Raw genomic sequence first — 121,896 nt, 5'->3', positions numbered from 1 at the left:
GCTGTGAGGGGGGGGGGGGGGGGGTATTTAACCTGCCCCCCTCTGTCGGTGGTTACAAATAGCTGATCATTTGCTCCAGAAAAGGAGCACAATGAACGGTGCTTTGCAGGTATAAATTACAGTGATTGTATTATTTATTTTTACAAATCTTGAGTGAGCGATTTGGATGATTGGCCATTTGTGGACACTATTATAGGTACGGTTGGATACAAATGGGACTATTTTTCTCACATGAATGCGTTTGACACATGAGCCGTTTTTGAACAAAGAACAGAATATAAAAGGTATCTACAGTACAGAGTGAGCGTTTGTAACAAACAGTTTTACTATGGTAAACGGCGGTATGTCTGAGAAGAGTTTTAGCGAAAGGTATCTTATTTAAAGTTGATTGTTAAAACAAATCCGATGACGTAGAGGATCAGAAATTACAGAACGGGCAAAGTCATCGGCTTCCCAAAATCACTGATTTGAAGTAGGTGGATGATTGTCAGGACATCGTGTAACTGACCGAGATGAAGCTAATTGCAGCAATCAAAGTAGAGAGGATCAGAGGAGTGTGACTGAGATCACAGAACGCTCACTAAAGACAGCATGAAGAGGAGCCATACGACTGGAACGACGTGCTTTTGACTGGCAGGAGCAGGTTTGACTTCAGACTCGGGTTAAGCAGAGACTTTAAAGTCTGGGATTTGTGTGTGGATTAGAAATGATTACCAGAGGGAGTTTTCATTGAAGTTGCTCCGAAGCTTCATCAAGCAGATTTCACCCAAAGGATGGTGATGTAGTGTAGGCTGGGATGTCAAACGGGCTCAGTGTGTTTGTTCATTACGGGCGTGTGCTCGGAGTCGTACACTAATAGTAACACCTTTTAAACGCTGACTTTGAGCCCCTGTTTGCTCTCAGAATGCTGCATCGGTTTATTAGAGCTCTGGTTTCTGTGGAGGAGAATCCCCTGAGGAACCTCTCCGGTGTTCAGCGGTGGGCTTCGGCTGCTGCACTTGGTGCCGTGTCATGCTTCCGACGCTCAGTCGAGATCTGGTGCCTGAGCAGGTCAGTGCGGTAAGCTGGTTCCACTGTCCTGTTCACGGAGGCATTCTGCGGTCTGTTGGCGTGGGCATGTGCCTGCTGGAGAGAATCAATTTGCAGAGGAGCATGCGCGGGTACAATGAAGGGATGTTCCTGGCTGCCTCTGATGTTCAGATACCCCGTGGCGTTCCTCCCCTCTCATCAAGGGGCTGAATGTGTGCCGTGAAATCACACATCGACGGCCGGCAATTCTGACGCATTGCATGATAGACGGAAGCACTGGCGGGTTTTTGTAAATATCAGAAGTTCTCACTAGCAGGAAACGACGGGGGACTCTTGCAGATCTGAATGAGCATTGTGGGTAGAATCCTCCAGCATGTGGAGTCCTTCAACTGCTCATCCTGCATCGCACGATGTCTCCTGTTTACAGAGGGAAGCAGGAGACGTGAAGCTGTTGCTTCTCCTCCCTCACGCGTGTCAAAGCGTAATGAGTTGTGTGGGCTATCGTTGGGTTTTCTGGCTCTAATTTGCCAGATTGTCAGTTGACTAACTAGCTTGTCTTTCACTGCATAGTTCAGTCTTTCACTAATGAGCCATTTGCAACCACTCTGCTCTCATTGGCCAGATGTCCTCAGGGTGGTGGACGTTCTCGATGCAGATGGGAAGCCGGTGAGAGAGGAAAACACCGAGAGGATATCGCTTGAACGCAGATAACGCCGTCTAAATCATCTCGTCTTGATTGTCTCAGGATTTTAAAACACATTTATGTTTTGGCTCAGTGTTTTCATCTCCACGTTTGACTAAATGAATCAGTGCTCAATCCATTTAGCTAAGAGCAGACATTCCTAATGATTCATGAACTAATTAGCAGCATTTTCACTGTTCATAACAATGAATTTCATGTCTTGGAGAATAGACTGGAATTTAATATTACGTCGAACAGTTTCCGAGAGCAGATTCTAGAAGAGTTTTATAGTTTAATACACTCTTTTTAATCTTAAAAGTGGATGAATAATGTAAATTCCACCATTTCAGCAAAATCAATGTTTAACCCACAGTTAAATCACATGGCCACTGGGAAAAGCTACAGTCCAGTAAATCAGAGAAGCCTCTGGTCGATATGACTAGAAGGACGTTAGACTGAGGTCAATGAGCACTACCTTCATGAAAGCAAGGGGCAGGAGTGTGTGTGTGTGTGTGTGTGTGTGTGTGTGTGTGTGTGTGTGTGTGTGTGTGTGTGTGTGTGTGTGTGTGTGTGTGTGTGTGTGTGTGTGTGTGTGTGTGTGTGTGGGTGGGTGGGTGGGTGGGTGGGTGGGTGGGTGTCAGGTGAAGGAGCAGGGTCACTGTTGTTCACCCTGAGCATGAGGGAGTTATTATAAATCATGAGTGGGATCCATAAGCTAAGCAGCAGTGTGTTGTATTTAGGGCGAGCTATTGGCAGAAATGGAGTACAATCTTATTTAGTAGGTTTCATTTAGTGTATAATCACCTTAAGCCGGTCTTCTTCACAGAGCCGGCCGCCATGTTTCTACAGTAGCCCCGGAGGGACAAACCAAACACTGGCTCCAGTTCGGGCCGTGTGCGTAGTTGCGTCAGCCACCGTATTTCTCCTACACGCATGGGAGGAGCTTCATTCAGGGAATCAGGAAGTTTGGGGTTTTCATCAGCAGTTACTGAACAGGACTGAGACACTGGGTCTGACCCCTGTGTGGGGGTAAGATGACGCGAGACCTACGTTTGATAAACTGTCCCGCTCGTGCCCACATGGCGTCCACGCATCGTTCAGATCTGTACTCGGTGGCGAGCCTCGGCATGTGGTCTGGCTAATCAGATCCCAGCGTGACAGAGACTACACACTCGACAGACGTAACGGTTGATGTGTCCTGGCGTGATCCAACGGCAAACGTCTCATTGAAAAGACAGGTGTAGCCATGGCCCTAGAGGACAGTCTGGTATCTATGTCCTGCTGTCACTGTGAGGGACGCTACCGTACCCGGCCAGGAATAGTGAACAGAAAACAACACAACGTGTACATTGTGATAATTGGAGAGCTTCGGAGGTGCTATTAGGCGCCCAGGCTCGCTGGTTCTCTCTCTCTTCATGCTAACGTACTTGGCTGCTGGCTGAAGCATCATGTTAAACATACAGAAAGTGGAATCGATCTTCACTCTGCAAGAAAGCAAATAAACAACTGTTTTTTGTTTTTTTTCGGATTGTAGGATAATTTCATTTGAACCATTTCAACCTGTCCCTCAATCAGCTCATCCACTTCAGCTAACAAGTGTGTTTGCTTTGTTAGTGTTAAAAATACTACATGAAGATACATAAATGTGTTCAAATCTGATTCAGTTATCCATGCTTAGCATCAACAGTGAGTGAGTCGGGGTGTGTTGCTGGGTTGCGTGCATCAACCATCACATCTCATCACCACTGACACTTTCCATCTGTACATCAGAATCCATCACAATCACAAACAATTACTGTGGTTATGCTTTGTGAGGGTTTTATTTCAGATCTGCAGAGACATCTTTACAATTCACATCATTTGCGGAGTAAATTCACATTACAGCCCACTATAAATAACATCCATAACTCCATATGAACTGGGTATGCTGTACACACACACACACACACACACAGTGTGGACACTTGCGCTCGTCTTGACACATGACAACTTTGATCTAATAGCCTTGTGACAAACTCCTGAAGGAAGCAGATCCAGTTTGATGTGGAATAAGCGACTGCACACAACACATTTATTTCTTGTTCTTTGAGGAAAAATGCTTTTGACCAGCCAATCGCATCCGTCTCATACGACATCATTCACTGCGGAGAGTCGCTTCCCCCCCAACAAGGCAAAGCCTTAAGACATCAAAGTGCTGCCGGTAATGAACTGCGCTGTATGGAGGAGGAGCCTTATGAAGGAAGCGAGTGCAGTTTTAAGAACATATGGAGCTTTATTGTAATTTCATCAACTCTCAAAGCTTCAATCACAGCAGTCATAAAAACAAACTCCTACGCTCCCCTGAGAATAGAAACCAATGTCGTGTCTCACCGGCTTCATGGAGAACGGTGGTACTGAACGGCAGTTTAAGTGGTGCATAACATGTTACATTGAACTCATATGCTACATTAGAAAGTGTGCATTTAGAAACCAGGAACAAATGCAATTTAACAAAGACCTTTCAGATTTATTCAAACGCTCTGACATGTGACCATTCACCCATTCATAGCCATTGATAGCCTGATGGAGGGCCACCATGTGCCACCTGCCCATCAGGACTACTAACATTCACACAGCGTAGACACAGCTACTGAAGGGGGTGAGGGCTTCTTTCTGGAGCTGTCAGAAGATAGAGCGTTATATATGTTCTCCTCCTTTTGGATGAAGTGGCTCTTAAGACTTTCTAGCCGGAAACTCTCTGTCTCGTTCTGCTTCATGTCGGGGGGGGGGGGGGGGGGGGGGATTGTCATCGTGCCACTTGACGCCACGTCTCTCAAGCTGCTGCTCATTCTTCTTGAGAGCCGCTCCAAGAATGTTGTCTCTTTCCTTTCCTGGCTGTCTTCTCCTCAGTCTCCTCCAACAGGGCGGTGTTCTCCTTCTGAAGGCGGAGGCGCTCGGTCTCCAGCGTGTCTTTAGCCTTTTGTCAAACCCGCCGCGACTGCGACCTTCCTGAGCTCCGCTCTCCAGAGTCTCGTGGAGAGCGTCCTCTATCTTGCTGAGGGTTTTTTTTTCAGCCTCCTAGCTTCAACCGTTTTAAAATCACGAGAGCTCTCTAACTCTTTTGAGCGAGCCTCACACTCTGTGGTGTCTTTAACCTGCGGCCTCAGGACGTGAATGGTGGTCTCGAGGTTACCATGGCACCAGAGTCCTTTTCAGCACGGAGCTCTGAGTGGATTGCATCCACCTCTTTGTGGGCCTTTGACTGGAAGGTTGTTGGTTTTAGAGGTCTGCTGCTCAAGATGTCTCGGGCAGCTCCTTATCAGCTGGGAGTTCAGGCCGTCTGTTTCCCTGCTGTGTTCAGCCTGAGCTTGATCCAGCTTGTCTTTCAGGTGGCATAGCTCCTTCTGCATCCTTCTTATGGCTCCAACTTGTTGTCCTCTTGTCCTCTCGGATCTCCAGGAGGACATTCCCCACAGATGTGCTTGGGGTGAGCCTCGCCTCGCTGTCCTTCACTTCACACCTACATCTTCCAGGAAACTGAGGTAGAATTTATTGGATGTTCATCCTCAACGGAGTTGAGTCATGTCTTCCAGCATTGGTTACTCTTATTGTCTACTTTGTCCTGCTTTTTTTCTCTTGCTGAGTGCTGAATTGTCTCAGTGAAATTGGCAAAACTGGCAGCTGACTGAGAAGTGTCTCTGAACAAATCTATATGTCATGATGCTCATAAGGCTTATTATAAATATGAAGCTGTAGATGTACACATTTGAGCAGATATGTACTTAACAGCGGGTGACCGTGGCTAAGTGGAGAGCAGGGCCGCCTTTCAATCAGAGGGTCGGCGGTTCGATCCCCGGCTCCTGCTCTACTAGTCTCATGTCAATGTGTCCTTGAGTAAAGACACTTAACCCCAAAATGTCTCCCGTAGCTGCGTCTACGGTGTGTAGATAGATACTGAATTGTTGCTTTGGATAAAAGCGTCTGATAAATGACTGTAATGTAATGTAATGTAACAATTTCAGCTTGATTTGGTATCAATAGCAAACGTTAGCCAAAGGTAAGTTAGCCTGATTCAGTGTGAAATGATATGAGCAGAAACAATATCTAAATAATAACTTAACTTCCTTAACAAAAACGGACATTTTGTTCCCTTTTTGCCAACAAATTGTCACAAATCAATAAGCTCAGAGATGGGTTAAATGGACATTTAGAGTGTACTGTGCTACCAAACCAACACTCCCAGGGTTCTGTGGTTTAACAAATAAAACACACACACATTTTTTGCAGTTGTATCACATATGACAAGTTAAACACAATTAAATAAGCCGAAAAGAACAAAAGTCAAGGCAAACTGAACAAATATTCACATGCTAACACTTCAGCCTATGATTTAACTTTAATACATTACATATGGAGGCTGGTTTAAGAAAGTGGTATATATATATATATATATATATATATATATATATATATATATATATTATTTATATTACAATATATATGTTTCGTCCTTAAATCTGCAGCTATGAGCCATGGCTCATAATAAATATGTGACATTTCATCTCGTCAATGAATGTTTGGCCGTGATGTTATCTGTTAGTGGAGCTCATTTCAGTATCAAACTGAAGAGGAGGGGAAACTGTGCCACATATGATGCTGTCTAAGCATATGATTGAGCAAATTTGTCCTGCGAGGAATAATCACACGGTCAGCTTCTGCTGATGTTAGAGTGCCACAGCGGAGCCTGCAGCGTCTTCTGAAGGAGGACATCTCAAGATGTCTGCTACGCAGCGCACAGGGAGAAGCCCAGGCTGTGCACGGCGGGGCTTTGTGTCGACTACGTGGCAAATCTAAGCACAGCTTTATTTATTGAAGTATTTAGTCCTTCTAGAACACCATTAAGTGTTGTGGTGACTAGCTGTGAACTTCACTACGCCTCAGTGGGAAGAGAGACACCAGATGTGGTATTAAGGCAAATAGTTGTTATTAGTGTGTCGAGGATCACTGGATTGGTGTGTTTTGGATGCCTTCCTGCATCCACAGCTGCATTCTGGAATTCAAGAGCACATCACTTCACGTTATCTTTTATGTGGATGATTTGGCAGATTTTATCTGCGAGTAGATAAATCCAAATCACTCATGCGATAAAACCGACTTTGAGCATTTCTCATTCTCGCTGTTGACTGAACGTAATGGATTTTGCGTTGTGGAGCTTGTACGCACATGATGCAAGAAGTTGGGAGTGCGGAGGCGGCTGCGTTCTCTTCAGACGTCGGAGGACCCTGCGGTCTGCTGCCGCTTCTGTTCGGCCGTTTGCTAGATTCGGGTGAACCGTCTCTTTGGAACAGAGCAACATTGTAAGAACATGTGTTTGCTCCACCCAATCTAATTTCAGTGAGGCCGCCGTCTACTGACTTTTGGCAGTCGTTCAAATCCTACACAAGGACATTGGATTTCTCTTGGCTTACACGTTCGTCTCCTTCCTCTAGAGACTTAGCTGCCTCACACATTCATCAGAGCTCACTGGTTTATAAAGGAAGGAATGATCCGGTTGGCTACGACTAACGTTTGTCCCGTTATCGTCCATTCCCTCTTCCGAAGTGTGTGGCATCAGGCCACAACATTTTTGACAGTGCGAGGTCACTCCTGAGCTTCGAGCCATTGTCTGGTTTTGCACCATTTAGTATTGATTCGCGCAGTTGAAGCCATATAATGAAGGTCATCTGAAAATAATTTTAAAGTCATCATCAGCACCTACAGTTCTCTCCTGCTGCTGAATTCTAATATAGTATGGCTTTCAACAGCTGCCTCTAAATGTTGTTTTTCTGCTGGATGAATACAAAGTCAAGGCAGCAAACAGAACCACGCTCCTCTGGTGAGATATCCCCAATTGTGTAGTGTGTGTGTGTGTGCAAAAAAACAACAACTGCAAAACACGTACAGAAATAGAGAAAGGGCTGCATTATGCATTAAGTTTGAAAATGAAGTGTGAAATGTGACAGCAGAAATATCTGCACAGATGTTTCTGCTAAAAAGGTTTGGCAAAGAAACCAGCAAGTGAGAGGTCATCAGCGGGCAGACAAGAAGACGTTCACTCAAGTGTGTGTATGTGGTGACTATCCTCATAGCATAATTAATAGCAGTTGCCATGTAAGTTACTGGAACATGCATGTGCGCGCTCATGCTGTTTTATTTTCACCCTGGAGGAAATTTATTGTAATACACGAGAGAGAAGCCCCATTATAGTTCCAGTGCAGAACTGTTCCCTGGTTCACTGCAGGTGTCTGCTTTTGTTCCCTCACAGTCGGCACATAGCTTTCAGTACAAAAGAATAAGTAAAAGCTGTTGTTCTGTCGCTGCACCGGCCTTCATCCTTTGCTCCGCTACAGACCATTGTTGTCCGTTGTCATCTGTTCCTTTTATCCGTACCGTCTTCCCTGTCTGGATGCCGCGCTCCAATCCAACCAAAGAAAAAAGCTCACCAGCCATAAGTAGTTGACAGGAAATGTAGGTTGTTCTGTTGTGTACATGTGCAACACTTCAGTTCAGTCAAAGAGGCTCTGCCGGCCAGGTTGCCATGGAGTTCCAAGAGGACTGTTGCCTCCAAGGGGGTTATGTTTTCATATTGGTTCTTTTGTCCGTCAGCAAGATTGTGGAATAACTACTTGGCCTGATTTTAATGAAACTCTGTTGAAGGGTGTAGCCTGGGCCAAGGCAGATGCACACATTGTGTTTCACTTTCGTTAACATTGTGAGGTTAACATTGGGCATTTGGCTTTGGTGGAGGTCTGCCCTTCTAGTTCTTTATGATTTTGGCGACCGCCTGATGTTTTCTCGAGCGCCGCCACAAGGTCAAAATCTCCCTGCTGTCATTTTTTGAACTAATAGATGCAATATCTACGGATGGCCAAAGTCTCCATTGCAAGGCTTTCAGACAACTTCCATATTTGAGATCATTAACCAAGCAGGCGGAGACAGGAACAGGTTAACGTTTGACCGCTGGACGGTGGTAGCAGCGGTTCCTCCTGTCAGAGCCAGACCAGCAGTGAAATGCCACTGTCAGTTACTGCTCTGTGGTTGTCATGGCTTGTGTCAAATCCATTTTCTCTGTTTGAATACATTCTGTCAGGGAAGAAAAGGCCCAAACCTCAAATCTTCTGTGCCCACTTTTTGACAGAGAGCGTCTGACAGCAAATGGCTACATGGCACCGTCACAGATGAGACATCCATCTGTCCTCGGACTGCCTCCTGTCTTTCACAATGGCTTCATTTTCTTTAAACTAGTTTACAATGACTCACTCATTTTTGCCTTGATCGTCTGCCAGATGGAACTGGACACTTTTCTGCCCGTTTCTGCCTTCTCTGCATGGATTTCCTACTAAATGCATGTTGATTTCTTACGTGAGCTAATCACATGTTAGGTAAAGTATTTCCCGAGTTAATTAGCAGTTCATCCCGGCATTGTGATTTAGTCATTTTAAAACGGCAGCATCATTAGGCATGCCTGCAGCAGGAATATGTTTGGAAGAGGACACTGTTCCACGATGCCGCTTGCTCTCGACCCCGAGGGATTTCACGGAGCTCCGGCCTACATGTGACCTGGCAGCATGCACCCGGCCTGTCAGACGCCACGGCTTCGAAGAAATGCTCCGTCCATCGTGACACTCCACTCTGACTCGGCTCCAACGTCCCAAACTCCCAATCCTGACTGCGTCAGAAAAATAACCAGTCAGAATCAGATCCATATACAGACTCTAATTAACTGGCTCTGCTTCTGCTTCTGCTGCTGCTGCTGCAAAAAATACTTTTTTCATGTTTGGACAGAAAAACACATAAAAGGGATAATAAAATCAGAGGCTTGATAAATTTAGCCGGTACAGTTAAAATTCGTACCCAAACAGGATGTCTTATTAAAACTCAGTTAATTAATTCAGCTCTTCCGGAGTACCAAATGTTAACAGAACAGTTTCCTCATTGGAAGCCAGATCTTAAAGCACTTACAGATGTGTCCAAGCAGCAGATCAAGTTAAAATAATTGGAGACTAAGTAGACACTAGACTTAAAAAACTGTCACACCACTTTTTGTGTCTCGCTCAGTCGCATGCATTCGACTGGATTAACTTGAAACAACTTGTGAATTTAATTTGGTGACTCAGCTAATGTGAGTATTAGCAAAGTGTTATTGTCTAAGCCTGAATGAATGAAATAACGGTGCTCATTATCAGTGCGGATAATGTTCCATATTGCAGTTTTTGTTGAAGAAGTTAATTTGATGGAGTCTCTTAAAAGTCAAAATGAATCAGAGCTGAAAAGATGAAATAAATGTGAACACTGTGGGAGATATCGACCTTTAACCTGTCCTAGAATCGGGTCTATCAAACTTAGCAAATGTAATTAAACAACTTAGACTTCTACTTCTAAGCGCTCCAGTGGAAATTCCGACTTCCCAGTTTAAGCGCAGCATTAATCTGCAGCATTAACTAGTGTGCTGCAGAAAAGAGAGGTGGTTGTCGGGCTCGAGAGCTCTGACGGAGCGTAGACTGAGAGGTGACCACAGGCTCCCCGCGCCCTTAGCGTGCTACATGAAGCTGAACCAATGTACTCCAGCTGGTAGAGGAGCTGTTGGAGACGGGCCAGAGCAGCAGAACCTCCTCTGATGGAGGCAGTCAGACCAGCATCCCCAGCAACTAGCGCCTGGGGACCGAAGCGTCTGCTCCGGTCTGAGGACGGTTTAGCTAATTAGCCTTGAGAGCCGGAGAAGATGAGTTTGGCTTTTGACAGCTTCCTCTCAGTAAACGGAGTAATGCAACTAAAGTCATGTTTTTGCCGTAGTTGTTTGCGCAATGAAATATTTGACTGATTTCAGCCGCCGCACTTTAAACCTGTGCATTGTGTCACATCTGCTGCACTGTAACAGCATTATTTAAAACAGGATCAGGAGTTTATTTATTTCACATAACTGACGTCAGAGGAGATTACTCATTTCAATGAATGTGGTTTAGGTATTTCTGCAACAGTGCATGTTGATGATATGCAATCAACAAAGCTCCTTGTTGAATATATATATATATATATATATATATATATATATATAGCCAGAAGTTTCTTGGAGATTATTTATGATTCAGTAATGAAGTGCTCATTGTAGACACAGCTAACTCTAATAAGGATAAATTCATCTGCAGTGTTGTGCGCTCTGCTAAAGCCGTGTAATATATTAAATCAACTATGGATAACAGTCATTTATTCACTTAATTATGTCCGTTGACTGCAGCTGTGCCTTTTGTATCGCGCTCATTTGCTAAACAAAATAATGCAAGTCACTCTGAAAACCAGAGCAACAGTGATGTGGCCCTCATAGTAAGTCACCATGTCAGGACTGTTAATTTGACTGAAATGTGATCCATTGCTTGACACAGCTGGTCTGGCTGATATTAAATGGAAGGCAGTGCAGCCTGTCTCATTACTCACACACACACACACATACAGTCCCAGTGTGCAGTGTGAGCCGTTGTGGAGGTCTTCCATCAGACGAACACCCCGCTGCAGTTCTGCATTAGCATCTTCAGGAGGGTTGTGAATTAGAAATGAAGAGGCGTGTTGAGATGCAGACCTCTAGACCGGCACCGGGGCTCTCTGAGGCCCCGCACAAACCACTATTTCAATCCTCCAAATAAATCCTTCTGTGGCCTGACCGGCCGGGAAGCAGTAATTCACTACTGCGTTCAGGGGAAAGAGAGAGTGGTGACGGCTACATCGCTCCTCCTCCAGTGACACCAGAATGTTCCCCGCCGTGATCTTCAGTCCCAAAAGCCCCAAAGAGCATCGTAGCAGTCTGACGAAACAGAGCTGTGACTGTCTGTCTGTCTGCACCGGGACAGAGAACAGACAGACAGACAGTTCTCTGTCTGCACAGAGACAGAGAACAGTCTGTCTGTCTGTCTGTCTGCACCGGGACAGAGAACAGACAGACAGACAGTTCTCTGTCTGCACAGAGACAGAGAACAGTCTGTCTGTCTGCACCGAGACAGAGAACAGTCTGTCTGTCTGTCTGTCTGTCTGCACCGAGACAGAGAACAGTCTGTCTGTCTGTCTGCACCGAGACAGAGAACAGTCTGTCTGTCTGTCTGCACCGAGACAGAGAACAGTCTGTCTGTCTGTCTGCACCGGGATAGAGAACAGTCTGTCTGTCTGTCTGCACCGGGATAGAGAACAGTCTGTCTGTCTGTCTGCACCGGGACAGAGAACAGACTGTCTGTCTCTCTCTGTCTCTGTCTGTCTGTCTGTCTCTCTGTCTCTGTTTGTCTGTCTGTCTGTCTGTCTGTCTCTGTCTCTCTCTGTCTCTGTCTGTCTGTCTCTCTGTCTCTGTTTGTCTGTCTGTCTGTCTGTCTCTGTCTCTGTCTGTCTCGCATTGTAAAGCACCTTGAAGCAAATTTGTGATATTGGGTTGAATAAAATTGACTTGACTTCCTCCCTTCCTTCCTCCCTCTCTCCCTTCCTCTCTCCCTTCCTCCGTCCCTCCCTTCCATCACGGTCTGGACACAGCTCTCTGCTCTGCACACATTCTGCTCCATGAGGCTTCAGCCTCACGTGCTGTTGTGTTTGGACAGCACCGGGACAATTAGATCCGTGTTAAATGTGGCCTCACACTGGGCTTCACACTGATTGGTGTGTCAACACCGGCCGGAGCTCAACCGCCTGCTCAGATGTGACTTTGTTTGCCGTGCCATCCATCCAAATCTGCATAGATCTCATGAAACAGGTGAGAGCCAGCTCATCACATTTGAGCAGGCGGCGTAGATCCAGCCCGTGTTGACGGACGAGCCGATCGGCACCGAGCAGAGAAAAGATGTCTGTCCCTTCAAATGTGAAGTCTTGATTTAGTTTCATTGTTTGAGTTGATTCTCTGTGTATCGCTGTCTGTTTCCTTTTCTTTTAGCAACATGTCTCGTGGAGGATTTGATCCAGCCGTTCTCAGCAGCTGGTTTAGAGGGAGCTCTCTGGAGGATCTGGTGGGTTGGGGAGAGTCACAACCAAATCACTGCAATTAGTAGAGGAAGCACAGGAGACTAGTGCCCCCAAGTGTTTGCTTGATATATGATTAGTGTATGTGTGCTGCTGTGGAATTCTTTTTTTTTTTTTTTTTTTTGTGATGTGCATGATTGCACACGAGGCAGGAAGTCTGTCGGACTCTTCGGTCGTTCTCATCATAAGAGGCTAAAATGCCATCTAGAGGTCAAGCGGCTCATTTTGTTATGTGAGGTAGTGGAAGAAGAATCAGATACTTTGTTACTTTCCACTGCTGGTTGGAGGCATCATTACTTTAAAGACCACATTAAAACACTGGATGTTTAGTGTAATCAAAATGAATGAATGCTAAGAAGAACGTAGTCGAGCTGAAGATGAACAGGAGGCGTCCTGGACTAGTCTCTCATTCATGGATGAAGTCTTCCTTTTATCCCTTTGAGTGGCGATTCTCCACGCAGAAGCACTAAGACAGCGCTGACCTACATTACTCCATGTATTTTTGGCATACAGTATGTCTTTTGCCGTTCTCCCTCGCTGTGACACGATACCCATAATCCCTTTGTGCAGGTGGGATTGATTGGTGCGTCTCTCCGTCACTACAGGCAGGCTGCTGTCAATGTGTAACCGCGATGAACCGGGAAGGTTTCCTGACTCCCGGGGTTACACAGGCTGCCGTTGTGCTGCGTCTGCCTCTTTTGAACAATACAGGTAGTGGTGTGCCATTACAGGAACCAGAGATATAAAACATGCCTTTTGTTAAAGTGTGAACGCTCCAGAATGAACTCCTTCTAAAAGCCCGTTTGGATCAGTATCTCTGACAGAGAAAAGGTAAAGATATGATTTGCTCTGACAAAGTACCAGCCCTGTTGGATTAATGGCATTTTAAGAACTTCATCTGAATCTCCCATTGAGCCTAATGAGGGATACATCCTCTTCCCCTGAAGCTAAAGTCCCGTCTCCGTGGGAACCAGCTGATAGCAGGTAGACTTTGCCCTGAAGGCGAACCGACGCTACGGGAAGAGCCGCAGAGCAGATTCCTGGCCGTCACAGCAGAGGTAAGACACATTAGAACGGATTACAGCTGTAATTCATTGACTTTTTGTGAAGTCAGACAGCAAATGATCACTTTCTGAAGACTTGAAAAACACAACGGGTACTTGTGAACGCCTCGTTCATCATATCTCGGGATGTACGAGGCTTTCGGGCTAAATAAGCGAACAGAAACCAACAGTCCACTTTATGTCATGTAAATATTTGGAAACAAGTCTAAATATATTCCCATGATGTCCATCCCAGGTGTTAGTTTGGGGAGCTGAAGTAGTCGAAATGTGGTTTCAGGTGGCAGATGATTTATAAAGGCCATCATTACTAATGACTGATATTACAGGAAGTGGATACTGTTACTGATATGTCAATGCAGTGGCCATGTGTCTTTGAAAGGGTGGCGTGGACCCTGGAGCAGTTTCAAGTCCAGGTTCAACATCACACAGCATTGGTCACTGTGTAGCTAATGAGAGCGTTGTGTTTAAAGACTAACCCAAAACCAGGGACTTTGTCCGCTACTCCCGTCTTCACGAGCTAGAGTAGAATAGAGTAGAGTAGAGTAGAGTAGAGTAGAATGAGATTACTGTCTGTCCTTGATGACAACCGAATTTCCTCTGCGAGCAATTAACCACAACCTATCTGGCCATTAAATATACATACAGCTCTATTAAATGGATGCTTAAGGCCATAATTATGGACGTTAGTCACGGATTGCTCTTGTGTTTGTGTGATGCATCATTTTGTAATCGCCCATTTATTTGTTCCACTCTGACATCGCCCCATTTGCCAATTTAACTTCACTGATGAAAGCGCTGACGCTGTTGAACCTAACCTACCTGTGAGTCTGACGCGTGTTCTCCGTCACTGCTGGGCCTCAGTCGATGACGACCTTTGGTGGAATGGACCGAACCAACAACAGCAGCAGCAGCAGCAATGGCGGTTATGGACCTCCTCCCCCTCCGTACAACACTCTGGACTACGGACCGAGTTCCTACACAGGGATGAGCTATCAGGTGAGTAGCAGTATTAGAACATGTTTCAATGAGTGGTGAGCTGAAACAGTTTGGATTTAAAGTCTATTAGTACAGCATGAGTCAGAGTCACTCACCACCAGCCTCCTCCTGATCACGGCATCATCATCAAACCTTAAGTCACTCGGTTAGACGTGGATGACGTTCGATCATGAGTAGAACGTTCCACCTGTGTTGTTGTTGTCAGGTAGGGAAGGGGAACGTTGCAGTGGTCTCCCCTCCTGGCCCGTATCCTGAGGACGTGGCAGCAGCTGGAGGCGACCAGCAGTTCGGTGAAGCTCCGCCTGACTACCGTGACGGCTTAGAGGACGGCGTGTTCAGCGACGCTGCCGTACGACGAGGTGAGGGCTGGGAGAAGAAACGCCAGCGTGTTATTGTGTGCGAACAAGGAGAAACAATATGTACTCCCTCAATTGGCCTTGCTGTTTTCTTGAAATAGATTTGAAATAGAAAATTATTCCCTGATCTCCGCTGTGCCCTGCCTCGTCTCGTCACCTCCCACACAACACAAATTATTAAATGAGAGGTTGTTCAGTGAAAACAGAGCAGTTTCTCGACATAAACAAGCCTGCCTGCCTGCCTGCTTTGCCTCTTGTTACTGCCGTCTAGCGTTCTCTCCGTCTCGCCTCACGGCGTGTCGGTGTCTTTCTTTTGTGAACAGGTTTCATCAGGAAAGTTTACTTGACCTTGATGATTCAGCTGCTGGTGACTGTCGGGATCATCTGCGCTTTCCTTTACTGGTGAGACACTGTTACACGAGGGAGTTCCACACAGAGATCAATCCGTGTCAGGCAGCCCTCCATCAATCCATCCACATTTAGTGTGGCGTGTGCACAGAAGCACCATGGTTGTGCTCACAACAACTTTGAGCATGCAGCCCCAACACGGCTTGAATCCCCATAAATATGTACGGCGAGACAAGATGGGGGGGGGGGGGGGGGGAATAAAAGGGCGTCTCTGCCACATCATATTTTTGTCTCGCAGTAGTTTGAAAGGTTTATATGTTTTGTGTAATAGATGGTGGTAGAACGCTGCTACTGGTAATTTCTTTTCATAAATTGTGTCCTGCTCCCATGTGCACAATGCTCTGTCCGCAGTTAATATTTAATAAAATCATTCCACCGCCTCTATTAACCACTCCGCTCTCTGCCTTGCTCTCGTGGAACAACAGGGACGCTCTCAGGAAGTGGACGTGGGCCAACTCCTGGTTCTCCTACACCACAATGTAAGCCATCGGAAGCGTTCACTCAGATTGTCTAGACGCTGCACACTGTTGTTGCTTTAACCAGTTTGACCAACTACAAATCTCCCGCGGGCGAGTTACCGAAATGAAAACGTCGCTCATGGAAATCCATCGAGGTAAATCACGGACTGTCAGCCCGGTCTGAATCCCAATCCAGGAAACTGCCAGCTACACTGCATAAATAATGCACTCAGGGAATTCACATATTGAACATTGTGCCTCTTTTTTTCCCCTGTTTATAGCCTTTTTATTTGCTATTTACGATACACTCTATATTCTCTGTGAAATAGGGTGATGGTGATGGTGCTCATCGTGGCCTTGTCCTGCTGTGACAACCTCCGTCGTCGAGTCCCCCTCAATTTCATCGCCCTGAGCCTGTTTGTGAGTAGACCAGCAGTACCAGCCAGGCATCAAATTAAACCCCCACCACACCTGCTCTATTTCACAGGGGTTTGTGGTGATGCACTCACTTTTACATGTCTCTCTCTCTCTCTCTCTCTCTCTCTCTCCCTCTCCCTCTCTCTCTGCTGTCTCTCTCTCTCTCTCTCTCTCCCTCTCTCTCTGCTGTCTCTCTCTCTGTCTCTGTCTCTCTCTCCCTCTCTCTGCTGTTTCTGTCTCTCCCTCTCTCTCTCTGCTGTCTCTCTCTCTCGCTCTGTCTCTCGCTCTCTCCCTCTCTCTCCATCCCCCCCCCCCTCTCTCTCTCCCTCTCCCTCTCTCTCTCTCTCTCTCCCTCTCTCCCTGTCTCTCAGACCATTGCAGAGGGCCTGATGCTGGGAGCTGTTTCAGTGTGAGTATCTGTTTCCGAGGATGAATCCCCAACCTGCTGCTGACTCATTCACACAACAACAACATCCCCATTTGATCCATATCTGGTGTGCGTGTTTTGGATGCCGGCAATGAAGCCATCAAACCTGATAAGATGTTATCATAACCGGTTTAACAAATTAAAAAGCACACGGATGCATATTTTCAATCTGAGAGCAGCGCGTCACGCTCACATTAAACTGCCTGACTATCAATAATGCATTGAAATTACCATATTTATGGGACATTGCCATAACTGAAGCTGTAACTGATGTGCACAGGGACACGGGTTCTGTCCGGAGGGGGTCCTCACTAGTTCAGAGAACATGATACGGACTGTGAAATGAAAAACGGCCACATTTCCTATAGGAAAGCAGAGTTCCCCTTCATCACAGAACTTAACCCCGCTGCTGGTGAACGCTCTGCCTGCTGACTCCTTTGACACGATACCATGAGGTGTCTTTCTCACTGCGTCTCCGTTTGATGTGTCTGTCTGCAGCTACTTTGATGCAGAAGCAGTTCTGTGGGCTGTGGGGGCGACGGCGCTGGTGTCCTTCGCCTTGACTCTGTTCGCCGTGCAGTCAAAGGTAAGGATGGGTCAGGCGCTCTGAGCTCAGTTCGCAGTGCGGCCAGAAAGGGACATTTGATGAAGTGCAGCTTTGCCGTGCCGTCGGTGGTCAGTGTGCGGATACATGGACTCCTACCGTGGATCTTGAGTTCAGAAATGGCTCCGGAGCCTTTTTATTATTTGCTTAAGCCCCGCTCTTTTTTTTTTTTTTGTCTTGTCTCTTTTAACCATGAAGTGTATAATAAAGCAAACAGATTCATCTTTAGAAGGGTCCTTTCAACAGCCAGATATAGTACATTTTAATAACCTGACCCCTCACCATTAATCTCATCTACAACACAACAGTAATGCATGAACAAGTCTTGATCATTCAAAGTGGACCCTGACAGCTTCTGCACCACTTTAATTAAAAAGTACTTTAACGCTGTTATTTCTCAATGACGCCGCTTGGTTCATATGAAACGCCTTACTGTACACATTTAACACAAGTGGTGATGCTCTGTTAGCTATAGTCAAAGTGTGGAGACCTTTTGACATTTTTTTGCCCCACTGCCTGGTGTGTAGGCGGACGTTGAAACTGCATTCCGAGTCCCTCTTAATTGCCTCTAAATGTGGTTTGGCATTTCACACATTCTGCTACTTATTGCGTCTGAAGGAGCTGCAGACATTTATTTCTACTGCTTAGATTGGCTAAAACTAGCAAGCAGGTGTCTAACGATTACACTGAGAATAAATCTGTTCTTAAACGCTCATTAGTAATCTGTGGAAAGAAGACACTCGCATCAGGTCTCAGCAGCCTGCGTAAAGAGGGGCAAACTGTGATATGAACAGGACTTGGCTGTGCCCTCACCCCATAGAAGAGGCGTTCGCTCCTGCAAACACTCGCTGCATTGTTCTTCATGAAGACACGTTCGTCCTGCAGTGTGCAGCTCCGCCTCTTGCTCTGCTCTGTTAACTCAGTTCCAGAGCTATTTTCTTCTGTCACTGTGATGTAAATGTCATGCAGACTGCCTTGCATGTTTAGCCCACAGCTCCTCAGGTGATCAGTGTTAGTCATTCTCCTCCTGTAGCTGCCATCTTTCTTCTGTCTATCTGAAAAGGGCACGCAGGCCAAAAGCCCCCCCCCCCCCCCGTGCCTGCGTTGCAGCTTGTTGATTAATTATCCAGGATCATTACATGCAGAATCGTTGAAAATGTTGAACTGCAATATGTCTTCATCATTTAGCAATCTGTGGCACAGCACAGCTGCAATGCAGGCGACCTCGAGCGTCCTTGCTTTCACGGCAAAGATGAGTTTAGATGAGAGACGCTCCGTCCACCGTTGTCTGTTGGATCGTCACATTCGGTGTCTTCTCTCTTCTCTTCTCCCTCTCTGGCTCCAGTGGGACTTCACCGGAGCAAACGGGAGCCTGTGGGTGTTCTCCTGGACCCTCCTCTCCTTCGCTTTGCTTTGTGGAATCCTCCGATCGCAGGTGGATCAAGAAGCCGCCGCGCTTACACCTGCAAAAAGCACACCCTCTTACTAACAATGAGAATAACTTCTAAATGAATCATTTCATTGTTTTAATACGTATTAGTGAAAGAATGTTGCTGATCTTGTGTCTCTGTCAACAGTATCTTTACATCTTGTACGCCTGCCTGGGGACCTTGCTGTTTTCCTTAGTAAGTACATTCACACTTTTGTGACACAACATGGTTTTATGCAAAAGAGGTTCAATTGAAAGCGGACTGAAGAATGTCATTTTAAAAGTCATCGAGGCTTAATGTCAAGTGAGCGTGCGCGGCGTCCGGTCCCGGTGTGTGTTCACAGTAGTTAGCGTAACGAGAGGGACTCTGATGTCCTTGTGCCCTTTAATTTCAATTATCGCCCCGCTTAACAGCAGCAGGCTTCATTCTCACAGCCACCACTCTGCGTGTCTTTGGCATTAACAGCAAATGTTGTGACCCATCCCGTCAGCCGGTGGAACAAAGTGCTGCTGCACACGGAGCCGAAACAGGCCGTCAGCGGCGAGTCACAACTCACTTTCAGCCGACACGGTTATTTACATGGCCCGTTTATCTGCGCAGTCGGAGATAAGAACGGCTCTCCGTGTTTTCTGTCAGACCGATCCCTGTACCGGACCGGCTCGCTGTCCCTCTCATCACACACATCTCTGTCTCCGTCTGTCTCCGCAGTACTTGGTGTTTGATACGCAGCTTATCCTGGGTGGGAAACACAGGAAGTACCAAGTCTCTCCTGAGGAGTACGCGTTTGCTGCTCTCAACCTCTATTTGGACATCGTCTCCCTGTTCCTGCTGCTGCTGCAGCTCATCGGCCTCTGCCGCTAACGCTGAGCCTCTGTGACGGGCCTCCAGAGGAACACAGAACGTCTTCCAGTCATAGCACATCATCACGTATCTAGCTTCATGTGGAGTGATTATACGATTCAGCTGGTACTGTAATATATGAGTAGTTCAGCCATCCTGTAATCTGGGCCACACTCAAATAGTGATTCTTCTGCAGCTTAAAGATGCTTTTGGAAACCAAAGTAACTCCATTGAAGGACGGACTCTGTCAGTGTCAGCACTCCCATAACACCCAGCTGGGTTCTCTGTGATTTGTATGTGATTTGCTTAGAATGCATGTATTTCAATGGCAAATAAAACCAACACAAATTAAAACTCAGCACATAGTTTATTGGCATCACACATCAAACATGTCTTCATATAAAGAGGGAATGTATCAAGTATAGACTATGAAAGTGCAAATAGCATTTCAAGGATTAGTTGCTTTACAATAGAAAATCTCAGTGAGTTACAAAATGTTATATGACATTTTAAAATAAATCAGCTGGACACTAGACGTGACGTACAAAGGAAGTACAAAGTCCATTTCAACTGGTTCCCAGTTCATGAGGGCAAAGCTTCCTCCAGAGACGGTTAGCTCCACTAACCGCAGGCTCTCACAGCTCCACCACTTCAAGACTCTCTTTAGATTTAAGGTGGCTCTATGCGAGATAAAAGGTGCTCTACTTCAGTCAGACACCGGTCAATGTGTCCTAATGGTTATTCACAATCCATTTTAACGGATTAAACAGATTGCAAATCAATACCTACTTTATATTGCAACTCTTCTCCATTTTAGTGTCTTCAGGTAACACGCATGATGCACATACAGTAGGTCAATACAGTGATTTTAGTTTGTGTGGGGCAAGAAGCCCTTCTGCACACAAAACAGGATATTCAAAATATCTGGGAACGAGATTTGAAAGTATGACATTAACCCATGATACCAAATAATACAAAATCAGTGTTATCCATTAACAAAGTACTACTGGAACCAACAAAAGAAAGCCTCATGCTACAAATATTGTGATGAGAAAAAAACCCACAAGAATCAGTCTCTTATGTCTGCACACTCCAGACGTCATGTGACAGAAGTAACTTTAAGGTAAAAGGTGTTACTGTAGATACTGTGTCATTAGCACTCAGAGAGGGTGTGAAAAAAAAAAAGAAAGAACCGGCGATTGACATCAAGGCACTGTGTCTCTAGTGTGTGTGAGATGCAATACACATTCATGAATTCTCCATGCATTACCCTGCAGCCCGGTGCGTATGTGGAGCTCTAGTAAGAATTACACTTAATGGGACCCGAGATTAATTACAGCGACTTGGGGCATGATTAATTAATCCACCAAAGTCTGAATGAGATCTCCTGATTATCTCCCTCACTGGCCTTTCCTGCAGTTTATAAACCAGACGACTGTCGCCTCAGTCCGTCCCGCTCGGCTGCAGGACTGAGACGAGCTACGGTGGAACTCGGAATGAAGTGGACTGGATGACACTCGGCAGCCTCCGGCCCGGCCCCGTCTGTGTTCTCATTGACGGTGCGTTAGTGTCGAGGCTTTGAGGTGAACGCCGTGTCGGCTCAATTTTGAAATGCTTTTAAGGAGGCCGGCGACGTTTGTTTGGCTGATGAATCTACATTGTGTGTGTGAATGTTTCACATAAAGTACACAACCATCGGGTCTTAAAGTACGGGTTCACACGACACGCTACGGCTTCTAGACGGTGACGTCTGAAAACGTCACACAGCTGCAACCTCAAAATACAAATATGGCTCGAAGACGTTCTCGTTTGAGTTTAGCTGAAGTCGTTAGCGATTGTAATAAGCAGGCACAATTTGCTTTGAAGAATCCAGTCGGTGACTGCAAACTGTGCTGTTGCTAGTCAGTGTTTGGCACCTATATAGTAGGCAGGTGTGGACAGGACCAAGACCTACCACAGGCTGAGCTGGAGCGATTTAGTCTGCTCCCTCAGGCCTGATCCAGACACATACAGTAGGCTTTTACTCCAGTGGAAAGAAGAAGAAGAAGAAGAAGAAGAAGAAGAAGAATAATACCTGCACTACGCTAAAGTATCTGCTCTAAAACGGATTTCAGAAAAGAGCTCAGGAAGAATGTTACCAAATGTAATGTCTCCTTCAATGAGGGGGGGGGGGGGGGGGGGGGGGGGCTGACAGTACAACCAACCTGACTTCATGCTGGACTAGAGTCTAACCTAGTAGTTCCTGACTCATTCTTCATTCTGTATCCATCCCACCTGGATAGAACATTCCTCCACTCTGCTTCATTTTTAATCTATAGTGGTGTTGTTTTTTTGGCCTCTCTGAAAAAGCTCCTTCCCGTCTCGGTCGGTTCACACCAGGTGCACTTGGTCCTCCCACTCGGAGGAGCTGGTGCTGGGCAGCTGGTCGGACACCGAGTCGCACCGCGGAGTGTCGACGCGGCAGACCTTCGAGCCCCCCCGCTCGGCGGGGTCTCCGCTTGTGTAGGGCAGCGGCACGGTGTCCAGCCCCACCAGGTCTAACTGTGTCGGCCTCTGGGCGACGGCACACTCCTTCTCCTCCGTGCCGCTCAGTCTCTGAGAGAAGAAACCCACTTCTGCCGGCCCCTCCTGAGGCTTCCCGCTTTCAGGCAGGACGCCCCCGTCTTCCTCGTCATCCAGCAGACACCCTCCTCCGCCCGCGTGGAGCGAGCCGAGGTGCGAGTCGGTGTCGGAGGAGGTTGAGGGGACCAGGGTGATGCCTTGAGGATTCATGTCGTGGAACCATGCCATGATGTTGCCCAGCAAATTAGCGTTTGCTACCAACGCAGAGGACGTGGACGGGTCGCGGCTGCCGCATGTGGTCGAGTCCAACGTGTCGCTGGAAGACGAGAAGAGGCCCGTCGACGAGTTGCTGCCTCCTGGAGCCACTGGTATCGGCACTGAAGCCCCGTAGGCCCGGTGGTGGCTGTCGCAGTGCTGCGCAGAGGAGGGAACACCGGTGGCAGCAGAGTACTGGCTGCTGACGTTGATGTTGCCAAGTCTGGCCAAGTTATCCCCCAGCTCCAGCAGGTCTGAGCTGCTCACAGAAGCTCTGGAGAGGACCTCTGCACCTGCAGCGCTCTGTTCCAGCCGAGAAGGCAGCGAGGTGCCGATGGCGCCCAGTGAGGCTTCGTTGGCGAGGACGTCACGGTTGGACCCGATCTCTGCCATCGCCGAGTCCTGGAGCGACAGCTGAATGGCCAGTAGAATGTTCGGGTCGTCATCGTCCAAAGAGCCTAGACCCTGCAAGGAAATCCAGGATGCAGTGTGAGTGATGCGGGTCAAACCAGTACCAGTACCATCCCCTTACAAAGCACCAGCCGTTTCCAACCGGCACCGACTACTGGCAAGGAGGTCGGAGCGGCAGCAGCAGGTTAGAACATGCCGTGTACAATCTAGGAGAATAGTAGCAGGCAGTGGTGTTATTATTTCTTTTTAAGATACTGTGTGTTTGTGAGGTTTTACAGTTTAAAACTCCACACTAGCAAAACTACCACTTTGTGATAAAGAAGCATGTTGCCCAACATCTTCTTTTGTACATTCATTTAATCTGTTTATGTTAGCAGACAGAAATCACAAGGCCTCACTGACACTGAAGACCTGCTCAATTCAAACAAACTCTTTGTGTCTTCATCTTCTATCTTTTGAATAATTTAATTGTGAACAATATTATTATTGATGAAGTGCATTAGACTTTTAGAAATGTTTTGTTACGATTGCCTTTAATCCCCAAACCTCAGCGTTGTCGTGCCAGTGAGGAATAAAACGCCCTTCAGAAAACAAAGCCGCTCGATTAACGCCGCACACCTGTGACATCGTCTGGAAGACTTCAAAGGACGAAAGCCTCGAGGCGAGAGGACTCACCATGAGATGATGTCTACGTCCGCCCCCGAGCTCCTGAGCGTCTTTGTGGGGAAAGAATCAGACAGATAGTCGGTCATTAAGGTGAATCGTTACAGCCGCACCTGGACGGCTAATTTAACCCATTTCTAATTTACACTTTTAGGAAAATCATCTTCGTTTTAGTGAACGCTGCAAAAAATGATCGGAAGCAAAGCCGTGCCCTCGGCATTTTGCTGGGAAATTTACTAATTTAGTATCTTCATCTGAAATCAATTATTCCTTCTGACGCGACAAAATCATTTCGCTGGCTTCAAAAACCGCAAACTCGTTCCGTTCCACACAGCCAGAAACAAAGCAGCGCTGTCACGGACAAGATGGATTAGAAGTATCGGCTTGTTGAACTTCAGCGGTTGTGATTTTCCAAAGTTTGGGCCAGAACCCTCATTTGGTTTCTGTACAAATCTTTATTGAAAACTGAGGGCGGATTACTGGATCGATGTTGTTTAATTTGTTGTATACATATTATTTAATCATAGATCAGAAAACCTGCCGATAGCGCTCTACTCAATTAACAGGCTTTTGTTTTTCATCTACTTCACCCTCATTTCCTGACTTTGCAAAAAAAAAAACCCACTGTGACAAATTAGCCCACAAATGAAGGTCGACGTGTGAGAATAGAGTCCAGCCCCGAGGACGTGTCCCCGTGTGTCCACTGCAGTACCTAAAATGTCGCTGGAGTCATCGGGGTCGGGTGTGTTGCTACGGAGACTGGACATGTCTCCTCTCCTCCGCTGCCTATGTCTCCGTCTGTACTGGAACTCTGCGTACTCCTTGAAAAGGACAAAGGATGAACACTGAGTTTACAGACGCTTCAGTGCTGCGAGACTCTGGTCCACGTGTCGCTGATCTGGGGCTACAGTTGGAACATGATCCTTGATTCCCAACCAGTTTTTGTTATAAACAATTAAAAGGTGAATTTGTAAACTGTGACGAGTAGCAGATGCAGTCTGCTTCAAATGTGGTCTGAGTGTTCTGTTCCAGGAAAAGATCAATGATCTGAGAGATCCTTCAGAGCCTTTCATCTCCAACCCAAGACTTCAGTCATTAGGCTCCGGTCTAGACCGGATCCAAGCAGAGGACCCACTCACTCACTACACAGGGATTCAGCAACGTGAGTACTGAGGTTCAGATGTTTGGAAATGTTCTGTGTGTGTGTGTGTGTGTGTGTGTGTGTGTGTGTGTGTGTGTGTGTGTGTGTGTGTGTGTGTGTGTGTGTGTGTGTGTGTGTGTGTGTGTGTGTGTCCGTCCGTCCGTCCGTCCGTCCGTCCGTCCAACTCGTCTCAAGAGCAAACCAGAAGGCCTCATCAGGAGCGATGTAAATAAAGTGAAATATTCATTTACTGGCAAGTTTAAAGAACACTAATCAGAATGAATTCAACATGATACTCCTTTAGTCCAGGTTCAGTTATGATTTGTCTGGAATAATGTCAACCCCCATATTTAACTCTCCTTAAAGCAGTCTCACTCCTCTCCTACCACCTAACACAACTCTGAGCTGACATTTCTACCAGGAGTTTAAATCTGTTAACACACAGCGGGGCTAAATATTACAAAAAAGGACGAGTGTAATAGGTGTGTGTGTGTGTGTGTGTGTGTGTGTACACACACGTGTTTCTGATCATAGGATGTCTATGTGTTCATTTAAAAATGCTGCTAACTGACGATGGCGTCAGAAGATGAACGCTCTAAGGATTAAAAGTCCAATAAAACAAAGTTTTACAGGGAGCATATATTACAATATATTATTTCAAACTGAACATAATAGCGCATAGCGTCTTTCATCTTAGTTTCACTTCTAACCAAGCAAGAGTTATATTTGAAGTAATATTTCTACAGAGTATGAATTATAATTCCTGGATTCTGCTTCAACCAGATGGTCCTAGTACCGGTCAATTACACACTGAAAGTCAGCTGCAATGGCAACCTAGAGTTAGTGTTCTTTGGTCGTAGACCGACATGAAACGGTCACATATACTGACTTTCTGCTCATCTGCATATCAGAACCGTGGGAAATAATCAACTGCGTTCTCCATTCACCCCGACAAACGTCACTGAGTCACATTGATGTGATCAGAAGCCCGTCACCCAAACGCTCTTTCGTGTTTCCGCCGCTCTAAAAATAGCGCAGCATGAAGTGATCTGCAGGCTTTGTAAGAAGCCTGGAGCGGACCATCTGTAGCTGTGGCTGTGAGGCAGAGTCATCGGGCCTTGGTTATTACTGTGGCGTTCCCATTAACTACTGCAGCTGAGAGACACAAGCTCTTAATTAGGGGACAAAAATACCCCCCCCCCCCCCCCCTTTTTTTTTTAAGCCTGGCTTAGTGTTTAGCATCTGGTGGCAACATTTACAAGAGCCCAAAATATTCTTTGGATGAGTTTCACGTTGATAATTTGTTCTTTTGAAGATAAGTAAGATCTTTGTAGCGTGCGCCTGGTCCAGGTCACCTTTGACCTTTGACCTGTGACCTGTAGGACCACGTCACGAGGCTTTCTATTGTGTGAGCTACAGACAACAGGCTCTACCTGGATCATGTTACCGTGTCAAGATTATTGAACATTTTATGAGCAGACTGATGAATTTAAAAATGTGTTTTTGTTTTTTGATGCTTCAAGTCTAGTAAACAGCTTAACACACTGGGTCCCGGTTTGGATACCAGTGACCGTCTACTCGGTAACCCTCGAGTAAACAGAAGCTTTACACAGCGTCACCGATGCCTCGCTGCAGGGTGCTGAGCAGGCACAGGATCATCAGACTGATCTTGTCGTTAGTGTTCCTGTCGATGGGGAAAAGCCCGCCTCGTGCCGTTAAAAGGTGCCACAATGACCCGGGAGGCTCAGGTTTGCTGTGAGATTTTCATATTTGAGTCGTGCTTTAAGGAGCCTACGGGGAGCCGTTTAGCTGAATGTGTTCCGGATGAGGAGGAGCCTGTACGTTTAAAAACCGCCTACAAACGCAAACAGTAAGAAAAGCTTAGCGGAGTGACTCCGGCGTCTTCTCTCCTGCATCAAGCGGTGCACACGACGGAGGCAGGTCAATAATCAGAGCATTACGCGGCTGACAGTTTTACGACTGTAAAAGTTAACTACAAATGCCTGTTGCTAATGCGCAATGATCGGGAGCAACCTGCTTAGGTGTTTGCCAGAGTGCCGCTCTTTCAATCATTCCAACTGGGTGCACAGGGAACACTGAGCCATCTGGCTGCTCCAGTGTGAGGAATCACACGGCGATCTCTGGGTCACTGTGGTTCAGCAGCGCTGCGACACATCCAAAGATAACCCAGCAGCATTTAAAGGGTTACATACACATACCGACTTTGTTCAGAAGAAAACGCATCACGTAAAGCTGCGTCATGTTTTTGGTCCAATCTTTATTGGATTTAAACGAATGTGATGTTTATTTTTACAGTATTCTATTGATGTTTGATTGTAGATTTATCTTTAATTCATGTGTCAAAATGAAGACTCAACGTTTGTTCTCATCATTCATCTAACATCATGATGAATGATTAGGATCTAAAACAATAGCATATCATCTTACTACTAACTTGTTCAGGTATGTTATTGGAAAAATAAGACAACAAATGTAAAAATAAATATTATATATTAGAGTATGTATTGTAACTTGTTACCTCAGGGGATGCAAAGCCTAAATACTCCCAGTCCCACGTTCCGCCAGCAAAACTGCAAGTGAGGAGAGCGACAGAGGAAGGATTTAGTCGCTGCAAGATTGTGATTAATTGCTGAATTTTTATAGCTAATTAGTCACTTTTTATTCCTTGAAACAACTGCAGTTGTGTTATATTACAGCACTGTTTTTCATAGTAAAAACTAGACACTTTATTGAGCTGCATTGTCTGGATTTTACCTGCGCCTGGGGGCCTCGGGGGAGTCATTGGGGGCCACTCCCCTGGCTACTGAGGCAAGGAACTCCTGCCTCTTCTGCTGAACAAGACATGCTGCACGGATGATTTTGTGGCGCGGCGTCCTGAGATAAGGCCGGTTAACCTTCTGTGCCAGGTCCTCAGTCACCATCTCCAGGTCCGTCTGACGACAGAGACAGAGAGAGAGAGAGCTGGCTGGGTTGGTTTGGAAAGGCAGTGAATGAGTGATTTCAGCAGTGTGTGAATACATGATTCAAAGTTTAACTTCATAGTCTGTTCAAGGACAAAGGGACTCTAGAAGTGGGTCTAATGTGAACTGCTTTTAGGGCTGGTGTGCATGTCTCTTTAAAAATGTATTATTTTGACAAGCCTTTAAGAGACAACACTGTACGAATGTGTGCCTCCTCATTCATTTCACAGTATTTAAAAGGCCACAATATTAAAGATAGCAGGAAAGTACTTTGCTTGTCTCTACCGGCAATCATAAATTATATAACGCTAGATCTTTAACTAAAAGCTGAGATGGGCAGATTGTGAAGATCATGTGGTAGAAAGCTTTAGTCCCAAATCTCTAATGGCCCATATCAAACCGTCTGCTGTGAACATTTGTCTGTATTCTTCTGAATAAGTAGGACTGAAACCTGCATGAGCTCGTAGATCTCTTTCTTTGTGCTTTTGGGCTCCAGAAAGAACCCGTAAGGATAAGAGCACTTCAGGATGCGGCGAGTCTTGAGTAGTTCTAGGACCGCATCTTCAATGAACGTAGTGTCAGGTGGGCCTCCTTCCCCTGGAGAAGACAAGTGGAGTCAGATTATCGTCTTAAATGGGTTCCTGCTCTACTTCTGTCCAGGGCATCCCTTATTCCAGCGTAAATCACCAACACATCTAGGTAGATTAGTACAGACCACGATAAATCCTGAGAGCAAACACTGTTTTAAGACGAACAAGACCAGCGGGGCAATTTAGACTTTGTTAATTTAATGGTCTGCCTCTGGAGGAGTAGTGAGAGCCGGCGTGGTTTCACGTCTCACTCTGTGAATGAAGGACTTATTGGGATTGTTGGATAGTAGAACGACCAACCGAGACGCGTTTGGTGAGTTTTCTTTTGTTTCTGTCAAGTTTGAATGGAGCGTGTTTTCTGATGAGCTAACATGGTAATCAAAGCTCGTCTTCAGTGTAAAAGAGACACTTTCTTGACGTCTGGTGGCTAACAGAAAGCTAAGAGAGCTCGTGTGATGCAGCGACCCTGTTGCTCACGCACCCTGGTACATGTAGGCCCGTCTACCACGGCCCCGTGAGACGGAGAGACCGGTTTGTTATGTAGCACGTACCGGGGGATTCATTTCTTCACTGGACATTCATAATCAGCACTGTATGGAAATCCACATAAACGGTTGCAAATGTTCCCTTTAAGCGATCTAGCTGGCGGGGGAGGGCCGTGACATTATGATGTGCTGTTTTGAACACAACAAAAGAACACATCCATATTCAGATGTGCATCCGGACACACACTGGTAAATCGATCGTGGTTGTTTGCTATTTCTGAGTGTAAAAACCGGTCTGCAAATGATTTGTGCAAACTTTCAACTGAGCCAGACTCATAAACAACGAGTTATGGCAATTTCCATTTCTCTGTCAGCTGATCAGACTTACATTAGTAACACCACTGCAATCAGAATCTGCTGAAATCCAAGCCGAGCGTCGTGTATCAGAACTTGGCTATTCTAAACAGGTTGTAATTGCTGCACCGATGGGGGTTTGAAGCGCTCTAAACAAAGCGTATTCACAAAGCGCCGCCTTCCTGTGAGGTAGACGTGCCTGCTGAATAACAACTATAGCCATTGTTGTGCCGTTAATACATTACCATAACACCTTTGTGTCTGCCTACTTCCAAACCAAACGCTCAGTATCAGAGGAGCAGATTAAGTTGTGTCTAAATGTGTGATAAAGACTGACGCGGTTATGGAACACTGCACACTCACTTCCACTCAAGGCTCGGCTGAGCTGCTCCATCTTCTCTTTGGCAGTTTTTAACAGGCGCTGCTCCAGCTGTTGAGGAGGACAGACGGCGTTAGGTTTTAAGGTGGAGTACAAACGTCTTGAGAAGACTGCCTGGCCAAAACGATGAAGAGAACAACGCTAAAATGATTTGTGCCACAGCAATCGTTGAAAAAGTAGGACAGTCGCCAGGAGTATTGTAAATGTACTGAATACAGAATCAAAATCGTTTTGCGTTACACTGCATTAGCGAGTACGCCCACCTGTGAGGCCATGTGCTCCCGCCGCCTCAACCCCTACATGACTGTTTGAACACGGTGCAAAGCGGACATCATTGAAAGGCAAAGCCGGGCCTGCTCACCTGATAGCTGTGCTCGTGGTTCTTGAAGCGTGTGTAGTAGTGCATGAAGCGGTCGAGTTCCTGAAAGCTCTTGTGCTTCTTTTCTGCCTGCAAAAAAAAAACGGCGATGAGACACCAGTCACAGTCAATAAGCCCATGAGCGTGTTGTTCCCCCTCACGGGGAGAAGAGTCCTCACTCTGGCTGAGAGCAGTCAAAGTGAGCGAGTCGAGCCGCGGGTGAAAGCAGCACTTTGTGATCGGGAGGATTGTTAGCGAAGGCTGAGAGTGAACAACTTCTTTTTAACTTTGGTGACGGTGATTGTGGACGGCTCCGTGGTCAGGAATCTAGACAGAGAGCTTGTGTGCGTGTTCTCCATCTTACTTCTGTACGGTCCATGGACTCGAGCGCTTCCCCGCTGGACTGTACAGAATAAGCACACAAACACACGTACTGTTCTTGGCTGTTTGCACACGTCCACCGACTGAGAGAGAGAGAGAGAGAGAGAGAGAGAGAGAGAGAGAACTAGAGGGAGAGTGAGAGAGAGAGTGAGAGAGAGAGAGAGAACTAGAGGGAGAGTTCAGAGTTTGTGAACAGGAGATGGCGGTGGACTTGCCCACAGTTTGGACAGGACTGAAGCTAAGCAATGTATTGCTGTGTAGGTCTGTAATCATCTTTTTTCTTAAAAGACAGACCACCAGGGGGACGTGAAGGATTCTGCATCAATCCAGTGATGGAACATAATGAGGTTGGTTTCATTTCAGCTCAGTGGGAGGGGTCTTTACTGTGCTTTGCTGTCACTTTCTGTCTGCCGCGCTAGTTTCTCTTCTCTGATCTCCGTGTTTCACAGAGGGCAGAGCTTTGCAAACACAAGACTTGCGTGTGCGTGGAGCCGAGACGTTTCCATCAGTCGGCAGTCGGGCAGCTCGTTGCTCTCGCTCACTAATAGTAGCTGCTCTGTTTCAACGACGTTGGGCTGAAAAAACGTTCACGCGGGCGGAAATTTCAACTGCAAATGTGTTCTGTCGGAGATACAGTGACTTAAAAGATGTGGAAAGAGTAGAAGAGCTACGAGTAAGGAACAGTCTGCTAGCTGCTAGCTGCTAGGCTAATTCATGCGTTGTAAAAATGCTACAGGGATTCAGGAAGTGGCCTGTCTTAGAGCTGCTATGTGAAAACCTTATTTTGGATGATTACAGCACACTGTAGAAGGATTTATGTTAATAAGATGGGACATTTAAGTGCGCTGAAACGCATGATGAATGTGACGTTAATCAACTCGAGCCACTCTGCTTCTTCATTTTGAAGAGAAGCGGCCATCTTTAATGTGTGCGTCTACCTCTTCAGTCATCTCCTTTGACTGCTCCTCCACCTGCTGGATGACTTCGTAGCGAGTGCAGCGGTAGTAGCCTCCTGTTGACGAGCTGTGCTTTTTCCACTCCTCCAGACAGATCCAGCAGAAGTCATACTTGCACTACAGGGAGAGAGCGGAAATATTAGACATTAATCTGTTCTGGTCAAAAACCAGATAGCTAATGATACCAATACTAGTCCAGATGTGCTGGGTGATTTAAATCTGCTCTCAGAATCAGAAAAATAATTAAGGGTGAATGAGATCTTTGAGAGTCCCTCAGCCTTGGACTGAGGATCTACTTGTCTCTGTCTCAATCTTCTTCCCATCTATTATTTTGTTATGAGGTTTGATGGACACAGGCTTCTGTTTGTCTTAGCGATGGATCCTCGCAGCCCGCTGCCACTAGAAGGCACTCAGGCTATATTTGAGATCGCAAGTTCCATTGTGTTTTGTGAAACTACAAAACACTGCAGCCACTCGAATCTGCATCCTATTTGGGTGTGAGTGATTTCTCTCCCCATATAACACAAGCACTTCTGTAGGTGACAAGTTAGCCAGAGCAACACGCAACCCTTCAAAAGGCTGAGACCTCTGTTGTCCTGGAAACACCATGCTTCCATGACGCTTCGGAAGAATCGATACCAAATAAAAGAGTGGGAGGGCGGTTGAATGGAAGGACAGAGAGACACAAAAGGATAGTTTGTGAAATGGTGAGAAATAAAGTGTTAAGCCAGACCGGAGGGAAGGAAATGGCAGCGAAAAGACACAGAAACGGTCCTTTGCAACACTGAGTCCCGTGTTTCCAAGCAACAGGGGGAAAAGCCATTTCTTGCCAGGTAATAACAGGTCAAGAGGCTGAGCTCCTCCGCGGCCTCTCAGCTTGTGAGAGCTGCTCTACTTCTCTCAAACTGATCTCCATCTCTAGTCGGCCTCTTTAACCGGGGTGCAGACGGTGAGAGAGGACTGTCGCAGAGACAAAGGGAGCCTGGCTGTGTGGCTGCTCTGTGCGACTTTCAGGGCCTGCCCCTCCAGCGACAGTGGTGGTAACAGAGATGCAGTCAGGCAGCCTGTGTGATTATCAGCCTCAGTCACCTCAGCATTACTCTCTCTTGTCCATCTGAGGAAGACAGAAGCTGCAGGATGACTACAGGACTTCCCAGAAGACTCGTGGATTATTCGTGAGCGCGGCGGCATCATCAGCTGCCACTTGTAAAATAATCTTGTATAATGACTGCTCGACTTGGCTGATGGCAGCTTGAATGTGATTACTCGTAGTCACCTTCATAATTGTATTACAGCATCATTGCTATAATTACCGTCACCAAAAACTAAAGAGCTTCTGTATCTCCTGTATTGCCCAAAAGTGAATAACCAATAACTGTTTTGTGAGATATTTGAAAGTTAAATAAGGCGTATAATCATAAGCACCTCAAATAGTGCTAGAACACAGCAAAACCTGTCCTTAAGGAACATGTTTTATTAGCCTCTACTTCAAATCTTCGGAGGTTTAGATATGGAGCAGCTTTTCGGGGGACTCGATGTGTGCTTCTAAAATGATTTGAGTGGCTTCATCTTCCTTTCTCGTGTTGAACAAATTTCCCCAGTGATGCTCCCACCTAACCCTCTGTTAAAGCTGATTTAAAACCAGCATGCTCAAATCAAGTCCCACTCAACTTTTGAATCCTGACACCTGAAGCACACCGTCAGTCCCACTCTCCTCCCTCGGCTGCTCGACTCCCCACGTCATTGTGAGACGCCACCTGCAACATCTGGATAGGCGTGTGAAGCCCTCCCACCCCGGCTTACCTTCGCACACTGCATGTGGTTGCAGCCCTCGTTTTTCTGTATTGGCGACTTGCAATTGGCGCAGGATTTGGAGTTCGAGAGCAGCCACAAGCAGTTGGCGGCGTCCTCGTAAGCTTCGCTCACACCAGCCACTGCGACAGGAGGGGGGGGGGGTAAACAGAACAGATAAAGGCATAATGAGACAGAATGAGAAGGACTATTACCACGCCATCTAAACAAGACCACTGCACTGAGTGGGAAATTGTCCTGTCTGACTAATGTGTATTGCTTATATATTTTGCTAACATCTCCCAAGATGCTCATGCCCCCCCCCCCCCCACACACACACACAAACAGCATAATTGGCTGTTATCAAAGCACCTCTGATGTGCCGTTTGAAATGCCAAGATGAAACAGAATCTGGGGAAATCGAAGGAGAAGATGGTTCCAAAGCTAAATAATTGCTTTTATCTGTAACTGTCGCATCCAGGAAGTGGCACTTTGGAAAACATCACATACTCTCAATGAGTGGGTTGTTCATTTTACTTAATAATTCATCATCGACATGGTGGATTTTAATTGGCTTAGTGCTAAACTGTTTCTAATTACTGTGGTTCAGTTCCAGGCAATTTAGCTCCAAATCAATCACCTGACTGCAACCCAACAAATGTGGGCAAGTAAAGGGACCGGCACTTTACCACCAGGTAGCCTAACACCGTTCTATCGGCATTATAATGACTAAGTCTGTTGATGTTGGAGCAGATCAAATAAAACTACAGGCTCCTTAAAACCATTTGGCATCGCGTCTGTTCAAACGGCACAAACACGTCTTTAAAGTTTAAAGGGCAGAATGCTGTGTGGTTTGTAAATGCAGCTGTCTGTCTGAAACGTACCCCAAACCAAAAACAAGTAAATTGATGTCAATACTCACATTCCTCAGGTCTCATCTCGGTGACTTTCTGGAGCCACAGCTTCCAGGTCTCACAGTCACAGGGCTCATGGGCCTCGCCTTGACACTCCCTGGAATATATGCGCAGACAGATTAAGGCGATGCAGGCAGCTAAAGAGATCTGTTGTACGCACACATTCTGTCCCTGGACCACACATAAAAGTGAAGACACACACACACACACACACACACACACACACACACACAGCCGTCTACGACGCCGTCAAAACCTTCGACCACCATCAATTGGCCATATCTGCCTTTCAGCCGAACGCCTTCCTCGTGTCAAGGGAACCATTAAAGTCGGACCTGTGTTACATCCACCTCCATTACCAAATCAATCAAGTCGACTGCACTCCTGAGTAAACAAGACAAGTGAACCTGACGGACACCTTCACACACCATATAGCGAGGTGGGGTGGGTGGAGGTCGTGTTGTGATGATGTAATGCAGAGGACAGAAGGTGGAGGACTACACAGCATCAGGGCCCGTCTGTCCTCGGGCGCGTCGCCAAGCTGACGCACGCATGGAGATAACGTGAGTAGTGACAAATGTATGGACACGCTAAATATATGGACACGCTAAATATATGTACACGCTAAATATATGGACACGCTAAATATATGTACACGCTAAATATATGGACACGCTAAATATATGTACACGCTAAATATATGTACACGCTAAATATATGTACACGCTAAATATATAGACACGCTAAATATATAGACACGCTAAATATATGTACACGCTAAATATATGGACACGCTAAATATATGTACACGCTAAATATATGTACACGCTAAATATATAGACACGCTAAATATATAGACACGCTAAATATATGTACACGCTAAATATATAGACACGCTAAATATATGGACAGCCATGCAAACAAAATGCATCCAAACAGCAAAGGTGTTGGAGTTTAACATTCAATGGAAACGATCCCTGCATGTTGACCCTGTGCATATGGGCACATTAAGTGTTACACATGATTAATGCACAGTTTACACATTCTGTTGTGAAAGACTTAAAACAGATTGAATTATTTTGTGTCCAACAATACATACTCTACGATTTGAAAAATGTTTTTACATTTTAACAAAAGATGTGTTCATTCATCACAGGTTCAAGGAGGAAGTAGTTCAATATTTGGGGAAATACACTTAAAAGGCATATTATCAGTGTCGAGCTCATGTCTGTGCGTTAAGCACGGAGCTTGATTTGGGAGGACTTTAGCCTAGCTTCTCATAGAGACTGGTATTAGCCAGATTAGGAGTGGTATACCTGGTTTTCACCAGGAAATCCTTCTCCTCGTTCTCAGAGATACATCTTAACTCCTGACGGGCTGTCATACGCCTCTTACTCTGGAGTGGCTTCAATCTGGCCACTCTGTTGTTACGAGAGGATCGATGCGGAGCTGTTTTTTGGAGGGATGGTTCCCAACGGAGCTTCAAAGCTCTCTGTTGGAGAGGCCGTTGGATTCTTCGGTGGCTCCCTGAAAACGGCCAATCTTTCCTAGTTACTGGCGCACTGGACTCCAGATGACACTTGATACAGTTTTCTCTTTTTCGCAGTAAAAAAAATATACCTGAGAATGCATGCAATGTATGCAAAAATAATGGCAACAAATTCCACATAATCATACACATATATGGAGAAACACACTTCTAATGTTTCTGTCAGACACAATACATGTCTATTGTAGTACACTCACTTCACAAAAATCTCCATTAATGTCAGAATATTCTAAGTCTTGCAATAACTATAATACAAATAACTACAGACATGTTTTCATTTTCATAAGGTGTGGTACTGACTACTGACCAGCAGAAGAGGTGGCCTTTGCCACAATCTACAGCTGGAGCCCGAAGGAGGGGAAAGCTCAGAGGGTCTGAGGAGGTCCCGGGGCCCTGGGTGCTCAGTCTCACCGCCCTTTCACACCCAGCCTCGGGACACCAGCGGATTGCTGGATTGTTCTCCACGAACGCCTGTCAGCAGAAGGAATGAAGTCCGTTAAAGATATTTCGGTGACCGTATGACACTCATTTCTATCACAACAACATCTGTTACAGGGTCGAAAGCGTCTGCCAGAGGAGAGCAATGAAACAACCCTTTTCCACTTGGTGATAATTTACTAAAGGTCTTTCAAATCTGAAGAAAAAACATGAATCACGATGATAAAAATATGTATACCGCTAATCTTTCAAATCCAATCATTTCTCTCTACTCATTGTTTGCCCCTCTCTGACCTACCATGTCAGTCAACTGGGTTCTTTACATTGAAATTGAACTGCAGGAGTCATGTGCTTATCCCTGAGGGTGTTATCGCTTCAATATGCTGCGTAATGCGCTTGGTGCACGTCTCTGGGTTTTTTTCATCTCGTCACCTTGATGTCAAACAGGAGGTAGCGCCTATCCATCTCTCTGGACACCACGCTCTCTATGACGTCCACAGGCACTAGCTGGTAGCAGTCAAAGGCCGGGCAGAAGATGTTGTGGGCTTCACCCTCCTGGATCTTTAGATTTAGGAACCTGAGGAAGCGTACGTACATTGCAGACGGCAATGAGGTTTACGCTGAAAAACGTAGTAAGGGAAATTAGGCTTAACCAAAAATATGACTCACCCTTCCCAGCATGCTCTGCAGAACTCATGGCCACAGGACATGTCAACGGGTTCCTCGAAGACGGAAATGGAAGACATGCAGATGCCACACTGTGATACAAAAGAAAGCTGTCTTAAGGCCACAGTGCAATTAGCTTCAGTCTAGATTAAAAAGAGTAATTCTTAAAACTCTGTAGAGCAATTCCAAAAGGCCCTCTAGTACAATTCATGTGTTATTACGTCACCCTTTGAATTCAAACGCACACGGCCTTTGAGTCAGTGACAGGTTTGTGCCTGAAATTCAACAACCTTGAGAATAGGCTGTCTGGGCCTTCTTCTCAAAATGTGGCGTAATGTTAAAACCTTTTAAGCCCTAAGCCTATTTTTAGGCCTCTGCTCGAAAATTGCATACCCATACTAAAGAGAGAGCATTTCTCTAACTACAAGGTGTATTTTAATAGTTTTGGTGTTTTAATAAAGGTAACACTTGAGAGATTTGTTCAGATTTGTAAATATCAGTATATATGTTACTGGTTAAGAGTAAATTAATTCTGCCTGAAACATTGAACCGATTCGCCGAAAATCAAATCCCTTCCCCCAGGTCCCCTAGTTAGACAGACCCTTGTTTCTACACGGGAACATTTCAGAGACGCACCGGATACACGTAGAACATATGTTTGAAGGAATTAAGCGGAGATTTACCGGCGATCAACGAAAAAGTAAGGAGCTTTCTATGAATATGATGCATATTGCGGTTTGTACTGAATCTGTGTCGAATTCTCTTGCGTTTTGCTATCTCAGTGGTCCGTGCTAACCGTTAGCTTTGTGATGCTAGCTCGGAGAGCAGCGGTAGCTCGCCGAGTCATGGCTAAACATACGTGATATTGTGGTAAATCTTCTAGTTGCTTATAATAGTTGTGTAGAATTGTGTTTGGAGTTTGTAAAAATGTCTTAGATTGTTTGTATTGCCCAGAATTTATATTTTTTTGGTATATAACATGTACACATGCATAAATGGACTTTTTTCGACGGTATATGCTACTAATCTGAGCGGACCCGAATTCGGCTCCGTCGGGTTTAACAGGTTTTAATATTCAATGCGATGACTAGACCAGAAACCCCTCCGCTGTAGCTGGTTTCATGCTTTAACCACACACACACACACACACACACACACACACACACACACACACACACACACACACACACACACACACACACACACACACACACACAAGGGTAGCTCTTGCCCAAAAAGAGCCCGCCCAGGCCTCCATGATGAGGTCTCATTAGCATGGGATTCAAGGATTACTGTTCTGTCATCAGACGTATTTTCTCACATCCACAGAAACCTGAGACACAAACGGGGACAAACGCACAGTCCCACACACACACACACACACACACACACACACACACACACACACAGGCCTTGTTACAGTGAAAGACTGACCCGAACAGAAGGCATAAAGGAGGCAGTGTACTTCAACAATGTAAGTATTGATTTGTGAAAGAGCAGAATGTGATATAATCAACTGGAACCTTTAAAACGGCCGCTTGAGTAGACCCGGTCGATTGGCACAGTGCAGTTCGAGGCACAAAGTCACAACAAAAGACACTGTCAGCCAAACGCAATCTATAATTTCTCAAGGTAATTGATGAAAATCAAGGCTGTCCGCTTCAGCGACCGTCTATCAACAATTTATTTCTGAAACACTAATGAGCATTCATGCAAAAAAAAGATTGTGTGATTTTCCCCCACAGGTAGAAATGTTATTTCAAAAGCTTAGAAGTCCCTGGTCGCCAACGACAGCTGTCAAAAACATCAAACACACACGGGGGGGTATGAGAAGACCAGCCTTCCATCATTACTGTGTGTATGAATTCTCACTTTAGATGTATGCTCACAGTTAAGTTCTAATGTATGTATACAACACAATTAACAGCATTCATTGCAAACATCACAACAGGCACGGATGTCTTTGCTTGCATTTAGTATGTTAAAAAGTTTGTAATATTGTTTTCCACACTAAAATCTAAATACGTTTTTTCCACTGTAAAATGACAGGAATAAACTGATATTTAACAGCAAATTTGAACACATGTCCGTAGGCCAAGGACAGCCTCTTTGCTCCACTGCTCGTTATCAGACACACTTGATACCTTCATTGACGGTCTTCTATAGCGAGTGGTCGAACCAGACAAATGGCCGACAGCATAAAGGACATCATCTCACATTACATGTCATTATTTCCATCTCGACAACTGCTCACAAAGACGACTGCAGAGGAAAAAGTCAAGCATGTTTGATAACTATGAGGAAACCCCAGATCGGGAGGGCAATTAAACGGGATTGGGGGGGTGTGGGGGGGGTGTGACGACCCTCTTGCAGCAGTGGGTCAATAAGGCTCCATAATGTTCTTGTAGACGAGCAGAGTTAGTAGCACAGCTGTGGAAAATACCCCTTTTTTGAGAGCACACTTGCATGTCTACGACTCACGGGGGCTGGAGTTATCGCAAGCTCACCAAATATTTGTTTTATCTTTGTTAAAACTTGCACGGTGCTTAAATTTGACTTTGCAGGCGGTGCTTGATACCCGTTTATGTTGGGTGTAGAGAGAAATCATTAAGCAGACAGCATGACAGTTCCACCCAACATCTGGGGGTCTCTACAATTTGATTACGCGTTCCCTCATGCTCGGCACAGAAGCAGATGGTCGCTGTGGAATACTCTTACTACCTGTTTTTATTGGCCTATCGACAGTAGAGTTTTATACACTAATAACATTATTTCAGAAAGTATTACAATATTCTCTCATGTTCAGAGCTTACGCCGTAATTAACAAAGCCCTTTGTTCTCCGAGGAGTAGAGGAAGTACTGCTTGTGTTGATGTTGGCGGGCGAGACCACCGGCGTGCATACTAATGACTGCTTGCAATACAATGCTGGGAAATAAAGCAACATTATGCAGAAAGACAGGTGCGGCGTTGAAAATTTAAAGAATTCAGCAGAAACTCTTCAGGACACCGGAGGGACTCAATTTAAATAAACACTTGTGTAGAGTTTTCATGGGTCCACTGCTAGTCTGTGCGCTTCCATGCTAGCTTCATCCTTTGCTGCTGCAGGAGCTTCCCTGGGGCGACTCGTCTTGTGCTTTGAGTTTATCTCTTGGCTCTTCACTGAGAAGTGCGGTTAAATGATAGAATTCACTAAAATGGTGTTCTCATTTAGCACATCTCCAACTCACATTTAAAGTTTTCTTTAACTTTGTTTAGCTGCGACCAGCAGCTCTATAGCTCACTCTGTCGGTCGGCCCACACAAATGTCCCCTCCCTTTGGGTCAACAGTCACACACCGCTTGTCATGGACTCTTTGTGAGGCACATCCTCCCTACAGACTGTACATAAGGAGCGGGCGTGGTCATCGTGACGGCACCCATTGGTTTGTGGACTGCCGGTTTTTTGAAGCCTCATTTTGCCATCGCAATCTTAGGTTACGGACGTCGCCATGTTGTTGTTGTTGTTGTTGTTTTTTGCAACAGATGAACGGAAGTTACCATATTTGGAATGCGGAGGAGTGGCTTAGAGACGCCGTATACGGCTCTGGTAGCGGCACCGACCTGTCAATCACAGTAAGCCCGCCCTAAAGGAGGATGCTTTAGGGCGGCCTGGGGGCGGGAGGAGTAGCCTCCTGCTGGTCAGTAGAGAGAATGCAAGTTTTAAGACACTTGGCTTCACTCGGCAGAACCGGAGGTTGCTGCCTGATCCTTGCACTTGTTCCTGTTTCAATGATGTGGGTTAGCCCTGCCCTCTATACTTAAGCCACACCCTCTTTCATAACTCATGAACCATTTCTTGTAGACACTTGTGGGAGGGCATCACTGTTTTCAGCAGATTGATCGCAGCTATTGCAAATTTGTCCTTGTTAACCTTACATTTATCAAAAGTGAAAAGGAGTTTGATGACTACTGTGTAACTTATGTTTGGCGAATGGGAAGCCGCAGACGTATCTCTCACCAGGGGGGAGTCCTCGTCGGCAGGCATGAGGCTGATTTGGTCTGGGGAGGTGATGGAGGAGCGGGTGGTGCGTGGCGTCCGCGGTGAGGGCAAGGTGTCCCAGGCATTGTAACCACTTCGAGGCGGGTTAGGCATCTGCACCCCTGAGCGCTGGCAGCATTCCCCCGCGTCGCTCATCCAGGCCTCTAGGAGCTTCTCTCTGTCCCAATCTGATGCAAAAAAAAAAATAGACATAATTAAAGAGAGTGAAATGCTAATGCATAAAACCAAACAGAGGAATAGAGCCAAATCAAAGTGCATTAATACACAAATGTAGTAAAAGGCCAGAATGACTAGTTGAGTTGGCCATGTAAAGAAATAAAAAGATTCTAACAACATTGACGGTTTTAACTATGTGATAGGCAGACAGACACACGACCGCGTCACACAGCTCCGATCTAGAATCAGTGAGTAAATCACAGGAGCAGAAAACAAAAGCCTTTGTCCTCAGGAATGTACGCATGGATAAGCATCAAGGGCAGCGCATGACATCATTCAACCTGATATAAAACAACTTCATCTCATCCACACAAAATGTATTAACATAAAAAAAACGTTGTTTTTTTTCCTGTCTTGTGTTTGTAAGAATTGGTAAGCGGAATGCTAAATCCACCAAAGCCCACACAAATTCCTCTCCAGTGGCAACACTACCACCTGAGCCTTCCAACACAACAACATAGACCTGCTGCCATCTGCTTTCCTCTTTCAGAATCGCTGTTCTATCTCCCACTAGCACAAGCACCGGTTGGAGAACTTTTCACTATGAATATTGAATGACTTGTGGACTGTGCCTGAGTCCAAATTTTCTCTGCCAAATATTTTTTTTTTTTTAATAAATCCCCTTTTAACATCGGGAGTGTGACCCGGTCAACTGTGCAATTAGGCCTTTATCAGCCTCGAGACGCGCTTCGCCACCTATCAAACGCCTCGGACTCTAAATGGCCTCGTTAAGATAATGAATATTGCAACAATTTCCCCCATCTCCATTCAATTAAAACTCATCAATGAGTAGGACTCCATCGTCCAGCCTATGGTCATTAAATGGAGTCTGAAATTAAAAGTCCTCATATTTAGTCTTAAATATATAAAATAAAATTGCCAGGAAATATAAATTGTCCAAAGTACAGACCGATCGACAGGCTGGAAAACACCAAGAACTGTGATAAGAGAACTGAAAAAGACTAATATGGAAATGTTAAAGTTTTACAAGGAAGTAATGATAAATAAGTCCAAAACTTCTTCTCCTTGAGATTAACAAAAACCCTGAAATGTTCCATCCCTATTAAACAGACAGACAGCAATCCCATGATAGAGGGGAATAAATAGAGCCCTAATCCGGGGCTCACCCCTCTAATCTCCCAAAAATATGTCTAATATGTAGCACACACACACACACACACACACACAGCTCAACAGCCAGTCACTGAGCCAACTGAATTAGAGAATGTAAGACTGAACATCAACCCAAAAGTGTGACACATCTTTCAAGTCCTCCACTAACCTAATCTGAGCCGAGTTAAATGAAGAGTCTAATGAAATACCTTTGTTTTAAACATTAAAGCTCTTCATGGACATTATCTTAACTGGGTTAAAGACAAACTTCTTGAAGTAAACCATTCACATGTATTATTGCTCTGCTTCACTCACATTTCACTTTTACTCGAACATTAACCTCAGTGTCAGCGTGCCGTTACTTATTTGTGAATAATAAGCAACCTGTTTAGCGTCTATTGAGAAGTATAAGTAAACAAGAACATTGCTAAAAAGTATAAATACTTGTATGTTGTGGCTCAAACAGGCAGCATTCCACTGCACACAATTATTTCTAGTAAGCAAAGACAGGAAGAAAACAAAGTCTTGAAATAAACAAAGTGCAAACATGTGAGCTCCAGCTCTTTCCCATGGTACTGAAAACCAATGTTTGCAGAAACCAGACCTCAGTGTTGTTCTATGTATGAACAGCCGGAGTCTCTGCTGTGGACAGTGTGCTTTATGTTAAATGTCAACTGTCTTAAGTACCCTGATTTTTGAATGTGCCGGTGTTTTCACATATTTGGAGGAAAGGACAAGCCCACTGCAGTAGCATTCAGAGCATGTGACACTGACACTCTCCACTGAGGGCAACACAAGTGGAATTCTTTGAGATAACAAAGGCTGCTCACATCTTTCACTGCGAGCAAATCACTGCAGCGTAGCATGGAGTTTATACGAGATACAGACCCTCTAATCCCAATGCAAACACAGCATGAGACACATTTACCAACAAATGCTTTCTTTACAAGGCAACAGAACAATACACTTTTGTTTATGCTCTTTGTGGAAACAAGAGATATATGCGGTAAACAGAAGGACAGGTCAGGCTTTTTGAAAGCATATGTGTGCATCACCTTGAATTTGAATATTCAGGACCTTTTTGGTATTTTTGCCTTTATTAGATAGTGACAGTGTAGATGGAGAGACAGAGAAAAGGATATGACACGCAACAGTGGTCCCTGGCCAGAGTCAAACCTGGGATGTTTCAGATATACGGGATACCAGGCTGATAGGACGCTGTCTGCCAAGCAGACACTCTGTGTGTGTGTGTGTGTGTGTGTGTGTGTGTGTGTGTGTGTGTGTGTGTGTGTGTGTGTGTGTGTGTGTGTGTGTGTGTGTGTGTGTGTGTGTGTGAGAGAGGTCGATAGTACCATGGGCGCGTAGCAGTGCCTCTGCAGTGAAGAGAGGGGCCTGCAGCATGTCGGCTGTCTCCACTATCAGCATGTCCTTCAGCCTCCGTAGATCCTGAGGACGCAGGCCTTCGTACATCTAGAGAGGACGGCAAAGGAGAGGAAAGGAGGATAGTGACGAGAAATTAAGCAAAGAGGGAATGAAGGAAGGTATGGAGGGGGGGGGGGAGAGAAGTAGAGGAAAGTAATAAAAGAGCAGAGGGAGCAACAGAGGTTGTGATCAGGGGGAGAGGGAAGGGAAGGAATCAGGGTGGAAGTAGAAGGAAAGATGGGGCAAAGGGAAGTAGAAGTATTTAAAGCAAATCAAATATAAGACAATTGCTGATGCCTGACTAGGCCAGTGAGCTAACAGAGTGATGGTGATGGGAGTCACATGCCTTATGGCGAGCTGTTTGTGACTCGTGTGTGTGTGTGTGTGTGTGTGTGTGTGTGTGTGTGTGTGTGTGTGTGTGTGTGTGTGTGTGTGTGTGTGTGTGTGTGTGTGTGTGTGTGTGTGTGTGTGTGTGTGTGTGTGTGTGTGAGAGAGAGAGACCAAAGCATCTACGATGTGGGGGCCTGTGAAGCAGAACTTCAGCCAAAATGGACGACAGACAAATAGGGCCTGGCTCCAAGAGGACACGACAGACCGACACACTCTATGACTGAAGAGCTTTCAGTTCCTACACCCCCTGAGTGGCTTTGGCAAGGTTAAGATATCCAAGGCCTTTTACTCAAAAGAGTTTGATCTGAAACGGCACTGGAATGGACCGAAACGGGTATCCGTCTTTGGGTTTTTCAACAGTTCGGTAGGGGCTACAGAGGAAGTTGACGTTGGTAACGTTGTAAGTGACACCGGTTGAGGGTGACAAACCCAAAGCCGGCTTGCTCTCGGTGTGTTATTCTGTACCTCTCTTCGGTCAAGGGCTGCGTACTCCGCCTCGATACCCTCTGCCTCCGGGGCAAGAGAGAAGACCATCTGTGACTCCAGGCACAGGGCCAGGTCCTTGTGGTGCTGCTTCTCTGCACAGTCACATGGAGTCTCACGGTCCTCGTTCTCAGCAAACAGGTCTGCTTCTCTCTGCACCAGAAACTGAAAAAGTGGAAAACATAGCTTTAAATAATGGGACACACACACACACACACACACACACACACACACACAATATGGCTTGTGTAGTTTGAAACACCTTCCATGACAGAAGCAGTGGAGTGGTGCCAGTAGCTGTGGTGCTGGTCGATGGAAGGGCTACACATATTCCACTTATCTTTATCTATACTGTGAACATGATTATTACTTATTGTCAGTTCCGGGACCTATTGTGGATTGCACTTTGAAATAAGTGTTTTTCCCCGATGGCTAGGGCTGAGCCACTTTAGGTAAATTGAGTGACTTGTTCCATCCATTATGAATATGTAATTTCAGCTTCCCAAACATTGGTTCAATTCCTTCTTTTCCATAAATTACAAAGTTCTCCGTAGGTTTCTCTCTTTCTATCACACCAGACCTGCAGGTATCCTAACTTAAACATTTGGTTTTGCAAGTGGTGAAAATTACATTTTGCTATCTATGCCACTGTACGGATTTCAGGGTGAAATTTAAAAAAAAAAAAACGTTAACAGTGCAAGATGAGAATTATGAATCATGGGAACAAACTCAGTTTCAAAACTGGGTCTTTATAAATTCAGATATTGAGAGACACACACCGGTAGCTTGACTCATAAATGTGACTTTTGCATGTGATGCATCTCGCCCCATGGATGTGTATTGCAGGACATCCTCCCAAAATACACAAGGGAACGGTTTGATCAATCTTAACATGAGAGATGTGAGGAACACATCAGCCACGATTCTACAGATATTCACATTACAAAAGGGCAGACACTGAATCATGTGTTAAAAATGAGGGTTACTCTGGCCCCTTTAATCTTCGCTCCACTCAAATTGCCCCCTGTCTTAGTGAGACTTGTTTCCATACTGTAAAATGTCCACAGGACTTTGAAATCCCACCTCAACACACGTCTTCGTGCCTGAGGCGGCAGCGTAGTGCAGGCAGGTGTTTTTCTTGTTGTCCGTGGCGTTGATGTCGGCGCTCTCGTACTCGCCGTGGTCCAGCTTCGCTCCGGTCCAGGCCAGGATGATCTGTAGGGACTCGGCCCGACGCTGTTTGTCTTCGTATGGCCGTGCGATCCGAGGCCGCAGGGCCCCCTCTGAGGTCAGGATCTGGGGCCCCATGCAGAGAAGGTGCAGCGATGTCTCATTGTGCACGTTCCGCTTGTTAGGATTCCCATCCTTGCTGAAGAGGAAGGACCTAAAAGAATAAGACAGACAGGAAAAAACGTTGATTTCAAACTTTTGCTTATTGGCCCAGAAATGGCTTTGCATGCTAATATCTGGGGCAAGCTAGCATATTTTTTGTTCACTTTGTATTTCTGCTTTGGTCAACAAAGTAACCTTCTAGGGTTTATAATTATTGTCTTGTTTTGTTTTTGTAAGCCTATTTGTAGCCCCCTAGCAAGTTTGTTTTTTTGGCAACACAGCAAATAACACGAAAGCCATTTTATCCTCTGACAAACCCCAGAAAGGTGGCATGTGGAGATACAAATTGCAGGTAAATTATTAGTCTCCGATTTCTGGTGCTTCATGTGGAAACTAGAATCATCAGATTCATATTTATCCGTCTGTCCGGTCTAATATTTTGCTTCCACTTAACCTGCTGAGATTTCTAGTGTTTTTAAAGTAAAGACAAACACACGCAAGGTTGGTAGCTTGTGGGGTGGGAAGCTCTTGGAGCCCCATCCTATCCCATCCCAGCATGTTGCATTCCTGAGAGCTGCTAACAGATGGCTATGTGGAGAGACAGATGGGACAGAGACGTATAGAGACAAAACATGCAAAAAAACGTATCTTACGACGCAGCAATACAGTAATGGAAGCGACCAGCTGATCAGCAACAGAGTGCTAGAAAACATAAGATAAGTAAACCGGTGCTACATAAGAAATACAAGTTATAATGCATCAAAAATCTAGAGCAAGACAAAATAGTCCCTCGTCTCTCAACCCGTAGACATCCATTATCCCTCTACTGACCGCAGCCAGTCCAAAAATATGCATCTGTGAACGTCTACGTTATGTCCATTTGCTTGCTTGTTCGGTCTGATTTTAACTGGACCATGTCCTGACCTGAGGAGGCGGGTCATGGCGTGCCGGGAAGCATAGTGCAGAGGAGTGTTGTGCTGGTAGGACTCTCCGTATGTAGAGTTGGGATCCAGCGCCTCCTTGAACTGCGGGTTGCTCTCATACAGTTGGCAGGCCAGCACCTCGTCCCCATTGATGAGAGCCTTACGGAACTTGGTCGCCGTGTTCCCCATCTCTCTCTCTCTCTCTCTCTCTCTCTCTCTCTCTCTCTCTCTCTCTCTCCCTCCGACTGTAGGTTCAAGCTCTGACCGATACAGCAGCTGATGGTGTCCGCAACCTGTTCAGGTCCAATAGGCCGGCATACTGAATGTCCTTCAGGAAAGAAGAAAAGCAGGAGTTTAGTTCCTTGGCGGCTGTGTCCGAGTCAAATAAGGCCTTCTTAACTAAAAAGGAAAAGGGTGAGCATTAATCACTGCCTCTGAATCACAAGGACGAGAGTTGCATCTCCAAGGTTGCTCAGGCTGCTCTGCCACAAGCCCCTATGTCAGCGTCGCAGCACAGTAAACAACCTCGCTGTGGTTCTCTTTTTATCTATTTTTTTTTTTTTTTTTTAAATAACTGAACATAGGGCCAACAAAGCTCACACGGAGAGGAGGACAAGACTTCCTCCGGCATCACCGGGAGCTTCCGCCTCTCCGTGCCAGGAGTCGACGTGAAACAAGGTATCCTCGACCGAAGAGCGACACGCAGCGAGTCGGCATCTCGCTCCCACCAGAGCGCCATATGGTCACGGCCGTTTGTTCGGTGTGACGCTTTTATGTATTCTTTGGTGAGCTACAGCGCAAAGCAACAGAACACACGCTCTCCTTCAGCAGAATATAGCTCGTGAAACTAAAGTGAATTCTCGGGGCCGTGAAAAATCCTTCTGCGCAGTAATGGCTTAGTGTACACAATAGAAGGAAAACACGCTTCCTGAAAACCTCAAGAATACATAGCTTATGCTTCACTCGCCGTAAGTTACCAACAACAACACAGGAAACGGTGAACTTATTCTGACATTCCATTTGCAGGACAATTGATTATTTTCCGCAGCTTGTGTAAACACAGTCAAGATTGTGGATGTAACCTTTACACAATATCAGCTTAAACTACATCAGTGACGGTGTATTTGTCATAGATAGGAGTGGAATTCCAGGTCTTTTTTTGTTACCTTTTTTGGCAGGAAAAAAATGATTCTCACTGTAATTTGGGGCATTTTCCTCAAATCATATTTAAACATTTCTCATGTAAAAAGCAAACGGTATACATTCAGCTGCCAGTTCATTAGATACACCTGTCTGTCTGTGTCTCTGTGAAGCTGCACCTCATTATACAGAGAGCTGTTTGTTATTTGTCCTGCCATCATTGATATAAGTGGGGTGGACAAAATAGAACAGCTGCTAGTATACTGAAGGTAGGGTGTATTGCAGTAGTTGTACCTAATAAACTGACGACTTAGTAAGGGTAAGTTAATGTGGTAAAGTTAGAGGCAGACACCCGTTGAGTTCATGTCACGTCATGTGTTTAAACTTTCTAGGAAGACTGGTGACAGAAAGCCTCCATTAAAGCCTCCATCGAGGTAAATGGAGCAGAGTGGGGTGGGACTTTTGACTCCTGACCTCTGTGACACTGGGAGAGAGTTTACATGCGTGATTGATCATTTGTTCTTCATGTGGACAACCTAAATGACTACATACCGATACTTATTGAAATGTGTCACTCCATTGCCATGTCTAGGATATGACATCATCTCCAGAGTCCTAATATTTTTGGTGAATTTGACTTGTGTTTGGAAAGTACAAGAGCATACCACTGGATAAACGAGACTTGGCTTGTAATGCACAACTTATACCAGAGTTTGTAAACGGATGTTTTGACATAAATCTGGCCTCCGTTCTGGATCGACTCTGTTTTCGGATCCTCCGTTGCGCGTGGAGTCATGCGAGAAAAACACAAAAGTTTTCTTCAAGAATTCAAGATGAATTGATCGAACTCGACTTGGGTAAATGGCCGTTATAAATGGTGAAATGCTGCTTTTAACCGCTTACTAAACACGTTAGCAAATGACACGTTCACTCAAAACAAGGGGAGCCAGATGGCACAAGTTAATAACTTGCATCACTACATCTGTGACAAGCTCGAGCCGTGTGAGGACAGGCACCACCATCATTCACCTCGAAGTCAGAGGACGAGGCGAACAAAACACGTCTCACCTTGGTGAACACTTGTTAAACACTTGATCTTTGAACAGTTATATAACCCCGCAGCTGATAACACAGACATGTATAACTAACGTATCTGTCAACGACACTCCTCCATGAGGACATCAACAGACATGTATATATGACCATCTAGCAGCAGTAGCAGCTAAGCGTGTATCGATGTTAACAGTTTGCCTGCGTAGCTTTTCCACTAGTCAGTGAAGTCCCTCGCGCAGGCCTTTCACCGTGTTTGTCTGGTGTTTAACCATTTCCGCTAGCTCAGACCGACGGCGGAGTGTTGTGTTAACGAACAGTCCGTTTTAACGCGTTTGTTACATTTCAGGTTAATGGAAAAAAGAAAAAAAAACTCACCTGCCAACCGACCGTAGATAGCGTTAGCTGCGAATCACTCCGTTTATTGAAAGGGTCCGTTATAATCACAACACACGGCATACCGAACCGTTGTTAGCTGGGTGTTGTTGTTAAAAAAAACATACAAAACACACCGTGACGCTAGTATCTGCCGTTGGCTAACGCCAGTGCACGCGCTAGCTGATCAGCTAGCATGCTAACCGCGCTGCTAGCCAACTTAGCTAGCACAGTTAATAAACTCGTAGTAAACAACGAGAAAACAAGTATTCGAGACTTACACATATGGTACATGTCGCCGTCGCGGACCTGGTCTTGTGAATCAACTGTCACTCGCTAGCGACAAAACAGGGGCGTTCTTGTTAGCGAGGCGATCCATAAGCAACGTGTGCCCAAAAGCGGTGATGTTGTTCCTGTAAAACTCTTCGTTGACCCTTCTCTCCGCGGCTATACGCGGGTTGCCAGGTTGCAGCTCAAACCCCAACAAAAACAGGCGGAGGAGAAGAAATGTCTCGGTTCTCCTCAGAGAACACTCACGCGCTGACTCTACTCGTGGAGGTTTTACAACCTAACGGGACAACGTCGCAGTCTTTTTTTGGACCGATGACACGCAACGGTCAACTAAGTACATGCATTTTTGGTTTGTTATTGTCGACGCCCACTGTCTCCGTTGTCTTCTTGTGTTGTTTGCAAAGACTCAGCATGTGTGCTGTAATATCACCTGTGACGTACATACCAGCCTGTCCCATGCTAATATGTAACCAGTCTACAGGTCCCCACTGACAGAGGACACGAACAAAGTGATGCAACTTAAAACACCTGTCGGAGGTGTAGACTGCTGTGGTCTAACCATGGATCATCACGTGGTGATAGTTGGATGTTTTACGTCAGATGCACTCAGTGTCCATCTCGACCTGTACGCGCAGTCTATGACTCCAACTCAACAGGCTGTTGTAGTGATTGATTTCGTAGCTGTTGGTACAATAAAACACCACTAGAGTGCGCCAGAGTCTAAGGAAACAAATAGTGCTTTTTTGGTTGGGCATGAAGTTGCGCTCGTTATCCTTTGATCGGTCCCGTCTTGATATGACTTGAATCAGTTTTGACTTTGTATTTGTTGTACATAAAAATAAAAAAAGTGCAATCAGCTGAATGTATTTCAGTGGCTTTACCGTCCTTCACACCCGTATGCACGCGCTGGTTCTTAATGAGCAATTCATTAATTAAAATATATATCGGCATCAAACATGACCGTGTGAGGAATTACAGACAATCTTTAACTGGTGAATTCATACATCAAACATATGTTTGTATTAAATATACCCATTAGTCCATCATATGTAACGTATGACATGGGTACCTTAACTTGAAATAAAACAATCAGATACTGGATAGAACACATATTCCTTTTATTATCAAATATCTGAGCATTGCAATGAAGGTATATACAGCATAGCATCATCACACTTATGAGTGCACACATTACATATCAACAGGCCTTCAATAAATAATCTGTAAACACATAACCTCACTGTAAAGGCAGATACAGTCATGTATGGACACGGAAACACACAGAACAGAACACTGTTTTTGTTTTAATGGGCTAACTTATAAACTTCAAATACAGAGTTACATATAGGTGGTGAAAAAAAAGTATATAGTTCAGGGCACTCAGGATGCTGATGCTTCTTCTTCCACATCCAAACATATGATCACTACATTTAGCACCACCAAGACAAATTGTGGGTGTGCACATAATCAAAAAATATGTAAAATGTTAGTTCTGATTCATGGCGGCAAATGAAGAGCAACTGAAATGAGGGATGGCAAAGCATTCAAGGGTTTGTGTAGAAGGAGTAGTAAGCTGCCATGCCTTTGGCTGAGGGGGCTTCTTTGCTGTAGGAGCTACCGTTGATGGCAACAGAGGCCAAGTCCTCACACTTGATGTCAGAGGGCGAGTCCTCTGCGCCGGGACCATTGAGTGACAAACGCCTTCGTTTGCAGGCCGTGGAATAAGAATCGGCCTTGTCTAAGGACGGAGCTGACGACTGCGTGTCCGTCCAGGAGGAGATCAGGCTCCCGCTGCCGTTCACCTCCTCTTCAATCTGTGGCTTAACTTTGTTTGAGTCTTCTGGGAAACCAGTGGCGGGACTGGGCCTGGGAGACCAAGGCAGGCTGGGAGAGACCTTCCTCTGGTATGCCGCTCTGGAGCCCCACCCTGCAGACATGGTGGTGAAAGGAGAGTCTGGGTAGTAGCCGAGAGCGTGGGACGTTTGCATGGACAGGGATTTGATGCCGTAAGGCAGCAGGGAGCTCGAGTATTCTCCCTCGTAGGGTGTCAGATCGAGCTTGTTGCTGGTGCTGGTGCCGTTCCCCCCTTGCTGCATGGAGGTGACAAACCACCTCTGCGAAGTTCCGTCTTCTGTCTGAGGCGAGAGGAGGCTGTTGGTCTGCGGCACGGCTCTCTCGCTGTTATAGAAGCGATTCTGGGGAAGGCTGTTAACGAACTGGTCCTGGAAGAGGGGCTGCATGGTGTAGCGGGCCCCGGGGACAATCTGGTGGGCACGGGGAGAGTCGGTCGGAGATGGTGTTAGGCGATCATTTTCTTGAGCAGTGTACATCCTGGAAAATACATGTACGTATGAACTTGAGGTCAAGGGAGTGCAGTGTCTGGGTGAAAAGAATCATGGTGTGAAAACCTCTTTAAAAATGAGCTGACACGAGCAACAGTTGGTAAATAAAAAAAAAAACATTTACAAAACAGTACGACATATATTTTGATGTATTCCTGCAGTGTTGTAGTTGGTGAGAAATTAAATAAAATACTCACGAGTCATAATTATCTCTGAATCCTTTGGCAAAGGGGTTGTGATCGATCTTCAGCTGTGTTATCTAAAACAAAGCAAAATGGAAGAATATGCTTCATATTGATATGAGAAGACAAAGAGAACGAGCATCATGCCTAATAACCATATACATGTCAAACTATGCAAGTACATATCAGACAGGTGATTAACATTAGGGTTAGAAACGTGTGTGCATTGAATGAGTTTACAAATTGATCAAAACAGGATGTAATTCTTCCTCTTTTATTCTTTTATTCTCATGAGGCAGAGATGGTTTGTCTAATGACGTCTGTAGCTCAAACACACACACACACATACACACACACACACACACACACACACACACACACACACACACACACACACACACACACACACACACACACACACACTGTGTCACAGGAGAGAAGCAGAGAGGAGGGTCTCGCGCTTACGTCGGTGTTCTGGTAGGCGGTCACAGCTATGAACTGGTTCTCTGGAAAGGTGAAGCTCTGAGTCTTAACGTCGCTGCCAATGCTCTCCACCCCGTCCTCCGTCACCTCCACGATGTGCAGCCTGGGCTGGTACTTATGCAGCGACTGCAGGACAATCATCTGCATAATCAACATGGTACAATCCGTTAGATCATCCGACCGTTTAAAAAAATAAAAAATATTTAAAAAAAAAAATTCTAAACATGCCCAATTTGTGCAAATACGTCGTTTTTGTAACAATTGTTTTGGTCTAATTAAGAAAATGAATTTACTTCCAAACAATAAAATATTTATAATTTTTTGGGGGCGATTTACGTCAAACGATTAATGGTGCGTTTTATATAGTCTGTTCCGATTTATTTACCAGAGTTTATACTTAACTGTACATTTTAATGCAAAAAAATATACATAGTAAGCTTTTAAAAATCGGCCTTAGTTTATGTACGCGTTAGTTTGTCATACCTGTGACGTATTGTGATTGGTCCCTTTGTTGTTCGTGAGCTTCAGTTTGCTGAAGGAGATCTCTTGTCTCATCCAGTGGGCCCCCGTGTTTGGAGACTCTGGATGGATGTAGACTTTGTTCCCTGGAATAAAACAAAAAATATCCCAACATCAAACTCACAGCAGTACACACACACACAAGCCTTATTTGTATCGATTTTATTTTATTTTTGCAAATAGAAAATCTTATTTTATTTCATTATATCATAATGTTATTATTATTATTATTATTATTATTATTATTATTATTCAGAGGTTGGGGTTAGCGCTTCAATTTAAATCTCAAGTCAACATTGAACAAAATACAATGTTAGTAAAGTCAAATATCGACCTGTTTCAGTACCTTGGCCGCTGTTGTCCGCCTTGCCACAGGTGACCCACTTGCCACCTTGAAACCTCCAGTGGTTCGGGTCCGCCAGCACCACCTCCACGAACACGTTGTAATGCGCCGTCAGGTTGAGGCCGGCTATGTTAAAACTGAGGAACGGGAACATCCGTCTGAAAGCACCAAACACAATCTAATAAATGATAACGGAATAAAAACACGGTCTTGTTACGGAACAATGGCAGCAAATGACATGTAAAGTGCGCTCCTTTTTATCCTCCCGTCCCGCCGCCTCACCTGCCCTGCTTGGTGATTATCATCTCGGTCTGGTGCCGGTGGAACTTGAGCCACAGCGGCCGGTTGCAGAGGTACACCTGGGCCCTCATCCCCGGGCCGGCGGTGGGTAGAGTTATGTTGCTGAGAGCCGACCCCGAGCTGCTGTAGGGCGGGTAGATGCAGCCGGGGCTCTGCCCGAGCTGGTAAGCCGGGCTGAAGTGACTGCGTCCGGCAGCGGAGGGGGGAAACCCCGCGGGAGGCAACACGGAGCCCAGGTGGAGAGATGAGGGGTACCTGCCGGCGCTGGACGCGGCGTAAACCGTCCCACTGGGCGTATAGGGGATAAAAGCGCAGGGGTTCGGTGTTTCTGGGCTTTGTTTAGAACCCGTAGGAGGGATGTAGTAGGACCGGTCGGCCCCCATCCCGTGCTCCGGGTACCGGCTGCCAGCAGTCGGATCGTCCCCATCCACAGCCGGAGACTTGCGCCTGTCCTCCGCTGCCTCCTTAGAAGTGAAGGTGCCGCTCTCCCCTTCACCGCCGAGCATGACTGCTGCTCTGGTCTGGTCACAGATGTCGATTGCTTTCTCTGATCTCAGTGGAGGCTGCTCTGTTCCAGGGTGTCTTCTTCTGTCAGGACTCACTACCACAGCTGTTGTGCCTCGTGTCTTCTGAGGAAAACGTCCACTGAAGTCTGGGATCAGGACAGAAACAGATTGTGATTAAGAGAGGCCCCGCTACCTGATCACCATTTCTTTCTTTTTAAAAGGCCAAAGTGCCAAATTGCGCGTAGGAGACCGGGCCTTCAGTGAGCTGGTGGGGGAAAGTGAACCTTTTCATATCAAAGCAAAGCAAACGACCGGGGGCGTATCAGGGTGCGGCTGTGAAGTCGATCAAAACTTGAACTGTTGAATTTCATTAAAAGTCAGAGACTTTACAGTAACTTACAAACAGCCTATTGTTCCTCTCACCGTCTCTTTGAATGATTTAAAAAAAAAAAAGAAGAAATACAATTATTATATTTAACACTCAGTGTATTAATATAAGGCACCATCCCCTATTTTGTTTTTTCCAAATTCACAAGGAAAGCTGAAAACGCGAACCACGACCAGTCTGTAGCCGTAATACAGCTGACCCGATCACAAGTACATGAGGTGAAGTGGTGACTCTGGGTTTATTGGGATATAGATTCATATTGTTGGGGAATCGCCTCGAGGTAAGAGCCAATTTCTTGTAAATCACATGACAAACTTTAAGTAGACAAAGGCACAGATTTTTTTTTGGGGGGGGGGGGGGGGGGGGGTAGCTTTGTGGCGTAAACCTGAAGTGAAAGCAAACCCACGATTCCTGAAATAAGTGTGAAAGACACCGTGCGAAATTCGTGAAATTAAATTGTGCTATATTTTGCTTCTTTTTTTTTATTAACAAAGTATTTACAAAATAATAATATTTATCTTCACAAACATTTATTTTCGGGAAAAATTTAAATTTTAAATTTAAAAATCTACTCTTTTTCTATTAGACAGAATGCTGTTAATCCTATATTATTATTCAGAGTTGATGAATTTGCATTCGTTCAATTCTGATGCGACTCTGTCTCCCAACGGGATACCCGACGTGAAAAAGGGGAAATAGGCAATTATTTTTCCGTTTGAAGAAACCTGTGATGCTTCTTGGATCAGACAGCAACAAACAAATGTAAACCATCCTGTCCAAGGGGGGGGGGGGACAATACATAAATACAAATACATCTGTGCATAGACTAAATGATTTAATGTAGCTTGAATCCCTGGAAATAACTCCACTGGCTAAATTGCAGTTGTATTTTGGGGCGAGTGATGTTTTAATTCCTCTAATAAAAACGCAAGCATTCACATGTATATATATATGCCTGTCCCATGTTCAAATTAAATATACACAAACATATATAAATAAACTTACCAAGCGAGTGTCCCTCCTGTTTCCGTTTGATAACCAAGTTCAAGACACCAGAGTCGTTTCAGCTAAATCAAAAGCACAGTGCGCAAAACGAGCCGCGAAGCTGAGCCCGTACCGGTACGGGACACCATGTTGAGTTTGGGGCTGAGGAGGGAGTGCAAAGGTAAAGCCTGAGCCATGTGGAGGAGGACTGAGCGCAGCGTAGAGGCGCTCTCCCTGTGCCCATGACGCACAGATAGCAGCCTATTATCGATTCTCCTCTGATCCACAGGGGAGGGGCATCGCAGCCAAGGTGTATAAGAGCGAGGCTGCTCCCGTCTCCCCGTCCTCACGAAACCACCAGAACAACAGACCCATCAGCGTGTCTGGGGTCAACAGTGCAGACTTCATGGTGACCTTACATTCTGCTGTCTTTGTCATTCTAACACTGGTTTTTACAAATTTAAGAAAAAAAACCATCTTATTTCAAGGATATCAGTGTTCACATTTCTGAAAGGTGGTGTAGCAGATTTAAAGTTCGCCACCACTTTTCAAAAACTTTCAGCACATTTACAAAATTTGCCTTAGAAAAAAAAATGCATGAAATCAACAACCTGAAAGCCGCCATTGTGATACTTTACCTACAATAGCATGTTGTGTATGAAATGTGTCAGACTGTGTAATGAGAAACTTGGAAAGTGAATGTACCTCACTGACAATAAGAAAATATATAAAAAAAACATATGAAACACATTTCTTTAATTTTCATATCAATAACTGCACAAATGGAACCTGCCAGGATTGAAACTCAGCTGTATCTTTGTGGTTCAAGACCAGCACAGATATGCAAATCAATAGCATCCCCCATATCAGTGCTGATGGGGCTGAATGGTGAGGATCCCCAAACAGAAGAGCAGCTGAGGCATGAAGGAACCGTTACACTGCATGTGACTTTTACCATGATTGGGCTGGAAAGATCAGACTCCATACAAAGAAACACGTTTGTGTTTCAGTGACACGGACATAGAGGAAGAACATACATTTTCATTTTAGATATCTGTAGTACAGAAACCCTCATGCACTTTTGTTTCCTGGGCCTCACCCTGATAAAGACAGTTGAACGGTGAACACTGGCGTCACCCATTTGTCGGCCCCAATATACACATAGGTGTGTCACAAAGAATTCTCAGATCCTTTGGGCTCGTAAAGGAGCTCGTATCGGACTGTTTTGTCCTCGCTTCGTCCTACTTCTTCAGTTCAAAGGAAGCCAAATTCAGACTTTAAATGACGCCGCCTCACTGAGTCGATGGAGCACCGTTAACGGCTTTAAAGGCCGTCTCTTCTCTCAAAGACCAGACGATGCTCGGCTGCTGCTGCTGCTGCTGCTGATGGTCGGAGAGAAGCGTTTACATGATAAAGACAGTGAGAGGATTAATGACGCAGGTCGCCACCCCTGAAATCAACACACTGCACATCAGACCAGACAAATACGCTATTTGAGTAAACTGTTTGCACAGCAAACAGTCTAAAGCGAATACACCTCTTGGGATAAACTGATTGAGTTGTTTGATTATTTCAGGAAGTCATGAATATAGAGTAAGAGATCACAGATCTCAGAGTGCACATGCGGTTTCAGTGGTCTTACATTTACTTTGACCTAGAAGTGTTTCTCCCTGCTGGCCATTTTAGTTTCACTTCAAATGTTTACTCTCAAGTGTCCATTTGTACTGGATTAAAATCCAAAGCACATTATACTCTGTCTGTCCCTCTAACTTTCTTTCTTTAATTAGCAAACTCCCCATTTCACACACAAACACATACGTGCATTGATGGTGAAACCAGTGAGTCAGAAGTGAGAATGTGTTGAGTGTTGCACAGTTTCTATTTCAGCATCCATTTGTCCCGGTGGTGCATGGTGGCTCACACTCACGAGCATTACTCGTGTAAACATTGGTGATTCACCCTCCTTCAGAAACCTCTTGAAGCCCCCCCCGTCCACTCAAACATGTCTTTTGCTTAGCGTTACTTCACTCGGATGTTTCGGCTTAAATGATGTATGTGCCGCCGCCGTGCACTGCGCTGACGTGGCGGTTACGGCTGATAACGGCGCCGTTAGCACCGTTAGCACCGTTAGCTGCAAGCGGCCGGCTCAACCATTGCCGCGTCGAGCGCCGCTGAGAGGCTATAGATATGCTCTCAAATTCACATTTAGCAACTCTTGAATCTGAATTTAATGCAGGTGAATGAAATTGTGACGTCACAAGTTTCGAGACGATCGCGGTCCGATATGCAACTTTACAAATGTGATGTGGCAACTGGAAACCAGCAGTGGAACAGGCTTGTGTCGGGCAGTTTAACCTTTGACATAAACAATATATAGATCAATTCCTGTTTTTTTTAACGGGTAATACATTTTGATTTATTTTGTGGAAAAAAAATATATCGGACACAACTTATTGTTGACACTAGGGCATGTTTTAAAACGTCTTTCCAGCATTTGTTGAAACAAGTTCACCCGTTGCTCATTCAGGCCATTGCAGTGCTCTCTGTGATGATGAAAACATACAATTGCAATCTTAAACCAGCTTATCTCATTACCAAAAACAAGCACACATCACATCGTGCTGTTTGGTTACGTTGCGTCCTTTGGGCAGGCCGTCTGCATGGTGGCCTCACTCGCCTCTCCGTCACGCTGGATGAGCAGCTTCCCCTAGCTGTGCCTGCTTTTTGACACGTCTAAAGGGCTGTTTCTGACAGCGTGCCATCCTGCCGGCCGCCCCTCCTGCAGCGCTCGTGCCGCGCAGGAGGAAAAAGCTGGTGACCTGGCCACCGCCGCCCTGCCCTAGGCCACTTCCACCCTGCTGGGAGCAGAAGGTCTGTTGGGCTGAAGCCATGCCAGGAACTCTGCCCGCCGCAGCTTGTGATGTCACGACAGGCACGCTCGCAGACGAGAGCTCTGATTGGCTCTGAGGGTTTGTCTTTCTCACTTTCTGGGAAATGCCCTCTCAACAACACACAGACATAGAAACCTAATTAATTATCACTTTAATTGAATGGGATCACAGCTTTCTGCCCTCTCAGCTGAACAGCTGCCTTCGCAGATCATGCAGTAAACCACAATTATGTTCTCACCTTTTGTGATGTAATAGAGGATTATGGGAGTTTTGTTAAAAAAAAAACATTTGTAATCCAAATTTTTACAACCCTTTTTTTTTTTTTTTTTTACCGCCCTTGTTAATTAGTTACAAGTGCATAAAGAACTGACTTAATTTGTGCACAATTCTACTTGCCAGATCAAAACGTTCATCAGATACACTTGAAGAATTTTGTATTTGCAGACTATGAAAATACATAAAATGGGATTCTTATTCTTACGGTCATCACTTCAAATGGCAGAAGGTGAAGACCCCTAGTGACCCACTTCCTTTTGTCCCCCCCCCCACTCTTACATTAATGGTTTGGTCCTGCATCCCGTTAAGACGAGCAGCAGGAGCGGACCATCACATTTGGTGCCCAGCGTGGGGGCGGTTGGTGAGCTGTCATGTTCCAGCTATCCCAGGGAGATACGCTTCTGCCTCTCCGCGAAGATTTGGTGCTTTCTCATTTGCATTTGCTAATGAGATCCTGTTTGCATGACTGTATGCTGAAGGCTATCTCTGTGAATATCTCTTTACAAATACAGGAGGTGGATGGAGTCCTATTTATTTAACCTTTACAAACCAATTAGTCCAATTTAAGATGAAGGAATGTCTTCAGGACAGATCTGAGCCACATGATGGTGATGTTAGTAAGGCCTACAGTAATGTGTGGGTATTCGTTGGTGGTCTTCACGTTCTTATATAGGTTTAGTCTCAAATTTGATGCAACACAGGAACAACGTTGGTGTTCTGAGGCTACATGGTGAGTCACCAGGGAAGCAACAGTTGTAACAACTTCACAGTAATACTGTAGCAGCTCTTATGCTGATATTAAACAAAGGACAGGTTTATGCGATTATGAGGTCCCAACCTAGTCCAGTCTTTTGTCTCTGCTTACTTCTTGTTTTGTGCCGTCTTTGCTACACGGAGTCCACTTCCCTGATGATCTGAGGCCGCCCCTGCCGGTTCATCCTGATCACAACTTCACACAAGACACTCATCTTCCTAGAAGCTTCTCCTCAGCCAACAAACATGACTCCCCCAAAAATCACTTATCTGAAGGCAAGTTGCAGAAGTCTCAGGCCATGGACCAATTAGGGCCCGTTTAGAGCGCTTCCTCGTTATCACCCAGTCTGTACTGTGAAGGAGCTCCTGCCCACCAATCTGCCCGTGTCAGCATCGCATTATGTTACTACGACATCCTGGTCATAATCTTCACAAATATATATATATAATGATGAGATTTAACAAGAGTAAATTGTGTCTTAATCGCTGCATTGTACCAATCATCCCATTACACTAAATATAAGTTCATAGATCTCTACAGTGACCCAGCAGTAACAAAGCATCACTATAATAACCCAGCAATAGCAGCAGAATAAAGACATTCTCCGTATTGTCTAGAAGAGTGTCCCTCTCTCCAGTGGGGTGGAAAGAATATTTTCTGCATTATGTCCTGTCTTTGAGCCGACAGGCGGGACCCTGGGCATGTTTTTCTCACATGGGGAATCTGCTGACTGTTGTATCACATTGTGATTAACAATTTAACGACGGTCCCCCTCTCTCCCATTGTTATTCCACAGATCACCGAGGGTAAGAGCGAGATGCCGGCGACGGCACGCAGGCTTCATTAGATTCATTGATTGATTTATTGTTTTCCATGGTTGTAATCACTTCCCCCACGGTAATTTGTAAGCTCTTTATGGTTCAGAGGTATAAGCCTGAGAGTTAATTAATCGGCTTTGTTTAGAAGTTTGGAGGCAAAAAAATGGTAACTGCTTGGAAGGCAACAGTCCCTGTGACTTAGAATCCCTTGTTTACTACCGCAAAAGATCAGAACTAAGCAGGTAAACCGACATAATTAGCATTTCTAGATCTTATTCACCTTGATTCATATTTTCCTTGTTCAATTTTCTTTTTCCTTGTCAAATGCAAATTTGGAATTTTGCCTCAGAAGTCTGTAGAAGTATCTTGGTTAAAAACCACAATTTCGGCATTACGAGTCATCGTTCAATTAAGAAATGCAGCCGGCGCTCACCAAACGACGAATAATCCAACCCTACAGACAGACACCACCAAACCAGGGTAAGTCGGTAATTAAACTGACATGCAGTGAAAACTTTGAGGCAATTCAAACCCCCTGAATCAGATGATACTACTTTCATGTCCTGACCCACATCTCTGCTGGTGGTAGAAGTTAGAGTGACACACGTCGTCCCCGCTCCCCCTCACCCACCAAGCCTCTGATATCGTCTGGCCTTCGTCGCTCTTAATTGGAGTGCCGGCTTGCTTTAATTGGCTTTCCGACGGTATGTGAACGGGGACTGCTGTTTATGGGTTAAGTGCATCTTAATCAGAGCTTTAATCCAGTCATCAACAGAGAAACACGAGGTGTTGAGAGGAGTAGAGGGAGGCTGGTAATTGAGAGGCTGCTTCCTTGCTCCCTGTGCCGTCTTGTGTTTGCTTAGGAGTGCTAGGAGCGCTTTTCCAAAAAAGTTGTCGGTGCACGTAAGGAGAGTTTCCTTATGATCAAAATGCATTTGAAGGATTTTAAATATGAGCGGTACCTTCAGAGAAAAACATAAAAAATATCCGGTGCAAACATTGCAAAAAAACAATTTTCTTTATTTCAGACCATGCATTTGTATTGTGAAGAAAATATATACCACTACTGATAGTGATAGTAAAAATAGATTGTTATTGTCTACAAAATCCAACTCCTCCACATCCACCCTATTGCTCAGCTGTCACATTCACAGTTTTTCTCACTGTTTATTTTAGCACCTATCCCCGTGTGAGGCCCGTGTTCTTCTGTACCCTCACTCTAGTCCCCGTCTCTCACACACACGCACACACACACACACGCACACACACACACACACGCACACACACGCACACACACACACACACGCACACACACACGCACGCACACACACACGCGCACACACACACGCGCACACACACGCACAGAGCGTTGAATCAACGAGTCTATATTGAATAAACATGCCGCTTTTAGATAGGATCCCTAAATTTGCATCATCCTTTGCAAGGTGTATTTTTCACCATTTTTGTGTAATTTATTATAGACATACGCATACCTACTGATCCTATAAAAGCGCTGTCAATTGCTCACAAACCTTCAGTGCTACTCACCGTCTCAGAGAGGATCATCGCCAAATCAAACGGAGGAAATAGACGAGTCATATTCTGATGGTGGAACCGAATATCTGGGATTGGATAGCATTCCAATGTGAATGTAGGATTAAATGTGCTTGAAACAAAGCCTATCCCTTATTTAATTCATTTTGGTGAAGCATGTAACTCTTTTCACAGTTACAGTTACAGTGAAGATCTATAACTCAAGATTGACAGAGAAATACAATGGTTAGATAGTTTACATTTGCAAATGTTTTGTACGTTGATCTTCACTAAATAAGAACAGAGAGAGACCAAACCTTGTGTTCACTAGTGTGAACATAGTTCACAGGGATTTTTGGGGGTTTGTGCAACACCTTGCACATTGTACGTGTGAGCGTTGTGTGTATTACTGTATTGTTTTAAGGTGTGAAGGGCCTGATGACGAAGATGAACAGTGCTGGCCCCACACACACACACACACACACACACACACACACACACACACACACACACACACACACACACACACACGCACACACACGCACGCACACACACGCACACACACACGCGCGCGCGCGCGCGCGCGCGACTCTCCCTGTGTGAGTGTGAGACCATTTACAGGGCCATTTACAGCACAAGATGGCACTTCCTCCCAGGTCACGGGTCTCACACACACACACACACACACACACACACACACACAGATCATCACTGTAATGCTGACAGAGAGGAAAGAGGAGGCAGCCCTCTTCTTACTTCAGTCTCTCCGTTCATCAGATGAAGTAAAGAGGAAGGAGAGGAGTCTGTGCCTGCATATTGTGAGAGCAGTTGATGGAGCTCTGCAGACAGACTGAAGAATACTGAGTGTGGGACTGATGGAGTGGGGACATAATGGCGGCCTGGACGGTGCTTTTTTTTTCCCCACATTTAAAAGTCACAAATGTGATTCTACTCGAGCACACACGCTGATGCACATACGTCGTTACTTCTGAGATGTTGTAAAAAAGTCTCTTTTATCCATTAAAAATCTATCGATCTTGTGCTTTGCCTTCTCTACTTGATGTTTTTTCTTTTTTTTCCTGTCATAATGGAAAGTCTCCCCAGCCATTTCTTCAGCCTATTCTTCATTTGGAGTAATTATAGATGGAGAGGTAAAAGATGTTTTTTCCCCTTTCTTTTCCTTTCTCCTTCCTACCCATCTTTCTCTCCCCTGTGTGCATTCAGAGGCGCTCTCACCACTGCATTCTTATTAGGGACATGTCTGAAAGGCTCCCGCAGCATGTGGTGTCCTCTGACCATCCAGCCACGGCTGCTTTTTGTTGGCATTAACAAGCCAAGCAACCGAGGATAGCTTTTCAACAGGTACAAACTTTTCCTTTTTAGATAATTAACCGCATTCAGACACTCAGCGCAGTGTAGGCGATGTGGGTACAGCAGCCTAGGGAGGCTCGCATTCTAGAAAAAAAGAAACAGGACAGAGAAAGGGGAGAGAGATGGAGGAAGAAAAAAACTTGATCAAAAGACAAGATGTTCTCTTTGGTGTTGTTTAGTGCTAGTGGGTTCTATACCAAACCCCTATTCAAATGGTCTGGCCTTCATTTCTGCTCCCCTTGTTGTCCTCATCGCTGTCCTCTTCATCTTTTCATCAAGATGGACCGTGTAATGAGGGAAAACTCTGGTCATTGTGGAGCGGTCAGAGGTTTGCTGGCTTAATGAATGGGAGGAACACAAGAAGGGCGAGCGCTCTCCCTCGTTCCCGCTCGCCTCGCCTGCAGAAGCCCCGGGATGCCTCCTGAAGAAGGCCTCCTCCATGCGCCGCCGCCTCGTCTCTTGTTAAAGGGGGCATAAAGCGAAGGCAGAGGGGAAAAGTAATTTTCTTCTCCTGTCCTGTTCATTCTTTTGGTGGGTTTCTTCCACTTTTTTTTTTTTTTTTTTTGCTGTGTACTTTCATAAAGCTTATAATTATCTTGTCGAGAGCCCCTCAAGTGAGAACGAATGGGGTCTTTGTAGCCGTCTCTCTTCAGCTCTCTCCTGTTTCTGGGAAGAAGGAAGTCGTATTAACATTTGCTCTTCCACTTTTACAGATGCAGTGAGAAAGCCAGATGTGTCTTTTCTAAAAAAAACAAAAAACCTTTCAACAACTTAATTTCACAAACGTATTTTCTAAATCCCCACTGAGGCAGAATAGAACGACCGCATAACGCAGTTACTGCAGGACGTCATCAAACTTTAATCTCATAGTCACTGTTTAATCTACACTAATTAGCAAATTGTCCAGTTGAATTGTTTAATTGTGTATTTGAGATGTGCAGTGCTGTCATGCGAAACTACAGACTGAGAGAAATGTGCCGTTTCTTTTTTCTTACTGTATTGTTACAGCTCCAGAAAAGTACTAAACCGACCACGAGCTAACCGGGCGCCACAACGGCAACATCTATGATGACCCGGCAGCAGAGATCACCGGTTTAGGGTCAATCTCTCCCCGACCATCATCTATGCAAGACGTACCTCCGCTCGCCCAAGCCTCCCTCTATGCCTCTGACCTCCATCCCCAACTCTTCCGGCTGATTACTCCTAATGTAATTTTAATTAAAAACGCTGGTGTCAAAGGGTTTAGCCTGCCTGAGAAGCGGGTGCAGATTGTGGCACAGTGGCAGACCCCTTCACTTGCTTGAGAGGAAATGCATCCTGACATTGCTCGGGTGTTGCCAACATGGCCAAAAAAAAAAAAAGCAAAAGAGGCTTTCTGGCTCATTTGAATATCATGGTATAACTTTGTTCTGCCTGGAAAACATTTATGTTATTTGGGCTGTACGCCTGTATGCAGTTACCGCTTCAAACTGGTATCAGTTGAGCTGTTGCCAACATCATCAGAATACTTACTATCTTGTGTCAAATAAATCGGCACCAAAAGCCATGCAAGAAGACAAGGTGGAGCCTCCGAGCTGGGACTCATTCTAACGTCAAGTTGCACTTAGTTGACATTGGCAATAATTACCATTGCCAAATTTCACAGGGGTGACCTGCGGAAGGTGCCCCACAGCAGGACTCAACAGCAGAGGTCCGCCCGTAGGTTTGTAATCCCCTCACCCGAGTCGTCGGATTATCTGCTCTCCATCGACCCTGAAGAGGCTCCCCGTCGCTCGGGCTTAAACACTCTCTAGAATCTCATCTCTGCACCCCATCTGCCGGCCGCACGACGTCTTGGAAGCCACAGAGGCGGAGGAGTGGGGTCTGAGGCGACACAGCGGAGGAAGGAGTCCAAACGCACCTCCTCCGTCCGGCTGTGTGGAGCGAAGAGGAGCTTATGGTAAAACACTGTGTTGCTGCCGTCATGCTCCTCAAAATTACTTTTTAAGTTTTAGGTATTAAATGTTTCACTGCAAGGTGAAAGTAGTGTCCCTGTTGCAACGCAGGCTTTATCATCAACACCGTTTCCTCCACTTTTAACGGTGCTTTTTAGTGGATTCTACATTACTACATTTAGATACAGACTATATATGAATCTTACAACAATAACTGTTGCAAGAAGTGCAAGAGGTCACTGATCCCTTAACGGTCTCTGACGGGGGCCTTGTGTTGTGGCCGTCAGTGGACAGTTGGAGGAGCTGGTTGTTGGCCCTGAGCAGTGAGGCGTGTAGTAAGAGGGTTTAACTTTGCTAACCTCCTTCTGCCAGGTTCATGGGGCCCTGCTGCTTGGGTAATATTGGATCAGTGTTGGGAGCCCATGGCCCTGCCATAGAAGCCAGCATGCTACCTGGGGTAGTGAGCAATCTCCACCGTGGAGCCAACTGGGCTTCATACTTGCTTACTTGCTCTCTTCCTGAGACACAGAAATGATTCCTTTCCCTTCTTGTTCAATATTATACAGACTTGGATCTTGTTTTAAAGGCACACTATGCTAGATATTTACCCTCCTATGACAAAAAAATAAATAAATAACATAGTCTAATAGGTTTGATGAGCTGGAAATCAGCAAATACTGTTAAGATTTCTGTCCTTAAAGGCGGAACTTCCGGTTTGTACAAAAACAACAACATGCAATTGCTCCACTAGTTGCTTGTCTTGCATAATAAGTCAGTAAGTGAATTAGCAAAACCACCCGGTAGCTGTTTGACTATTGCATTTTGTCTCTCTTGTTCTTTATCTTTTGTTTGATAACCTCATTAGAGCATCTGGTGTTCCTGTATATTTATACTGTGGCCAAACAAGAATACAAGGAAGGAGAAAAGGTGTTTTCTTTGAGTGAAGAAAATCACAAGGACTCAGTTGGAGCGCATGCTACGATATCGTGTTCAATACAGAAACCTGCAATGATTCAGTTACTTTCTGTTATGACGAATATGAATTGGTTTCATCTTGTTGAAACACACACTCTGCGTGAAAAGCGGTGAATCATAACCCTTTAGCTAATTGCTTGGTTTTCTCATGCTACTCGGTCCAAATTTCTGCTTTTATAATTATGAATTTGCATTTTCCACAGACATTTGCATTTATGGTGAATTGGGGAAAAATACTTAATATTTGTCATCATCAAAGAATCTTTTTTTGTAAACCAAAAAAGGAGATTTTTTTTCCATTGTAACATATTTCCTCCTCATCATTTGACATTAATGTTAGGCTTCTGCTTTTAATTTTAATGACTTGTATACATGTATATGTATGGATATACATAGACCACACATTGTGTTTGAGAGATTTGTCGATATTGTGGATAGAGTACATTTTGTCATCACATTTTTTTGGAAGGGACATTATACTTCCAGGGTGAAACATATTAAAATAATGCTCATGTTTTCTCACGTATTCAAGAGATAAAATCTATATTTTGTTCTCAGATTTGGTTGTGCTCCACTTGGCCCTGTTGAGGAAACTTGGCTAGTGCTACACTTTGGAAAGATCTGCTGGTATTGAAGTCTGCAGATGCCCACCTGGTGTCAGGAGGGGTGGAAACAGAAGAGTGTGCAGTCTGGGAGGTGTTAGGAGATGTTTGTGTCCATCTGCTGTAACTGTCTATGTCTGGGGTAGAAAAAAGAAACGCATTTAAAAGGCCGTGCAGCTCATACAGGTGATGCTTCTGGTCTCTGCTTGTTAAAGGGGGTCTCTTCTTTGCTTTCTTTCTTTCTGGCTTTTGATTCGTAGATGAAAAGAATGTGCTCCTCCACAGAGGCAAAGTGGCAGCTAAGGTCAGAGAGCCGTTAGAACTTCAAGTCGACAGGCAAGACATTCACACTATCCCCTCTGCTGGTGTGTGTGTGTGTGTGTGTGTGTGTGTGTGTGTGTGTGTGTGTGTGTGTGTGTGTGTGTGTGTGGGTGAGTGTAAGTGGTGGAAGCGCACTGGGTGTATATGTGGTTTGGATGTGGAGGTGGGTAGTTTACGCTTATCTCTTAGTGTGTAAGTCAAACGTGTGAATCTTGTCTTCTGCTTCAAGGTGTGTGTGAATGTCTGAGTGTGTACCTGTCGCTTTGACTGAACAGGTGGGACCTCCTTGCATGGGATCTAGACAGTCAGCCCCCCCCCAACAACTGACTGTGGTCAGGCTTACTGCTCAACATGCAGTCTGTGGTGCAGGCTCACAAACATTGTGGTTGGATGTCGACGTACTTTCAGCGGAGTACTCGTTCACCATTCTTCTAGCTTTATTCCCATCGAGCCAGTTTGTCCGGATAACAGATTGTTTTGATCACTGTTCTTCTGCATGTGAAAGAACAAAGGAAGAATAACTATTCATTATAGCATTCAGTCATTAAATACTGCAAAACTAAAGCTATAATAATTCAGCCATAATTTTAAATATTGTTTTTTTTTTTGTCAGTGATGATACATATCATCACTGACAGTCTTGCTGCTTCTGCCCGTTAAATACATGTGACATTGGCAAGAGATGTGTACAGTTATAATAACAATATTATATTACATAATAATTCATAATAATGGATTATAATGTAAGTAAAAGTCATATAATAATGGTTATGGGAGGAAGCACTGCTCACTGAATTCACATTGGCTCTGACAACATTGCACCATTAGACTATTTTACATTATTCTAAAAAAGACCTTAATACTTATGATGCTTAGCAACAACATCTCTCACAAAATAAAACACCTAATATTATACATATTTCTACGAGTATGTGTCCAACCAGGAGGAAGTAACAGTATGTTTTTCTGGAGCTCATTATTTGGATGGGGATTACATTACATATTTTTAGACAAAGGCGACATAGTTGGTGTACATCACACCTCATCTTTTGGGCAATTGCAATAAAAACCTTATTATTATTATTATTATTATTATTATTATTAGTATTATGATATGCTTAAGCACATAGTGCGTATAAAGTGTTTCTGATATTATGGGTCTCTTATTAATGTAAATGAAAAGCATCAGAAACTCCTTCTCCACATCAATGACTCGTGAGGAACACTGGGACTTGTAGTTTCTTGCGCCGCCTAACTACGTCAGCGGAAGTAGTGTGAGCGTCAGCGAGGTCACATTGGTCCAGTTCTGTAATGTTTTGAGAAACACCACCACCATGGAAGCAACCGACACAGGTATTAAACATTACTACTCTTATTAGCTCCTAAATACACCACGCGTGTTTCAGCGTTCAGTGTCCGAGTGACGTCGCTCTTTATTCGGCGTCAACGTCATTCAACGTCTTAGCTTGTGTAGCTAACGTAAGCTAGCATGAATACACCGAGGTGGCTATCTCTACGTAACGGGACATTCTACGTGATTGTTCGTGTCTCCATTAGCTCAACGCGTTGTGTTCACAGCCGTCCTTAATGGTAGCCCATGGATCATGTGTCTCTAGTGTAACTAGTGGGACTATCGCTGCTAACCGTGCTCCTGATGGTGTACCTGTGTGTCTGTCTTCATGTGTACCTGTGTTATCTATTTATGTATGTCTTCATGTGTCCCCTGCGTTTTCAGACGAGATCCAACTGAGGCACGTGGAGAAAGATGTCCTCATCCCCAAAATGATGAGGGAGAAAGCCAAGGAGCGCTGTGCTGAGAAAGTTGAAGGTGCGCGCGCGTGTGCGTGTGTGTCTGTGCGTGCGTGTGTGTGTGTGTGTGGTTTTGCTTCCAACATTTACACCAGAAATTAAAATGCATTTCCTTGACATATTTTGTAGTTGGATTCAAAGTAAGTTTGGGTTCCATCGACAAATTTGCTGATTTGTGTGATGCTGTTTTGATGAATTATTAATTCAAATAGTTGTATTAAAATGTCCTGGTTAAGCATATAGGGCTGTCCTGTCTAATATGGACAGTATAAGTCCATCATTATACTGTCAGTACGAGGTTTTATGCAGAAAGAGGAGACTGCATTCAGTTTAATGATGCAGGTTCTGGTTCTTGTTGTAGCAGATTTAATAGATAATTATGAATTAATATCAAGATATGTAACGATTATTAATCATTTAATTATGAATTCATACTCATAAATTAGTGTAAAAGAATGATGGTTCTTGGAATTTAACATAACATTACATTTTTGATGCCACCCAATTTAAAATAAAAAAAGGGGGATTTTTATATTAATAAATTAAATCTTAATCTCAGGGTCACTATGGAGTTCTTCTCAAGGTGTTCAGGGACCTATTGTTTCATATACACACAAATCAAATGATCCTCATGAATGGAATATGTATTAGACTAACTACAGAAGTAAACTACTAAACAGAAAATGAATGAATAAACAAAATGAATGGATGAATAACGAGCATGATGAATACAGATGAGCCACATGTGACCAGGTAGAATCAGTGACTCCTATCAGTGAGTGATTCATTAAATCCGTTGTTTTGCGTTTTGTACCTTTTTTAAATTTGGCTCTAAACTTTTATGCAGCGTTCCATCAGTTGAGAGTTTATGAAGCACCAGGGAAGATTGTGAAGCACCTTTTATATATCAGTCCTAATTCATATTTAACTTGAGTCTAAAGCTTCTTACCAGCTAACATTATTTTATTATGGGAATTCAATTTCTTTGGCCGAAGAGCCTCAAACTGGTTTACAGTTGATAAATGGTGATTCACCTGACGGCTGTGATGGGCCGATGGGGGTAAGGCCCTCGGCGGTTCCTCGGCGGTTCCTCCGCCTCCCGTTGGACGATCGTAGGCGGCTGAATGGCGTCCTTCCGTCTCTCCCTCGGTGGCGGTTGGCTCGGCTTCCTCTGAGGCCTTCGGAACGTGGTCGTCTTCTTCGTTGAGGTTCGGCTTGAACCGTTCTTCCTCATCTCCGTCTCTCTCAGCAGGATGCTGAGTCATGTTATCACCCCTCCCTTTGTCGCTGCGTGGGTCATTACGGCATCTTTCAAATCTCCAGTTTCAAATTGTCTTTTGTTTTTGAGTCTCTTGCTCTCAATAGCTGGAATAAATGGTGATTCCTCTGACGCCATCTTGCTTTATCTGCTTGTGAGGAAGGGGGGGGGGGGGGGGTAAACCACTCCCACCCTCTCAACTGTCTTGATTATTGAATTTAACTTATTTTACCAAACCAGTTACTTACAGTCTATTTAATTCTTCCATATTTGAAATGTGATTTATCTCAGCTGCAGAACAGTATCAACAGTTCATATACATCAGTCAGACAGTTACACAACATAGACAGACATTCTCATTATGATACAGACAGACCTATCTAGATGTACATGTGTACCTATAAGCATAATATATACCATATATGCATTCTTTAGGTTGTTTTTTACAATTGGATGCTTCTCTTTGTCCATGTAGTGTCAGCCTTAACTCAGGTCTTATAGTTCATAAATTGGTTTGAGTGTGGAGGTTGAGTTGGTCCCGGCACACGGTGAAGTGAGAGTCTAACCACTCGGTGCCCTGTGGGTCGGGAGAGCAGTTTCTGACAGAACTTTATCAGTTCAGATTCTGTCTCTGGAGGTCCGCTCCAGTGTGCAGACTGGCTCACTAGAATAACTTAGCGGAGCGGCGTATGGACCTGAAGTGAGATAAGTGAGACGACAAGCTTCCTGAAGGCAGGGTGTTTAGTTACACTGCATGATGTGTCAGTGCCTCTTTTATTACAGACGCAATAGAAAAGTCCTGCAAACTGAGAGTCCTTCTGCTACTCTACACTACGACAGTTTAAGAAAAGGTCAAAAATACACTTGCATTGCCACCTGTTAATGTAAGGTAATGAATTTGTGAAATTAAATATAAAGCTTTAGTATACTCGGTATGAGGGTCTAGTATGCGCTCACTGAAGTGTGAAAAGAGAACTCATTGAGTCCCCCACTGTGACCGTTTTAGGTTATTGTTTGAGCTGATGATATTCAGCTCTCATTACAGTTAATCACAGTAGGACGCTGCCAGCCTCCAGTTTTAGTTCTGTATCAAAGGCTGCATTTTACCTCCAGAGAAATGAGTCGCTTTTGGGGAAAATCTGTAAAAACAAAGAAACGCCTAGAAATTCAAACAGTGTGTGTTTAGAAAACCCCAAAGTGTGAGGCGATGTGAAGGAACGCTTCGTGAACGCCTCGTTGTTCATGGTTCAACTTCTCCCTGAGGCCGGAGTCCACAGCCATAATTAATACACAGGAAATGTATCATAGAACATCTAGTTATTTTAATCGCAACCATAAAAAAAACCTCACTCTCACAATTCAGATGCATTATTAATTATTTCAAATCAAATAGTAGCTTCACGGTTTGTCTCTGAGCCGGTTGTCACGGCACCCGTCGCCCCTCAGCCTGCAGCTTTGCTCCCGTCTGCAGCAGCAGCAGCAACACATCAGCCAGACGATGACTCCGTGGTTTGGTGAAACCTGACGGGCTGCATGAGCCGGTGTGTTTACGGCTCACGCGGGGCAGACGGCTCGCATGCAGCCCAAGGTGACGAGACATACGGTGGCCGCGTGGGTAGTGGAAACCCCCCCACCCCCCCACCCCACCCCCCACCCCATCACAGCCCTAGCGTCTCATCCCACTCACTTTCACACCTCCGTGTCAGCCCTCTACCAGTTCATTCTGTGTTTGTGTCTGCACCGGGCTACCACATGTGTTGCTGATTGAGGTTTTTACAGAAGAAGAAACGCTACTGAATCCAGTAGTATGTTTTTTCCTGTGTGATCCGCCTCTGCACACGGGCCTCTCAGCGTCCCACAGTTGTGTGTTGTTGAACATGACTAGTATCACTGACTGTTACACAAGATTTTTGTGGATTTACTTTAGCTGAACAAACCCAAATGGTGTCGTTTTGCTTCCATTTGCAGAAAGATACTTGGTTGTAAATTGAATTCGTCCAAAATACAGAAGAAGAAAGTTCCAGTTCCAAACTTAATGTGGCGATCTGACTCCTTCAGTTCCGTCACTGATGTCAGCACCAGTGTTGAATCAACCCGCTGTGGGCCTCACTGAGTGGACGTGACTGGGCTCATTCTTCAATGTGTAGGGCAACACCGGGCCTGACTTAAGTGTTGCTTAGTTGTTATGTTTTTCCGTGCAAACAATGTCTTTGTAAATATGCGACGCATTATATAGTGCAGACGTGTGTAATCACAGTAAACATAGAATAAAACTGAATAGATCAGCACCATTGTCACCGATGCCTGAGGCACCACTGGTCAGGTGTCCGATATTAGGGATGCACCATTTTTTTTAAGATAAAAATAAATATTTTTTAGCCAATATGTAACTCACTAAATACCTGCCTCTCATAGCAAATACCAATTATTTGACAGTTTGTAATTTAAAATGAAGTTCATGTTGTTTTACTATGCACACCTGAGGTGGATGATTTAATATTCCGTAGCTCTGAAGCCCTTTAAGGCTGCTTACTCTGTCTGATATCTGGGTCAAATCGGTGCGTCCCTCACCTTCAGTTACCACACATTATTATAATAATAATACAAAATATATATAATACCATTTCCCTCCTGTTTTTCACTGTTTACTTGATGTTGATTTTTTATGCATATCTTGAAAATCAATACAAATATCATCACATAAAAAAGTTCCTCCACATTATCAATTAGTTTAATTGCTCAGGACGCTCTTCTGTTTGAACTGATGATGTGTTTGAGGTTCACACCTCCTCTCTTCCTCTGAAGGTCCAAATCTCCCTAAACGCTCTCGCCCCGAGCTTCTGCTTCCTCCTAACCGCCAAACTACACGTCTGTATCTTTAAACATGGCAAACAAAACCGCCCAAAGTGAAGGTGCCATCACACCTTCCTTTAGAGGGGTCTCCTCCGACTCGCCTCGTCTTTGGTGTAGCTGCGATCCGACAGGCAGCCCTCCGCAGCCTCTATCAGCGCCATGGGAACGGGACGAGGCGTCTGCTGATTAGATTAGTCGCACTGTTCTGCTTCTCTAAATTGGTTTTGCTGTTGTTGTTTTTTTTCCCCCCGCATCTGCATCCTGATGAAAGTGACTGTGTGATAACCATACTGATGCCACTGATGAAGGTATTTATGATGCCAGGTGTTTGGAAAGGGGACGCGGGAGCCCGGTGTTTTTAATTAAATCCCTGAGAAACGGCTCGTTAGCAGGGTGAAGAGTCTTCAGCCTGTAGAGGGGGACAGTGACCGACCAGGCTGTGGCCGCTCCTCTAGGCGGAATGACAGATGACACCTGGGGGGGGGGGGGGGGCATGAACGTATTTTGAAGTGTCACAACAACACAACAGTGGGAGAGCTGTGGGTCAGACCGTGCTCGTCCTTATCTGGTGAGATAGTCAGTGAGGCAGTAACTGGTCCTCGTGTTCCTGGTCCTCCATGTTCCCCTGCGCTGCACATGGAGGCCAGAGTCCTAGAACGTCTGCCGTAGGTGAGTTTATGCCTGTGGATCTGTCAACGGTCTCAGACTGTGCTTTATTTCCCTTGGACCTTCATGCAAAATACAGAATTGCTCGTGGCTACTTATTTTCTGTTCTGCACTCGAGGATGTAATGGTGTAAGGTGAAAGGTGTGATGTTTAAAAACAAGTTCTAGTAATCCGTTTGTGTGTTGAACACGCTGACCCTCTTCTTCTGCTCGTGTCAGCCTCCTCTAACGCCTTCGTTCTCCGCCTCCCTCCAGCCTTCAACCACTGCTGTAAGGACACTGGTTTCCTCATGGTGTTCAAGTGCCGAGAGCAGAACGCAGCGCTGAAGGAATGTCTGACGATACAGTGAGTATTTCGCAACTTCCTCTGCGACACGCAGCGCTCGCACAGTGTTTTTCTTGCATCACGCGTTATCTGACCCACATCTTTGACATGGGCTTAGCCACCGTCACTGGCGGCCTCCAACCATATTATCACCATCAAAGCGAGTCGCCTGAGGCTCCGTTTACTTGTGTACAATGAACGCTGTTCTCCGTCTGCCCCCAGCTACAGGGACCCTGTGTTCTTCGAGCAGTGTAAGCAGGAGTACATCCAGGAGAAACTGGAGTTTTTGAGGACGGGGATCGCGCCAAAGAACAGGAAACAAAAACTACCAACCAGCATGTAACGTAACAACACCACACCCACATTCCCTCCCTTTTTTTTTGAAGATGCGGAGTGTGGCGCTCTGGTCGGAACCAGCACCGAGTCCTGCACACCCAGGAGACATGGTCCTCTGGCAGGGTTCATCACTCTTAAACTTAAATCTAGTTTGCTGTGCAAGAGTGGTATATAATCAAAATAATCAGGTTTTTTTTTTGGTTCTGTATATTTGTTGTTCTTCCTCACTTTATTGAATCGGCAGCATTCATATCACATTTGCCACTGTGCTTATAGAATGATAGATAGATTTATAAATCTAATCATAGTCACTTCCTGTACCTAAACCGAGTGCAGAGCTTCTGCTTTACTGTCATAAATGAAGGGATGCTCAATATGTCTTTGCAGTGTGTTAATATTGTCACCCGTTGTGATGGAGTCTGGCTCGTTGCCTTGGCTCGGCCTACAGTTTGGTGAATCATCTGCAGGATATAAGTGCAAAGACACGCCTGTTCAGTGTATGTAAGAGACCCCTGACATCTCAGTGACCTGTGTGTGCTCATGTGACGTGTGCAATGAAATGTGACATTGTTAATAAAGACATTCACCGGCAGTAAAGTGTATATCAGTGTGGTGACTCGGACACGACATGTTGGAGATAAAACTCAAACATGGTCTCCATGCGTTTCATAGAAGTTTGGCCATCGATGAGTAAAAAACGAAGCACACTCACGCCTCACTTTCCTTTCCTTTGTTTAATTGATCATATTTACAAACAGTCTGAAGTGCAGTAAATCTAAAATATAATCCATATCTACTGTACATTGCATTTTGGTTTGCAAATCGTTTACAGAAGTATGAAACTACTGCTGTAAAATAACGGTTCTTAAAAATGAACAAAGACCACAGCATGAAACGTACTGAAGAAAAGGGAAAGAAACAAAATCAAGTCTTTTCAACCACCGTGGGCCTTTGTGCTTTGTGCACTTTGTGTTTGATCGAGTCTCAGCTCAAGTTCTTTGACGTCTTGTCCGGGGGGGGGGGGGGGGGGGGTCTATGCTTTGGAGTGCAAAGCTGTGTACTGAAGCCCACCATATACATTTATACAGATGTGCACATCCCTCCCTCTGTATCTTTGTATTCTACTCGTGTTTTCTTTTGTACATCCTTCAGTTGTTTTGTACGTAAAGAGAGAAACTCCTCTCCTCACTCGGCTCATACTGAAAAACAGACGTTAACATCGGCACGGTACAGCGTTTAGATACACTTCTCTATAATTCAAAGTCTCCACAAACCTAACTGGGGTTTCAAACACGGGGGAGTGTGTGGAGCCACAAGGAGGCTCGCTCGCCGTGACGCGTCGTAAACGGTTTCCGTGGTGCCAGTGAGAGGGCAGTGTTTAATTCATCATCACATCTTTAATTCAAATGATCGTTTCCTACTCAAACGGTCAGTGCATTCTCAAAAAATGATTTGGCAAGCGGATGTAGATCGACGGCCAACTTTGATTATTGATCCGTAAGCACTTTCATGAAAACAACAATTTTGAGGAAATAAAAAAAGATGTAAATTGGTAGTTGTTAAAACGTGAAACAAAACTTTGATTATCCCACAGTTACCGCATGTCCGTCGCCATCACAGTACAAAAACAATACCATCGAATCTCCTTCACGCCATCGTGTGAACTTTACAGCGATTAAATGTAAAAAGACTTGCATTGGAGGGGAGGAGTTTTACAAATTGGAGTACAACGCTGTGGCCCCAGTGAATGGAGGAAGAGGCCCTTTGAGCCCTATCAGGTTTATTATGACGATATGCAGACACACTGATCTGCACGCACAGGCACACTCTGCTTGATGTGTGTGTGTGTGTGTGTGTGTGTGTACGCACACACGGAAAGAAAACCGCTTGTATGCATGCTTGCACTCGCTAAGCGTGTGCATACAAGGAGAGACACACACACACACACACACACACACACACACACACACACACACACACACACACACACACACACACACACACACACACACACACACACACACACACACACACACACACACACACCCGACAAACTACTCCGGTGAGGGTCTCTCATCGCACGTTCCTCTGCAAAGTCCGATATGTTCTCCAGATGTGCGGAGATGACAGAGTGATGGTTTACAGAGTCTTTACCTCAAAGAAAGGCCTCCTCTGGCCTCAATTAGTTCCCACAACCAGCAGGTCCAGTGCAGTCCAGCCAAGAGGAGTGGTCTTATCAACTTAAGGCAGGTTAGGTGGTAGCTATGTGGCAGGGTTGGAGAGTTCCGTTCATTCATTTGTTTATTTTTCCATCCAATTACGCACTCTTATTCAATCATCTATTCGCACATCGAAGGCCCTCTCAATAGGGCTTGGCCCACTCTGCATTGGGGGGGCTCCTGGGGCTGCAGTTTCCAATTGAGGACGAGGAGTTGGACGCAGCGGGGTGTCCCTCCCAGAACATGGCGTCGCTGGGTTTGGGGGGGCTGGGGAAGGACCGCGAGCTGTCATCCAGGGAGGCTTGGTTCAAGGGAGGCGGGGGCAGGACGACGGAGCAGGTGTCGCCGCCGACCAGAGCCTCCCCTGAACAGCTCGGGGAGGGCCAGGGCCCATTGTACCAGCAGTCCTCCCTCAGACTGTCCGGCAGCAGGGGGCCCGACGGCCCGCCGGCGGGGGGGCAGGGGCGGCCGGAGCACGAGGGGAGCGGGGGGGCGCTAGGGGGGCGAGGCGCTGACGACCGGGGAGGGGCGTGGTTGTTGTTCTTTTCCACATCGTCGAGACACTGGACAGGGACCGTCGAGGCAGCTGGAGACGGAGAGAGAGAGGGGGGGTAGAAGTGAAGGAGAGAGAGAGGATAGAAATGAAGGAGAGAGGGAGGATAGAAGTGAAGGAAAGAGGGTGGAGGATAGAAGTGGAGGAAAGAGGGAGGAGGATAGAAGTGGAGGAGAGAGGGAGGAGGATAGAAGTGAAGGAGAGAGGGAGGAGGATAGAAGTGAAGGAGAGAGGGAGGATAGAAGTGAAGGAAAGAGGGTGGAGGATAGAAGTGGAGGAAAGAGGGAGGAGGATAGAAGTGGAGGAGAGAGGGAGGAGGATAGAAGTGAAGGAGAGAGGGAGGAGGATAGAAGTGAAGGAGAGAGGGAGGATATAGAAGTGAAGGAGAGAGGAAGGATATAGAAGTGAAGGAGAGAGGGAGGAGGATAGAAGTGAAGGAGAGAGGGAGGAGGATAGAAGTGAAGGAGAGAGGGAGGAGGATAGAAGTGAAGGAGAGAGGGAGGAGGATAGAAGTGAAGGAGAGAGGGTGAAGGATAGAAGTGAAGGAAAGAGGGTGGAGGATAGAAGTGAAGGAAAGAGGGAGGAGGATAGAAGTGAAGGAGAGAGGGAGGAGGATGGCAGTGAAAGAGAGGGAGGAGGATAGAAGTGAAGGAGAGAGGGAGGAGGATGGCAGTGAAGGAGAGGGAGGAGGATAGAAGTGAAGGAGAGAGGGAGGATGAGAGCAAAAGACAAAAAGTTGAAGTCATATAAATTGTTGTGAAAATGCTTATGAGAGCCTGCCAATTTTTGCATTGTATTTCCAAGAAATATATATATATATATATATATATATATATATATATATATATATATATATATATATATATATATATATATTTTGACAATTGGTAATGATAATATGATTAATACTGATTTCAGTGTCCTCATAAGGGGACATGGTGACACTACTTCCTAGCAGAGGGATCAGGTTGAGTAGTTAAAACCTGTACATTGCCAAAAGTTGACACTGGGTGCTCAATCAGATTCTTGCTGTTTCTTTACTTACATATATTTTAATCATCATATATTTGTGTTCACTTTTATACAATATTTGATTTAGACAAAGTTATTGTATGGCTGAGAGGATAGCATGAAAATGAAAAAAAAGCTTTTCACTACCTTAATATTTGGAATACAGTTCAATTTGAGTGCACTTCAACTGCAACTGTAGACACATTAATAGAGCACAAAAGATTATGGGCGTGATATACTGAAGGGAAAAATCAAAGCATTGTATTCTTCATGTGAAAAGAGCTGTTCATTGGCATTAAGTGCTTCATTCAGTAGACATATCAGCATCATTAAAAGCCATCTGTCAGAAATCCCTGACTATCATCTACTCTTCAGTAGAAGTAGACAGGAAACACACACTGGAGGGGGATATTCATCAGACTTCAGATGAGACTCATTTCACTCCATCAGCCTATGGATAAGGGGATGAGAAGTGTGTCTTTTAACGACAGCATTTCTGTAAAATCCAGCTGGCAGCGGAAATGAAGCCATCTCGTCTTCCCTCCGGCAGCTGGGAAGTCTCCTTTTTGTATTTGGCACCATGACCTCATTCCTGTCCTTCTTCACATGTGGATTAAACAGAGGTTTGTTCAGCAGGCCCTCTGATCCCTCACTAGATAAAGATCAGCCTACCTATTGTACAGTAAAGCCTCTGCACCGTGTAAATATCCACAGTAATAACCATGTGTTCACTAGAAGTAATCAAACAAAGCTCCATGCATGAACTAAGCCACACTTTTAATTCTGTACAAAGCAAATCGATGTCCTAATCACACATCGTTGCATTGCCATCAAATCATCATTTTGAGCGAATAATAAACTTAAAATAAGAGTCCCCCCACCCCCCCATCCTCCCCGCTACTCTTCCATCAGAGGGTCTCCTGAGTCTAGGATTTGAATAAAAGTGATTCCAAAGGAGTAACATTAGAAGAATACAGATAAGCACAATATGAGTGAATAAATACATAGCCAGCCTTTATTTGCCACTCCTGCTTTCCTTATTCCTCCATCTGTCTCATCTGCGTTACAGGATTACCCCGTTATTCACTGGAATAAATAGGCCAAGATTTATTTCCTTGCTGTATTTCGTTCTAATTTTCACCTCCTAGTCTCCTCTTCTGACACTCCGAGGGAATCGACAACAGAGGTAATCTCTCCTAGAGTAGAATACATCATCATGGAGGGAGGGGGGGACGGGGACGGGGACTATTTCATGATGTCCTTGATCAAAGTGTTTGAGTACTTTGATAATATCCACAGTCTTATCACACTCTTATACAAATTGTGACAAGGAGCAGCGGGAGAACTGTTCTCGGTGAGCAGCGCTCCTCAGAAAAGCCTTCCCTGAACAGAGAGGCGGTCCAAACCTCTTTCTCTCCTTTCATGTTGGCCACATTGTGCGGAGAGGCAAGCTTTGAATTCCAGCCGCTACGCTTGAAGCGAACTATATCGGACAATCGGGTTAGAAGACGCGTGTGCGTGTGTCACACTTGTCAGTAGACTTCTTTCACTCCTTCCGGTTGGCCGACTGTGGTTATACTGACTCAGAGTATAGTTACTAACTTCACATTTGTATCTGTTCACTCTCTGCTTATCGTCCAGTCTCCAGTCTCCAGTCTCGTCCAGTACAACCTTCATGTCCCTTTCAAACTGAAAGCGTCTTCAAAAGTATTCCGGGCTACGCAACGCTTATTTTCCATACTTATGAGGGACGGGAGCTCCTCACTGTGTCCAACGCAATCGGGTTGGAATCGGACGTAATCAGACTTTTTGTTTAGACTGTTCTATGTACTAGTCTGGAAGACATAAGTATCCTGAAGAAAAACTAAAAACCTGAGAGAAATTGCAGTGTAGGGGCTCCAGAAGGCTCCCTGTGCTGAACATGCTGGAGCTGTGACAGAATGTACACAAGGGGAGCACAGATAACGAGGTCATCACATATGCTGACACAAGCACAGAAATTAAGGTTGAAATGAATTCCATTCAAATAAAACGAATGACACGACCCTGAGTGTGCCCACATGCTTGTGTGTGTGCGTGTGCGTGTGTGTTTGTGTGTGTGCCTCACCTTGTCTTGTCTCACTGATGAGCGGCTTGAGTTTTCTAATCAGGCCCGTTTGGTGCTTCAGCTGTGAGTGCAGACGAGTGAGCTCACAACACAAGGCCTCGTACGTCTGCTGCATGCTCCTCTCCCTGCAGGAGGACAGAACATTTACTTTAAGCATCTAGTTTGAAGGATTTCTGGTTTTCTGGAGAGCCTGTGTTGGTTGTGAATCCCCTGTTGGTGAAGATTATACGCAGTGTGACGTCCTGTATCTCATGGTTTCACTGGAGGACCAGTGATGTCATTGTACTCCCTCAAACAGGGAGACCTTGTGTGTGATTATCCTTTCCTTAAACTGATGTAAAACTGGCCCATGACTTTAATTTGATCATGGATGTATAATCATAGAAGACTAATCGATTTAGTAAATCCCTGAAGAGGCTTGTTTCTTTGTGAGAACTGTAACTCTGCCCTGATTTAAAGGCACAGATGTGTTCCACAGGTGTTGAGCATAATCGATTACCATTATAAAGGCACATTTAAAGGCTGCATGTCATTGACTTACAAAAGGTAAAAGCTATTCCTGACACTTAAAGGATGATTGAGTTCAATGCTAAACCACCCAGTAGCATCAGCTGCAGTGCAAACTGAAACAAGTGGAGGTATTTGAGGCAACACCTGCAAACTGTCCAATCCACACCTTATGTAAAGTTGCAAAAATCTCATCAACACGTAGCGTTAACTTCACACACCTGCCAGGAACAGCAAAGGGAAAAAACTAAATGTTTTTGTGCTGTATGAAAACTGCTGACACGTGAAACAATTACGATGCGCCACAAATAGAATTGTTCTCCATGAAAATGCGAGGAGATGCTAATTTCCCGGAGATTATCTTCACTGTCAAAAAGTAGGAGAACGTCATTTCTGTACGTTCCGGACCTCGTTTACATCGAAACACCGGAGGACCAACGTTAAGTATCCGTCATGGACACAAGTGTGAGGAGTTTACTGCTGTGATCACAGCGTTCAGGTACTTCTGCAGTTATCTGCATCACACAGGCTGCTCTGCTGATTTAAAATGTATAAAGCTGCACCCTCCTCTAGTGGCCAGAGGGCGCCATTACAACACCAGCCGATACCATGACATCACACCACACATGCACGTCCTACCAGTGTTGACCATCGCGCCATTAGTCCCAAACTCCATGTCACTTTATTTTTACAGACTCACTGTGGTGTTTCAGCCAGGATACATGGCTAAATGATGCTCATACTTATTTTCTAGGGAGCAACTGAATTCATTTACTGTTAGGTGTGACGTAAGAGCCATCTTCTCAAGTCATATTTGTTGCATTTAAAGCTGAAAACACAAATTGGAAATGCCATCCATGCGTTGCATTTAAGTGCACATGAAAAAGCATTGAAGCAAGCTGTGGGAAAACGAATCAAACGTGAACATGTTGAGAAGGTTAATGTGTATTCTGGAGCTTCCAGCACTATAAAGCTTGATTGTTGACTTTGAGGTATTTTAATTGATATGCTGCATGAGAAGCAAACGTATTTAAAGTAAGAAAAACAATACTATACATCTCGTTCTACTGATGGTTGCCTATGATGATCACTTTAGTTAGCACCAAGGCTAAATGATGCTAACTCCCTTTGTCGTTTTTTTTCCGTCCCTGAAATGAGAGCCGGCCGCTGAATTGGCAGCCGCTCTTCAACGATGATCATAAAACACTTTACCTTGCATTATGCTTTGCGTCACCGGTCTGGTCCAAGTCTGGTCCGTTAAGGCCATGGGGTTCCTCCTAAAGTCAGAGCAAAGTTATGCGAAAGAGTGGAGGTGGTGTCTGAAGTTGTACTTAGTATTGTTGTGTCCCCCCTTTCTGTTCTCTCTTTTGTCCTTTATTAGATATATATATATATATATATATATATATATATATATATATATATATATATATATATATATATATATATATATATATATATATATATATCTCAGTGTCACTTCCACTTACCCCACTTCTCTCCAGCAGTCTGCTGTTCTCCAGTGTCACCCTCTCCAGCTCCTCCTGCAGTTTGTGGATCTGTAGGTCAGTGCTGATACTGTCCACTTGCCAGTAGTCCTGAGGGCTGTTCAGGCTCTTCATCACTGGACATACACAACAAAATAAAAAAGGACTATTGCAACACACTTTATTTAACATGTAAAGCTAAAGAAGGTCTTTTTTACGCAGTGGTGGGAGAAGTGTGTACATCACATTTACTCAAGTACAGTACTTGAGTAAATGTGATTCATTTCTTTTCACCCCTGGAAGTACGAGCCGCTGTACAGCCCTGTGTGCTCTACCTGTACCTTGGCTGGTCTCCATCTCCGTCCTCAGCTGCAGCAGCTCCAACTCTTTGGCCTGGAGCTGCTCCGTCAGCAACCGCTCACTCTCACTCTTCTCCTTTTTCTGACAGAGAAAGAGAGGAGACAGTGCGGAAGAGGGGAGGGAGGAGGGAGGGGAAAGTCAGCATTCATATCAATGAACCACACACACTCTCACTCTCTCTCTCTCTCTCTCTCTCTCTCTCTCTCTCTCTCTCTCTCTCTCTCTCTCTCTCTCTCTCTCTCGCTCTCTCGCTCTCTCGCTCTCTCTCTCTCTCTCTCTCTGACAAGATCTGCACACATGTGCTGTATTCATGTCACGATATCATAAGCTTGTTGTTGTCTACAGCAGAAGAATCGGTTAAAATAACTCCTTCAGGCTCGAGTCAGTTATAGGAAAATACAAATCAGTAAACGCACCAGTTTGTTAAGCTCCAGCTGCAGGTCCTCCTTCTCTATATAGATACCTCGGTAAGCGCTGAAGGCCTTGTTCACGTACTGAGGACCCTCTGATGGAGGAGCCTCTGGCCTGAAGAGCTACAGTGGAGAGAGAGAGAGAGAGAGAGAGATCGATGTCATTCAATTCACATATCTGTGGTAGGAGGTTACTTTCCCACCACATCCTATCTTGATAGGCCAAATGCTGCACCAGATAAAACTGATAAGAATACATTTTAGAGAGGCACCTCTGTCCACATGTTGTACCATCTGTATCAGGGCCCTTCCTGTTTAAATAGCTCTCTCTCTGTATTGTACTCGACCCTTTGTTGTTGTTGTTTTTTTCAATCCAATTTCAGGAGCCAAGTGTAGAGCTCCAACACATTGTGAGGCAAAACCATACTTCCCCAGACCCCCTCTCTGTTTGTTTTTTTTAATGTATTTCTCATTGTGTCACAGCGTTGACTATAGGCCAACAATATTAATGACGCTGGCGTGCACACTCTCCCAGAGGCAACTGTTTTGCGGTTGAATCTGCTGACTTCTTCTAAACTTTCTCTGAGCATTTTGTGTTTGTCCATAAATCCAATGTCCTGGAGAATGAAAAGCATCTTTTTAAACCTTGCTCTCCGGCTTTTAAGCCACCTGGATGAGCAGTGTACTCTTCTTTTTTTACTTCATTCTCCTCACGCTGTTATCTACCGTCACCTCTCCATTTCCATCCGTACCTTATCCTCCAGCTGCTTCACCCTCTTCCTCAGCAGCGTGTTCTCTCGCTCCGTGTCTCTCAGCCTCTTCTTGATGTCCTCATAGGCCGTGACCAGGGCAAAGTGGGACGCAACGGACTCGTCGCCGGCACACACCGACACAGGACTCTCGCCGGCGGCGGTGTAGGCCGTCTCGTGTTTAAGGATGCAAATGTCATCATCCACTGCCAGGGGGGTCCATGCCTGCACAGGCCTACTCTGTAGCAGATAGAAGACCTGGGGATGACACGAAGGTCCACACAATGAATGAATTCAATGAAGAACCATTTGGTTTGACAACTTGAGTTAACACCGACTATCATACGACATCTGCATTGCCTTATGATTACAATACATTGGTTTGTTAAGTAGTTTTGTTACTAGTTTCTGCCCATCGTGTGTATTAGGGGATGGCTGATACAGATCATTCTGCAATAAAACAGCGTCCCATTGCTGTAACTTTGTGCAGTCGATGACATTTGCTGCAGGAAATGTACAATGCATCACTTCCTGTGTGCAAAGAGACATTTTGAAGTATTTAGAACAACAAATGAAAAGAGAAATCTGATCAGATTGAACACGATTCGTCAGAAGAAACCAAAGCTGTGCGTCTGAGACACTCGCATTAAATGAAGTCGAGCACGTGCTTCATTAAGCAACATACATACGTTGATTAGTCTGGATTCAAAAGGAAACTGTGACTAATAGGCAGAGTTCAACTGAAAACCTTTTTTTTTTTGTTTAAAGTTGTCCTAGTATTAAAACGAACCTGGTGAATGTAATTGTATTACTGGTTTGTTTGACAGATGTGTTCTGTTTCGTCGTTACTTCCTACTTCCTCCTCACTACACTGATCACTGAGACAGGCCTCAACCAGCTTCAGGCCGAATGGATGAACTCAGTGCCGCCATCATCAGGTCCACTTTACAATAACACATCTGTCTTGTGCAGAGGTGATTCCACCCTCTGTGTGTGTGTGTGTGTGTGTGTGTGTGTGTGTGTGTGTGTGTGCGCGTGCGTGTGTGTGTGGTCCATACAGCTGTTGTGAGGAGGAACTGGCAGCTTAGCAATTAGAGATATCTGTGACATGTGTGTACATACAAGTACAATTTTCTAAAGTTTGACATACAAAATGGTACACTTTGATTGGACACAGCCACAGAGGAGAAAGGAGAGTCTCACTGACCTGTTGTTACAAACCACTGACACAGATCAACTGACTCTCGGTAGGAATGAAAGAAGTCCAGCCAAGCTACCTGAAACATACACATACCGGTACCCTAGAACCGAGGAGAAGCCCACACCCTGCTGGATCCTTTGTGTTTGGAGTAAGTTAGCTCGGCAGGAGAGACGGTGCGGCTAACGCTGCTCGATGATGTCAGCATGCAATGATGCAGCAAACACTGGGGAGCCAAGTTTTTAACAGCAGAAGGCCGAGTGTTTTCCAAAAGTAAGTTTCAGGAGGATGACTGGACACGCTGTAAGACCCACGAACACGGCTACGAACCAAACACAAACACAGAGGCAGAACCACCGGCTTTAAAAAAAAAGGACGACTTCAGAAAATGGTGTGAAATCGAAAGTGGCCCCAGCAAGTTAAAACGAAAGTCAAAACACGAGCAGGAACGTCATCGCGTTAGCCTTCCCTCGATACAACACACGAGCTAACGGCTAACAGGGAGCCGACAGCAGCGGAGAGATACCTTATTTCGTTGGAGGAGGCATTGAAAAGCAGCCGTAATTAGGATGTAAACAATCAATGACTCTCGTTTGTATACGATGCTAACGTTGTAGTGCTAGCTTCCGTTAGCTCTGTTGACAACCGACACAACACATTGACAGCCAGTACTAAAATGTGCTTCAGTGCGAATAACACAACGCAGACAATCACATGAATACGAATACAAGACGTGTCGACAGATTCCGTGATTACAAGGATCGATCTGTTGATGATAACAGTTAGCTAACGTTAGCTCTTTGGCTAACGTCTTCTGGCGAGGTGAAGCAAAAGCAGTCGATTATGTTTCCCTCTCGACTCCCACTAACCGTGTTAGATGCTCTCCTCAATTGCGTGACGGCTGACCACACGGGATGATCATCTATTCTTGGGAAAAGAAGACCCGTTTCTCGGAGGAAAACAAAGAGACGAAGCTGGACTCTCGCACCGTGTCAGAACTGACAGGTGAGGAAACAAAAACTTCCGGGAGTCACTTGACTGCTGAAAGTCCTTTCAAAATAAACGCACGACGTAAATAGAAGTGAGTAATATACCACTCGTGTGCAGTGCTGGTTTGAGCACGGTGAGGAGGGAGATGTATTACCGCAATATGGTTGAACAATATGTAAAAGAGGAGGACGTTCTGCTGGATTAAAAAAAAAAACTGTTCAGAAAGATACACTGATTTACCTGTAATGTATAAAATAAATAATAACAAAGTAGTGGGCGGTTTCACCATCTGAGGCGCGTGAGCTTAATTTAACTGCACGTTCTGTTCAGTTGATGACGTCACAGCAGAAGTTGCTCGCTGAAGTTAATTGTGAAGTTGACTGTTGACGTTGTTAGCTAACGTTAATGAACGTTGTCAGTATTTGCTCTCCTGCTAAGCTAAGCTAAGGTAAGGTCACTTCAGCTGACACTGCTCACATATTATGTTTATTTCTCATTGGCAGATACATTTAAAAAACATAATCGTATTTTATGTCGCAGTTATTGAGCTGGTTAGCAATGTAACGATAGCTAGCTAGCTAGCTAGTTAGCTAGCGTTACCTGTTAATCGCCAAAGCATTGTGAGTTGTTAGTTAGTCACTTTTTATTTGTAATTTAATTCAAATATATAAACCAGCCCTTCACTAGATGACTTCTGGTCAATGGTGAAGGCCGAGTCATTAAAGCCATGATGAAATAATTTGGGAATTGTAAACCTGCAACCCTTTTTTTTTTTAGTTTTTTTTTTTTTTATCATAAATTGATAATGATGTCACAGGAAGTATGTCAAAGTGTGTTCTTAATGGCAGCTTCAGCACTAAGGCCTTTAGAACTGGTTAATGATCTGACTCTCAACTGGTTGGACCATTCATTAACACCATGGTAACTCTAAAAGCAATAGGTTTAGTAAATATGCTTATTAAAATACATGATATCTGATGTGGGTCTTACTCTACTGTGTTTTTTTGGGAGTATGTCACATATAATATTCGCTGTTTTTAAAATGTACATGTTTTTCTGCATTCATCTTTTTGCCAAATAATTCCTAAATGTGCTATATTCCTCACTTCAAAGGGCTTAGGAGTCCAACGCGTGAAATACAAACCCGGTGCTTTGGCTGTGGAGGAAGCTGCAAAGATCAGCGACATGACACGTGAAGAGGAGCCCGAGATCTGCATCTTAAAGACTCGTGAGTGTAAGTCCACCACTTGCATATGTCACCGCAATAGATCATGTTTTTACTCTCTTCCCTTTGACTATGGCACACTAGTTTTGCTTTGTTCTTACTCTTTCTGAGATTAAAAATGCTTTTCATTACAGTATGAAGCTGTTCTTTCATTTCTTTCCAGATACAAGTAGCATATCGCTCCAGTGTGAACTGTTATATAACTGTATATGTTTATATTTTTGTGTTTGCAATAGATTCTCTGTCTGTCTGGAGCTGAGAAATGTACTGTTCATGCCAGTGGAGGTGGGGACTACTACTGTTTTCTTCCTATCATTGCAGTGTTGTCTAAGGCTCAGTTGCTGATGCATGACATAGAGGAGCTGCTGGACTGGTGTACATCAACAGGCCCCTCCAACCAGAGACGGTGCAGAATGGTACGTGCAGAGGTGGGGGTGCAAATCCTCAGACAAACCTCATGGAACCATGTGACTATGACTGTGGCCGCACTATTTCCCTGCACCAAGTCGTTTTGTTTGTCTAAGCTTAACCGTTGCCTTAAATGCAGCCTTTGCGGAGTGTGTATCGGTCATGTGGCTCCATGAGGTCCGTCCCCCTTCTTGTTTTCTCGTCTTTGTTCTTTCCCCCCCACTGATGCTGCAGCTCTTATGTTATGGGTCGCCCCGAGAGGTCTATTTGTTTAATTCATCTCATCCTGTCTTTACGGGACATAATGAAGCAGATAGGACTATTACTTTCACTCAATACTGAGGTCAGAAGTGGTCAGGCTACATGACTTCCATACAGTTGCATAGCAACACCGTTAATTTGCCTCTCAGCTGCAGCCTGAGATGCAAAACTGAATTGCCATCGATGTAGTTTTCAGCTGACACACGGTGGAAGCTACTTAACTGTTTCACCATTTTAATTGTAAGCCAAGAACTCTCAGCTCCTTTTACATGGTTTTCCATCAAAGTGATCAAGGGACAAACGGCTTTACACATTAAATCCTCCTGACCTATTTCTTGAAGTACCAGAGGGGCCAACAAATCAAACTGTTTTTCCCAAAACTTTCGGTCAGAAAGAGATTCCTTCAGTGAGCGGTGTTTTGATTTAGGAGCTTTTATTCCAGCATTGATTTCATCCACGCTTGTTGCCGTATTTCTTTGGATTCTGGCTGTGGCCCAGTTATACGACGTTCCCCACCTCAATCCCACCTACAAAGGTACTAATTGGCTCAGCTACTTCTCCGACTGGAAAAACCAGTCGTTCTTGAAAGGCCTTTGAATCTCTCCAACAAAATGTGAGATGTAGGCGCTTATTCAGAAGTCTGGAACCAGGCAAGCAAAAACACTAATGGTAGTGAGGACTGTTTATGTATTCTCTTTCTAACAGGAAGCGCACACACACACACACACACACACACACACACACACACACACACATACACACACACACACACACACACACACGCACAACATTCTCTCTATTGCACATACTGAACCAGGCAGTTTTGAACTGATTAACTGTTTTATGTGCTCAGGCATACCGTGCACAGCGTGATCTAGTGTGCGTGTTGTTGTTGTTGTGGTGATTCAGCAGGGGTGTCAGGCCAGCATAGAGGAGGACGGAGAGACCCTGGTCATAGAGGGCTTCAGGTTTAAGAGTGCGGCCAGCAGGGAGGACCTGAGGAGGCTGAGATCACCGGCCGGTAGAGGAGCAGGACGCCAGGGCGACGCTTGAGTGACGGCTGCCTTAGTGGTTTGACCACACAAAGTCAGCCGGGTCAAAGGACTGGCAGAGGTAACAATGGCGGACAGATGAGCCAACAGATGACATGTTTTAAAATGATATGAGAAAAGGCCAACAACTGACATGTGTAGCTCTTTACAACAGAGAGACAAACACAGCCTGACAGCGTGTTCTATCGAGCACGTAGACCATTGTAGAGGAGATAAGCGTTCCAATTGTTCCTAAATGTTAGCGCGAGACATTATGAGTTATTTGTTCATTGTTGCTTGTTTGCAGATAAATCATCTTTGAGAACATACTTGTTTGACCGTTTTGAATTGCCGTAACTCAACGTTTGCGTGAATCGGTGCTGCGTTTATTGTAGCACTATGCTTTACAGGAGAGAGCTTTACAAGTTGGAAATGGCATTGTTTAGGATAATGGGGATGACTTTGCATTATTTGTTTCACTGCTCTTGTCCAAGCCAGCGTGGTACATTTTGCAGTCTCAGCAGTGTGATCCGGATGGAACAGTAGCTCACCAGCATTCCATACTGTTAGGTTTTTATTCCATTTGTTGCGTTTATGGTGTTTACATCGACACATCGTGTGGGTTAGTTGCGGGCGTAGCTTTCTGTTTGATTACACAGAGCTGTTGGACTATTCCGTGTCCTTCCTGTATGAACCCGTTTGTAGATCATCTTACTCCCTAAAAGCACCTCTAGTGCTCTGAATATAGCAACGGCTCACAGCCCACCATGCTTTGTAGTGCAGCTGGCTTGCAGAAAGACATGTGACAGTGTCATACTTTGGCATCTGAAGGTCTATAAGAATTGAATAACCTGACATCAAGAACCTTTAAATCTCCTAAATAAAGTCCACTGCATTGGAGGAGGATTATGACGGTATAGTCTTAAATATGTCTCGCTTCCTCAGTCCACTATTTGGGAACTTTTCCTCATTGGTGGTGGTTAAACTGATATTAAAAACATTCATAAACAAGTGATACCGTGTGCATGACATCATAGCATCGATTCACAGTATTTGATGATGCATGCCATATTCTAAATGTTGTGATACTGTTGTATCAACTCTAATGGGGTTCAAAAGATGGTCAAATTAGTTTTCTAATTAATTACTCAAAGCATTTTTTTTAACCATCATTTAAACTAACTATTAATAAATGTATCTCTCTTTCAAATTGTATTTCTGGTGCAGTCTGCAGTAGAAATGAAAATATAGCAAATGGCCACGTTATAAACGTTGAGTTAGCGTGTACGTCCCTCTACTTGTATGTGTCAGCGGGACATTCTGTGCTGCTATAGACTGCCATTGTAATCGCAGAGTCAGCTGACCTCGCACATGAGAAGCACCCTCGAATCTCATGACCAAGCTGTAAGACAGAGCCCCTCGATGGTGAGACATGAAGACGAGTCGGTGTCGTCTCTCCACGTGACGCCCGTGTGAAGTGAGTAGAGCGGGCCGTTTGCTGCCGACATGAAGAAGCGGGAACCTGCCACTCGATTAACAAGTGTCAGAGCATCAATGTAGCCAATTAACAAACTCCCAATTAGAACGTCTGCTTGAACGATTAAACCCAGAAGTTTACCGAGCATCAACATACTAAACAGGCCGACGTAATGTTATGCAGATACGGTCATTATTATGCATGTGCTAGTTCAGAGCCTACATTAAGTGCTCGTTTGGAGCACTCGGGATGTGTTTGCAAGCATGAGCTCTGTGTCAACTTATTACAGAAATAATGGTCACTTGAAAAATCTAATTTGTTTGACATTTGGCTTCAAGCGACGGTATATAAACAAAGACGGCTTGAATCATATTTAGTAACCATCCAGAGCTATAGCATACAAATCCCCTTATATTGATAGGAATTGGTAAAAGGGCTTGATAATGAATTGTTTGGACTTATAATATGCAGACACACACACTCGCACTATGCACACAAACACTTGCATCATCATGCAATCAGGCCAAGTGGTGGAGAACAATGGTAGGAAAGCATCCAGCAGATGCTGAATTAATAATGGCATAAGTTTCAGATCGACTGTGTTGATTGTCAAGTTTTTGTCCGAAAGTGCTGCATGAATTATTGATGTCATCGCCCTTGTAATTAGACATTGATGGGAAAAAAGACCGGACCGGGAAAACAAGAGCGCTTGCTGTTCTGTGGAAATGATTAATCAGTCGCTCGGGTCTTATCACTTTTGACACGTTTAGGACTTTGACCCTCTTCAAACTGAGAGGCCTATGGCCACCTCTCCACAGCAGATGGACGCTGCTGTATTTGGGTGGTATCTTTTGGTTTCATGATTGCACTTGCGGTTTGTTTGCTTGATTTAAACACCTGCCGCCCATAAATCTATACATCGATGGAACCTGAGAGCAACGGCAGATGCACGCTCATCTTCAGCCAGAAGAGGATGCTGTTTCTTTATTTACTCAGTCCCTGCACCCGGGCGCCAGGCACTCAAGCGGTTTATAATGGATGAGACGTTCAGAGGCATGTGAAACTCATTGTAGGGGAGGAGAGTGGCTGAAGGTTGGGCTCTTTCTGAGTTACCACCTTGTTAAACCTCGAGTTAGAACGTTCTGAAATTAGTATAGGGAGTACACACATGCAGAATATACTCCCCGTCGTCTCGTGCAAAGTAGAACGTATTCACCCACTATTAATCACCAGTGAGTCATGCGTGTGTGGTGAGGTCACAGTATACCCTCTATGATCCCTTCCTCTGCAATATAATACCCCATCAACTACAACGGCACCGCTGCAGTTAAAGTTAGGATCAGTGATGCCAGCAGCACGGTCCATATATCACGCCGCTGTCTCCGAGTTGTTTCACACTGCTGAACTAAACTGCACCAACACAAATTACACCAGCGGCAGACATAACTCCAGTGTTTCTCTCTCAGCGTTTGGAAAAACACCGGGGATGTCTGACAGGCGTGGATTGCCGTGACGCGGCGGAGTCTCATCGCCCATCAATTGAGCGTCAAACTGCACTGGGAGGAATGGTGTCATAAAGTTTTGTTGCGGAAGGTGCATTTTTTTTATTTCCAAACACACTTGATAAGAGAAATGTCTGGAGCACACATTGTATCACACACCGTAAGCTCCATGCGAGGCGGTTAGCACGCAGAGTTCACAAGACCTCCATTGGTCCGAGCGCTGTCGAGCAACCCACGGGGCGTCTTCACATTGAGCTTCAGAAAAACAGTTCTGAAGTAAAGTGCACTCGCCTGTTTACTGATTCATTACAGACCCTGAAACTGTGCCATGTAATCAAGAACTGGCCTTCTTTAGACGGCGCAGAGGTCAGCCATATCCAAGGCTCCCTGTATGTGTGTTGGTACAGCGGAGGCATCCCTGGAGACCGAATGAGCATAGCTGCAGCAGGGCATCCAGGCCCTTCCTTTGTTTTTTGCTGAGCCAATTAGAGAGCGATAGCATCTGCTATGAAAGGAGAACAATGGCTTGTTCACTGCGAGTGTGTGTGTGTGTGTGTGTGTGTGTGTGTGTGTGTGTGTGTGTGTGTGTGTGTGTGTGTGTGTGTGTGTGTGTGTGTGTGAGAGAATACGCATGAAGTTTGTGTGCGTGTCCGTAGGCTAGTTAGTATTTATGCGTGTGTGTATATGAGCATGTGGAGTATGTGTGCTGAATAGTTATATATATATATGTGTGAGTGAGTGAGAGAGAGAGAGAGAGAGAGAGAGAAGAGAGAGAGAGAGAGAGAGAGAGAGAGAGAGAGAGAGAGAGAGAGAGAGAGAGAGAGAGAGAGAGAGAGAGAGAGAGAGAGAGAGACAAAGTATGACAGACAGCATATGGCTTCATCTGCTGTGATTCAGTAAGCCCTACACACACACACACACACACACACACACACACACACCACACACACACACACACACACACACACACACACACAACCACCAGAGAGGCAAATATAAATTAGGAAGACTTCGAGGCACATACAATGCTTGTAATTAAAAAGTCACCGCTGCTGAGTGACAGTCTCGCTCGGTGCACGGCTAGTTTTTGTTTCACTCGCTCCCAACTCCCGTGAAACTTTTTGACAGGAAGTGTGGTGATGATTTCACAGTCGGCCCTAACACTCCATCTCGCCAAAGGACCTGAAGGTCATCAACCCCTACCTGCTGCTGTGCAGAGCTTGATGACTCTTCTTTTCTAGCTATAGGAGTGAAAAGGGAGGTGTGTGTGTGTGTGTGTGTGTGTGTGTGTGTGTGTGCGCGCGCGCACGTGCGTGCGTGCGTGCGCGTTTAGCAGAGCTAGCTAGCACCCCTGGCTCGGCCAGCCGGCTCCACCATATGGCCTCATTTATCATGCATCTCACTATTCATTAGGACTGCCCTTGCTGGCTGCAGACACACTGCTGGGGGTCCTCACCTCAGAAAGGCTCTGGCCGACTGACTGCAGTCCACTGTCATTTTGGAAGTGAATGCATCAGAATTACATGCGGCCGACAAACACCGTCAACCACACGGTTCTTTTGGCCCCACTTTGCATTAGAGGAAAGCGGCGATTAAAATGAAGCTTGAACTCAGTTATACATAATAATAATAATAATAATCATAATCATAATACAATAGTTTATTGTATTTATAGTGTATTTATAGTGTTCTGGAAGGATGCAAAGATCACTTCACCTATTAGACTTTATGTTACATACGTCAGTGCGTCTTCTCATCTTGCTTGGGGGTTTCAACAGTATGTTTTTATACATAAGGATCGACAAGGAGTCAGACATCTTAATTTACGTCAGACGTGACGGTGAATGGTCAACAGTGATGCACGACGGACATATTTTAATGCCCCTATAGTTTCCAAGTTCCCGTTTTGTGTGCAACGCATCAAAAGCTTCTCTGGTTTGAAAAATAACATTTCTTGTTACATAAAAAAGGAGAAGAAATTTACATTTTAGACATGATGTATTAATGGCTGCTTTCCTGCGTCAACTACAAATAGTGCTCCGATTATCATACCGGTGTTGTTCCCTGAGCTAACTGTGGCAGTGCAAAAATAATTACCTGAGCGGGGATCTTCTGATCCGCTCTCAGTGCAGCGCGTCAGACTATTTACACCAACCACACACTGTAACGTCTTTGACTTTCTGATCTTGCTTGTGTTCATTTTCGCTCGAGTTTGTAATTCTGTTTAGAGACCGAGATGTAGAATAACGCTGACAGTACATCCCACAGTGTTTACCAGAGGTAGGCGACCTTCGGCGGTAGCTCAACCAACACGTGTGCAAGAGAGCTTCTTTTGAAATGTTGAGGTGCTCTCTCATCTGCATGTACCCGCCCTACTCTGCCTCTGATTGGCTGGTGCTCATTGCCTTGGTGGAAGGTTGGTCGGGTTAACGATTTCAGCTCGGATGTGGAGGTGTTCATTAGGATGGCCGCCTTCTTTTAGAGAGCTTTCATAATTACCATTTCCTGATTATGGGAGAACATTTTTATTCTACATTTTTTAAATTTAGCTATTGACGTCGCCTTTATGAATAGAATACAAATACAGATCCTTTGGAGGTTTACATTTTGATGTGGTGTCATGGATAAACTTGATGTTTTTTCTTTGCTTATTTGTTCCCCCTATTTTTTTACTTATCACTAAAAATCATCAAATGTCTGGGTTGACGAGTTCATATGTCCAATCATACAGCTATTTCTCTTTCCCTTTCATGTCTGTAACCTTAAGATATTCATGTGCTTTTCAAAAACGCAGATGTGCAGAGTCTTGTGTCTCTTTGTGAATATATATATATACCTGATAAAACACAGGTGTGGAGCTCAAACCTAATACTGATCTGATTTTTACATTTTGGGCATCCGTCCGCTGACATCCTGGCCTCAATAGCAACAATTTTAAACTCTCCTGTCACCAAATGTGTGTGAAAGTGGCAGAAAAGTAGGTCTTGGGTGCATGGTAGCACACTTGTTCTTACAAATGTTCTTCCTGGTTTCATATGATAGAGGGAATTGTGGAGCAAAGCATTTGAAACACTTGGCTCAATGTGAGAAGTTGAAGGGATGCGTGAGAAGTCTACAGCGCATCGTGATGTTGTCATTCTTTTACAGATTATCATACTATGAGCTGCGCTGGAATGGAGTCTAGACAGTGCTGGTGGTGACGAAATAGAAGAGCATGAAGCCGAAGATCTAGATGGATGTGATCTGGAGCGGGGATTTGTGATGAGCTCATTGGACAGCTGGTTCTGATGAAAACAGGAGGAGGAGGAGGAGGGCTGGAGGGCGGGTTGCATCACTGACAGCTGAAAGCAGCATAGAGGGGATCGCTTTTTAACCGCAACAAGATGATTGGCTGATGAGGTAGTCGCTAAATCTGATCGCTTCAAGTGAATCGGCAACTTAAGCTAGAAGCAGGAAAGGAAACTATATATCTGTTTATATGCACTATATTTTATGTAATAGTGTGATTTCTGAGTGTGAATGTTCTGAATTAGTCCCCTGAAACTATTCCCACAGTGGAACAAAAGCAAGTCGCGTAACTTGGGGAAGCTCGCCACACTAGATGTGAGCTCTCCCATTGGTTGCACACAGATTTGAACGTTCAATGCCGGGCTTGCGACCCTACTGGTGGTCGTCTTCTTCAGATACCGAGCCGGGGACTCTGCGTCAGCGGGACTGTTCCACTTACTGCAACTGGGACCGCGCGGCCAGCTGTTGTAAAGCATCGAAAACATTAAACGGCAAGCGTGACTCAACTGCCCTGAGAGAATCACAGACTGTTGTTGTGTCTGTCATTGTTATCGCAGGAAGAAGAGTCTTTGCATTCCTCTCCCACTCCGTGTGGCACACTTGATTTTCCTCTCATCCTGCCTGTCCGTCTTCCTCTGTCTCTTCTTGACGGTTTGACAGTGTGACAGCGAGGAAGAGATGTCTTCAGTCATGTGGGGAGGGGGGGGGGAGGATGTCAGCAGGAGTGAGATGTCTGTCTTGGCACCACTGATTGCTCTGTGTGTGTGTGTGTGTGTGTGTGTGTGTGTGTGTGTGTGTGTGTGTGTGTGTGTGTGTGTGTGTGTGTGTGGAGATATACTTCAGGTGTGCCGTTGTGTTACTCTTTGTGCGCCCGTGTTGATTAAGTTGACTGTACGTCACAGTATTGAAAGCGTCGAAGCATGAGGCGCTCGTTGTTTTCCGCAGGTTATAATGACGTCGATCAAAAGGAAACACTTTGGAAAGCAGAGGTTTGTTCTGAGTGAAGCGCTGAAGACATTCAGGAGGCAAAAATCCCTCTTCAGAGACTTCACTGACCGCAGGTGAGACCTTGTTGTTCCAGGACAAAGCACCTGATACACAAATACTTGTCTGATATACATGCATACTAGCTTGCAGGAACATTGAGCTAGTACTTTAGGGTGTAGAGGAACAGTGTTGTGATCTGAATGCCCTTCTTGAGAGCATTTCAGCGCAGCTTGTTATTCCTAAATGCTCTATAACACTAGCTGCCCACTGTGCAGTTACTTCATTTAGTGCTGTTACCCTTTGCCAATATCAATTACTGAAAAAGAAGCAGTGTGGTTTGTCAGTTGGTGAAATCACACTGCTATGGATTGTAATGTAGATATCTCCGGCTAGAGCCTTATTAAATAGACCAAATCATTTATACTAGAATCTAGTCTCACTTTGCACTGCTCACGTTCTCCTTACAGCAGACAGACGGTGTATGGGCTGATGTGGACAGATAGTAATTATCCAAAGTATACAAGTCCGTTGTGCTCTTTCTCTTCTGTTTCCCTTGTGTATTCAATGACAGGTAAACCTGGTCTAAAGGTCTTTTGATGCTCCTCACCATCGCTTTGAATCTTCTTTGGCTGTTGCTGATCAACGCTGAAAGTCCCCTCTCAGCAAATGCAAATGTCCTCTCACTGCAGTTGGCTTCAGTTACAACACAAATGAGTGGTGGCTTATGACCTTCCCAGGCAACAGGCAATAGTTTGTGGAGTCACAACAGCGGGCAGCACAGAGCAGCTTCAGTCTCTTCTGTTTTCTTTAAGAAGGATTCGACGGGAGAGACGTGGTAGCAGCAGAGCAGAGCAGCCGTAGAGCTCCATTGTATCTCTAATAGCGGCGTTCATTACCCCATTTCTTTGTATTAAGGTCATTATTTTTTTATTCGGAAGCCTGCTGCACAGTGCAACTGTCATGCTCAGAGGAGATGGGTTTAAAAAAATACCTTCAATTTAATTTGTGCACTGGCTTCTACAAGAAAGTACAACAAAGCAACACTTGTTAAGATCACACTCCTTATTAATATTGTTAATGTTGACATTTGTTAACTGAAATGCTGTTAAGTGAATATATTTGCTGAGTTTCAGATTTTTTTTTTTTTTTAAGTGCAGAGACGCTGGACATATGGTCGTAATAGCCCTCCTAATTCAGAGCAGCTCGAGTGGTGCCTACATGGCAGGAGTGAGAGGATGTGCGGACGCAGGCGAGGGTGAGAGTGAATCCGTGACCGTGGTGTGGCATTAATGACAGACACGATCACATATAACCTCTGACGACCAAAGAGGCCCTTATTGCTGCGGGGAGGGGAACCCCCTCTGAGCGAGGTATCCACCTTCTGAAAATGATTAACTCATCACATTTTATGTGTGAGGGAGTTTTTCTACAAACGCTGTGGAATTTCCCTGATCCTCGTATTCCTATCAGTGGAATTACCCTTCAGGACACCTGATGCTTCACAACACGTCTCACACACACACACTCACACACACACACACACACACACACACACACACACACACACACACACACACAGGCCAAGTCTCGTCAAAGTGACAGAGAATTATTTGTCTGCTCGTGTCTCTTCGGTCCGAGCCGTGGTGTTGGGTTCACAGACGTGCCCTCGTGTGTCATACCAATATGACACATCACAGGACATATCACACTAATATGGAGCAGTATAAAAAGGAGAACCTGCTGTCAGTCTGGCTGCTTGAAACCCGTCCTATTAGAGGATGTCCTCTTTTGGGTTAGAGATCGTACAGGAGCATTCCTACATGCTGAAACATCTCAGTGTAATAAATAAATGCTACATTTATCCACCAAAAAGATATCTACTATGTTCATTTTCTGCACAATCATGTTTTGCTGTAAAATCAATGTAATGGCATAAATATTTCAACGCTGACAAAGACCACCAGATAAACTCACTATGTCATTACCCTCGAGTGTCGCACCAGCTTTGTGTGGATTAGTGAACACGTGTAGTGCAGTTGAGTTCATACGTTCCTACTGTGAACACACAGAACTACATGAAGTGTAATGCTGATTCCATGTCATTTAATGCCTGAGGCGCTTCGATGCTCGAGCACATTGTATGTATGTATATACATACATACATACATACATGCATGCATGCATGCATACATACATACATACAATGTGCTCGATATATATATATATATATATGCATGCTGTAAAATTTACAGCATATATATGCCTGCCGGCACCCACACACACAGAGACTGTGGACCGGAGTATGATGTTGTTTTCCAGGCTGAGCTAATTGTCACTGAGGCTCAGTTCTCTCTCTCTCTCTCTCTCTCTCTCTCTCTCTCTCTCTCTCTCTCTCTCTCTCTCTCTCTCTCTCTCTCTCTCTCTCTCTCTCTCTCTCTCTCTCTCTCCCTCTCTCCCTCTCTCTCCGGTTACAGTCGGACTTTGCTCTGTTGCGCGACGCAGCCCCGGGTCCCCGGGAAGGCTCTAATGAAGAGTTATGAGAGGCTGGATGCCTCTTGGCTCGGGATAGAGGGTTGGAAGGGGAGAGGGATAGAAGATGGGATGGGAACGAAGCAGGGGAGGGTGAAGAGTGAGGCATGAGAGTAAGATGGGGGGGGGGGAGGAAAGAAGGGAGATGGCATACAGCGAGGCAGGAAGATGGATGGATGGAAGGAAAGGAAGCATGGGAGGCTTTGGGAGGAGAGACCCAACACCCTCGCCAATAGGAGCAGACGTTGGGATATTTGACATCGTCATGAAAGGAGGTGCTTGGTGTTCTGTATCCAGAACGTAACTGCAGCACTTGCCTCTTTATGTAACATTTGGGGCTTAAACCTGCTGGCCAGCTTTACAGTTTAACTGTCCTCGGGAGCGCTAACATAAATTATCCTCTGATCGCACAAGTTGGGTGTTTATGTGTGTTTCTCCCTCATGGCCTGCCTGCATCCAGGAGCTTTTTTTATTTCTGTATTTTATATTCCGCCCCTCTCTTTCTTACTCTGTCTGATAAATATCCGCTTGTGTAGTGATTACATTTGTGAACGTTCAGACCTCCAAGCTTTCTCCCGCTCTGTCTGTCTCTTCCCTGTTTGAGGCGAGAATCTTTGTTTTCACCCATTGTGGGTTTTTCTGAAAAACATCTGCACAATTTAAAAAGCTAAACACTCTGTCAGTATCCAAACCGCTTCATGCACCACGTGTCCCTGCGTACTGTAGGTGTGTTAATCAACACATTATCTCCTCGTTAGGTTTTTTTATTCTCACCTTTTGCTGAAGAGTTCCTTTTTTTTCCTCCTTATTTTGACAAGCAGTTGTTATGATCTAAATCCAAGGACAGCGAGTATTTAGACCCTTAAAGTAAGGAGTGTTTAATTCACCATGGACGTTTAGGGAAGTCAGCCATGCATAGGGTCCTCTAAAAAAATTGCAAAAGTACATTTTCATAATTGTCCGTAACCATAAACCTCTATGAGCAGGATGTAAAATGTTTGCTGTCACAAATATAGAACCATCTTACTTTTGTTGGTTGCAACAAGTCTGTGAAAATTATTAAAAAAAACAGAGGAAATTTAATTATTTTAGATTAAATGTAGCCTTGAAAAGCTTCCTGCCTCTTCCTGAGTTTATTGGAAAAAGGACGTGTTTCATAAATAGTCTGATCCATTTTTTAATAATCTTGAACGCAACATTGCTTTTACCATTTGCATAAATCACAGCCCCAAACACCGAAGGAATGGAGTCCACGGAGGCCATTGTCAGTGTTTTTCTCGCCAACATAACAAAAGCCCGTTGCTCTCCCTGTGGTCAGAGCGGGCCTCCTGTATGGATGACGGAGCAGCTTCAACCGCTTCTGATTTGAGAGGAGGTTCACCGAGGTCACGCCTTTGGAGGGTAGAGGAGAGTCTCTCCATCCCTTTCCTTTCTCTGCCTCCCCCTCTCCCCTCTGCCTTCACTCCAGTCTAAATGTCAGGCAGCCTGAGAGAGACAGACGGGGAGAGAAAGGGAGATCTGCAGTCTGCTGGGAGAACGCCATTGAAAGCATACATGACCCCCCCCCCCCCCCCATTCAGTCTGATGAGCTATTGAAAAGCAAGATGACATTTTGCAATAATACACCATATAGCTCCAGAGTTTAGTGAGATGAAACATTATTCATAAATATGTGATGCCTGGCATTTATTGATGTTTGTGGCTACATTTGCTGTCAAATCGTTCTCGGGTTTCACTTGGAGTTTTATTTGTGAGGAAATGCGCCTCACTTTGACACCGCGATGAACCACGACGGTGAGCTTTTATAATCGGCTGCACAGCCGCGCTGTTTAGCCCAAGGAAAGCAGCGCCTCGCAGCGAATAATATGACGAGATTTATAAGGCATCTCCTGCATAATTATGAAAGATGATCTACTCTCTGTGTGTGTGTGTGTGTGTGTGTGTGTGTGTGTGTGTGTGTGTGTGTGTGTGTGTGTGTGTGTGTGTGTGAGCACATTCCTGTGATTGTCGAGGTTACGGAGCAGGTTTTGAGCCCTAGTGACGGTGGAGATTCTGCTACGTCAGCCTGCACACGAGACTGCTGCATCAGTGTTGGGTGAAGATGAAATAAAAAACAAAAAAGATTTAGTTGACATGGTTTTTCCCAGGAGTATGTTTTGAAAACTTCTGTATCTCCTGCTCTCTGCTGATAGATGTGTGTGTGTGTGTGTGTGTGTGTGTGTGTGTGTGTATATATATATATATATATATATATATATATATATATATATATATATATATATATATATATATATATATATATATAGCACAGCGCGCGTCAGGTGGAGCATTAACAATACGGTGATTGGGGAAATCAGGTTGGCTGTTTGGGAACGGCGGGCGAGATCACGCTATTTCACTTCTCCTCTCTCTCCGCCCGCCTCCCTCCGTTTCTACCCTTTTCACCTCCCTCTCCATGTCGTCCTCTTCCGTCGTTCCTCCCCTCTGTTAGAAGTGGAAGGCATGTTTCTTCCTTTTGTGGCCCCAATTCGGCGTGAAGTCCCCATGAAGGGTAGTAGATTAGCGCCATTCTCATCCAGATAATTTCAACAGCTGCAGCGATGGCGGTGCTGCCGACATCTGAAGCCCCTTGTCTCCTGAGAGACTCTGCTGGTTGAATTTCTGTCGCTTCAGATCAGCCCAGCTGGAGAAACACTAAACAGGCACATTTCATTCGCTGCGGGCCCCCGTGGATGTTCTGGCTACACAATGCCTGAGCTGCAGTATCAACGAAGTATTGACTGTTGCATTCAGAGGAGCAGAGATGGTACCGAGGGGGCTGGAATTCAATTTTTCTACAGAAAAAGGAAAAGAGTGTGCCGTGTGAAGAGAGCAAACAGGCTGTTGGTTTGGATTATCCAAGTATGTTTTTGTCAAAGATTGTGGATTTAACACTACCCTCGTGTCTGGACGGTCAATATGTAGCCGGAACGAGCAGCGGCTAGCTTAGCTTAGCATAAATAATGGGAACAAGAGGAAACGGTTAGCCTGGTTCTGTTCAAAGGTAACCAAATGGAACCTAAAGCTCACTAATTAAGATGGTTTGTATGTTTTTTCCATGCAAATGTGTCAATCTTCTAATACAATCATCCCACAGACTTTACCCTTAAGGTGGACGTTTATTAGAGAATTTTCCATTGTCTTTCATAACTGCAGTACACCTTTGAACCACAAGAGGAGCGTGAATATTCATATTGTTCTGATAATTGTAGCCTATACCTAAAACATGCAATCTAATATGAAAGGCTACTGTGAATTCTGTTTGGTTTCTTGAAGAGAGGGGAAAAAAACGAGAGAATTCATAAATTCAAGACAATACACGGTGATTTGGGAATGGCAGTAGAAACTGTTAGGAACGTCCATTTAAGCACCGATTCACTCCTGATGTGAATTGGACATGTGATGTCATTTTTTAAAAACAATGTTGGAACACTGTTCTCATCCATCTCTGGGTAAGACAGCGAACAAGTTCCCAAAATGGCACACTCTCCCTTTTCCTTTGGAACATCTTATGTGGGACCTTTCACACACTTTACTTCATTTATTTTTTTCAAACTTCCTTGGTCTCTGCAGACACCGAACGATCAAAGATGCCATTCTTTTGTCGTTTCAGTCCTGCAAGCACTGAACTGGGTTGCAGGGCGTGAGCCAGCGTCATTGGCAGATCTGCCGAACTACCCGTGTGCCGTGTTTGCGCTGGGTGGGTATTGATTTTGTGTTTGTCCTTGTAAATACTGCATTTTGGAACCCAGTGCCTCACTGAAATCTGGACAGAGCTGTTGGATGGTAACAGAGCAGAGGGAATGACACACATGGGAGGGAGGTAAAAGAGTGCATGGAGCAACAATAACACAGCAAGTCGGTGAGGGGGAGACAAATGTGAGCTGTGGAGCACAAAGGAAAGGGAAGGAAGGAGAGCGGATAAGAGAACGGTAACATAATAGAACGTGTTAAAGCAGAGAGGAGAGACGATGGGGTGGAAGAAGAATATTAAGGAGGAAGAAGAAGACACCGGACTGCACCGTTCATTCTCACTTGGAACGCATACAAACGCGCCGGCTCACCTCCAGATGAGATTTGTGGCCAAAACCATCCAGCGCCCTCTTCTCCCGCTCCCTCCCTTTGCCGCTCAAGAACTTAATCACAGCGATAATTTGTCCTCGTTTGTTTCAGCCATTATTACATTCGGTAAGCACCGGTCAGCTAATGAAAACACAGACACCAGAACGGAGTCGTGATCGGGCCCAGAGAGGAGGAAAATCAAAAGTTAAGGAAAGAAAGAACCGTCGGCGATGGTGTCGAGCCGTGTCAAGTGTAATGAACAGCAACGAGTTCTCTGTGCTCACTGAAGCCAGCAGACGTGATTAGGAAAGAATTTAAGACAAAGGAAAAATAACAAAGAGGAGTGGGTGCTTCATCTTGGTTGTTGACGGTGGTGTGTCATTTTAGGAGAGAGAGACTTTCCTTCATTTAAACAACTGGAGACCCTTCCAGATCTACACAAACCTAATTACAAAAAAGAAGCAGCAAACACTAGAGAACTGTCGTCTCCTTGAGCTTAACGATGAAGTTACAAATGTATTTTGTATTTTTGAAACCCTTTTATATCACAGCTCCTGTCATAATGTCACTCAATTGTCTTCAACAATATATGCATTCTTATTTCTTTCTATTTTTATATCGAAATCAAACCACATTGTCTTCCTATGAAACAAAATATGACGTGTGCTCATGTAAGCTAGTACCAATAACATCATGACATCCATCCATTTATCAATCTGCAGCTTTTAGCGACGTGTGTGGAGCCACAGTATCACGCTACTTTATAATCCCGCCCACTCTTTAGCGGTCCAATCAAATGCGATGGATTTGATTTATGTGCTTCAAATCTTGTCATTTCTGTTACTTTGTTGATTGTGACAATGCTGGGATGTAGAGTATTGTATGAAAATGTATTCATGCAATATGGTTTAGAGATAGATGCATCAGTTGCTGTGACTTCCACCATTGCACCTATTCCATTTCCAAATCATACCAAATGCTTTCAGATCAACAAGAAATTCCGCTGCAAAAGCGTCCATCGATGGAAGGCAGGGTGTTCAGTGAGACGAAAGGACCGCACCACTTGGAGGCCGCATTAGTTGAAGTCCTGACTAGATAAATTGCAGACTAAGCTCATCCTGAAGCACTACTCAGTCTCTAGAATCCCGAGGAGGCATTCCAGTCTGCCGGGATGCCCCCTCCTCCATTTATTAAATGATTTTGCTGCAGTTACATAGCTGTGTAAATGTCAGCTGACATGTGGGCGAAACTCCATTTAAAGCTTGTCAGAGAGATTTATCAGGGTATTAAAAACTTAGAAATGTGCTGTTCTTTAAAGCTGTCATACACCTCCAGAGCTGTGTTTTGTTGCAGGAGAGTGAACTGGGTTCTTTAGCAAACACACACTGTATATTTACCTCCTGCAAAGGCCACCGGTGTGTATTCAAGCAGTGTGGGCTGTACAAATACACAAAAGGCCATAGCTTACAGGTCTTAAGATATTAATTATATGATGAAGTGTTGCCACTTTATTAAATTGGCTAAAGTACTGTCTCAGAATCACTTTAGTATAGAGCAGGGGTCACTAATAGGCGGACTGTGGTCCGGGTCCAGACGCCGTCATATCTGGACCTTTAACCGATAGATAATTCAGAATATAAAACGTTGACGGATCGCTTCTATTTTAACCGGGCAGCTTTTCTAGCCTTTACGGCTCTCGTCCAGCGGTCCAGGCGGCACACCGACCAATCACATGAGTTGTAAATCACATCACGTGATGCTGCTCAGCCAGCGTCACGCACATGTGTGTGTTCCGATAAGCATCGCGGCTTGAGTGAGACGCACACAGACGGGAGAGACCGGACGAGAGGCCGGACAGTCGGAATGGTACGAGAGTCAGAGAAGTGACTCTTCACATCAAAAAGAGAGCAGCTGACAGCCAAACAGAGCCTCTTATACCTTCATTGTTCCTACGGCGGTTCAGTGTCTCATACGTTCTGTCAAAAGCTGCAGTGTGAAGCCACACTATGAGACAAAGCTCACATCTGATACGAAGACAGAACAATCAACCTAAGAGCCCAATATGATCAGAATCCTGACGCATGAATTCTCTGTCCAACAGTGATGATAACAGAGAGGATGGAGCTGAAACAAAGAGGGTTAATAACCTCACATAAAGTCCCTGCTCACACATTTCTCCTTCTAGAAGATGAGGAGAATGTAATATCAAGGCTTTGACTTCACTTCACACCTGGATGAACTGAATGTAAAGCTGCAGAACAATTCAGTGAAACACATTGTTCTAAAATGAAGTACTTTATTTTAAGATTAACGTTCATTTATTATTAGAGTATTTATAATTCATCCAGTTAAATGTGAAAACTGATGAATATTGTTGAGATACGATTCAGTTGAACTTTCCTTATTTGATTTGACAGTCAGTTATTCATACAGATGTTAATATTACTGCTAGGCTACGTCAATAATTATGGAACTAAATCATAGCGCAAGTTATTCATTATTGTGAGTTGTGATGTTCCGGACCTTTGCATGAGGACATGAATTGAATACCCCTGCTGTAGACTGATTGATATCGCAGGGAAGCTGCTTTCCAACAACCGAAACGTGACAGCCCTAACGTTCATACTGTGCAGCGCTAGGATACATATTTTAAGACTGTAAAATATGCGATATCCTGCAGACAGAAGGTAAACCACTGGGCTAATAGTCCCTGTGTACTCCACTAAGCCCAGAGACTCATGCGATACATATTTGGCGTTTGCTCCCTTTGGTGACAAACATGTTCTCGGTTGACTAAGCGCAAATGAGCCACAACAAGGCCATCGCTGACCCACACTGTCCAGACGAACCACACTCGTATGTTCCACACGCTGCACTGCTAGTCGACCGGTGCGTAACACGAAATTATGGAATCATGTCATTTTTATGATGCAGTACTTACTCTAGAATTAGGGCTGATGCAACCGAGCCAAATGCGGGCTTTCCGTCATGGTGGCTGCCGTGGGCATCGTACAGTTCCCCCTGGTGCCTTTAAACACACACACACACACACACACACACACACACACACACACACACACACACACACACACACACACACACACACACACACACACACACACACACACACACACACTGTCTCTTCTCGTTTACTCTTGGACATGGCCACAGACTGTGGACCGGTGGATTTATGATGTGTGAACAACACAGTTTTTTTGGGGTCTTTTTTTATGAGGGTTTAGACAAACAGCGTTTGGACCCAATTGATCGTTATGCTGTACATAATCCCATTTGCTGGAACCTGGTAAAACTGGAGGGTGGACCACACACACACACACACACACACACGGTCAACAAAACACACAAAAGTATGTGAAAATGTTGTTTCAAAGAGGCAGTGGAAAATTAATTGTTTGTCATTTGTTTTTTTACAATTGACAAACATGCGTTCATGCAAAAACCTACTGAAGCATATACACCCAAAATGCATGTGCATATAAATACATCAAGTCTCTTTTTTTCACATGTATTTGTGCACCTATCCGACATGTGCACAAATGCACACACACACACACACTGATGTTCCACTTAGTGGCAGGTGCAGTATGTAATGTGGTGCTGGGTCAGACATTGTCCTGCATGGCTGTTCAAAGAGAGTAGATTCCCAATTTATTTTTATTTCTCCACATATGAATAGACTTAAGTTCTATAAAACAGGAAAATGGGGACAAAACGTGTAGCAAAGTAGTGCAGTATACTTTGTTGTGTTAACAGTTAACTGAACGTTTCAGGGTTTGGAGGGGTTTATGTTGCTAATTGGCCGGAAAGACCGTTGTTTTTGCTGTTTGTGAGACAGTCCTGACTTAACATACGATAACATATGATGTAACATGGACATTGCCAGGGATTCTGTGTCTGTTTATGAATGTCTTTATGCTAACAGTATGCACCAAGCAAAACATGTCCAAGCAAAACATGTATACATGTCAAACTGCTGTTCAGTGCATTGCTGCAAGCACAGGCCAGTATACTCACTAACTAGTAGGCGCTGAACTTCCTTCACTTCCTTCACTTCCTTCCTAGAGTCATCTGCTAATAAATAGTTCTAACAATTTAGATACAAAAAACCCAGAAATGCATGGGGCTGACTGTCGGACCCTGCTGCAGTAGAATGAGAGGTTTTCTAAAGGGACTCTGGTTCTTGGATACACGACCGCTTCTGTCCATAGAAACCGCCGACATCAACACAAAATAGAAGTTCCTTTAATTGAACATGCCTGTAACAACGAGCAAAGTGAGTAGATATTATTGAAATTGAAATGGTGGAAATCATCACTTTTGCACATTAAATGCATATTGTAATCAATATTTGGGAAGTTTATTTGGCCAGCAGCTTTGTTTTGCATAACAATGTGCAGGTTCAGGAGCTGCTGTTTGCATAGGATGGGTCGGATCTCGGGAAAAACAAGACAAAGAGCGACACAGGAGATTACATTACATTACAGTCATTTAGCAGACGCTTTTATCCAAAGCGACATACAATAAGTGTATTTATCATAGGTATTCAAGAGAACTACTAGTCACCAGAAGTCATAAGTACATCTCCTTTTCCAAACAAGCATCTAAGAGCATGAAGCAGAGCAGAACTCAGAGCCAAAGTACAGTGGAGGTTTGCCGATCCTCAGAGTAAATAAAAATGAGAAGCGGCAGCCTGCAGCAGCCTGCACCACCTCACTGTGCCGCCATTGTGTCTTCAGTCTAGACGAGGAACGAGTGACTTCAATGACTCGTGGATAATGCATCGGGGGGCAGCGGAGGAGGCTTTGGGGGGGAAAAAACCAAATCAACAAGTTCAGGCAGGTCAGCCTGGTAAATCCAGCGCTTAGAGAACAACGACACGGTTCCACCTGCACAAACACGTCATTTGATTCTGCTCGGACGGTGCCGCTGACCTTACTTACTACATTAGCGGGGTTCATCCATCCTGATCAAACCGTTGTACACTCTACCAATGGAGCAGTCACTCGTACACCTGCCTGGCTTAGCTAATTCAATTAACTCACCGACATTTGATCAAATTTAAAGTCCAAGACCGGGAGCTTAATTAAATACAAGTGTGTGTGTGTGTGTGTGTGTGTGTGTGTGTGTGTGTGTGTGTGTGTGTGTGTGTGTGTGTGTGTGTGTGTGTGTGTGTGTGTGTGTGTGTGTGCGTGCAGGTGTTTTAGTATGCCTGCATCTACACATCTGGGTAGAGTGTTAGTGTGTTTGTGCTTGTCAACAGTATGAATGCATGGATGGTGTGTGTGTGTGTGTGTGTGTGTGTGTGTGTGTGTGTGTGTGTGTGTGTGTGTGTGTGTGTGTGTGTGTGTGTGTGTGTGTGTGTGTGTGTGTGTGTGTGTGTGTGAGTGAGTGAGTGAGTGAGTGAGACTGCAGGTGCATGCATGATTCAGTTTGTGTGTTTACGTATGGCTCTTTGGGTGGGTGTGTGTGTGTGTGTGTGTGTGTTTAGAACTGGTTGCTAAGCAGGGGATGAGATAAAGTGTTTAACTGAGACACAGGAGATTTCCAACATGCTCTTCCGTTGAGCTGCTGAATACACAATAGGAGGGAGTTCAGCAAAGTTCACATGAACCACTTCTGACTGCTCGCTCGGCACTGCATGAATATGGATTTGTGTTAGTTTGTTTGATTATTTTGCTTCACAAAAAAAAAGAAAAGAATTAATTATTCAAAAAAAACGCCTCGCAGCCAAAACAAACAGACGGCAATGTTCACGCACAAGGTAGGAGCACGCATGCCCCAAAGAATTTTGAACTACCAACTTGACATCAACAAAGCTCAGGCAGAAGTTTGATAATAATTTACGCAGTTATTCTCTGTGTTTTTGACAAAATGGCCTTCTTTAAGGCTACGCATTTGCATGTGACCTTTTTTTGTTTACGTCTCCTTTTGTTAAGACAAATAATGGTTATAAAACCTGTGACAAGTGTAAGTCAAGCAACCTAGAGCAAAAAGAATATAGCAGTATTTACATACTGTGGAGGAACACTTAGGCTAAGTCCGGTGGGATAGCCGAGTTAGCCTACAGTAGCAGCACCAGCTGATACATGTGATCGCTCATGTTCCGGCTGAGAGCTGTGCTCTTGAGGAGCACACGGCCACGCACTCTCCCAATACCCAACTTCTGACTCTGAAGGATTATCTTCAGACACTTTGAAGTCCTTGAAGTGTTTGCTGTCGCCTTTAGAGAGCAGAGGAGAGAATTGGGAGCGTGGCTTTGACTCATTTCTGTGTCACTAGAGAAGCATGGCTCACAGCATGGTTTTCTGGCGTCCTTGTGGACTGAAGCAGTCGGTCCTGGATGGCTTGTTTTTAGTGGGACCCCCTGTAAGGACGCTGGCTTCCCTTTTCCTCTTTGACACAGACAGATGGTGATTGTAGCGGCGGAGCCTTTGTGCTCGAGAGGCTCAGTGTCTGCCTCTAGAAAGTCAGTAGACTGGGACCGGTGCCACCAGCCTTGTTGCAGCCATAGCGCAAAGAGGTGATCCATATGTCCATGTAGCCTGCAGGTGGACACCCGGAAGCCTGGGAGTACACTTGGACGTACTTTACACCGACTGAAAGCCTGCACCCTGATCCTGGTGCTGTCTCCCCTGCTCGTGTTCCACTTCCATCCCTGACCAGACGGCCACTGTCTTGACCCTCTGCCCTGTGATTTAGCTACTGAGCTTTCCTGGTCTCGTTCAGGATTCCTGGAGGTGAATTGAGAGCAGAGTTGCTGCTTGTCATCTTGTGATGACGCCGTGTGTAGAAGGATGGGGTGCGTGGCTGAAACTAGTTTGTACTACATAAGAGTATTTATAGTTATTCCGAATGGTGCCATTCGAAGGCGGGATACATAATTCATTGTTCAAGTCATAAATAATTGTCCAAGTCTTTGGATAATGATGTATTAGATCGGGCAAGCTCCACAGGATCTTCTCCTTTTGACTGTATGGACATAGACCGATGGGGGTATTCGATGTACTCGAGCAGAGCTCGGAGGGCTGTCCAAGCACCAATACAAATGGAATTCAGTACATCCTGGACATGTGAGCAAATCTACTAGGTCAAATAGTGCCGGAGAGCCCAGGCCAACAGCATCTGTCTCACAGAGACGGTCACTGAGACAAAGCCCCTCTCTTTTTTTCAGCTCCAAATTACTCACCAGGTCTCGGGGCCATTGATGGTCACATGGTAAAATGAAGGCTGTTGTTCATGAGGAACCCCTGGATACATTAAAAACAACTACCACATGCTTGTCAGTCTCTCTCAACTTAAAGTGAGGAAATGTAATACCTGCCTCTCTGGAAAATAGGAGAATGAAAAAGATCAGTTCAGAGCGGCGGTTACAAACTCATCCGAGCTCGACTGTGCCCTTTGTGATGATCATTTCTCAAGAGGCCAGAGAGTAAAAAAACCCCAGAGAGGCCCCCTCTGGGACCGTGGTAGACACTCGTCCCCACAATGCTTTAACAACTCGTGAACATGTTGCCGCACTTCCACAGCTTATGTACTGCACTGCTGCCTGCTGGGAGGAGATCTTCATCTGCCGTGACAGCTGGCAGCAGAGTATACAGTACTCTGAAGCGACAGAAGTGGACGGTCTTAACGTCACACGAGTGCTTGTCGACCTCCCCTGCCGCCTGTAAGCAGGCTATTTGCTCTGCTCTTACTTTTCTTGATCGGTTAAGTAATTAAAATTTGATTTCCCCTTCAAATGCCATCAGGGAGGAATATCTGCAAGGCGTACGAGGGATATCCAGCAGCCCCCTGGGACGCAGGCTCGGTGCTGCAGTACGCTCCGCACTGACTCGCAGCGTTTCTACAGTAACACCTGCATTGGCTTTTATAGTAGTGATGCAGCAATGCACACTAGGCAGATTCTCCGGTTGCCTCTGCATGAAGGAGCAATTTGTTATCCTGTGTAACTAAGTGGAGGAATGCCCCCCTTGCTACTGTCAAGGTTCAGAGTTATATTCCCGTTGGCGCCGCTCATATTAAACACAAGAACACGGTTCGGCTCGCTGCACTGGCCCAGCGGTACATCTTGTCTCTTCATTGATTTGTGTAGAAGCACAATTTGTTTGCAGTTGACTTGTCCCTTTTGACATTGCGTTTATGATGTCCACAGTGTTAAAATCTGCATAATTAACAGTCAATGAGTATATGTATATGTGGCCGTTATTTGATGGTGTTGATCATCTAACGCCCCGTTTCTCATGAGAGCCTCTCCTCTGCCATCCTTGATATCTCTTGTTTCTCCTGCCTCAGATCTGCCCTTCGGCCTCTCTCTGATCTTGTTCTTTCCTTCCTCCTCTCCTCTCCTCTCCTCTCCTCTCCTCTCCTCGCCTCGCCTCGCCTCGCCTCGCCTCGCCTCGCCTCGCCTCGCCTCGCCTCTCCTCTCCTCTCCTCTCCTCTCTTCTCTCTCCTCAGGTGACAGGGTGATGGATTAAGCCCAAATAAACTCGTTCATCTTTCAATTAGAGCCAGTGTTGAGGAGGTGCCAGCCATTATGAAGCTGTCTGGGAGACTGGGGGGTGAGGGAGTGATGGAGAGAAGAAGAAGAAGAAGAAGAAGAAAAAAAGGGTGAGAGAGTGAGTTATGGGATTCAGTGTGAGAGACTGAGATAGAAATACGTTGGTGAGAGAGGAATAAAGGGCCCGCTGTATGTTTACGGGGGGAAAAGAGAGCGCGTTGGTTGAGGGAGCAGATCCCACTATTAACACATCACTCCTGTGCCGCCGTCGGGACAGAACTCCCATGCCTGGACGACCGCCTACGGTCGAGCTCCCCACGTCATCACCGGCCCAGCTTGCACTTTTACGCAACATTGCCTTTCACTGATTTGATTTTTTTCCCTCCATTGTTGTCGCCGTTCGTCATGAGTGTGATGAATTTTGTTCTGAGTGGCTTCGTCATAGAAACGGAGGGCCGCGCAGTGTGAGTGTGGAAAGGCCCTTGCATGTACATGTAAAGGTAAGCAGAGATGTGTACTTATGCTCACATATTACATGTATTTATTATAGTGCATGGATACAGTTTGTGTACTCCTATACAATAGTGTCTGTTTGTGCGTGGGTGCATGAGAGGGAGAAGACAATGGTGTATGAGGCGGCTGTTATGACTTTGTACCCCCGCCTATATTCTCTCCCAGAAACCAATACTGAGTTGTTGGCATATTTTTCTTTTTTTCCATTTTTCTTCTTCTTCTTCTTCTTCTTCTTCTTCAAGGGAATATTATGTACTGTAGGCACACAGGGACGGGTTCTAATGAATTTGAATGAGCGTCTCAATTTATTTTCCATGTTTTATTTATTTTTTCAGGGTTTGGGGAGTAAATTGAATCGACGGCGGTGATGCGTGCGCTAGTCAGGAGCAATATAGGGACCTGCTGTTCTGATTAAGTTCCTGTTATGGAGCCGTTCATTATTGATTTCATTTCTCCTCACTTCTCCTCCCTCTCACATTCGCATTCGCTCCATATCTCTTTCTCCTCAGCAGGTCTCGCCGTCTTTCTCTGCACCTCTTACTCTTTCCCTCTTTTCTGTCAGCTCTCATTTAAAAGAAGCAAGTTGTTTATAAAACTCTAAAGCTTCATTTCAAACCTCATACAAAAGAATTCTACTTCTTTTGCTTCTAGTACTCAAATTTCATTTTTGAAACATTATGCAGTGGCTCTCCCTTTTTATTTCTTACTGGGGCACAGAATCATGTTGTGCGTCGGTTTCTCTCACTCTGATAAGTGGACTTAGACAGCATCCATGGTTTATTTACCAACCAGTTAGATACAGAGCTCAAGCTCTGAGCTGAGTTTTATTTGGTGATACACTAAATCAATTTTCTCTCCGTGCTGATAAGCACGTTGTGCTAGAAAGACGACCACTGGCATGCGTCTTGAGACGGGGATTTGCACAATATACTGTCAAAAAAAAGCAAAAGATTGTTACTTTTGATTACGATGTTGTTTTTGTACTTGTATTTCTGATGTGTTGATGCAAATTAGCTTTCTACACACATCTCTGTAGACAATTCACTGTGAATCACTGATCCTTGATGCAGCTTAAACAAAGGTGTTATTTGGACAACAAAGCACCGCAGGAATGAGTCCTAAATGAGGTAGCATTTTTGTGCTTCTGGTCCCTTTGTCATGAAGTCGATGGGTTTTTTGAATGGGTTTTTGGTTGGATGCATGAAATAAGGTCTGTGGCTAACGCCAGCTTAAAAGATGTTTAGTTAGTTTAGTTTGATGCAGACAGTTGTTCTTGTCTTACTTGTGGGATAATGCACTTAAGGTTCTAAATCTAAAAACCAAACTTGAAAACCCATTTAAGAATACGTTAGGGTTACGAAAAAAACAAGTCAGTCAGCAAAAGTTGCTTGAGTTTAGTTGCCCTCCATAGATCTTTAAGTTCAAACAAATGTTTTGTGAGTCCGTTGAATCTGCCATTTGCAGTAGCTAATCCAATAATAGATCACAGATGAGAGTGATAGGTCTCTCTATCTTTTTATGAAATAGTACGCACTCACATACAACTGCGTTCCCTTTAAGGAGTCTGCACTTGAATCTCTTTTGTGGAGGATTAGTGAAGGGCAGCTCCAGTGAAGCCAGAGGCCGGCAGCTGTGTGGAGACCTGTGGTCAGGAGGCAAACCGGAGGCTTCTCTGTCTGCTTATTATGACTAACTTCCCACAACTCGACCTCTCCATGAGTCAAGAGCCACCTCACAGGGAAAGGAATGCAGCGACAGGTTCCGTGAAAGAGGAAGAGGGGAACCTGTTGTTTTAATGAGGAGCTGGCCTTTTTTCGACCGGCTGGCTGTTCTGCTCACTTGCAGTGTGGGTGGCAGGCTGGATCACAGACAGGTCAGCCATAGCAACCACGTTGTTGTTTGTTTCCTCGCCGGTACTCTCACTTCCTGGGTTCTTCGCTGCCGAGTAAACGCTAGCTGCTCTTTCTCTGCCGAATGCCTGGTTGGATCCTGGCTTTTAAACCTATTCTAGATGATGTAAGGTGATGCAGAAAAAATGGTCAAGAAGGTTCATTTAAGCACAGATTCGCTCTTCTCATGAACGATGGATGGGCCTAATATGGATTAGGTCCCCAGGATGGAAAGTTTGAGAAACACTGGTATAATGTACTCAGTACTAACTGTACAATGTTCATATTGCAGATTGTTTCAGCACCTTTAACATCAGTCTGATGTGTTTATTGATACAGAGATAATCTTAAAGCAATGTTTCAAGTCTCCGTCTGGAACTACTCTGTCAGAACTCTGGCCTTCTTAACTCAAACAGTGAGAGAGCGAGCGTGGCCCGCTGGAACATCTGTGGTTTTGGCTGGGAGTTAATGACTACGGATGGACTGGGATTAAGAATCCTGGACGTGAGCTCCGGGGTGACGGAGAAGTTGGCTGCAGGTTGTGAGTTGGGAACGAGGGGCAGGGTGAGGATGTGGGGTTGGGGGGGTTGGGGGGGGGACTGGGAGACTAAGGGAATTCGGGGTGAGGAGGGATGGATATGGGAAGGGTGCAGTGAGGTTTTTTTGGGATACTGGGGTTAAGAACGGGACAAGGGCTGCTAGAGCAGTAGTGGATGTTTCTGGCCCAGGTAGCAACGCTGAATATGCTTTTATTCAACCACTTAAAATAACCAAAGCAGTAAATGAATCAATTTAATATGAAAATCAATATTTTTATATTATGGAATTTCTTAGGCTGAGAAAAAAAGACTTTTCTGTGATGTGGAGACTGTGGTGAAGCATGACACCGGAGCTGGTTCAGGGTCTACGAAGTGAGGTTTGTGGAAGTAGAGTTATGTTAAGTTTTCTTTTCTCCTTTCAGGACCACAGTGGGAGGCTGATGCCTGCTTTAACTGAGGCCGCACTGAAAAGACAGATAGATGGATTACAGATAAAGTGGAATTCAAAAGAATTTGGACTGAGCTGGAACATGTGAGAGTGGAGTTGGCTTCCCTGCTGGGAAGTGGATCCGTGGGGGGGGGGGGATCAGGGTCATTTGATGCTGTGCGGTTGTTCCCGGATTCAGTACGGGGCTAGACGTACTCTCTCTCTTTCTCACACATGCTCACACATTGACTCACAGCACTTTGATGTGCACTAACTCCTTTCGTTCTAAGCCAGTTACACTTTTGGGAAGATGATATTATGGACAATATGGAGCACACGATGACTCAGACACAGGAAGTCCATGAAGCCCAAAGTGGCTGGCTGGACTACATAGAGAGAGACAGACAGAGGGGCCAGAGGACGTCTGTCTGAGAGAGGAATGTGACAACCAAGGAGAAGTGAAGAAGACAGGGATTCATGGGAATGTGTCACTGGAGGTAGTACTTGTTGTCTCTGGGAATAAATGATCTTGACCTTATTTTAATTTCTTATGAGCAACAAAAGTAAAGATTACAAGCAATAAATAACTCATGCCTAATGTCAATTGACGTTCTGTCAGATGAGATCTGTGTCATGTTGACTGAGGCAGTATTAATCTATTCCTTTCAGCAAAGCTGTGCATGAGGTTTAAGATTTAAAACTCTGCATTTGTAACAAAATGTCATTCCACAGTTGTTTGGAGGTAACGGCTGAAAGCCAAAAGAAACATTAGCATCAATGAATATTTCATTACCGATCATGACTAACTGTGGCAATTGTCTGAAGAGTCCCGGCCCGAGGTTAGAGATGTGAGATGTTTGTTCTGAGTGCACCTGGTCTTTTCCTTCGTGTGTCCCTTGACTTTTTTTTGTTTATTCTATGAACCACAATTACAATGTATTTGCAAATTCCGCCTGTAGTTGACCGATAGCGTGCTGGTGGGATTGCTTTATGGCACAAAACAGGAACAGGGTGCAGGACTGGACTTAGTAGCATTACTAACAAAACACAGAGGGTTTGTGGGAAATGTTGTCTTAGTGTCATGGAACACCAGCAACACACCACTGGTATGATTGACCATTTCTACCAAGGTCTTATGGTCAGAGTACAACGACACCATAACTAATTTGAGAATGCTATATTATGGATTTGAATCTTCGCTGTTATTGGGGCTGACATTGTGTCTCTGATAGGGTATTGTGTCTGTTGTCCTGCCAAGGTCCAGAAAACAAGCCCGGAATCAGCTTGAGGCTGAAGTCCAATATGCTGCCCCTCCTCTGCTACTAGGCAGACACAACTGGAGTGAAGCAAAGGGTCACGCTGGAGGATGCATAGCCCCAATTTTCATGCATATAGCATTACTGACTGCTTGCCTACCAGCAGATTTAAAACTGGTTCTGTGAACATTTGTCTATTCCTCCATTTATCCATCCTAGAACTTTAAACAAGCACGCTACTGTTCTCCACTGGCCCATTTTCTCAATATCGCAGCTTCACAAACTAGAGGGGGGGGGGAACGGAGACCGACTCACAGAGAGCACTCACTGTAACTGATGGTAAAAAAAAAAAAACTGTCATTTTTGATAGTGGTACAGTTTTAATTTAAGTTAAAGCTGGCATCCTTCTCGAATTAGAAACCTGTCGTGTCAAAAATAGATATGAATCAACGGCACGGCGGGATCACTAAATAGATAAAGAAGCCGCAGTACCACCCGCAGTGACATGCAAGCAAGATATGCTGGCCGATGTAACTGTTGAAGAGCAGATGAGCGCAAAAGTGCTGACTCACCCTTGAGCTCTTGGTATCGTGTACTTCCAACTTTCGCAGTGTTGCAGAGGAGAGAGACAGAACTTCGCAGTTGCAGAGAGAGAGAGAGAGAGAGAGAGAGAGAGAAGAGAGAGAGAGAGATGAGAGAGAGAGAGAGAGAGAGAGAGAGAGAGAGAGAGAGAGAGAGAGAGAGAGAGAGAGAGAGAGAGAGAGAGAGAGAGATACTTCTTGACATATAATCTGTCAGCCCCCCCACTGGTCCCCAGACTCATGGTACATGCGGCATACACACATATATGCTACGTAGAACACACACACACACACACACACACCCCACCACAGTGTCTGAGAGAGAGGTAGTCGGTGGAGACCGTGCACACCCCCACCTCCACTCCTCCTTTTTCAACTCCATCCATCACACCTAACGCAGCGCTTTCTTACTCTATCATTCGCGTCCTGCCTCCTCTCTCCTACTTTCTTCTCTTTAATAACTGTCCTCTCTTCCTTGCTGTGGGTTCGTCATGCTCTCCCACTCGCTCTTTGCTCCATCCATTTTCTCTCCAGTTTATTTGTGCACCTTCTGAGTTAGTTGAGGAGAAGAAGAAGAATAAAAGAAGAAGAAGCTTAATCAGTGAAAAATGGCCTCTGTGGAGAACACACACTGTTCTGTAATCTCAGTACAAGCTGGAAAACTCTTGATGATATCAGCTGTGTGAAGTGCTGTAACAAACATGTGACACAAGGCTGTCGTTAACTAACCTGGAATTGCAAACCATTGATTGGCTCTGTCACTGTTCACACACTGTGTGACATCACGGCGTGGTCACACTCTTGCCTAGTGGTTGTCTCAGACGTCTCCTGCAGTCCTTCAGCATTCTTATAACAGACCTCTGTCTTAGGTCAACACACACACACGCACGCACGCACGCACGCACGCACGCACATTCTAGTACAGACATATGAGGGGCATGCATGCTGACTACAGGGCCCCTGTGCTCGCATGCACAACAATATGCTAACAAAAGTCCAACTCCTACATAAGTCAGTGAGTTACAGGATCCCACGCTCTAGGATCTGTTCTCCAGGTCCTTTCAGTGGGTCCTCATGTGCAAGCTGTCCTGTGACAGTTTTTATTTCACGGGGGGGGAAATGGATACAGCTTTTTCTTTCTCCCTGAGTGGGTTTTGGGTGCAGAATGAGTCAGTGGGCTGACTTTAGCTGGCAATCCTGCAAAGTGCACAAATGCATTCCAAAGGCTCGAGATGAGTCACTCCTCGCATCCAAGATGATAATTGCACTTACCGACTCAATTACCACATTTGGATTTGAGTTACGTCCGTGGAAGTTGTCGCAGATGGAGTGAACGGACAGACTGCAGACACAAAGGCCGTGAGACGGAAGGACTGAGAGAGATGCTGGTCGTAAATGTGTGGGAGGGATGGATTTAGAATACAGAGTAGTGATCATCTCCAGCCATTACTGGTCGCGCGGTTTGTTCTCGATGTCTTTGTTCCTTTCTCGTCAATCTTCTCTGCCAACTTAATTTCCCTGCAATGTGACGGTTCGATTTATAGACGCGTTCCCCCACTGAGCCGCTACGGGAGGTGGAGCAGCACAGATGTGATGAAGCGCTGTCCAAGAATCCAAGAACTACAGTCCGGTTCCCAATCTGTGCCAAGAGCCGCGTGAGTGTGAGCGGCTTGATGAGCTGGTGTTGGTGAAAGCTGCTGAAGCTTCTAGAGATGCTGTGGCTAAATTCGATTTAACATCTGTGGTGGGAGATGTCCAGTCGGTGATGAGCGGGTCGGATGCTGTTTATAGAGTTTGGTGGCGGTAATGTTCAAGGTTAAGGGAATAGTTCACCCACAAATAAATAACACATTTTGTCGTTATTGACTCCTATCATTCAAACACCAGTGAGGTTTGTAAAATAGCACAAAATGAGCTGCTCCGAAAAGCTCATTCAACTCAGGAAAAAAACAACAACATTGGTTATCTATTTGATTATTCTCTACTTCAGTTTGCTTACATGCCTTAATGTAATATACTTATACTTATAGTATATTTGTTTGTTCTTGTTATTATACATTTTGACTGTATTGCTCAGATGAAACAAAGTATATTTGCATGTGGAAGCTCAGTCCTTTTGGTGAGAATTAAAGGGGCAATACGCTGCTAACTGAGCCTCAGAGCTACCCTCATTATTTTATGATGTGATAATACACTCATGAGAGATCCTGTTTATTTAAGATATAAGTACCATAGGTGCATTTTATTGTATCTGTAACTAGGTGGGAAGCACACCGACTGCCTGACCTCGATGACTCTCACATGCACACTTTTAGAAACTGGATTTAGCGGACCAATAATCACCAACACACCAAATAAAATCACAGAGCGAGCATCTCACATTACGGCGCTGTAATAAAGTTACTTCTGAATTCATCAGATGTGTGTGTGTGACAACACAGAAGCCATAGCTGTAGCTTAATGAAGCGCTTCATTTCCATCATTGTTTCTCCTCCTCCACGGGATTTCACTGAATCTTTTGACTTGATGTATGTGACGTGCAGCAGAGCACTGGATCCACACACTTTCAGATAGAGGGCTCTGAAGCAGCGCCTTCAGCGCTCAGAATGGGCTGGTAATGAGAGTCACAGTTTTCCTTTGCACAGGAATAGCCGCTGTGTGTGTGCGTGTGCGTGTGCGTGTGCGTGTGTGTGTGTGTGTGTGCGCGTTAATACTCTCTGTGCGGAACAAAGATAATTGAATGTAAGTGGTGCCTATCAACTGTGGTCGCTTTTCTCTGTGGTATTGAAACCTACGGAGATTTGAAAAACTCATTTAGCCACGCCACTTCAAAGAAAAGAAAACAGTACGTAAAAACTATGCTGGGAGTGTGTGCGCCCTCCCGTCCTTCCTCCCGTCCTTCCTCCCCCTCTTTTTCCCCCCTTATGCTGGTGCGGTGTAAAGTGCACAAAAGATATGGCATGTGGAAAATGTATCGGGGCTGCCATTTCACTGTCTTTTCATGTGCTGTAATTGCCTATGTATGTGCATTCATGTACACATGCATACACGTGTCCATGCATACTCGTGTGTGTGTGTGTGTGTGTGCGTGTGTGCTCGTTTGCTGGTGCCAGTGTGCGTCTCTTCACATCTTGAGCGAAGTGCATATTTGTATTCGTGCTAATTAGTGTGTCCATTAGAAACGGGAAGCTATTCCCAGTCTGTGAAGATGAAAGGCATTAGAAATGTGTCCAGTGTTTCCTCCCCGGTGTGTTACGTTACACTGCAGCTCCACAGGCTTCTCACGACGAGACCGCGACAAAGACGGAGAGAAACGGAGGAGAAGAATGACGGTCGCAGAGGTTTCAGATTTCCATTTCACCACAGCGTCTTCCTGAGATAACTGCAGCCGCGTCGGGAAGGTGTCCGATGTACAGCGCTGCAGAGGCCGTGAAGCCAGCTCATTTGGGATTAATGATGGCAGATGCACTACGGCATTTTAACCTGATTTAGCTCAACTTACAGTGCTGCACAAACGGAGAGATTATGAACTGCTGCTAAACTCTGACTGTAGTTTAGGCTGAACATGAGAGCAGGGTATCAAAAACAAAACGTGTGCTTCAATCTAAACAGGAAAAGTAAAATGGCTAAATGATTAACAGCACAATAATGCAATAATCAAAATATGCAAATATGGAAAGAGGATAAATGTGTGTGTGTGCGTGTGTGTGTGTGTGTGTGTGTGTGTGTGTGTGTGTGTGTGTGTGTGTGTGTGTGTGTGTGTGTGTGTGTGTGTGTGTGTGTGTGTGTGTGTGTGTGTGCATGTGCATGCAACTAGGCCGCAAATGTAATGAGTTGCCGGGCTCGAGCCACATTTAATTACTTAAAAGGAAAGATTGATGCACTCATTTAATTACATTTAATTGAGGTAAACGTTGTCCTAACATTGTTTTTCAGAACACTAATACGCATAGTTGGGACGTTAAACGCTAATGTACGAATGTCATTTTGCTAATACTGCTTCAATAGAAGTCTAAATGTGATCTAATTGCTTTCGGCTACATTGGGATAACTTAGCGGTAAAATCCCTCCATTCAACTCAACTGTGCAAATTACACAGCAATTTCATTAGATTTGTAATCATCGCTTACTGCAGTGTTTATCAAAAGTTTGACAAAAACAACCCGAAAATTAGTAAAAATGTATACCAAGTGTGCCTCCCTCGACACATGTTAAAGTTAATACTTATTTAGAAGCTGGTAGGTGAAATATAACATAGCATATCGGCCTGAAGACCTCTTATAATTAAAGTGGAAAGGATCTTATTTTTTCATGCTAACGTGACAGAAGTGGCTGAAGGGGACAACCTCTCCAAGTCTAATTAAACAAAGAACCGATTCATAATGTGCCATGAAATATTTATTATGTGTCCCAGATACACACTCTCCAGATTCCACCTCACATTGTTACTGGAGAGAGGCACAGCTAAAGACTGTCTGTTATACCTGCCTTTATCTTTTATCTTTTATCTTTTATTCAAGGCTGTTGTCACTTGATTTAAGGGTGAAGTTTGTCCTGCTGCAGGCTCTCTGACAGGACTTCCTGTTTGACAAACATTCAGTTTGGATTGAGCCTTTTAACAGACTCGGGGGAACTGTAATAAAGCAGATTATTTCCCAAAAATCCTCCCCTCCCAGTGATCAATATTCGCTGACTCAGTGTTGAGTCCTGCAAGATACCGGACTGTAAGCGGGACGTCGTTTGATGGTTGCATATTAAAGCTTGCCGATTAAACGGCACAGCAGGACAAGGACAGTATAACATAACGGCTCCTTTTTACTGCAGTTGTTAGGTCCTCGCCTCGGCCCCCGGTGACCAATATCTTTATATTCAGCAACAAGGACGGCAGAGAAGGTAAAATATTGTTTTCACAGATTTCTCTTTTAAAGTTAACAAGGGCAATGCATGACATATTTTGTGTTAACAAGGGAGATGGTGGCCCCCCCCCCCCCCCCCCCCCCCCCCACACACACTCAAATTGCCCCTCTCCTGTTAAAAGCCACCAGGGTATGAAGCGGAAGCCGTCGCTGTGAGGAATGAAGGCCATTGAGTTAAGCTTGTTGAGTTTAATGGAGCAGGAAGGCTACAGTAGAAGTAATGGCTGAGGGTGAGCTTAGCTGCAGGCCTGTCAGGTACCAAAGGGAGGGAAGAGGAAGGTTATATCCTGCAGGATTGTGCTGTATTTCAACACTGACAACCCAGGTTTTTTTTTTTTACACTGAATACTGTATTTTCATTGTGTTGGCGTTGTCGCCTCTTTAGTTTTTGCGCTATTGCAACTAGGAGACAGCAATGCAGTTAGTTACAGTGACATCATATCTTTATTTCTGTAATATCTCTGCAGAGCAATGAGGGTTTCCCGGCAGCAGAGCAGCAAGCGACCGAATCCTAGCTGATTGTCACCGTTAGTGGTTGCCTTTACGCTTCGTCTTTAGAAGAGGTCAGCCGTTAACCCCAATCATCGCATGTTGATATTAACACCTGAAATGGTTTCCACGCCGGCCGATTTAAGAGCGGATCGACATCTGTGCTTTCATGGTGATATGGGGGAGATTAGCTAGACGTCGCCGATGGTTTTGCGTCTGTGTGATGGTGATACCGGG

The 121,896-nt window shown here is 44.9% G+C and overlaps 5 protein-coding genes across 13 annotated transcripts; 2 read left to right on the top strand and 3 right to left on the bottom strand.

The window, feature by feature from the left end:
• Positions 1 to 13,438: 13,438 nt before the first annotated feature.
• On the top strand, positions 13,439 to 20,073 carry zgc:110410 (uncharacterized protein LOC553618 homolog). 2 transcript variants are annotated; one of them, XM_068736472.1, is made up of 12 exons: positions 13,439 to 13,546; positions 13,663 to 13,773; positions 14,641 to 14,775; positions 14,981 to 15,134; positions 15,455 to 15,533; positions 15,965 to 16,018; positions 16,327 to 16,417; positions 16,786 to 16,823; positions 17,340 to 17,427; positions 18,791 to 18,880; positions 19,023 to 19,070; positions 19,584 to 20,073. In XM_068736472.1, exons 3-12 carry the CDS (start codon positions 14,644 to 14,646, stop codon positions 19,734 to 19,736), a joined length of 927 nt encoding a protein of 308 aa, XP_068592573.1. In that variant the 5' UTR covers positions 13,439 to 13,546; positions 13,663 to 13,773; positions 14,641 to 14,643; the 3' UTR covers positions 19,737 to 20,073. The 2 variants fall into 2 exon arrangements, with proteins under 2 accessions (XP_068592573.1, XP_068592572.1); XM_068736471.1 differs by having other exon boundaries at positions 13,440 to 13,546; positions 14,573 to 14,775.
• On the bottom strand, positions 20,064 to 49,898 carry LOC137891711 (ankyrin repeat and IBR domain-containing protein 1-like). Of its 5 annotated transcripts, none has more exons than XM_068736466.1 (20): positions 49,354 to 49,898; positions 46,509 to 46,835; positions 45,336 to 45,636; positions 44,235 to 44,417; positions 43,310 to 43,427; positions 40,587 to 40,795; positions 36,593 to 36,681; positions 36,356 to 36,500; positions 35,793 to 35,956; positions 33,945 to 34,033; positions 33,035 to 33,165; positions 31,214 to 31,348; positions 29,898 to 29,984; positions 29,521 to 29,587; positions 28,180 to 28,325; positions 27,523 to 27,701; positions 27,287 to 27,338; positions 24,319 to 24,427; positions 23,562 to 23,659; positions 20,064 to 22,997 (listed from the first exon to the last, which is right to left on the bottom strand). In XM_068736466.1, exons 2-20 carry the CDS (start codon positions 46,694 to 46,696, stop codon positions 22,086 to 22,088), a joined length of 3,402 nt encoding a protein of 1,133 aa, XP_068592567.1. In that variant the 5' UTR covers positions 46,697 to 46,835; positions 49,354 to 49,898; the 3' UTR covers positions 20,064 to 22,085. The 5 variants fall into 5 exon arrangements, with proteins under 5 accessions (XP_068592567.1, XP_068592570.1, XP_068592569.1 ...); XM_068736469.1 differs by having other exon boundaries at positions 23,619 to 23,659; positions 49,354 to 49,896; XM_068736468.1 differs by lacking the exon at positions 49,354 to 49,898 and adding an exon at positions 49,076 to 49,331.
• A 566-nt stretch (positions 49,899 to 50,464) lies between these two features.
• eomesb (eomesodermin homolog b) lies at positions 50,465 to 55,632 on the bottom strand. 4 transcript variants are annotated; one of them, XM_068736301.1, is made up of 7 exons: positions 55,432 to 55,632; positions 53,515 to 54,184; positions 53,224 to 53,390; positions 52,854 to 52,975; positions 52,353 to 52,511; positions 51,903 to 51,964; positions 50,465 to 51,742 (listed from the first exon to the last, which is right to left on the bottom strand). In XM_068736301.1, exons 2-7 carry the CDS (start codon positions 54,036 to 54,038, stop codon positions 50,908 to 50,910), a joined length of 1,869 nt encoding a protein of 622 aa, XP_068592402.1. In that variant the 5' UTR covers positions 54,039 to 54,184; positions 55,432 to 55,632; the 3' UTR covers positions 50,465 to 50,907. The 4 variants fall into 4 exon arrangements, with proteins under 4 accessions (XP_068592402.1, XP_068592405.1, XP_068592403.1 ...); XM_068736304.1 differs by having other exon boundaries at positions 50,465 to 51,694; XM_068736302.1 differs by having other exon boundaries at positions 53,236 to 53,390.
• A 12,512-nt stretch (positions 55,633 to 68,144) lies between these two features.
• Positions 68,145 to 74,728, top strand: cmc1 (C-x(9)-C motif containing 1). Its single transcript, XM_068736561.1, has 4 exons — positions 68,145 to 68,238; positions 68,621 to 68,713; positions 73,726 to 73,816; positions 74,018 to 74,728. The coding sequence occupies exons 1-4, from the start codon at positions 68,220 to 68,222 to the stop codon at positions 74,136 to 74,138; spliced, it is 324 nt and encodes a 107-aa protein (XP_068592662.1). The 5' UTR covers positions 68,145 to 68,219; the 3' UTR covers positions 74,139 to 74,728.
• Positions 74,729 to 74,846: 118 nt separating this feature from the next.
• azi2 (5-azacytidine induced 2) lies at positions 74,847 to 86,909 on the bottom strand. The gene is made up of 9 exons (XM_068735500.1): positions 86,867 to 86,909; positions 85,602 to 85,711; positions 83,538 to 83,792; positions 82,792 to 82,908; positions 82,357 to 82,456; positions 82,019 to 82,152; positions 81,741 to 81,805; positions 80,022 to 80,146; positions 74,847 to 76,936 (listed from the first exon to the last, which is right to left on the bottom strand). The coding sequence occupies exons 1-9, from the start codon at positions 86,907 to 86,909 to the stop codon at positions 76,494 to 76,496; spliced, it is 1,392 nt and encodes a 463-aa protein (XP_068591601.1). The 3' UTR covers positions 74,847 to 76,493.
• Between the last annotated feature and the right edge of the window lie 34,987 nt (positions 86,910 to 121,896).

This window comes from Cebidichthys violaceus, unplaced genomic scaffold (assembly GCF_023349555.1).
Source record: "Cebidichthys violaceus isolate CVI_PGR_0920_01 unplaced genomic scaffold, fCebVio1.0.p SCAF_7, whole genome shotgun sequence".
Classification (NCBI taxonomy): domain Eukaryota; kingdom Metazoa; phylum Chordata; class Actinopteri; order Perciformes; family Stichaeidae; genus Cebidichthys; species Cebidichthys violaceus.
The sequence above is the reverse complement of the archived record's forward strand: the minus strand, read 5'-3'. Positions and strand labels throughout refer to the sequence as shown.

Bases quoted from the DNA above. Each gene is read 5' to 3' on its own strand.
- LOC137891711 (XM_068736466.1), bottom strand. From the start codon at position 46,696: ATGGGGAACACGGCGACCAAGTTCCGTAAGGCTCTCATCAATGGGGAC. The intron at 43,428-44,234 runs GTACAGAATAAC...CGTCCTCTCTAG, and splicing joins CAGCCCTTGACCGAAGAGAG to ATGTACGAAGGCCTGCGTCC. The intron at 29,588-29,897 runs GTGAGCAGGCCC...CCTCCTCAACAG, and splicing joins ACCACGAGCACAGCTATCAG to CTGGAGCAGCGCCTGTTAAA.
- cmc1 (XM_068736561.1), top strand. The intron at 68,714-73,725 runs GTGCGCGCGCGT...GCCTCCCTCCAG, and splicing joins CTGTGCTGAGAAAGTTGAAG to CCTTCAACCACTGCTGTAAG. The intron at 73,817-74,017 runs GTGAGTATTTCG...GTCTGCCCCCAG, and splicing joins AAGGAATGTCTGACGATACA to CTACAGGGACCCTGTGTTCT.
- eomesb (XM_068736301.1), bottom strand. From the start codon at position 54,038: ATGCTCGGCGGTGAAGGGGAGAGCGGCACCTTCACTTCTAAGGAGGCA. The intron at 53,391-53,514 runs GTGAGGCGGCGG...TGGTGCTTTCAG, and splicing joins ATAATCACCAAGCAGGGCAG to ACGGATGTTCCCGTTCCTCA. The intron at 51,743-51,902 runs GTGAGTATTTTA...CTTTTCACCCAG, and splicing joins TTCAGAGATAATTATGACTC to ACACTGCACTCCCTTGACCT.
- azi2 (XM_068735500.1), bottom strand. From the start codon at position 86,909: ATGTCGCTGATCTTTGCAGCTTCCTCCACAGCCAAAGCACCGG. The intron at 82,909-83,537 runs GTACGGATGGAA...TCTCCACTGTAG, and splicing joins TGAAGCAGCTGGAGGATAAG to CTCTTCAGGCCAGAGGCTCC. The intron at 76,937-80,021 runs GTGAGGCACACA...CTCCGTCTCCAG, and splicing joins CATCAGTGAGACAAGACAAG to CTGCCTCGACGGTCCCTGTC.
- zgc:110410 (XM_068736472.1), top strand. From the start codon at position 14,644: ATGACGACCTTTGGTGGAATGGACCGAACCAACAACAGCAGCAGCAGC. The intron at 16,418-16,785 runs GTGAGTAGACCA...CCTGTCTCTCAG, and splicing joins TCATCGCCCTGAGCCTGTTT to ACCATTGCAGAGGGCCTGAT. The intron at 16,824-17,339 runs GTGAGTATCTGT...GTCTGTCTGCAG, and splicing joins ATGCTGGGAGCTGTTTCAGT to CTACTTTGATGCAGAAGCAG.